This window comes from Diplotaxodon limnothrissa, linkage group LG18, assembly GCF_057381915.1.
Source record: "Diplotaxodon limnothrissa isolate DT_005_m linkage group LG18, D_limnothrissa_male_GT1.1, whole genome shotgun sequence".
NCBI classification, from domain to species: Eukaryota; Metazoa; Chordata; class Actinopteri; order Cichliformes; family Cichlidae; genus Diplotaxodon; species Diplotaxodon limnothrissa.
This window is the reverse complement of record NC_140613.1, coordinates 14,222,061-14,324,845: the sequence shown is the minus strand read 5'-3', so window position 1 is coordinate 14,324,845 and position 102,785 is coordinate 14,222,061. Positions and strand designations below refer to the sequence as shown.

The 102,785-nt window shown below is 38.6% G+C and overlaps 2 protein-coding genes and 1 pseudogene across 3 annotated transcripts; 2 read left to right on the top strand and 1 right to left on the bottom strand.

The window, feature by feature from the left end:
* The first annotated feature begins 1,711 nt into the window (after nt 1-1,711).
* LOC146613271 (uncharacterized) lies at nt 1,712-3,244 on the top strand (annotated as a pseudogene).
* A 5,085-nt stretch (nt 3,245-8,329) lies between these two features.
* Nucleotides 8,330-49,337, top strand: LOC146613270 (pituitary adenylate cyclase-activating polypeptide type I receptor-like). Its single transcript, XM_085378047.1, has 13 exons — nt 8,330-8,437; nt 9,258-9,366; nt 28,506-28,613; nt 31,832-31,932; nt 32,328-32,425; nt 32,993-33,125; nt 34,702-34,855; nt 41,599-41,659; nt 41,787-41,856; nt 42,826-42,920; nt 46,992-47,121; nt 48,927-48,968; nt 49,191-49,337. Exons 1-13 carry the CDS (start codon nt 8,330-8,332, stop codon nt 49,335-49,337), a joined length of 1,356 nt encoding a protein of 451 aa, XP_085234173.1.
* Nucleotides 49,338-61,670: 12,333 nt separating this feature from the next.
* Nucleotides 61,671-88,250, bottom strand: adcyap1r1a (adenylate cyclase activating polypeptide 1a (pituitary) receptor type I). 2 transcript variants are annotated; one of them, XM_085378958.1, is made up of 14 exons: nt 88,206-88,250; nt 81,860-81,953; nt 74,403-74,513; nt 74,207-74,307; nt 74,025-74,122; nt 72,404-72,536; nt 70,972-71,125; nt 68,990-69,050; nt 67,876-67,945; nt 67,483-67,574; nt 66,715-66,798; nt 64,791-64,920; nt 63,256-63,297; nt 61,671-61,895 (listed from the first exon to the last, which is right to left on the bottom strand). In XM_085378958.1, the coding sequence occupies exons 1-14, from the start codon at nt 88,248-88,250 to the stop codon at nt 61,671-61,673; spliced, it is 1,440 nt and encodes a 479-aa protein (XP_085235084.1). The 2 variants fall into 2 exon arrangements, with proteins under 2 accessions (XP_085235084.1, XP_085235085.1); XM_085378959.1 differs by having other exon boundaries at nt 61,679-61,882; nt 88,206-88,247.
* Between the last annotated feature and the right edge of the window lie 14,535 nt (nt 88,251-102,785).

The following is a 102,785-nucleotide window of genomic DNA, read 5'->3' as shown; positions in this document are numbered from 1 at the left end:
AATTAGCCAAATATATTTTCTTGACCTTCTCCATCACCTAGAAAATATATAATATACAACAGTATAGACTTAGATTATTATTATTATTATTATTATTATTATTATTATTATTATTATTATTATTATTATTATTATTGAGATAAATGCTGGGTCACATTGTATTTTTTTTGTTGATCTTTATTTAATATATTCTACTTTTTAAGCTACTGTGTTATAGATTGTGTCTAATTTGGTAAACAAAGGAATTTTCCAACATTTGCTGTAAATAAATTATATCTTATTTTATTTATTGTTTTATTTTTTTGAGCAACGTTAAAATAATTTTACACTCCCTACAGGTGAGCTTTTCCACAGTTTGATTAAAAGAACTGAAGTTTATTATACTGACTTGTAATAATAATAATAATAACCCCCCCTCTGTCTGGAGTAGAACTCAAGCCAATGAACTCAGTTGCTTTTTGGAGTCTTAGTCCTCAGTTATCCTGGTGAACCAAAATATCACTGTTGGAAGAGAATCAGCATTCAAGATGCTGTATATAGCTCAGGCTGATTAAATACAAATGAACTCTTTCATGTGTTTTTGACCTTCATTCCTCTTTGATCTCATATGTTCCTGGATGCTGTCCAACAATATTACTTCGCTGACTGCCTAATCTGTTCTTCTGTCATCAAACCTCCTCCTGTCCTAGTTTCGTGTTACTTCCAGTACTTGTGATGTCAGTTGATGATTTTTGCATTATTTATGTTCCATATTCAAGCTGCACAGCAAGTGTCTGCTGGGGTCTGCTGCTTCATACAGCTGGCCACAACATTAAATCCACTGACAAGTGAAATCAATGGCACTAAGTGTAAGTTAAGATCTGAGTGATTTTGATAAAGGTCTACTTGTGATGGCTATAACTGGGTCACATCTTCAAAACAACAGGTTTAGTGGAAGTGCTCCCAGTGTGCAGCAGTTAGCATTTTCCAGAAGTCAGCAGCTGAAGCAGTGACAGGATCACGGACACCCAAGGCTCAGTGATGTGTGTGGGGAAGGAAGGCTGGCTCGTGTCCCCATGCTGACTACACACACTGCCTACAGTGAGCATGTGAGCATCACTGAGCGATGAAAGAAGCTGGTCTGATGAATCACATTTTGTTTTACACGCCAAGCTGAGTAAGCATTGTTCACGAGGGGGAAGAAACAGCAGCTGGACTAACTATATGGGAAGAGGCAACACTTAAGAGGCAGCACGATGCTCTGCTGGTGCTCATATGAATGTTACTTTGTCACCGACAATATCTTGATCAGCATTCCCCCACAGTAGTGGCCTCACTAATTAGGATAATGTCCTGTTACACTGCAAACATTACTCAGAATGGTTTGAATATGACAGAGAGTTCAAGGACTTAGCCTCCAAATTCCCCAGATCACAGTAATGATTAATCTTCTGTCGGATGTGACACAAGTTTTGTTCTTCGAGGCCCAATTTTGCTACTTACAGGACTTAAAGCTGCAGGAGGGAAAAAAACAATATGTGAATGTTAACCCTCTGATGCATAGTGGTCACTGGAGTGGACAGCTACTAAAACGTACATATCTCTTTAATGCATTGGTTTCTATGGTGGAACTGCATATTAGCCTCTAGAGTGCTCTCTGCTGCCATGCTCCATTGAGGTCAATTCAGTGTTCAGTTAGTGCAACTGCAAGTAAATTTCCTCTGAATCAAAGATGGCAGACAAACTGTCACCCCTGCCGACCACTGCTGGCATATCCTGTCAATCCTTCTATGCTAAAAGAGCCCAACAGGTAAAAAAAATATGATGATATGCAGTAACATCTAGGGAAGGATATTATCTGTTTGGAATAAGAAATTGTTATGTCTAATATGTAGAAAACTACAATTAACCATGTGTCCACTGTAGTGGACATCATGCATTACCCACTATATTTTTTTAACATAAGTCATAAATTGTCTCACTGTTTTTTGGGACTGTTTTGGTTATTATTAAGCATATAATTGTTACATTTATAAGCTACTCATTTAAAATATATATTTCTGTGCAGATCAGCTGTAGTTTGAGTTACTATAATAATTATTTTATCATATTTTGTAGACTTCAAATGCAGCAAAGAATAAGGCAGCGTACAGAATAGTCCAGGAAATTCCATCCAGCTCCAGTGATGATGATTTCATTGATGAGTGCAGTGATGAGGAGTTCAGTGATAAGTCCAGTGATGATGAGAGTGGCTGCCAGAGCAGAACAGAGACATAGGAACTACGGATGATGAAGACACAGACAGTCAGGATGCAGAAAGTGAGAACGATGAGGGGCAGGATGAAGAGGAAGGTCAGTATGATCAGGGAGCTGTGGGAGATGGGTACATGGCACCTGACCATACTCAAGCCCGCAAAAATATTTGGAAAGTCCAAGACAATGACTTGGTTGGAGACTTGCCTCCTTTTCTAGGAGAGTGGAAACTGAATGTGGAGGGGAAGGATCCCATAGATTTCTTCAGACATCTGTTTCCAGCAGATCTAATTGATAATATAACATACAACACCAACTTGTATGGGAAAGAACTGTCAGTAACAAGAGAAGAGATTCACCCTCCAGCAATGCAAAAGAGGAAGACCCAGTGGGACCCCACAACCCGTGAAGTGGAGAGCAGTCACCAAAGTAGCCTGTGAGGTCAGGTTTGCCACAGGATATCACTGGCCCCAACTGACCGAGGTGAAAAATGCAAACAGGTGCCATGATGTTGTGTGCACACGGAAGACCAAATACATCTGCATGCAATGCTGTGTGCCATTGTGCCCTGGATGCGTTGCAAACTTTCGCACAGCCTAGGTGTGATGAACATAGAACTGTTTGGAGATGCAGAGACTAAGATGTCAGTTTGTGTTTTCTTCCAGCATGCTACTAAGGGCTTGGTAATACTGTCCTGCATCGTTATAGAACTGTGTAGACTCAAAAATGTTTCTCTTGTTGGAGATAGTTTGCCATATTCAGGTGTAGGATTCATAGCTAGGACTGTTGATTGGTTTTGTTATTTACGTCTAAACATTGGGGCCTTATGAGTTGAAAGTTCCAAAAAAATTGCTGAGATGTTTTTCAAAGGATACAAGCAAACAAGTGTTTGTATATTTACAATAGAACACGAGGTAATTAATTTTTACAGTAAATTCACAGTATTTCATGCTAAGTGCTCAGGCGCATGTAGTCCACTGGAGTGGACAAGTTTATAACTTTATAAAAAAACATATTTTTGAAAAAAAAAGAGTTAAACATTTTTTTTCATGTCCTGAGAAGAATAAAAGCACTTAAGAAAAAAATCTTGACCAAGGCTTTCATAATTCATGCATCAGAGGGTTAATTGAAAGTCAGTCCTCCTGCAACTCTCCCCTCTGTTCTAAACCACACCAGCAGACAAGCACAGATTTCACTAATGCTGCTTAGCTTCACGCAGGATTCAAACTGTTGTGTTTAACTAATTTATCATCTCACCTCACAGCTCACTAGTTCTGGCCTAAAAAAGGTTAATGTCTCCTTTTAGAAGCTGCATTTTTAAAACCTGAAAGCAGAGCCCAGAGTAAACTCAGTGCTAACATCTTACACCCTGAATCAAGGACAGCTGTATACTTCTTATGGATTTCCTACCATGAAGTATTTTGGCAGCAAAAGAGGGACCTGTGCAATATAAAGCAGGAGTTTTGCACAATAAAGCAGATCTGTGTTCACTTATGAAGTTAATTTGGAGCCAGCTCTTTGCAAAATCAAATAAATAAATCTCATATTTGCCATTTGTTCACATATTTAAACAAATAAAGATAAGATTGATTGTTTTGGTCTGAGGAGGATGTGACCTGGATGGTGGCAGTAGAAAAATAGATTTAAATGCTATTTTAAGGTCCAAACACACTTGAATTTCTTGAATTAGTGAATGTTGGTCTTTAAATTTGCAAAATAAAATGTCCTTTTGTTTGGATCCTAAAGTGGGAGACTGCTGCATATGGGTTTAAGATAAACAAATCCCCCCCACACCTGCATGAAAAAAGGGGACTGACTCCTCTGGTTATCAGACACTCAGCTGCTTTACGGCATCCTTGCAACATAAAGATTGGCCTCCGCAGAATTGAAACCAGTGATCAAACAGGCGATGTCCAGCCTTGTTGAAATGCATTGTTTGAAAAACAAGTAATTACCCACCAGGCAGCACAAAAACCTTTTGTCCCCAGTGTGTGAACAGGTAACGTGTTATAGGATCACCATTATGGGAAACCCGTGCCGAGGTGACGCCCTGATAACGTGTGACGTTTTTGCAGGGAGATTTGTTTTTCAGTTTCACACCTGGAGAAAGATGAAAACCTTCATGACGTCCCTCTGTTGTTTGATAGGAGCTCTGGTTGCAGTAAAATGTTCGATAGATTAATCACTCGGTCGCTCTGAAAAGCACTTCAAGGCTGAAACCTATATTCCTGTTCTTGGAAAGCTACTCTTTAGGGGAGGCTTTGGCTTTTTTAGCACTGCACTGCTCCACATTCACATCTGAAAACTGTATAGGGTGACCCCATTTGAAAACCACCTTGAGCGTTCCAGTATAGACTGCATTGTTTAAAGGCATAAATACGGTAACACTTGAGTCCAGTCAGTGAATTTCTTGAAATCATTCTGGGTACTTTAACAGCTGTTCTTTCATTGCAGCCACATTTTGCAGTTCTTTACAGTAAATTGATACATTCATATTCTGCCAAATCATATATGTCACTCTTTCTAAACAGAACACAATCATGTAATGCATCAGCACTAACCTTGCATTCATTTATATACTCTTATTAAAAGAATCAAATCATAGATGATAATGAGCCTCTCAGTACTCTGCGTATTAACTTGCTTTTGTTCAAAGCCTGTTTTGATGCAGTTTAAATTGATAAAAAATATGTCTCGCTTTAAACAGGAAGAAAGTGTTGAGAATAGATTCCTTAATATACATCAGAGTTAAAGAGAATATAGTTTGGGATTGACTGTAATATTACAATATGGCCGTTAATGGGTGTAAGAAGGCCTGGAATGGGAACAAAGAACTGGGGTGCAGGGCAGGAGGACAATCAACCCCCATCCCCAGGCCAGGAAGCCAGAGTTACTGAGGGTGAGGGGCAGACAAAGGGCAAATGGACACTACCTTAAAAGGAGGTGGGGGTCAGGATGTCAGCACCCTTGGCCACTGTACTAGTGTATTTCCATTGTGGGGGTGTTTACTGCAGGGGAGGAGGAGACCAGAGGTTATAACTGTAACTGTTGTGTAAAGTTCTTTAGATCAGCCTTTAGCATAGGACTGCATAGGATGCAGTGTGCTGATCTCCAGATGCATCTGTAAGAATAATGGGTAATAAAAGGATTGTGTAAATCAGGGAAACATCTCAGCGTAATCTCTACCAGGACCAAAAGAATGGCAGAGACCGGCGTTGTCTCAACAAAAGCAACTACAGAATGAGACTTACGGTGGTTTACCACTTAGGGTGATAGTGTTGACCTGTTGGTGTGAGAGGGAGATGAGCATTATTTTCTGAAGGAACATCTTTATTACACTTTTACTGTGCTTCTTTTTCCCCAACAAAGAACACCATAAATTCCTGCTCAGAGCAGCTCCGAGGCCAGATCTATCTTCCCACTTAGCCCCAGATTTACTATGTGGTCATTTCAAAACACAGCAAGCAACACAAGTGAAAACATTAACACACACTACCTTAGCAAATTGTCAGGTGAAATCTAACACTACTGCTGCCCCAGCCGGTTTCTTCATCCAAAAAGTCTGTATTCAAACCAGTGTGTGTGTCAACTTGGATTTTTTTTGCTTATCTTTAACTCCAATGATTAGTCATGAAAATTTTCAGTCTCCTCTACTTTGGAAAGTGATGACAGAGTTGTAATGAAAAACAAATTTTTTAATAACTTTTATTATAACAGGATTTTTGGGCAAAGATCATGTGAGTCATTTTGGGGGCACGGGGAACTTCTAGAGAGGAGAGCAGGTAAATACGGTTGCAGAAGATTATTTCGCCAAAAATGTTAACAAACGACTTGAATTTTGTTTTCTTTGTGATTGGCAGTTGGCTTCCAGAATGCCGTGCCAGAGGAGAGTGGGCAGGCAGGTGAGTTTGAAGGAGATAAAAGCAGCTTGGATTTGTAGAAAAATCCTTCCTCTGCAGAGGAACAACATGAAAGTCTCGCAAGTGACTTGAGTCCAAGCTTGGTGCGAGAACGAGGTCAGGAAACAGAAGGTACACTCAAGAACTACTCGTGAGTTGAAATCCAAGTTACTGCTGCAAAGGTGACAACAACCAGGTGAAGAGTGAAGGATCTGGCCACCTGTCCAGGGTGTACCCCGCCTCTTGCACTAAGTGGGACAGGCTCCAGCTCGCCTGTGACCCTGAATTGGACAAATAGAGGGAAATGGCTGGATGGACGATAGACAGGTATGGTGGCTGGATTGAGGGCAGGACACCAAGGCCTGACTGTACTCCACATGGTAGCAAACGAGATAGCAGGAGATGAGAGAGACAGGAAGTGAAAGGATGCTGGCCTGCTGGGACCATGATCAACAGCGACTGTGGCGCCAGATCAAAGAAGCAAGTTGAAACAGCTTAACAAGCTGATGGTTGTCTCTCACATCAGGCTAACTGTTAATTACTCATATTTAACAACTGCTGGCACACCTCTAGTAATTTCAGATATACTCAAATCAAACTGCTCATTGTTTAAAAAGATATTCAGCTCTCCAGCCTCAGGTAACTGCACAGTTATCACCATTTTCACAGCTTCCATAAGCTCTGATACCAGAGACTTTCTAAATATAGGAACTATGACTCTCTGGTCTCGTAGCGGGTGCTCACAAGTCCAGAATCAGTTGAACCCTATAGAGCTGTAACCTAAAAATGTAACACTGATGAGATTTAAAAAAATGTTTTATTGTATTTGATAGAATACAGGCAAAGTTCTGGTTTTTATTTTTACTTTTGTTTTTGACATTTTGCTTATTGCAATACCTCTCTGTAAGGATGGGGAATGCCACAGCTCCAAAGGCCACTTTACTGCATTTGCCATTTAGATTTCACACATCAAAGAGCAGCAGCAGAGAATTTCTGCCAGCAGCCACCTGACAGCACTCATCAGGGACCACCCCAACCAGTTCCTTTCAGATTCATGTACAATTTTTTATGCTTTGCTTCCAATGTGCTTCTAAAGTCTGTTGTACTTATCATTTTAAAAGCTATGAGTGAGCATCTCCAGTTTTAAGTCGTTAACCAACCAGTCAGCGGACATAAGCAGAGCATCAGTGTTTTCTCCAAGAAAAACAAAAGGAGACTAATTCATTTTATTTTTAATTCTCATGTAGTCAGTAACATATTTGTCGAATTCCAGCTTTATTGCATGAAGGAGCTTTACGTGAACACCCTCTGCGTAAATCACGGACAGCTTCGGTACAACTGGATTACCAATAAATAAACTGGCTCTGCAGTTTTATATAGCTCCAAATCAGAGTGCCAAAACCCCCATTTGTGTATCACTCAACTGTAAAAACATAAGTGCAGCATCTTTGTGTTCTTTCTTATGAACAATGCTAAACCCAACCCTTACCATGAAAGCAATTTAACAATATTTATTGCTAACCATCTTGAAAAAAATAAATAAGGGGGGGGGGGCAAATGCCCACACAAGCTGAAATGACATGGCACCTGGGCTAATATAAGAATGGGTACGGTTACGTACTGTTTATTTTGATTAAAATGCATCATAATTTTTGTGTGAGCATTACAATTGTTATTAAAATATGTGACTAGTACATTTCTAAATGCTTGACACTTGCACTCCACCCCCTACACGTTGTTTAGTAGGTCATGATGTCTTCTGTTAATAATTAAATGGTTTGCCTATTAGCCTGTGTACAAATACAAGCTTTTTTTTTTTTACACTTTTAGGCTGACTGTTAGCATCTTAGTCATAAACATTTACAAAATATAAAAATATGACTTGAAAATAGGCCATTGGCTGTTTCTTTGTCTTCTTCTTCTTTTTTTAAAATTTATTTATTTTTAATATCTCGTACCCCCACTCCCATGTCTCTGAATGGCGATATTCATTCATCTGCACACAGCAAGAGAGAGAGAGAGAGAGAGAGAGAGAGAGAGGCTTTCCTCTCCCTCAAGTTTCCAGCTGGCAGGGAGAAATAGGTTGACAGAGTACATGCTCGCACCGAGGCTATAAAGAAGAAGTCAGGCTTGAAGAGGCGGAAAAAAAAGAACAAATAAACCTGGATTTGCGGTCTCATCGGCATCCGGTGAGGGATATGAAGAAGACAGATAAGAACATGGAAATGAACTGTAAGGGTTTGAAAGGACGACAGGGGAAATTTGTTGTCCTCATCTTTTATCTCCAGATGTTGTTCAGCCCCGTGGTGAGTGGCATTTTGATTCTTTTATTTATGCGCACTCGCCGCAGAATCTTCCTGTCTGCCAAGGTGCCGTTATCCATGAAGTGATTAAAAGCTGCTCAAAGTGAAACAAAGTCCCTTTGGTGTGAGCTTTTAACACGCAAAAACGCTTTTAATTAGAAAACGATCTTCTCAATTACGCCCTAATGACATCTTTACTTTAATACCCCTTTTCACATTGTCCTCTGCCTTCTTTCTCGCTCTCTCTCCGGGGCGTGCATCAGACCTGAACGGCAAATGTCCTCATTAAGCTGGAGGCGCTAATTAGCGACCGGCATCCATCAACCTGCGTCTTTATCAATCAAAGAGCAAATCAGCAGGGAAAACGTGTGTGTGTGTGTGTGTGTGTGTGTGTGTGTGTGTGTGTGTGTGTGTGTGTGTGTGTGTGTGTGTGTGTGTGTGTGTGTGTGTGTGTGTGTGGCCGGGGGGGATACAGAGATGTTGTCATACAGATCGGGGAATGAATTCGCAAAAACGGGACCTGTTCTTTAGTATGATTCAAATTCTGGCTCAAAATGTCAACTTGAATTAACTTGTAAACATCAGGGAAGTCACGCGTAAATGTCGTTTTTCTTTTCTAGAGTGCAGGCTCGTTATCTTCTCTAAAACTATGTCTGTTGTTGATGTTTGTTTAATAAACTGCATTTCACTTCCAAGTCGCTCCCCCCCCACAAATGCTGCACCGTTTGGCACCATAACTCCATCAGGCTCCGAGCGAAAGAAAGTCAGCTTGTTCACATGTGTCTGCTTTCCTGCAGATAACTTAGTTGGATCTTATTTTCAGGCCGAAGCAATTCATCCGGACTGCGCCATCATCTCCCAGCACCTGAGGGCTCGTGAGATATGTAGCCAGACGAGGAGGAGCGAGGCGCAAAACCAAACCGACCACAGCGGTGGGTTCGCGCGCGCGTGTGTGTGAGTGTGTGAGGCTTTCTGTTTCTGCAAACAAGCAAACATTTCAAGAGATAAGCAAGAAACGTTGGCGCACTGGGAGAGGATTTTAATAGACTGGAATGTGGGCTGAACTAAAAAAAGGAGTTTTGAGATGGGCTGGGGAGTGAAAGGTACAACAAAACGCGTTTTTACGCTCACAGAGGAACACAGTGCAGGTTAAAGCTTCCGCTATTTGCAGTTTGGTTGGATGTCTTCTTCTTTGTGCTGTGATATTTGCGTCCTTGTGAGAGGCAATTTGCTTTCAACACGGAACACACACACACAAAAAAAAAGAAAGAAAGAAAGAAAGAAAGAAAATATGCTTGGTATAAACTGAATATGTACCAATCAAGTATTTTTCATTTGACCAGATTCCATTAAATTGAATATTTTACATCGTACTTACGTAACAAAATTACGTGGAAAGTTAGTGAGCATTTTTGAACATAAGCATATTTTTGAGTGAAATCTATCCAAGCACGGCATGCAGGATGCATATCATAAAGACCAAACATATAAAAAGAACCATACCGGTGAAAACATTTGGAGCTTTCATCAATGAGCAATGAGCAAGTAAACCACTTGAATTAACTGAAAATTATGTTTACATAAGACATTTAAATTTTCTATTTTTTTTAAACCTGCATTTCTTTTATAACAGATTAGAGTCACAGCTTTGACTGGTTTCCTTTCTTTAAATGACCCGTTTTGACAAACCAGTGACAGAAAATGTACCAGCGACCACCACAGCAACTATACAGTTTAACCTCTGAGGAGAGACCATGGTTTTGAAAAGATCAGCTGATTAACCCAATTTTACTTTTAACCTTATCAACCATCCATTTAAGCTTCTGTAGATGCTTTCTTTCTGACAACGATCACAGTAATAGGTGGTAAAAGTTCATATGTCTAATGGAATAGAAATAGCAACAGAAAGGACTGTATGCATTTAAAGTGACAAAACAGACAAAACAATATAGAATACGCCTCTGTGATTAAAATCAAATTATAATATAGGATAAAAAACACAATACATTTAAAATAGTGACAAATTAATTTACTTGTATTGTCTGTACAGCTTTCAGGTACATTTTGTGCTCCTTGCTCATTCTACTGCATTAGAATGCAAGAACATCTTTAGTTTTTACACCACCACTTAATATGATATTCCTACTTTTACTTATGTAAATGTTACTGTTTGTCATGTGATAGTATATTAAGAAGAAGTACATCATAGTAACATACCCATTAAAACTATAGTCTGTTTATTTGTAGTAGTTCAGCTGTGTTAAATTGAACTTTTTTTAAAAGGCTGAAAATGCCAGTAACACTGGAAAATTGTGTTGGTGCACTACTTTATCTCCATAATGACCTTTTTCTCACTCTTGTCACCTTTACTTCCTCCTGGTGAGGCCTCACCTGCTCATTCTTCCAATGTGACTCACTCATTATTATTATTTATTTATTTTTTAAAATGAATGAACTTCCATCTCCCCGTGCACTTTAATGTCTCCATAGCAGACATTTCATCAGATACTACCCTAATACAACAACAACTTAAAAGTTCCCTTCTGTGAGAGTGATGAACTTTAACATTTCCAAACTAATTTGATCTTAATTAATAGTGAAGTGGCACAACACATCGGTGCAAAGTTGTCATCTGCTGCTCATTACTGAGACAAATGTCTTTTGATAAAATGTGTGTTTGTGCTCCATTTGCATAATAGCAACTGTGCAGATGACATGTGTTATCATGCAGAGATAGAACCCAAAGAGAAATGCAGATCACTCCTAGTGGTAAAGGGCCCAAACAGATGTTACATGAGCTGTACCAGTTTGAAATGTGATGCCATTAGCTACAAATTTGAAAGTGATGGTTTGATTCAATCTAATGCCTGTTAACACTTATTTGTATTGACAGTTTAATTTGTTGGTTGCAAAGAAGTGCTCTGTGCATCACAGTGTATCGCCTGAAGTCCTGCAGCAGTCTGAACCTATAATAGGGTCACTTGATCCACCCAAGTATAGGTTTCATCACATAGGAAAGTGTCTGTCTTCTAAATCCAAATTGGGAGCTGGTTGCACAGGAGATGGGCGTGATAGCTGAAGGTTCTGCCTCCCATTTTACTTTCAGAAACTCTATAAATCACAAGTACGCCAACAATCTGAGAGTGAAGTGCTGTAGTGTCATAATGTGGTATGAGGTCTTTAAGATCTGATAGGGCCTGATTAGTTCAGACTCTGCATGTGAGGAAAAGCATTTGAAATTCAATTCTGGCTTTTACAGGGAGCCAATGAAGAAATATTAATATGGGAAAAACATAAGCAAAGTTGGTTGTGGCTCAGGCCTTAGAGCAGGCCATCTACTAATCCCTGGCTGCTCCAGTCTGCATGTCAGATATCACTGGGTAAGATGTCAAATTTCTCTACGATGCCCCGGCTTCATTCAGATATAGCTGAATATCGTCTGCATAGCAAGGAAAATATATGCAGTGTTTTCTAATAATATTGCCCTATGGAAGCATGTATGATGTAAAGGATACTGGTCCCGGCACAGATCGCTATGATATTTTGTCCAGAGTGCCCATTTACATGCTCTCATCTGTTTTAGTCTACATAGAAAGATAAGTCCTTCAAGTTTGCGGACCTTTAAAATCTTTAAAAAATACTGTTGATTACTATGGAATTTACATTTTAACAATACTCTAACTTTCTGTCCCATCATCAGGGGGAAAATGTATATTTGTCCAAACATCTGTAAAAGTAATAATATCTTCACAGTTAATAAATAAGAGCTTTCTAATGTACAGCTTGTCATTGTGAGTATGTTAGCATGCTGATGCAACAAGAGTATACTCAAAGGTTAATGGGGTAGGCAGGTGCACTTTTAATGCTGTTGGAAATGATAGGATCAAGGACCATGCCGTCATCTAAAATACAATACTTATGTAATTTCCGTTGCTGCGTTACTTTTATCTTCTGAAGCATCATCAATGTTTGAGGGTTCATTTTGTCCATGTTTTCGTCATTCTTCTCCCCTGTGGAGGTCCTTTGGAACATTGGGGGAAATCTGCTACACAGCAACCGATTTCTGTAATCATATTAAGTTTTTTGGGTTATGCAGCAATATAATGTATTATTTATTTGCATAAATGACACATTGAAAGAGAAAACAATTAAATACCCTCCTTTCTTTCTGGACACTTGCACAACAATCAGGTGATTTTGGTTCGTGTGAAGGGAGGAGGAAAATGGCAAAACATTTACATTTTTTGTGGAGTGGTGATATGAAGATTACTTTTATTTTTGTTGCACATAAGGACAAGAGGGGAATTTGTGACCAGGGTAAAACAAATACATTATACTGCTAATCCAGCATTGGCTATGTGCAAGCATCTGCACAGACAGCATGCTAAAACCAAGCCAGTTAAAGAAGCCAGAGTGATGTTAAGGCTGAGTGAATGCTTAACATCCAGCAGCATCTTCAACAGGTAACAAAGGCATCAAATGCACTGGAAAGAAGAGGAATGAAAGTCAGTAGAAGCAAGTGTGAGAGTGAGAGGGAGACAGGCGTAACAGTGAAACTGTAAGAAACAGAGGTAATAATGGTAGGTTAGTTTAAATACACAGGGTGGAGATTGTGCAGGCGGGGTGGAGTAAGGCGGAGTGATTTGTTAAAAAAGAAGGATATCAGCAAGAGTGTAAAAGGAAGGTTTACAAGATCGTCGTGAGGCTTGCTATGATTTGGAGATGTTGGCACTGACAAAAAGACAGGAAGCCAAGCTGAAGATGTTAAGGTTTTCATTCTGAATGACTAAAATGGACAGAATTAGAAATGTGTACATCTGAGGGACAGTGGACTGATTAAGATAGACAGGCAAGGCCAAGATGGTTTAAACATGCACAGAGAAGAGATGGTGGATATACTGGACAAAGGATTTTAAGGATGGAGCTGCCAGAAAGGGAGTTAAAGAGGAAAACCACAGAGAAGTTTCATTGATGTAGTGAAGGAAAATGTGGAGGGTTGGTGTGACAGAAAAAGATGCTGGGGATAGGGTGAGATGGAGGCAGATTATCCACTGTGGCGACTCCTAAAGAGAGCAGTTGAAAGAAAAAGAAGATATCTTCAAATGCTGTAGCAAGGGCATCAAATATATGTCAGTCTTTTATGCATCTCTAAGTCAGCAGAACAGAGGATCTCTCAAAAGAATTCATTCAAGTGACACCAAGTTAGCTGCATCATCTGGCTGTCTAGCAGTCCTCATTAATTCCTTATTATTATCCTTATTATTTCTTTTTTCAAAGCTTGCCAGGCATTAAATGAGTTGCTTGTGAGATTGAAATGACAAATATGATTTTACCAAAAAACTATGTAAACAAATACACATGAGATCAATCCCTTTCTGTATTGATCCAGCCGCTGGATTGGAGTGACTGTAGCTCAGGAGGTACAGCAGGTCATCTACTGATTGCAAGGTTGGTGGTTAGATTCCTGGCTCCCCCAGTCTGCATGCCAAATACTAACCCCCACTTGCTCTCCGATGCATGAATGCGTATGAATGTATGTTAGTTAGGAAGCACTGACAAAGCATAGACAACAGTGCTTGTGTGTATGAGTGAATGTTGCGCTTTGAGTACTCCAGGAGAGTAGAAAAACGTTATATAAGAATCAGTCCATTTACCATTCCTTTCTCTCAGAAATGAACTGATTGTTTGCAACTGATGATGCTTTTACTGAATTTCAGTTTCAGAATACTTAACAATGAACCTTCTGCACATTTTGAATCTTTGATAAAAATATTGCTGAAGATGATCTAATATTGAACATATCAGTATAATTACAAAGTAAACACAGAAAACTCTGATGTGGGATTAGTAGGGATGGAAATTTAGTGATTCAAATGTCATTATCGACATCACTTACCGATTTGATTCTTTATTGATTCTGATTGATTCTTATGTACTGCAAGGAGAAATAACTACTCATTACTACTCATTACATTACATTTGCATTTCTCTGTAAAATGACCTGAAATGCATCATCTCCTAATTTAACAATTTGAACCATTTAACAATAAAAACCTAAAGTCTTCAAGTTGTCACACACAAATCCATATCCCATTGAATACACGGTGGCCAGAGTGATTCTACTTTTTGAAACATGAACAGGTAGAAATGCGGGCTACAGCCAAGCTTCAGTTTGCTACCTGCTGAAGTTTAGGGTCTGGCTGTTGGGCTGGGTTAGGCATTCACTTAGCTTTAACATTATTCTGGGTTACTGGCTAGCTTAGCATTAGCATGCTGTCTGTGCAGATGCTTACAAAGAGACAAAGTTGTGTTAGCAACCCAATGCAGCTGTTATTGTCCTGGATGCAGTTTTCCGTTTAACATTTCGCTCTTGTTTTATAGTGCAATGAAATATAAATAAAATGTCCATATCCACGCTGCATCACCAATTCCCTCCCCCACACACTAAGTGAAATCAGCTGATTGTAGCACAAGTGCAGTTGGAACCAATGAACAGGATGAGCAGGCAAGCAGAATAACAATTCCAAGGAAATGAACTACTGGGAACCAGTTCTCTATAAGATTCCCATCCCCAGGAATTAGAACTTTTGCCACTGCCACGGCATCCTACTTACCCAACCACACTCAGACTTACGGCAAGCATTGTTATATGTCACCCAGAAAAAAAAAATGTGTGTTCAATCAATAGATTAATTTTCAAGTCGCTTTAAAAAGCAGTCTCATAACAATGAATACACTCATTGTCATGGTAAACTGTGTGGCTGGCAGGATGAAGGACCCAAATGCAGAACTTGTACACGTAAAAGTAAACTTAAAATGGCAGCTTTATTTGCTGGGAAAAATAATCAAACCCAAACTAAGAACTAAACACTGGGAAGCTAGAAAACTAAGACAAAGAGTAAACACACAGCAAAGAGGGCACAACGCAACAGACAGAGGAAAACACAGGGCTTCAATACACAAGAAGGTAATGAGGGAACGAAACACAGGAGAAGAGCACAGCTGGGAATAATCACACATAATGAGACAAACAGGAAGCAAAACTAAATATACTGCACATGGGATAAGGACTATCAAAATAAAACAGGAAGCATGACAAATATGTGAATGCAGACAAGACACTTTAACAGTATGAATGGGGGAATGAAAACAGAGACAGGACTAGAAACTGAGACATGGAGACATGAGTGACCAGGGGAACAGAGGGAACTAGAAACACTGAGACAAGAGTAACTAAACGTGGAACACAGGTAAGACACAGAAACCAACCGACCCAGGACCATGATACTCATGTTTTCTAAAATACCATATCTGGGGCCAAAGTACTTGTTCTTCATAAATATACTCCAGTATGTCCTGCTCTAGAAGTAGTAAGTCAAAAGTTTCTATTGCAAAATATGATCATGTGATCATAATCAACCATATGTGTACAGTCATCCAAAAAAGACAAAGACACAAACAAATAAACAAACCAAAAAACATCTGTTTGCACAATAAACATTAACATTAATAACACTGAGAAGTCAGTTCAATTCATGCTGTATAATAAATGAAGATGTTATCGAGTTGCTGCCTCAGTGCTGCTCGGGAAACGCTCATTTGTGTCCAAAGTTACTTCATACGTCACTGTTAATCCTAAATGGGGTGACATTCATGGCTAAGTGTATAATACTCTGGAGATGTCTGTTAATCAAAGCCTAAGAATAGATCCCTGCTCAGTGTGGGTTAAACCCTTTGATCTGAAAGGAAATGTTTAAAATAAATCATCAACCTCTCGACATTTCAGTTAATTGTAAACTCTAGCAGTTTATAGAACTCCAGAAGCACTGGGGAATAAAACATTTCAGCTTCTGAGATGATTGTTTGCAATTCCCCCTGCAGTTGAACACAAAGATGTCAGAAACAGTATAAGTTTCCATAATTTGGGGTTTTGGCTGCACTCGCTCTGGCTTTTGTTACATGAATGAATGAGGACAAATGCAAAAATCCTTAACATAGATCACATAATTGTGCCTCTTTCATTGACACCTCTAATCTCAGGCTCAGTGTCTGTATGACTCAAGCTCAGAGATCTAAGTTTAAGCACTTCCAAGCGGGAACTCTCTTATGGGAATTATTATTGCACCACTTGAGAGACAGCAAAAGTTTAATTTGAAGTTGGAAGCAACACAACATGTATGAGGAACACAAAACAGCTTGAGGTAAACAACTTAATATAAAACTTGGTGCATATACACTTCAAAGGACCTGTTAAAAAGGCCTGTGGAAACAAATATGGAACAGAATGAAGAGTCTGCAGTCTTCTGACAGTCCTGTGAGAAACATGGACAGGACAGGATTGTAAGTTGTAAGCTGCAGCTAACGGCAGTGTCATGCTTAAACTAACTTGTATAACACACTGTCAGAGCTTGCTGAAAATCAAAAGGTTTTCATACTGTTCCAAATGGCCACACTTAATGGCAGTGAAAAGTGAGCTGTCATAGAGAGTGACGATCCATTTATCCATCCTGGGTCTGCATTTAGGAAGTGCCCAGGAAGCATCCCAGTCAAATGCCTCCTTTGACCTTGAAGTACTTAAACTCTCCAACCCAGAGTAGGCAATCTACCCTTTTACAGCCGAAAAAAGGGTAGATTTTCTCACCCAGGAGCATGTTAAATATAAAGATTGTTTTTAATACTTAGATGAAAATCTTTGTGACTGTTTCTATTGTAGATCCAGCACAAAGTACTATATTTCCTCTACCAGGCTTTTGGCTGAGTCAGAACAAAGCGCAGAGCCCTGCACACTTCAGATTTCATCCTGCTACTTCTATCAGCATTCACATCATCACTAAACACTATGATCCAGCTCAATGCATACCCATGATATAATATCACATCCACATATTTGACATTAATGTTGGATGCTTCAGCTGTTTATGATCTTCTCCATACTTTTCTCTTCCCATTATTTTGTTAGAAGATTTTTTTTCAGATCCGTGCAGGCTCTTTCAGATAGTTTCTGTCAGAATCTAATCTGGCCCTCCTGGCCCTCTCTGTTTCTTTTTATAAAGGTGTCCCTTGATTGTACACTTGAGAGTGTTCTTGACTTGGTTAGAGGTTTTGAAGTTGTTTTTCTTAACCATGGAAATAAGCCATCATTCACTTTAGTTGTCTTCTTTGGTCTTTCGGGGCTTTTGAAGTTGTTGGGCTGGTCAGTGCATTAAATCCTTTCAAGAATGAACCAGATTGTTGATTTGGCCGCTCCTAAATTTGTTCCTGATTAGTTTATTTTGTTTTTTTTCAGTCTAATGGTCAATTGCACCAACATGTCTTTGGGCCTCCTATTTCAAAGTACACTGAAAATCTGTACAACACAAAGTCAACACTTCAGATATCATGTCTGCTTCATGAAATTCCATGAGGGAACAGGCACCATCTGGCCATGGAACTGCTTGTCAGTTAATTGTTGCACTTATTTTGAGCCTCTGAAAATGGGGGACTGTGTGTAAAAATGATTGAAATTCCTAAACAGTTAATGCAAAAATCTTTAAATCTGTTGAATTAAGTCCTGCAGTCTGCACTTCAACCACATGTTGGTTGTTTGGTTTCAAATCCATTGTGGTGGTTTACAGAGAAATTATGGAGCTAACTGTAAATGGTGAACCACTGACTTTTTAAGTAAAATGGATTAAAAAATTTTTTTACACTACATGGTCAAAAGTAGTGGGCAAACCTACACATTGCACCTACAGGAGCAATTCAGCCTTCAAAACCCATGAAATGAAGCTCCCAGTGCACAGGTTTTGTCCTGATGTTAATACCAGCGGATGTTTGGAGCTCTGCAGTCGAGTCAGCAAAGCATTGGGGAGTTTTACTACTCTGCAGCTCAGCACTTGGCCAACCCAGCATTTACCTCTACTTGGTTTGTCACTTTTGCTTTTCTAAACATTTCCACTTTGCAATAATATCCCTTACAGTTAGTTGATTATAGAAAATCTAAGTCAGAGGTCATTTCACAATCTGGCTTTTCTATTCACTTTTCCTGTTACAGTACCACACTCAAATTGATAAGCTCTTTAGAATGTGGTAATGGGACGAAAAACACCAGAATTAGAAAATTAAGAGGTGTGGTCCAATACTTTTATCTGATATAGTGCGTTTATACCGAAACAATCCACATCTGTCACCTTAAGACAAAAGGTTGATTCTGTTCATCTGGACGTAGCGTTTTCAGTGGGAGAAACGTTTTGTCACTCATCCAAGTGACTTCTTCAGTCTTAGCCTGGGTTTCCCCAATCTTATAAACAGTACATTTGCACAATGACTGAAACTAGCACCAGTGAATGAACAATCGGCTGAGAGGTCAGTTTCTTGATCATTAACATGCAAATTGTTATGACCATTGATCAATGGCCATGAGTACCATTTACAAAGAGTTGTGGAATGCCTGCAATTACACCATTGTAAGATGGCGAAAGACGTACCCTTAGGCTTCCTGCTCAATTCCAAGGTGGTCTTTCTCTTTTAATCTAAGACACTTCATATTGCAAAACTATGCAAATTAGTGGTGTAGAAGTACAGAGTGGTTAAAAATAAAGTAAATTTGTACTTACATACATAAATATTTGAGTAGATTCATGCATTTCATTACTAAATTGCTATAATGTAGTATTGGCAGTGGGTGCACTTCAAAGCATCCACATCTGTTTTTTCCTGTGTATAGTAAGCCCACGTGCTGTCACTGTGTCAGGATATGCCAGTGTCCTAATTCACACTGTCATCGTGCACCAAGTCTTTAGAAAAGCAGCAATTTTAGCACATTTGGTTCCCATTTTGGCATCCTCTCACCTTTACAGCTTCATAGAGCTTCTATATGGAGCTTTCAATACGTGGTACAGGTACAACCAACGGCATACAGTGCACTCTAATATTAGATATGTCTGACTTTTAATGAATTTACCTGCCGCTTTATATTGTAGTAAGTTGATTTAAATTCAACCCTACAAGCTGCCAGATCATTTTTGCTCTGCACCTGAAATTCAATAATTAAATCAGGTCTCCCTTCAGCTATTCTCTTTTTGACTGTCAACAATGCTGCAGCTGAGAAAACAGATAGGACTCCGGTTTGGGTTTGTTCGTTCTCTGCCATGAAACTGAATTATTTTGTAACTGTTCTCTTTGTTCTGTAAGGATTAGACCTCTCTGATGACAATCCTCCCACATACAGTGTGCTTAAGAAGACGTTTCCCTCTCACCAGATTTAAATTTGAGGATCCAGTTTTGTCTATAATCAGTGAGAAATATCTGCAATCTTGGAGAATGCATTTTCCTAATCCTTGATGACAGTTTAGTCCTTGTATAAATCTTTTATTTCGAGCTTAACCCCAGCAGGTAGTTAACTGCAAGCTTGTACCCACTATGTAACCATTGTTTTTACTCAGAACTTTACTTTAATCGCCTTATCCACAGTAGATCTTACCCCCCTCACAACAAGATGCTCTTGACAGGGAGTGGTTTGAAAAGCATTGTTTCTCAGGCTGTGATTAATTCTGGCTTAGTGTGGATGGAAAGCCATGAGAGAGGAGAAGAGGCTCTTTTATAATTAGCTGGTTTAGCGGAGACATAACAAGCTTTTTTTTTTAATCTAATTTTTTTGCTGCACATATTTGTCTTTAATGAGATTAATTATGGTTATTTTGCTTTTAAGTATTACAAAAAGCATGCAACCTTTATCCTGGAACTGTCACAGACAGCCAAAGGGATCCAAAAGAAGATTGTGGTACAGACGAGAACAGTTTATCACCAGGTTTGCGGTTTAATTACATTTAATTAGGGTTGCCCAGAGATTGTGGGTTGCAGAAGGTAAGTATGAGTGAGTGATCAAAGGTATGCTGAATTAGCTGAGCATGAACTGGCTGAAAGAGGGAGTTGCAGGATGAGGTTAACTATGCAGCTCACTGAGCGGTGCAGAGCTGGGCAGGAAAGTTTTCATATGCCCTACTATATAGTTGTAGTGCAAAGGGAAAACAGCTGCCAAGGGCAAGGGGAGATGTACACAGGGCGCCAGTCCACCACAGAGGTGTTTCATATGTTCTAGTTCAAAATTAAGGACTGAGGTTTCCTCTCCTCTCACTGTTGACTAGGGCAGTGTCCACCATACCAACAAGCAGCTAGAAGTGGTGGCAGGGACTAACTTCTGTATAGATTAAATTAACTAAAGCAGAGGTGCAGAATTGCATCTAAGCTTTATTAAGGCATTTGCATTTTTCTAAACAGAGAGGGGACCAAAAATGTGGCTGTACAAGAAAAGTACGGATATCAGAATTATCCAGTGGACATCAAGTGTTCAGTGTCTGCATACAATTTTCAAGACAATCCATGCAGTAGGTTTTGAGTTATTTCATCCCAAAGAAAGACTGACACTTCTAGTCATAATGGAGCCAACAGATGAAGACATGAACTGTAAAACATGCATCGTCTGTGTGTTTGGTTGTGACCTGCTGTGTTAAAACAACCCCACAATTCATAGCGCCAACCCATGAGATACCAACTCATTGAACAAACACTGAGTGAGATGATAGATGATTTGAAGCATCCCTCCACACAATCCCCTTTGTCATTTCTGAATCCTCGACTTCAGGAACATCAGACCGAGTCAGCCTGACAGCCACACAGTCCAACCATCCAGGGGTCTCTGCGAATGCACCCCTGTTTCACTATCGCTTCCCAGGGTTACGACGGGTTGCGGATTATCTGATTAGATGAGTGCAGTTGGTTTTGTGGGACAGAAAAACATTATCATAATGGATTAGACATGGTGGCTTTATACAGATGAAGTGAGGCACAAAGAGAAAATGGGAATTTCACTCTGACAGAGTCACTGCTCTGTCTCACATAAATGTCAGCAGCCACTACACTGCTTAAAAATCACCTGCAGGGCTCATGACTGAGTGCTGAGCTGTTTAATCTACTATATAATGAAGATTATATCAGCCTTTATTTATATATATAGATATATATCTTTATATCTCTCTCTCTATATATATATATATATATCGCTCTCTCTCTCTCTCTCTCTATATATATATATATATATATAGAGAGAGAGAGATCAAGGCTGCACTCCTTGATCTGAGTGCAGCCTTTGACACCATCTCTCATCCCATTCTTCTTAGCAGATTAGCTTCTATTGGTCTCTCTCATACTCCACTAGCCTGGTTTAAATCATACCTGTCTGACCGCACTCAGTTCATTCAATTAAAATCCTTCACTTCTCAGCCTTCTCCTCTATCTACTGGGGTGCCCCAGGGATCTGTCCTCGGGCCCCTTCTTTTCATCATTTACCTTCTTCCACTCGGACATATTTTTCGTAAATATAATATTCAGTTCCACTGCTATGCCGATGACACCCAGCTTTACCTCTCTACCAAACCCGATTCTACTCTTCCTCCATCCTCCCTTATCCTCTGCTTAGCTGAACTCAATTCCTGGTTCTCCTCCAACTTCCTTAAACTCAACAGCAATAAATCAGAACTTCTCCTGGTCGGCACTAAACGACTGCTATCCAGAATTAACAATTTCTCTCTCACCATCAATAACTCACTGGTCCCTATCTCTCCCTCTGTGAAAAGCTTGGGTGTCATTCTTGATAGCACATTATCCTTTAATTCACATATCAATAATGTCACACGTGCAGCATATTTCCAACTCCGTAATATCAATCGCCTCCGCCCTTTCCTCACTCCTCATGCCACTGCCATTCTCGTCCATAACCTTGTTATCTCTCGAATTGACTACTGTAACTCACTATTATTTGGCCTTACACAAAAATCTATTAACAAGCTCCAACGTGTCCAGAACTCTGCTGCCCGTATTATTACTAGAACTTCCTCCACCCACCACATCTCCCCAATCCTGAAGCAGCTTCACTGGCTCCCGGTTAAATTTCGCATCCATTTTAAAATAATCCTCTATACATTTAAGGCTATTCATTCTCTCTCTCCACCATACCTCTCCGATTTAGTACAGATGAACTTCCCATCCTGGTGCCTCAGATCCTCATCTTCTCTTTCTCTCTCTGTTCCTTCCGCTCGTCTGATTACAATGGGGGGGGGGGGGGGGGGGGGGGGCAGGGCTTTTAGTTGCTCTGCCCCTCGACTTTGGAATTCCTTACCCCCCGACCTCAGAAATATTAGTTCATTCCCTCTTTTTAAGTCCACCCTCAAAACTCATCTGTTTAAAATTGGTTATGTTTAAACCTCTGTATGCTCTAACTTTTATCTATTATTCTTATTATTGTGTATATTTCCAGTTTCTGTGTTTTTATCTGTTGTACAGTGTCCTTGGGAGCTTTGAAAGGCGCTATTTTTAAATAAAATGTAATATATATATATATATATATATATATATATATATATATATATATATATATATATAGAGAGAGAGAGAGAGATATCTATATATATAAATAAATAAGGGCTGATGCAATAAAGGCTCTCAGCTACCCTATCTTCTGTTTGCAAACCAGCTCCTTCCTCCAGTGTCTGCTTTTGGGTCCACTCTAACAATCACACCGGCGCACCCCGCCATGACACTCTCAGCCTTCCTTTCTCTGTATCTTCATTCAAATTGGCAGACGTCCTGACAATGAACAGTAAGAGACAAAGGACTTAAATACACACATGAGGTGATCAGGGGAAGTGGAGACACATGAGAAAAACAGCTGACCAGGATAAACATAATGATGGACAGGAAATGTAAAGAGGAAGATTGAGAGGAAGGGAGGAAAATAGGTAAGGAACAAGATAGGGACAGAATAAATGGGGGTAGAAAGGCAGTGAGGAAGATAGGGAAGAAGACTGAGAGGGAAGTAGATGGAAGAAAATTAAGGGAAAGAGGATGGAGAGAGATAGGGTTGAACACGGAGGGAGATAGGTAGGAAGACATCAAGTGAAGAACTGTAGAAAAAGATGACGGGGGGAAGGGAAGGAAAGAGGGGACAGGGAGGGAGGGAGATAAGAAGAAGCGAGAAAGGAAGGTTGAGAAGAATGAGAAAGCTAGGGGGTCAAGGATGAAGGAAATCTTTGTCCTTAAACGGCAATTTGTTGTACAGTCAGCAGAAATCACACAACCATCAAGCAAAATGCAATAAATATACACAATTCTTTTAAAAATGAGCAACATTAACATTAAGAACACAATGAGTAGATAAAGAAGAAGATGGAGGGAGTGAGGGATGAAGGGACATATGGAGGAGGACAGGGAGGAAGAAGGGGGGGAGATAAGGCAGGAGGGAGAAAAAGGATGTTGATAGTCTAGTCAACAGGATAATTTGTAATGCTTCTTTAATGAGCATAATAATTTTCAGTTCTGCTCTTGTAATAGGTAAAAATATGTTTCTATTGATACATAATAACCTTTAGAAACAAGCGATTGTTTCTGTACGTGTAGAAATCTCATTAGCTTCATCGGTTTCTCTACATACATCTTTGCTGCCCTTTGTCACTTTTACATAATTCAGTAGCTTTCTATCATACACTGGTTTCTTTTTTCTCAACTGTTCTCTGATGTAATCCCACAGGCTGCCTTACTGTTTCTGCCTGCTTGTTACCTGAAATCACAAAGGTGGGAAAAATAAGGAAAAGTTTACTTGGAGATAAATTATCTGAATTTCAGGAGTGTGACCACGCCTCTGAACACGCCCCTTCCGGTTCTCATCTATATATGACCACTCAGTTCTACAAGCTGTTCGTTCTTGTTTTCATGCCCCACCCTCCGTTTTTCAGTTCTTTCACTTCTCATTAGTACATGGGGATCTGCCAGGCCCGGGAGCTGCCGCAAGTCCCCTCAGAGGACTTCCCCGAACTGCAGCTCAATTCATGTTTAAGCCATTCGCCTTTATCTACTAAAAAATGCTAAAATGGGGACGCGGGCCCAGCTAGAGAAATATTTTAAATGGATTAAACTGTCAGGAACCAAGGTTTACACTCACAGATGGGACCCAAAGGCAAACTCAATACAAAATTCACGGGAACTATGTACAGATTTATTTCTTTAACATAAATGTCCAGGAACAACCAAGGGAACGAGAATATAACTCAAGCTGAGGAAACCGGGAACTGAAATGCCCTGGGAAGCCGTGATCGGGATCGTGGGAAGATGCAACAGAAAGGGGAAACAATTACTTGGGTGCAGGAGAACGGAGAGTCAAAACTAAAGAAGAATTAGAATGCTGCGGCTTATAATCAGAGTCAGACCGTGGGGCTCGGAGGGGAGAGTGTCCGTGGGAAAATCCTAGCAGGGAAAGACGGAGACCGAGGGAGTTCTCTTGCACGCAGAACAGGCAGGAGGGCGTAATATTAACACAGGTAACAAAATGCCTGAAAAACTCAGAGCTTAGGAGACCCAAGTTATTACCAAGAGTGACTAACGGACTGGGGTGGATCAGCCGTCCGCGCTGGGTGAAATAGCCCTGCTGCCTGGGATGGAATACAGGTGTGATGCTGATGGTCCAACCCGAGGGCGTGGCCACTGAGGCAACACGAACACTCCCCAGATACTGCTCCCACGGACCATGACATAAACTACTAGACTAGAGTCTTATTTTACCTTTTTAAATGACCTGATTTTGGATCATCTTTTTGTTTTTTACCGTGTTTTTAAATGGGTCCCGCCCATGGACACTAACAAAAACAAACAGGCACAAAACAAACCCTGATGGAGTCATCCAGGGAGAACTGAGAGACTCTGGGAACAAACTAAGAATAAACTAATCAGCAGTTTGTAAACTGGTGCTAGGGCAGATTTTAATAATAAACACATCTTTAAAATTGTCAGTTTTCATCAGGTTCTCACATTAATTGCAATTACCACAACAACAACTTCCAATTTTCTGGTTTGGAGCAGAAAGAGGCCCCCAGACTAGTTTGTCCTTGATTGTTGCCGTGCGTCTGAAGCGGATTCCTGGGAGTTCAGTAAAAATCTCTCATAAAGTATTATTACTCTCAGCAGTTTCCCTTTTTTTCTTTCTAATCTTTTTGATGCTGTAGCATGCGGCAAAGTAAGGTCTATGAGCTTGCTCTTGCTTTGGTTTAGAGCTGATCAATTTGCTTCTCTCGAGTTATAAAACTTTGTTATGAGCCAGTGTGAACACCTGAGATTTATATCTGTGCGAAATGCTGCTCATAGACTGGATTCTGGAGTCCTGATCAGAATGTCTCAGTCTCACATCCTAAAAGAGATTTTCTCAATGAGAAGGTAATGAAAACTGTCTGCATGTTACATGGGGTTTCGGATAGTCCTATTTCTGATGATTTAGGTTTGCAGGCATCCTTCGTTGTCCTCTGAAATCCATCCAAAAAGTTAATGGCCTGTAGGTAATAATCCAAGCTGAACTTCAGATTTTCATTCAGGGTTTTTCTGTGCTTGACAAATACAAACATATCATCGTTGTGTCTTCTGCACCGCACAGTTTTTTGTTTGGAAAATGTTAAGTTTCTGCCATTTTCCTAATAACAGATATGTATAGTAGATGGAAAACATGCATCCATAGCTGTCATCTTTTCCTGACTTAGTTTGTCCTGAAAAGGTATTATTTTGAAGAACCCACTCACAAGTGGACATAAGGTCAATCCGTCTGCGCCTCAAATGGTATCTTAAGGCCATCGGACCTACATCATGTGCTATATTACTTTTTATATATCTAGGTTATCATAAAGTGCAATTCTAGGAAAGAACATGAAACCCCAAACTGAACAAGCTCACTGAAATGAGTCACCAGATTTGAGAAAGTAGAGCAACTTGGAGATTTGGCAATAAAAAATTATATCTTAAGTGACTTACTGCTTATTTTCTCACATACAGCCTCTGGTATACTTTTCCCTTTTTCAGTCACCAGTTAAGAAAGTATTTATTACATAAAGGGTCACAAATACAATCAAATGAATGGCAGCACTAGGACAAAATTTGCCTCACCAACATCCTGCCGAGTGCAGAGCAGTAATCTCCATTTCAGATGCAGGGGGGCTGTGTTTATGTTTTACTCAGAAATCACTCTAGCCTCCGAAACTGTTTTATGTTCCTCGAAGTTTATGGTGCCTGAGGATTTGATACTTTTTTCCTTTTTTTCAGAGAAGAGATTTCCTGCTTAAAATGTATTTGACATTTATTTTGATCTCACCTCAGCCTTTGGGGTAAATGAAGAAAAATATCTGCTTACATTGCCTTTTTAATTCATCACTGCTGTTGACATTTATCTGAGATTACTGCAGATATTTGGTGCAGTACACGCTCCGTTTATCAGCACAATTAAAATTGATCAGACAAGCTACTCCATCCAATCATCCACTTTCTCCTGTCAAATCTGTCAACTCAGTGAAAAATGAATTAGTCCGTTATACACCGGCGAGTAATCCGCGGTTTATATAGAATGTAGTTGATGAAAAAAAAAGTGAAAGCTTTTAATGTGGGCCAATCACAGCTACAAGACTGTGGACGGGACTTGTCAGCTGGTGTTATGCATCACTTTGGATTTATTAGGTCAGGATTAATATAAATACCCAATTTTAATTATACGAGAGTGAATCAGGTCACCTGAATGTACTGTGTTTGCACATGAAGGCCTGAGGTTTAAATGCGTCTGCTCCGTTCTTCATAAATAAAACAGCAGGATGTATGTCACGCTGCAGGGAACTCTTCATAACATTGCTGGAGTTCAGGGCTTTTTGAGATGTACTCAGTCTTTCATAAACATGCGAGATGCTGAGGCTGTTGACGGACGACTGAAAAGCATTAGATCTCATTTTTCCTTCGTGGTGCACATAAAGACACCAGATAATGTTGGTACTTTAACAGAGATAATACAAACACTGATGTAGCATATAGCGTAATATCTACATAGCTTATTGGAGCTCAGATTCTTTTTCCAAATGTAAATATATTATTTACATATCTAGTATTTCTACTGTATTTCTCAAAAAAATGTTTTTAAATGATTATTTCTTTTACTTATCTATTTTATATGTGGATTGTTCTGTTTGACATCTGTTGTTGACAGTAAAGCATACATTTCATTGTACAGGGAAACATGTTTCTCTGCTGTGCGTATGACAATAACTTTGAAACATAATGATTGTGATTGATGGCGAGGGGATCATCACAGTAATTGCGAATCATCCTGAATGGCACAAAAATGTCTGAAACAAACTGTAATGTCAGTTTAATAGTTGTGGAGGTATTTGTGATCAAATGCGGCAATGGGGACTAAACACACAAACATACACACACTCACACACACTATCAGAAAACACGAGAAGGTTTTCAGACTCAAAACAAAGTTTGCTTCCTGTTTCACAGTCTGAGCCCTGAAGACGAGAGAGAATGGAATAGTGATTCGTTGCTATTTTTCCAGATTGGTGTGACAGATTGGCAGAGCTAATCAGCTGAAGCTAATTAATTAAAAGTCCAGCATTGAAAATATACTCAAGTAACATTCAGAATAGTCGTGTTTTAATAGTTAAGTTAAACAAATCTCAAGCCACATATCATTTAAGATTAGACTTAAAACTTTTCTTTTTTCATAAAACTTTATAAACTTGATAAAACTGCCCCTCCCTGAGGCTGGTTCTGCTGGTTTCTTCCTGTTAAAAGGGAGTTTTTCCTTCCCATTGACGCTTGTGCTTGTTCATAAGGGGCTGACTGATTGTTGGGATCTTCACCTTGCAAAATAAGCAAGGCTGCACCTATTTCCCATTTGTAAACATATGAGGGGTAGCTTAAGACTTTTGAACAGTACTGTACATTTTGTAAAAATTGCAATTGGGAAAGCCACTAAGTAAAGCTGTAAATGTTTGCATAAATTTAGTGAATTTAACCTGTTCTAATTACCTATGAAGTTTAAAATATAAGTACAAACTTTTAGGATGCGGTTTGTGGAAGTAGAGTTATTCTAACTAAAGCTTGACAAAAGAGATGTTCAGCTTTGCAGCTGGATTTTGCACTAAATCTTGAGCACCTGAATGTCTATACTGTCAGCATTGTGACAGTGTTATTAATAACTTTCTGCTGCTTCTCCCTCTGTCTCTGTTTGCAGGATGTAAAACAGAATGGGATGAGATCGGGTGCTGGCTGCGAGCTGAGGTTGGGCAGGTGGTCAATTTGTCCTGCTCTGAAGTCTTCCAGCATTTCTCCAGCAATCAAGGTTGGTTCCTGCACCAGCCTCAGTGAACACAGAAAAGCACAGATCCTCATAGCCAAATCATCTGATCACCAGCATTGTTAAAATAATATAATGTAAAAATCCGATTCTTGGATGCTGTGCTGTCGCACCAGTATTAGCTTTAGCTCTGCTGGATAATCAGCAGAGCTAAAGCAGGCTGGAGTCAATGCTGGAGAATCATAGCATGTATTCATGTATGTTTGTTGGCAAGAATACACACACACACACACACACACACACACACACACACACACACACACACACACGCACACACACACACACACACGCACACACACACACACACACACACACACACACACATCCTTTGACATCCTTTTCGGCTGCTGTCTCCTCAAAGAAAGTCCTTGTGACACCATGAGAAATAAATTCTTTCTTAATAATGAGCTTTTGCATTTAGCAATTTTTATATTTACACATACGTGTGTAAATAATGCACATATATCCACATTAAGATTTTTATTAGCTTTTTCTTTGGTTAAAACAATTACATGTTTTGCGACTATTAAACTGGTCCTTATAGGACAACAAGTAAACGTTTAAAATGACGCACACAGACAGCAATATTGGTCTGTTGTATTGTTACAGGACCATTAGAGGAGGGAAAGCCACATTAATTAACGAGTAATGCTCTTTCCTCCTTTACCTTGATGGAAATAACGGCTCATTATGATCTGAATTGCTGATCACCCAAACAAACAAGAGGCTTTGCTTTCAGCTGCACAGTTTGCAGCATTTGGACTCCAGTCGGTTTCTGTTTGCTCAGAGAAAATAACGAACAAAGAAAAAAATCCTCCTGTCATTTATTTTTATGCATCTTTGTTCTGCTAAACAGCAATTCTGCTATTACCTATGCGCTATCTCTGGCAAAGATATTTAAATACACAGTCCCACAAATACCAGATGAATTTCTCCTGTCACCCGCTGTATCCAAATGAACTTTAACCAAAAGCAGACGTCAGTGGACATAAAAGAATAAAAAGTTTTTTGACTCAAAGCACGATGGACCGAAATAGTCTCAGAGAAGAAATACTGGTGCAAGTGTACCGGACTGATGACTTAAAGCTTGTAGGTTAAAACAAGGCGTGTAAAGCAATTGTTGATGAAAATCTGGATCTTGCTGGTAGTGGTGTTGGTCACCCGCCACATCTCGGACCCATACAGGAGGACTGCTTTCACATTAGTGTTGAAGATGTGCTGAGATAAGGCTTTGGAGTTCCAGATGGGTCGCAGGGTGTTGAATGCAAGCCTTGCTTTGTTGATTTGTCTTCATCTGCGCCACCATCACTGTTGACTATGCTTCCTAGGTAGATGAAGCAGTCAGTTTCCACCAAGTGTTTTCCCTGTAGCTGCTGTGGATGTTCTTGTCGGTTGTTCAGCCGCAACACCTCTGTTTTTCTGACGTTGATCTTCAGGCCAGTCTTTTCTGCCTCCTCAGCGAGCCGGGTAAGCTTTTCATCAACAAGTGCTTTCGACACATCCTCAACATCAGATGGCCTGAGAAGATCTCGAACACAGACCTGTGTAAGAGAACCAGCCAGAACCCGGTCGGTCAAGACATCAAGAAGAGAAAATGGGGCTGGATAGGCCACACACTTCGAAAACCAATCGACAACGTCACAAAGCAAGCACTGGACTGGAACCCACAAGGAAAAAGGAAAGTGGGGAGACCCAAACAGACGTGGAGAAGATCTGTCGAGAGCGAAGTGAAGGCCGCCGGAATGACGTGGACCCAGCTGAAGAGAACGGCCCAGAACAGAGTCCGTTGGCGTGGTGTTGTTGTGGCCCTATGCTCCACCAGGAGTCTACAGGAAAATTGCTTTGATTGATTTGTAAAGCAATTATGATTCAATATTTAATTACAAAGGAATTAATCAGCTCATGGTTTCACAAGCATTTTGCAAATTTCTAAATATTCGTATTTTTTCCCCCTTTACACAGCTGCCGGGAAGCATATCATTTACTTAAAGTACGTCTCTTCGATATGTTTTTGTGAAAAAACTGCTGCAGTGTGAAAATAGGCTGCCCTGAGATTATGGATGAGGTTCTGCATATTGTTTAACTGTCCAGCCAGCAACTTCTGTTCCATCTCACAGTGTTGCTTTTGGTATCATTAGTCAAAAATCACTGTAAACTGCTGCTTTGTGCTGAACAACAGATATATTGTCAGAAGAAAGCACAGTGGAGACTTTAGACAATAAAGGACCAGATATTTCCAAAAGAGGTTGGAAGAGACCAAAGTGAGCTTCAATAGACTGAATAGAGGATTTGCTTCAAATATAATGGAGAAAAAGAAATTAAAAGATGATAATGGTGTAGCAGTTATTAGCCCTGAAGTTAAAAAGGAAAATATACCTGCAGAGTTTCAGTAGGTTTCAGTAGGTTTCATACAACACCTTTTTCTTCACTTTTCAAAAATCCTAAAAGTTAAACTCGACCAAAGGAGCCAGAGTGTAATTTCAACAGCATTTCACAACAAAAAGGGATGCGAATAACACATTTTAATTCAGGTAGATTTAAAATAGCTCGTATTGTCAGTCAGTTGTGTTGTAAAATGTATGAAAAGACTAAAAACCAAGACAGAAAAGGACACTTGGTGTAACAAAAAGGTTCACTGAGCTTCTAAACCCAGGCTGTCAAACAAACAGCCTGTAAGTCAGAACTAGCCCATCAGACTGTCCCACTGGAGGGATTTGAAAAGTGCCAAAATTATAGAGAAAGAGGGCATTTAGCAGTTTCACCCAAGCATCGTGTTGAAAGCTCATGGTCAGGAGACTGACTGAACATTGTTGAGATCTCAGGGTGTTCATCACCATGTTTTGCAAATGCATGGTGCATTACATGTGAACATTTTCAGCAGGTAGTTATATGTCTTTATAAGAAAGAAACAATTTGAAGGTGTTATTTACAGGTTCCCATGCAGTGGTTATGCGACCCATAAACTGAACTGAAATTGCCGCTTTCATTCTTGAGACAGAAAAAGTGGCTCCAAGTGGTTTGCACATTCCCCTTGCAAACAAAAAGACCTCCGGTTTATTCCTGGAAGGAAACACCAATCCTTTTGGGGTTGTGTCAGGAAGGGCACAAAAAATAATAACAGAACAACATTCATATATTTGTGCGATTGAAACACTTGAAATTAACTGTCTCCTTGCGTTCTCTCTTTGGATTCCCCACATTAGGGTATGTTTACAGGAACTGTACTGCTGACGGTTGGTCGGAAATGTATCCACCCTATGAGGAGGCCTGCGCGTTCAGCGATGACAGCGAGCCTGAGTCCGAGGTATACGGACATGTGGTTGTAATCATGCCAGTCAATGAAGGATGAACATATTGTTTCTGCTTCCTCTATCGCTGTTTCCTTTTTATGTCAGACCTATTTGTAGTTAGCTGTGAGGACCTTTGTTCCAGGAATAAATGTAAACAACTCAAGGGAAATTACAGGTCCTGAAATTGTTTATATATTTAAATAACCACACAGTTAAAAATACATCTTTTTCAGTGTTTCAGCATAATTACTGCTTTTTCTATCTAAAGCTTAAACAAATTATTATTCATTCATGAATCTTATAAAGAAAGAACCCTTGAAGTTGCAGCAATCTGAGTCAGACTCACAGCTTCAGACTTTTATTTTGATATTTTTCTAAACTAACGGTTTCTCTGTTTTCCTGTCTCCAGACGAGTTACCTTTATACCTTCAGACAGGTTTACACCGTAGGCTACGCCACGTCACTCATCTCCCTCATTACAGCCATCGTGGTGTTCGCAGCCTTCAGGTTAGACCAGAGCGGCACACACCACCATCTGCACCCACAAAAGGCCAATAAAAGGGGAAATTTCTATGATGCAGACACATTCAGGATTTGTGTGGTTAGGACAGCATCTTATAATTTTAGGAAAATAAGATAAGAGATAAGATAAGATAGAACTTTATTAATCCCTCGGGTGGGTTCCTCTGGGAAATTCGACTTCCAAAAAAAGCACAGCAACGACCAAAGTTACAGTTACAGAACTGTTATATATATATATATACACACACACACACACACACACACACACATATATAAATACAGAGACAAATATAAATAAAATATACAAAGGGGATAAATAGAATAAATAGGAATAAAAAATAAAAATACAAGTGAATTGCACATTTCAAGTATTGAGTCTATGCATATATAAATATGCATATATTCAGATGATAAAGCCTCAAAGAGCCTTTGTAGTACAGAGGATTATGAATCATCTTACACATGCAAATTCATGAAGTTGTTTACCTTCTTCTTCCGCCTTATGAAATATTAATTTACATGCAGTGTATGCTTTACGCTATTGTTACGCAGGAAGTTCCGCTGCACCAGAAACTACATCCACATCAACCTGTTCGCCTCCTTCATCCTGAGAGCCAGTGCCGTCTTCATTAAAGACACCGTGCTGTTTGCTGATGAGACCCTGGACCACTGCTCCATGTCCACGGTGAGGGCTCTAATTGATGTTTGCATCAAAATAGATTCCCACATGCTGTGTGATTGAGTTAACAGTGGAAACAGAGAACGAGGAGGGGAAGACACGTGGCAAAACGATGAGAGGGAAATACTCTCATTAGACTGATGAAATCTTTTAGCAACAATTTAAGATTTTTTTTTTATATTGGAAAAATGAGAAAATATAGGTTTAAATCTACAGTAGATAGATAGATAGATAGATAGATAGATAGATAGATAGATAGATAGATAGATAGATAGATAGATAGATAGATAGATAGATAGATAGATGAAGGTATAACCGTAGGAATGATTTCCTGAAGTGGTCTTTATGTTAGTGGGGTCTGAGGGAGAACGAACTCTGTTGGCTCTGTAGTGTGAAATGGAGTGGGTGTGTCCATGATGGACAATAGTTTGTCAATGCCCTCCTGTCCTTCTGTGACTCAAACGCCTCCAGATTCTGGCCACTGATGAATTTGTTGTTCCTGCTGGCATCTCTGGCACAGATGCCACCCCTCCAAGCAGACAGCAGCACTTGCTGCTAAAAATTGGTCTTGCCGTTTTGCCTCAAACACTGGAGGAACTGAGGTTCCTCAAAAAATAGAATCCAATCTGTCATTCATGTGAACACCCTATTACCTGTAGCCGTCCACTGCTTCAGTCACCCATCATGCTAATTGGCTTAGTCACCGGAAATCAACCACTATCTCTTTTGAGTGGCTGAATTTCAGAAGGAGGTGGTTTTCCGCCAAAGTACTACACATAGCTCTTCATCACCTCCCACTCCAGCCCTGTCCCTAATACACCCAACCACTGCAGTGTCATTAGACGACTTCTGCAGGTGGCATGATTCATTCATGTGCTGGAAGTCAGAAGGTTATAGAGTGAACAGGAATACAGACACTTCCGTCCTGTATATATTTTGTATCAGGATCTCCTTATATAGAATGTACTGAATATGCTTTTTTTTGCACATGTGTGTGTTGGATTTGGAGAAAAGGTTTGTTTCTTTTTTCATGAATTGATTTTAAAAAACAGCCTTTGTGTTTGTTCCTTATTACATGTTTTGGTCTCGGTGTCCATGCTTTTTATTGCTTTTTTGTCATCTTTGGTTTTTATTCTCTTGTGTATCTTTGTGGGTTTTTTTTTGTTTATCTTTGTTCACTTATTGTTTGGTGCTGGTTTTACACTTTTGTGTGTTTTTGTGGTTATGTACTGCACATCTTCCTGTTGGTTTATATCTCTAGATTTTGCTAATTTTGTGTTCCTTTTTTTTTTTATTGTTTTATAAATTTTAATTTCTTTTGCAAGTCTTCTCAAATTGTGATTTTGTGACTATTTAGGTAGTTTATTTTTGTCTTTTTTAAAATTGGTTTGAGTTCCTTGGTGCATATTTTGTATTTCTTTGTACTTGATTGACTTCAGTTGAAGTTATAGCAAAAGTAGAAGAAGAATCAAATATTTTTTTGTCACTACCTTCCCTTTTATTACACAAAAAGATGTATTATTATGTTAAATGATGACACATCCAGTTTTTCTAACTTTGTTTTGTTGTTTCCTCTCTATAGAAAGCGTGCAAGTCAGCCGTGGCTTTCTTCCAGTTCAGCATCCTGGCCAATTACTTCTGGCTGCTGGTGGAGGGCATGTATCTGCAGACACTGCTGGCTCTGACCTTCGTCTCACAGAGGAAATACTTCTGGTGGTATATCCTGATTGGATGGGGTGAGTAAGAGTGACTGAATTGTCTTTACAAAAACAATCACACACTGTAGCTCCAACACAAACACTAAAAAACACAGAATAAAATGTGACCCACAAACAGATTAATATTCAAAAGGGTTATCTAAAATCATTTGTTAATCATGATCAGCTCTAGCAATAAAGCAAATATTGGTGAAATAGAGACAGGGCCATAGAACACAGAGGCTCAGTTGAAAGGGGAGGTGCTATAAATATGGTAGAAAAACTTCTTTTTTGTTACAAATAAGCTCAGTTGTGGATGCAAAGACAAACAATTTGCTTTTCTGAAAATATGCTTAGAAAGTCAAAATTTTTTTGCCTTGTTTTGCGGTTTTGACTACTGAACAGGGTGTTTATTATCCTAAACAGTCAATTAACACCTTTTGTCCTTTGTCTGTATATGTTTATAAGTCCCATGACTTGATGTTTTTGCTCACATTGGAATATTGTCAATTTGCACCGACATGTCAAATGGGCAAATTAAAATACAGGCTTCCTTTGTTTCTGTGTACAAAAGCACAGCCTCTATAATTGTGTTACACAAATTAATACAGATTATTTTTTAATTACACAAAAGTGTAATTCTCCTAGAATTAAATGGGATTTCATTGTGTTTTAAGGGGTACAAACTAAAGTTTTTACAGGAAAGAAATTTTTTTTAGTAGTGTGTGACTTTGGGTAATTTAAAAGAAATCCAAATAAAATTTTCCACAGCTTGCACTGTGCAAATGAATGAAGAAAAAGTAAAAAATAAAAATTGACTGTTATTTAAGCAAAAATGTGTTAAGCTCCACTGAAAGTTTAATAAATACATGATTTTTTTTTTTATTCTAAAACATCAGAGTAATGTAGGTAAAGGAATAATTTTCAAGAACAAACAAATGTTTCCATTGTGGCTTTTGCTGATTTAAAGTCAAGGCGTCTTGTTGCTTTTCTGTCTCTCGTAAATGATGCTGCTGGAGAATAAGTGCCATCAGTTGCACATTGTGATGTGCTCAATTTAATATATTCAGCTGCAGAATAGGAGATAACAGGGGAACAGTATGAAAACCCCTTTCAGTGCCTTAAATGGATTAACCCTTTAAAGCCAAAACTATTCCCAGAAAATTATAAATTTTGAAGTGAGAGAGTTTATTGGACCTTTTGACAAAAACATAATATTAATTTGACATTTATTTTACAATTTATTTAGAATTGTCAGGGGAAAATTTTAAACTAATGATAGAAGCCTCAAACGCTTACAAAAACTCATGTATCTAATATAAAGCACTAGGTGTTAAGGGGTTAAAGTCAGTATTATCACACATTATCTTCATATCTGGGTTGGAAATCTATTTTTACACAAGAACTGAGCCTCCAAAATCCTGGTAGCAGTTTATTTAGGCAGCAGCACAGCCCTAAAGATGAGTGTAGCGCTTGTTTTCCTCGGCCCCCCTTTTATTTTCTCTCCCATCTTTTTTTTTTCTTCTTAGCTTTCTATGGATGTTTTGAGAGGTTTCCATGTTTTCTCATCCCTTGTTCCTAAGCCAAGTGTTTTCCATTGTCTTACCATTCCCATCCCACTGTCTTTTTGTTTTGTTTGTTTCATGCTGCTGTATATTTTCCTATTCAAGCCTGTAATCTCATACTCCACCGCTCCTGTCAGTCTCATATGGTTCCTGTTACCAAAATATAGCAGCTTAGTCCAGCCACACAGAGCTAAGCAGAAACTTTTGTTAAGTGCAGCAGTGAAGGTGAGAAACAGCAACACACTTACCTGAAACTTTTAGGCAATGTCCAGCTGGCAAAACAAAACCTTTCATGCCACGTGGGCTTTTTAAATCCTCCGCTGAATGCCAGTGCAATGCTGCATTCACACACGGTGGCAGGGATATTTCTGATAAGGCGATGAATGGAATTTATGGTAAGATATAAATGGATCTGACCCTGAGGGCTACAAGCACGCCGCTACAGTTTAATAAAAGAAGAGGTAGGTCATCAGCATTCAGGCAGACATTATTATGATTTCACATCAGGTCTTGTGAGCTGTCTCAGTTGTAGGTTGTTGTTAAAGGTGCTCCACATGCAAACAGTGAGTCACGCTGAGCAGGATGCTGTAACTGGCAACTGCTGCTCAGCTGCTTTGACAGGAAGTTAAGAGAGGAAAGTGAAATCCTCCACCGCTGTCAATCCCTGCCGGAGATCAGTTGATTCAGTTGAAAAACTGTTTAAAAACAGACTGGAAAAATTTATAGATAAACATAAACTACTCACTGAGAGTCAGTACGGATTCAGATCAAGCAGATCAACATCATCGGCACTATTAGATTCAATAGAATACATCACAAATTCCATAGACAAAAAGCAATATGTGGCTGGGTTATTCATAGACTTGACAAAGGCATTTGACACTATAGATCATGATATATTAATAAGAAAACTGGAACGTTATGGTGTCAGAGGGGTAGTTTTAGATTGGGTCCGGAGTTATTTAAGTGACAGAAAGCAGTTTGTGAAAATAAATGGTGGTTGCTCCTTATGTATGGACATTGCTTGTGGTGTACCCCAAGGGTCAGTTTTGGGTCCAAAATTCTTCAACTTGTACATTAACGACATCTGTAAAGTGTCCAAAGTATTAAAAATGGTTCTCTTTGCTGACGATACAAACATTTTTTGCTCTGGTGATGATCTGCAGAATTTATTGGAGGATATGACTAATGAAATAAGTAAAGTGAAGTTCTGGCTTGATAAAAACAAATTATCATTAAATTTGAATAAATCTAAACTTATGTTATTTGGAAATAGTAGTTTAAATACTAATGCAAAGATTCAAATAAATGGTGTTGATATTGAAAGAGTCAGTGAAAATAAATTTCTGGGGGTAATAATAGATGAAAAACTTAACTGGAGAGCTCACGTAAGATATATTCATTCCAAAGTATCACGAAGCATTGCAGTACTAAACAAGGCAAAACAGGTATTCGACAGAACATCACTTCATATTCTCTACTGTTCACTGGTTTCACCATACTTAAGCTATTGTGCAGAGGTCTGGGGCAATAACTATAAAACCACATTACATTCACTTTTTACTCTTCAAAAGAAAGCAATTCGAATCATCCACAATGCAGGTTATAGGGAACATACAAACTCACTATTTTTGCAGTCTGAAATATTGAAAATTGACGATATAGTGAAATTCCAAACAGCACAAATTCTATTCAAAGCAAAAAATAAAGAACTGCCAGGTAATATTCAGAGTATGTTTTTTTTGAAAGAAGGAAGTTATAATTTAAGGGGTTTTTGTAACTTCAAAACAATGAAGGTACGTACTACAAGAAAAGGCTTTTGTGTTTCTGTTCAAGGAGTGAAACTATGGAACAAACTGAATATGGAATTAAAGCAATGTCCAAACATAAAACTGTTCAAAAAGAGTTATAAAAATATGATCTTCTCGATCTATAAAGAAAAGGAAAATATTTAAATTAAGTGAATGTCTCTATTTAAAAACAAACAAACAAAAAATTCATGATGTGATATTATAGTATATAGTATATCAGAAATCTGTTCACTATTTTTATTACAAATTATATCAGTAAGGAAGCTGACTAAATATTCACTGATAATTTATGGCAAAGGGGTGGGATTAAATAAGTGTATACTTCTTCCCACTCCCTTTCAACATGTAAATTAATCAGAATGTTTTTTTGTATGTAATTTGTATAGTATATTTTTTTTCTCTCATTTCTTTTCTAAATGTACTTGTATATTGTTCACATGTTGAAATAAATTACCAATCAATCAATTCTACACCTTGTCTGGGAACTTGCACTTGAACCGTGATAATTTTTCCAGCTCCAATTCACAGCAGCACTGCTTTATAAGCCTGAACTGCTAATTTTAAAAATGGAATAGCACTGAATTCATGGGCATGAGACAATATTAAAAGTTATTATTAATAAAATAGCATAAGTTACACCAGGTAGTTTATCTCTGATTAACAACCTCCTTAACCTTTTGGAGAAGATCTCTTAATTGTGAGATTAGTCATAATTACAATTGTGAATGCTTCTTGGGGCTGTGCTTCAAAGCAGGTACAACATACTCAGGATATCTTTCCCCTCTCTCTTCTCTGACATCAGCAATCAGCCTAATCAGTCACACAAAGGTGGTTATAATTTCAATAAGTTAGTCCACAGCTTCCCAATCTAGCTGCAAGGGTGGTTCCCTGGAAGAGGCGGAAATGGAGGCATCTGACCAGTCAGTAATGTGAAAGGTTTACAGAGAGCAGAGTGACTGATTCTTAACAAGGAAAATCAAACTATGATATTAGAAAAAACTGTTTAGGCACATAATACAGTCTGAAAGCAATGGAGTGCAACCAGTTCAGCTCCTGAGCCGTGTGAGTGGAGGAGCACTGTACAGTAGTGCAGTATCAAACATGCTGTGTGCACTTTAAGCTCTCTTGAGCCAGCTGGCAAAAATGCAGACTGTGTAAGCCTTATTAATATCACCCGTTTATCATTAAGGAATACATTTATTAAATGTATGTGGATGTGTGTACCGCAGTGATGAATTTGTTGAGAAGTTTTGTTTACAAGGATTTATTTCCAACGGTAACCAGCGACGCAAGACTGAAGTGCAAACATGCACACATACAGCACCACGTCACATCACAGTGTTTTTGTTTTGTCCTTCTGAACTGTATGACTCAACTTGAATCACCTCATCGCTCACTCTACACTCAAAAAAGGTTACATGAAAGCGTTGCTGTCCCCTCCTCTGTCAGAGAGAAATGGGGTGAGACATCAGGCCCAAGGTCTCCTGCTTTTTTTACTGCCTTTTCTGAAGCTTAGTTTTTGTTTTTTTTCCTCCACGTTGAGAAAAAACATGGACAAATAGCTAATCGTGCATCTTTCACCACTGATTCAGGTTTAAGATGAGGCAGTATCAGAGTCCAGTGCTGATACTGGACTCTGTTGTGAATCCTGCCTGTGTTCAGAGGGTTACATAGGGAAAAGTACCCATAACAATGAGAATACATGGCTTTAAGGCCAGCTCAAGACAGAGCTTGTTTCAGTCAGAAGTATTACACAAGTTCGTCTGTGTTTGGAAAAATGACTCTGTCCTCTTTATAGATCAGATTGACTTGAAGAAAAATGTGGTGAGAACTGTGCAGACTTCTTCTGAAACATTCATGGTGTGATTTGAAGCAGTGTGTGAAGGAGGAAGCAAAATTTGTTCCGTGTTGTGGCATAGAAGCAGAGCCTGTGTCATGCTTAGTTTATGCTACCCCGATTGTTTCGATTTATGGAGGGATTTGTCCACGGAGAGGGGTTTTCAAACTATGTAAATATGCTCCCAACAGTCGTCCAAAATCCATGCTGCATGGTGCTTGACATGGATGAGTGTGTTCGTTGCTGATCGGTTTATGAGTAGGCGGGGACAGGGAAGGTAGCAAAAAGGTAGAAGTTCAAAAAAATTCCACAAATTTCCCCAAATCATCTTCGTGTGCTAGAAGTTTACTATTCTCTGCACCTGATGGACCCACAGCAACCTAATCTGATCACAGGCTGCCCACACTGCCATTGGTGAACCATAATTTCCCCATAAAGATGAGCGGAGCTCATCAGAGAACCCAGTGGCTAGCCTATTAGCTCAATCATTTAGCTTGTGTGCACCAAACATTAGTTACGAATGTAAATGATTCCAAAGATCTCAAGAGCTAAATCGTTGCCAGATGATCATCAGTGGTTCCAAGATTGCATTTTGTCAAATGAAATCCCAGTTTTGTTGTAAGAAACCCTGACGACTTGTCACAGCAAGTGTTAAACTCCCCCCAGAAAAAAGAAAGTAATGAGCACTATTGCTCATATTTTGACTCGTAAGGTAGTTCAAATAATTCTGACACTGATCTGTATCCATACCTGAACGTGCCAGTTGATTTAGCAAACACAAAGACTTTAGATCATTTTACTATCATGTTCTGGGAATGTTTACACAGTCTTCTGCATAGTCGATTAATCTATAGGCAGTGATTTCACCTGTCTAATGTTGAACATGACCCACAAGTTACCATGGCGATATAACCTGGTAAGAAAAAGAAAAAACAGAACCGCTATTACTGAAAACCCAGGATTTCCTTATTCGCCTTATTTTCACCCAAGAATTAATGCACAGCAGTTTCAGCTGTTGATAAAAGGATGATTACTTAATAAATTCGGCTGTTCCCCCAAATTATCATATTTTATACCTGGACAACAGATGTTGGGTTGGTGATAGATTGCTTGTGATATTCCCTATACAAAGTTACAACAATAACAGCCATAATAATGCTTAAAAAAATATGAAACTACACAGATGAATATGTTAAGATATGTAAATATTTTTGTCCTGAATGTTTTTACACAAAGCACCTGAGGTGTGTTTACGTGTGTGCACACGAGTGGTGCTCAGACTGTAACCACGGTGGCTCTGATGCGTCTTATCAGCTTCTTTCTGGCTTTACTATCCTGCTCTCTCGTGTCTCCTGCTTTTATTCTCTGTGTACTCCTTTTTTTTTGGGCATGAAACAGATGCAAGTAGCATGGAATTTTTTTTACACAGAGTCAACTTAATATTTTCTATGCTTGTCAACAAAGAAATATGCAGCAAACAGATGCGTTTGGTCTGGAGCAATGTTCGGATTGATTTTACTTGACAGGTAAACAGAGCATGCATAATTAATTCCTGCCCTTACGTTTTAGGGCTCCCATCTACAGTTCTCATACTGTGGGTTTTGACCAGATTCTTCTATGATGACAGAGGGTATGTTTTTACTGTTGTTACTTTCATATTTCTGCATTTTATTTAAAGCAGCTTGCCAGTCCATGTGAACTATTATATCTATTTTTGTAGGTTTAGTATTGCACTGACATTACATTTGGCTTTACAGTTGCTGGGATGATACAGACAATGTTGGCATCTGGTGGATTATTAAGGGACCAATAACAGCCTCACTGCTGGTGAGTATAGGAGTTAAACACCAAGTACCTGATAAACTTGCCTGTCTGGTTTTTTGTTTTGTGGTGGCAGATTTACAATTAAAGTTTTACAATGAAATTTTACACTAAAGTGGGATTCTTCAGGCAGAGGAAGTGCAAGTTTGTGGCCCTTGGGGCAGTGATCATGAAATATTAAATAATATACCAGCGATGTTTTAAAATTTTAGGAGCTTGTTAAGAAACATGTATTGGTGGTTTTGTCTTTTAAATCCTTTGATGTCAGATTTTCTTTTGTCAAAGCTAAAGGTTAATAAATATTTGCCAACATACTGAGAGACAGAAGTTTTCTTGCAAATCACATTTGTTCCTGGCACAAGTTTAACTAGTTAATTAAGATAACTTTACTTCAGTGAGTTGGTAGAAATGAACATCTCTGGCAGCCATGGTAATATTTCAGTTAACCGAGGTTGTTTACTCACCTGTACTTTTTCTGGACTCGGTCCACTTCCAGACAAACTCCAGAGTGGTTAGTTTATAGTGAGGATCTGATCCAACTTCGAGCCGACCCAATTTCCTGGTGTACGCTGCAAGATTGAGCTAAAAGCCTCCCTGAATTCTTTACGTTTTGCATTATGAGATGCAACAGAGTTCTGTATACATTCAGAGTACATTTTTTTCCTGAAATATTACTGTGATAAATATGATAAACACATTGATTTTCCACGTAATCAACTAGTCCAGAACATAGTATCTTTTTCCTGTATTTACTTTTCTTGCCTCAGACACATTTGGCCCATCAGCGGAGTGAATGTTCTCGTTTGCAGTGACACATTGTGGTTCACTTTGTCTCGAGTTCAATAGTAATCACCTTTATCCTGTGATGATACAGGATTTTTAAATTTTTCATTCCCCTGTGATAACACTGAATGTCTTTTAACTAGTGTGTATCTGATTTTGCCATTTAGGCCACTGTGCATGTTTCTCTTCCAGATCAACATAGTCATCTTCGTCAACGTCATCCGGATTCTGGTTGAAAAGCTTAAATCTTCTGCCATGACAGGGAACAATGACACTGGACACTTTATGTGAGTCACGAGGAGAGGTTATTACCGTGGGACAATGTGGGGCACAGTGTACAATGTTGTGCTAGTGCAAAATTTTGTTATAGCTGGTTTTTAAAAATATCATGCAACAGATCCAGATTTAGCTGAACTGTTTACATGTGGCTGTCTGCACTTGTGTATTCCCTCTTTTGGTCAAAATTAATAGAAGAACAGTCCGTCGTTCTTGTGATACAAAAAACAGAGAAAAAACTGCATCAACAAGTTTCTCGACTACTGCCTGTTAACTGAAGGACAGCAATATTCTGAAAAGTCAGTATGCATTTGCGTCCTGCAGGCCACCCTCCTAATCTCAATAAGGTGCATAAAATTCACAAGACAAAACATTAAACAAAATAGTTCAAATCACATTAATACAAATGAAAACTTTTCCAGAGAAAAAGAAACACTCAAAAACACCTGTTCTGTTTGTTCATCATGGCAACAACAGCTTACAAGCCCACACAGGACATGCACCCTAGCACCCTGAAAGCACCTGGTTGAAAAGCAGGAAATTTTCATCTGACTCTGAAAAAATGACTGGTGCTAGTTTACTGCAACAGTCTAATGAACTTTGTGATTGGGTTTGCTGCACAGTGTAGTAAATGCTAGTTATTTCAGCCATTTTTATCTTTCCATTCATTTTCTTTGGTTCAGAGTTTAAATGCTATACCTCCTGACTGTAGCTAGGTAACTAGATAGAGTTTGTCACCTACTAATCAGAAGGTTGGTGGTTTGATCCCTGGCTGCTCCAGTCTGCATGCTAAATATCCTTGGGCAAGATATTAACCCCAAGTTCCTCTGCAGTGGGCCCATCGGAGTGTGGATGTGTGCGAATGTTAGATAAAAAACACTTAAACACAGAAAAAAGTAAATGGGTGAATGAAGCAAGTTGTATAAAGAACTTCGAGTGCTCAGGCAGAGTAGAAAAGTGCTATATAAGAACCAATTATATGATTACGATTGATTGCCCCCAATGAGACGGCCTCTTCTTCTTTCTCTTATTGGATAAGAGCCAGGCTTTGAAAAGTGTAACTCAGTGTTGATTTATGAGATGTAAGGAACCAATCAAAATGCTGAACATATGCCCCTCGCAAAGTGGGACATATGATCACTCTAGTCACAAGTTATTGATGTGACATATAATAGCTTTGATTTGATAAAAAGCGTGCTGCTCTTTAATAGAAGCTGTAAAGTAGTAAATTAATATGAAAACCAAAAACCTTTAGGGCAGCAGTAAGGTAAGAGGAGTCTGTGAGGATGGACTGCTCAGGAAGGCTGTTTTATCTAGTGAAAATGAGATTTGATAATACGTCTCAGCAGGAAACCTTACAGCTGATGAACAGATTTCTGATTGTGAGGAAGAAAAGAAGTAGCTTGCACCAATCAGCTAATACAGCACTCTAAAGAGCTCTGAACTTACCCCAGTGTGTGCATGTGTGATGTCAGGAAATGATGAAGAACAAATAACCTATCAGATAAATTAGTTTCGATATCCATACATCTTACATAGGGTGCTGAACTTAATCTTAGTGCTATTTTGATAAACCATCATTTTAATAATCTGTAAGTTTAAAATTTAAACACTGTACAAGAATAAAATTTGATTTCTTACAGATTACATTTGTACTTATAAGAAATGTCTTGTATGACTGAAAAATAAGATCAAAGCCACACTTCCCCTCTCTGATGCAATCTCTTTCAAGTTTTTTTTTTTTTTGGATTGGATATGCTCTGTGAGTTTGCAACTTTCACCGTCTTTCTTTGAAGCCTGGATGTGAGCCAGCACATCACAAGTATAGGTTTGAATAAATCAAACCAAATTCACACAAATATTTAGAAACAACTGTAAATTTTGTGTATTACATTTTTACAGACATATATTGTGCCCAGAAGACTAATCCTTTTTCACTTTTCACCAACGTTTAATCTTGTTCTCTCATGTGGATGAAAGTCGTATAACTTACTGAAATGTCTCAACTATTGGAAGGGTTGAAATCTGGTTTTATCCAATTTATCCAATCGCTCAGAAACTCAATACATGTAGGGATCTAGATTTGGCCAAGACGACCTGCTGAATTTCAAATCAAGCAGAATGAGGAAGAAAGGGGATTTAGGTGACTTTGAATGTGGCATGGTTGTTGGTATCAGACAGGTTGATCTGACTGTTACCTAAACTGCTGATTTGCTGGGATTTTCCCACACAACTAACTCTAGGGTTTACAGAGTGTGGTCAGATAAAAAGAAAAGTTCCAGTGAGCATCAGTTCTCTGGCTGAAAATAACTTGAAGAAGAAGCAGACTTGCCCGGTCTGATTCTGAATTTTTGTTGCGACAGATGGTACGGTCAGAATTTTGCAGAAAAATAAATGATAAAAACAAGACTGGCTTATGACATAATAACTTTTATAAGTCAGGTGAGGTAGCAGCCTCACCTCACCATAGTGGCCATGCAAGATGATCTACGCCCTTGGTAAGTTTTAAGGAAAAAAAAATATGGTTTTGGTAAAAATAGATCCATCGGCAATGTGAAATCCCAGAAATAAAAATTTCTCACAATATCATATTTTTTTCCGCCCCGATTTGCAATGATACATCCCAAGAACTCCATGACTTGCTCACTTGCTATTAGCAGAACTGTACCATCATGGTACCATAATGAAGATCAACGTTACAAGTGTCTAACACCAACAAGTGGATACATGAGATAATTTTGGGCTTTACTTATGGGAACCTATAGCTCAGGTGTGAGTTAAAAACATCATATGCAGAGAAAAGTGGTTCAGCATTAATAAAGCTGAGCTTTAAATCATTTTCTTGCACTAAACTCTTTATAATTCAGTTGGATAAATAGTAATTTATTTTAACATGTAAACCTTTTGCTGGGTGTTAAGTGGAAACTGCTAACTGAGGCAGTAGTATGTAAGAAGAAAAGGTGAGGGGGAGCTGTTTAAATCCCTTGACAAAAGTTTGAACGGCTTCTTACACTTTAATATAATATATGCATACATGAATCTACTGCAGCAGCAGTGAAACCCTGCTTCACCTGAAAGAATCCTTCTTTCTCTTGACATCTGGCTGGTGCACATTTGTGCTCAGCTGAATTAATTTAGAATGAGAGCATATAAAAATAGCTCCAGATTCCAGAAATAGATGTTACCTACTTTGACGTGCGACAGGATTGTTCCACCAGTTCAATGATTGTTTCACAGGATTAAAAGCCCCGCCTGTCGTAGGAACTTAAATTTGATTCAGGAGGAACCTTGGCATTCACACAAAGGCACAAATTATTCACCTGAAATAAGCTGATAGCTCCCCTCCATCTTTAATCTTTAAGCAGTTGAAGCTGTGATAATATTTCTGATTAGAGCTATTTTATGGTTTAATCTGACTATCTAGATGACTAAAACATATACTGCAACATCCTCATACACGTGAGAGTGTCACTGAGGAAACTAAAGTGAGAATAAAAAACACACACATGTCAGTTGTTAGGATAACAGCTGTCTGTTGATCTCTGATGAACTGGATACTCTTGTGAGTGGATCTGTACCCAGCTAGGTTTTCCAATCTCAATAGGATATACAGAAAAGTAAATGATGAAGAGCATAAACATGATACTTATCTCAGTGTCTTTTGATGATGAAGCAGATGTTGAGTTGCTCTTTTCAAACCACATTACTTGCGGGAAACCGTTTCAACAAAATGTCATAAGAAATTAAATGGCAACATTTACATGATATTTAGACATCAGTGATATGAGCTGAACTAAGCACAATGTGTTCAGGTTTTGTGTTTTGACATTTTAATCTTTTCCACTGATTGGCCTGATGACGATGTTGTTTTAAAGGTCAGTGTAATGAAAATCTGACACCACCATTGTAGCTTTGATGAAACCTGAATGACGCATTTAGTCTGTCTGGCATTTGAAACTTGTACCTCTGACATGACTGAAAGTAGCTGACCATACTGGTAACACACTGTAATCTTTCAAAGTGTTGCATCATTATCTGGACTTATTTTTTATTTTTCAGTCCTTTCTTTTTGCTTCACTCAGGAGGCTGGCAAAATCCACCCTGTTCCTGATTCCTCTGTTTGGGATGCACTACACTGTATTTGCCTTCTTGCCTGAGAACACTGGAGTAGCAGCCAGACTCTACATCGAGCTGGGACTGGGCTCCTTTCAGGTATAAAACTTCAGAATCACAGTTCACAAAGAATTGCTAAAAATAAATAACTCACATTTCTCAAGTTGAAATTCTTCCCAGCAGATTTATTTTCCTTGTCACATTAGAAGCACAGGTGTTACAAATCTGAATCATCATGGAATTGATATTTATACCTGTGCATGCACAATAATAACTAAAGCTCGTCGGCTGAAGGCCAGATGAACTTATGTGATGGTGAGGTGTCTGCCATCCATCCCTCAGTCTGTTCCAGCACCTGTCCCTCTAAAATTCACTGACTTCTCAACTCGATTATTATATTTTAGAGAAACCTGCGCACACTGATATCCTATTGTATCTTCCAATTTATCAAGATTATGCGCAAAGTTAAAACAGGAGGTAACAGAGGGATAAAGCTGATGAGTGATCCCATGTAGACATTCAGTTGTAGTTCATGGAGCTAGGTTAAGGAGAGAGGTGATATCAGTTAGCAGCAGTATGGGTTCATGCCAAGAAGTAACACTACAGAACTTGGAAAGAAAAGCATCTGGACTGAAGACGTTTCACCTCTCATCTAAGAAGCTTCTTCAGTTCAAAGAGCAACTGGTGGAGAGTCCCAGATTTTAAGCCCTACGGGAATGTCCCCAAGAGGGTCTGGCACTCTCGGAAGTTTCTCGGATGACAGCTGTATAGTCCAGACACTTTTCTCACCAAGCTCCTTAGACTGCAATGATCTGGATGACTGAGAACCTTCACAGACAACACTACAGATAAGATATTTGAGAGAGTTGATAGAGAAATATAGAGAAATATAGAGAAGGCCAGAAGGAGCTTCACTGTGTGTTCATGGATCTAGAGAAGTCATTGATTGTGTGCTTGGAGGAACTGTGGTATTGTATGAGTATATCACTGAGGTGCAGTAGGAGACAGAGACACAGATGAGTTCAAGGTGGGAGTAGGACTACATCAGGGATCAGCTCTGAGGACCTTCTTGTATGCAGTGGTGATGGACAAGTTAAAAAAGGAATGAAAGTCAGTAGATACAAGACACAATACAGGGTGCACAGCAGAAGTGAAGAGGAGAGTGCAGTCAGGGTGGAGTTGGTGGAGATGAGTGTTGGGATGATTGTGACAGAAGGATAGCAGCCAAAGTAAAAGGGAGGGTTTACAAAATGTTAATGAGACCTGCTGTGATGTTTGGTTGGGATATGGTGGCACTGACAAAAACACAGGAGCTGATCCTGAAAGTGGCAATGTTGAGGATGTTAAGATTTTCATTGGGAGTGACCAGGATGGACACGATTAGAAATGAGAATATCAGAAGGAGGGCTTGAGCGATAGAGACACAAGGTTGAGATGGTTTGGGCATATGTAGGAAGAGTACATTCATATGAATATGTGGCAGAAGAGGATACTAGGAATACTAGATACTAGGAGAAATGGAAGCAGATGATCTGTTATGGCGACCCCTAAGAGCGGCAGCCCTTGCTGGCTGAAATAATCACGGTCATAAATAACCACTCCATAATATTTGTGCATGTGTAAGACTATAACTATGTGGAATGTTGACATTTATGCAGCACAAAATGTATCCCATAAACATGACAAAATGAATTAACAAACAACAATAAATCAGCAACCGAATGACTTCTTCAAAGCCTGCAGCTTCATCCTGTTTTGCTTGTTTGTTCTCTGAAGTTATTGTGATGCTTTGTGCAATTAAGTGTTAGCAACACAAGTCACTGTTTTCCCTTAAGCGGACTGTACATGCAATCAGTTCTTACTCTTATGATTTTATCTTGAAACAGATGTCTTTTATGTTGCAGGGGTTTGTGGTGGCGCTTCTTTACTGTTTCATGAATGGAGAGGTAGGCAAATGGAGGGGAAGCTTGTGTAATAAAAAAAAGTCATACAAACATTTATCATAAATAGCTGCCCTGAGGTAAGAGCTATTCTTTGGAGTGAAAACCTCAAACACATTTTTTAGTATGGGTAAATGGCAGCATTGCAGAGACATTAACCATTTTGCTCAACAGGTGAACAAAAAGCCTAGGCATCTGTAACTTTCTGCAATTTCTATTTGTTTGCAGGTCCAAACAGAGCTGCGGAGGTGGCTGTGGAAGTGCCACAATCAAAGTCATCTCACACCAGCTAAGAGAAGCATCACTCAGATCACAATTCGGACTCATGGGGGGCTCGGGCTGCCTGCTTCTAGTGGCAACATCTCTTCTGTATGATTTCAGAGATCATTAATGAAGAAAATGTTTCACAAAGGAAAAGGAAGGGGAAAAATGAATCAGTCCTTGGAGCTGAACATGCTGATGACATTAATTCAACAACCCCTCTCTAAGAACAGGTTACCAGAATGAGCACAGGTGAGTGAGGAGGAAATGTATCAGGATGCATTATACTGATTTCAGAAGCAGTTGTGGCTGCAGTTTAAGGATGGTACAGCACACATTTCTCATTTGAAACACAGCGTGCTCTTTCTTGGACCGTCTCCGATGGTGGTTGATTTGTAGGGATGTCACGGTGCCACAGAGGAAAGAGGAAAACCTGGGGACAGAGCTGGCCCTGAGTTAATGACTGAGCAAAAATGTTGTGGAATCATATTTAGCATTTGCAGACACATGACGACAAACCTCAGATGTTAATTTGTCTGCCATTTTGAGTGTGTGAGCATGGTGACATTGCAGTAATAATGCTAATAATAATGCTAATAGTAATGCTAATAATGATACTAACAGCAATGTTAATAATAATAACAACAATGATTATTTTATTTAAAAAATGCAGTTACAAAATTCCTAGTTTGGATGAAACAGGATGTAATGTACAAGTCCAAACACAGGCAAATATCTTACAGTACATTCACTCCTGCATACACACATTAGAAGAACAAGAACCAAAAATAATGGGAAAAGACTAAGGAAATGTTATACTATAAAAAATTAGGTTTTAACTGTCATATAAGACAAACCACAGATTCAACTGACCTGACAGTATATGACAGGGTTACCTCCAGTCAGTGGCGTGTCTAGAAAATTTTTGTTGGGGGGGCCAGGTAGGGGCACAGATTTGGAGAAGGGTGGCAGATGTAATTGGCAGATAATGTTTAAAAAAAAATTCTACCAACCCTTAACCATAATTCAATAACCCTATAAACCTAATAACCAAATGCACTTTTAACTCTTATTAGAATGAGATTTTAACCACTACGGTGCAAAGTTTTTAGATACTGCGTTGATAAAGTACAAGAGATACAATCAGTGCTTTGTCAGTGTTTACTCAGCATTCAAGGACAGCAATATTTGCATAGTATTTTTACTGACATATAGTGCACATATGTTTTGGGCAAAAACATTTTTGAAAATTAAAATACGAACATTTGTAACAAACAATTGACAAATTAGCCAGTTCCAATGTAAAACTTTCTCTGCCTGTTAAAAAAAGAAGATAATCTTCTCACAAACTGGTGTTTGATTATGAAACAGGAAAAAAGTGGGGAAACAAATGAAAAGACTAACATTTGAATAAAACCTGAAAGCAAGTAAATACTTTCTATGCTGCCTTATGGTAAACTTTGGTAATATTGATAAAGAACAACACTGGCTGATGATAAAATACAGTCAGCTGGCATGGTGACACTGCCAGTATTAACCTGCAGGACTGGACTGGGACAAAAAAATTGGGCATTTTTACTACAGACCGACCCACCAGGTAGTAAAGCCATAAAGACTTTGAATGAAAACAAATGCTGTTGTGACAGTGATGTACAGTCTTGTTGGTATATGTATGATTTCTATACATTTTACGTCAGATAAAAACTTTGGTTGTAAGATTTAGATAATTATTTAATAAAAACTAGGTATTTTAAATGAGAATAAGAAAGAAAAGTATTTCTTTGTGCCCACCTTTCCCTGTTAATGCCCTACCTGGCCCCCTGGCAAAACTTTGCTAGACCCGCCCCTGCACAGTTACCAGCTGTCAGCTACATAAAAAAGGATCCTGGTGTTATTTATCTCTCAGAAACAGTTGATAACTTCAACTCATTCATGTCACCTAAAAGGTAAACCTGTTTCTCCATCACCTGTTCAGCTCTGATGGTTCAGTAAGGACATCTCCTGGTTTCATCTTCATGTTTCCCTCTCACCACATATCTAAACAGACATCATGACCAGCAGCTTTACAGCTGTGGCTCCAGCAAACATCAGCTGATACTAGAAATTAATATTAAATACATTCTAACAACAGCTGATCAAGCTTAAACGTGCTGCTGTTGTTTAGCGCAATATCTGCTGGTTTCCTCTTTCTGGCGCAAAGTGGGCGATAAACAAACAAGAGAGAAAAGCCGATCAGCTGATCATTGATCAGTTTCATGATTGAAGTAGCAACAGGAGAGGGAGGGGGAGAGAATGAGAGAAGAGGCAGCTGTGCAGCATAAAGACAGAATAAATCCAGCTTTGTGTCTTTTTTCCATTCTAGCTAAAGTCCGGGACAAACTGCGTCTCTTCTCAGCTCAATACGAAACGTGTAATATTTTCTCTGATTGAGGGACCATTCCATTTTTTTAAGGAGCCGTTGGCAACTCTACTAACTAACCTTATGAATAAAATAAAGTTCACTATCAGTAACATCATAGCACCCACCCAGCTGTATAAAAACTCCGTCAAACTGGCTAGAACGCAGTATGAGTTATTGCAACTGACAGTAAAAAGTCAGCAACATGAAAATAAACTCCACCTAAACTTGGTTTATATCTGACCCAGATAGACTGCAGGTCATAACTTCTTACCTGAAGTTCAGTTCACCTGACACTCGGACTGGCGGCTGCTTCGGGTCTCTCCTCCTGCCTCCCCTTCCCTCATCCACCTGTTGCCTCTGTGGAAGCCCCGTCATAGCCACCACCAAACAACGGAGTTATTTCTACACATCGACCTGCATCTGGCCAATCCACCACCTCTCATTGTTCATGCCATTACAAAAAAAATAAAAAATAAGTCACTGGGGATATGCCCGATGGCCAGTTCAGCTATGTTAACCTGCAACCAAATCTGCAGCTCCATACAGCAATGTTACGACTTAGATTACATCTTATAACTCATAACTCTTATGTTAGCTCCCCTCAGTAGCATACTGTCTGAAATATTCCACGGCTGCAATAATTCTTTAAGTGTTATTCTTTCCTTGGTATTCTAATTTCACCGAAGTTTACTAAACTCAACAAACTTGATATTACTGTCCTCATTTTCTTTCACCGAAAAATTGTTTCCTGCAGTGCCATCTTTCGCGCTTGGCTCTCCTACCTTTGCTAACGTGATGCGCATAGCGCAGAAGCGATGCTGCATTCACTTACACTCGGATATCTGAGCGTCACCGTGAAAACATAATCGGACATTTGATATTTGATTGAATTTTATTGTTTTGCCTTTGGGGTGGCACCTGGGGTGGCCAGTCTGGTTTGGGGGGTGGCCTGTGCCCCCCCAGGCCACCCCGCTGGACACGCCATTGCCTCCAGTAGAAACAGAACTGGACAGAAGGGGAGTATGGTGTCACAGTGAGGAAATGCGTGGAAAAGCAGTTGGTTCTGCAGCAGGAGGAGTGTAGAGAAGCTAAGTGCTTAGCTTGTGTAGTGATGACAGATGAGAACTCCATGGTTAGCTCATCCTTTTCTCCAGTTCCTGCTTTACCTGGCGGAGGTCATCTTTTAACTGTGTGTATGCTGGCAGGCAGTGTCAAGACACTGTCATAATAGTGCTTAACAGCTGTTGAAGGTAGCAAGCACTTAGCAAGCAGGCTGAAAACAAAACAAGGAGCTAGGCTAACACTGACCCCACCTAATAAAGCCACCAAACCAGGTTTCAGGAAAGGTGTCAAGTTGCAGCGGTGACAGTAACACAGTAGCAAATTGATCAAAAGGAAATTACTAAATCCACCAAAACACAAAATTCAAGAAAAACTGGCCTAGAGGCCAGTCAATAACTACCTGGCAATTACCAGTTAGAAGGAAAAAAGTTTATTTCCCAACGAGTTAAAAGTGTTTGCTGGAGGTTAAACAGGCCTATAGATAGGTCAGTAACCACCTAGCAACCCCCAGTTTCTAGGGAAAAATGTGTATTCCCCAACCTTGTGATTGCTTTCGCTGCTAGCATGCTGCTATGGTCATCATTTGAATGAAAGTGATTTGTCTACAGACGTTGTCTAGTTAACCCCTTTTTCCATTAATACCTACTCGGATTGACTCACCACGACTCGCCCACGTCTTGACTCGGATCGACTGGTTTTCCATTACAACTGAGTACCACCTAATGTGCATGGTCATTGTTATAGAAACGGGGCGGAGCATTGATAAATACACGGTTAATGTATGAAATGAATGCTACAACAAAGGTGGACATCGAGGCAAGAATATACCTGCTGTTCAGTCTGTGGCTTTTCATCAGACTTGGGGACCATGGCATTGTTTTTTGTAGCCATTTCCCCTCGTTACCAGGTTTCAAAATAAGTGTTTTTGATTTTCGTGAATGGGATGCTATCATGACTCATTGAGCGATGCCCCTGACTAGCCAATTGGCGGCATGCAGTCTGACCACGTCACATTTTAGCAAAAGCTCGGTTCACTATGAACCCTGGCCAAGCAGGTACTATGTTAGTACCTGGTCCAGATACTATGAACTAAGAGAAGACCCTGAAAACCGTGGTGAACCATGGCAAGTCGATCCGAGTAGGGCTTTTATCTCAAGTAAAAACTGTGAAAAAAAGTGGCGACTGTGTGTCTGCAAAGTATAAGTTGTGCCTTTTAAAAAATGTGGGCTGCAGTGCTGAAGCTCCTTGTTTAGACATAGAAATAGACTGTATTTATCCCACACTGGGGAAATTCATATTGTACAGCTGTACAATGGTCAGCAAGAGAAGTGAATTAGAGACGTATTAGAGAAAAAAAAATCTTTGCTTTCAATTACACCCAACAGCCTCCAGGAACCACTAATGACCAGTTGTCAAGTGATGGGTGTTTTTCATCATTATGGAAGACAACTTTTGAGCAATGGGCTCATGACATGAGAAACCTCAATAGAGACAGCTGTGGAAACACTGGATTTGGGAAATCGCTAACATATGTGAAATAGTTCTGTGCAGCAAGCAGCAGGAGCAGTCTATGCTGGAAACTTTTGAAGGACCACTCTGGAGTTGTGCGTGCTTGCTCACTTAGCATTTCACTGACTGAAATATATATGTTATGTATATCTATATATAATTTTTTAAAGTACTGCGATCCAGAGAGTCCAGGACAAGCATTTTGCATTGCCATTAATTGGTACATCATGTTTTAACTTATTGGTTTGATGATGAGCCATTGGATTTGTGAATATTTATTTGCTGCTTTCCACATATTTATGGTGTTGTCAGATGTGATAAATCATGAGCATTTGATGTACTAGTTGCACTTAAAGAAATACCAAATTATTAAAAGAGTGCCTGGCATTTACATAATACAATGTCATAAAATGGTTGTGTTTAACAACACTGGGCTGGTTACCCACACTGACAATGGTCCAAAGTTACAGCACAATAAAACATAGCACCTCTTATTTGTGCATTCAAGTGCTCCTCAGGTGGTCCAATTTTTGGAGTTTGGAAGTCATTTTTCAGAGTTCTGTGTGTTCATGTGCTTTTACAACACTTCCTCACCCCAGGGTGTCAAATTATGCCTTTCTGTGAGATGTGCCTGGGGTTGCAGAGATGCACAAGATGTCTTTTCAGACTTTCTGTGTTGTTGTTCCGACCTCAGGGGACGTTCACGTGATTTTTCTAGTCAGTATATAAATTTTATAGTAGGTGTGCACACAAATACGTATTGAGAATTGTACAACCATTAAGCCTTTGCATTTGTAATTATGTAATTATTTTAAGCAGCAGTTTGTTAGATTTGCTCACCATAAAGACTGGGAACAGCTTGCTTAATTATATTTCCTAAAGTAATAGTTCATCCAGCATCTCTGAAGTTAAGTTTGGTTTAACTTCATATGCTGCATCTCAGCCCTGCACTTTTTAAGTCTTTATATTCAGCAAAGCTGCAGACACATTAGTGTACAAAAATATTTCACTATACAAGATCTTTAACACAAAGATAGTACCAGATTAACTACACACAATTGACATCAAACACTGTAACAGTGTACCCGTGCATGTAATGCACAGTAATAGATGAACATTTGTGGTTTTAAAAGTATTCAGTGTTTACTTTTTCCATCTAAGAATAGGATTTCCTTTCTATCAGAATTTTAACCAGGACCTAAGAAAAGCACATTTTCTCCTTTCCCCAAATACAATGTTGGACCTGAAGCCAAACCTCACCTTCCTCAGACCCTCTTTATTCCTCAGACCTAAAAATTATGCCTATAGGCCCTACTTGCTCGATTCATAATGAATGTAAAACACTTCCGGTTGTCGCAGCTGATATCTCAGTGATCCTACTGAGCCCATCTATCCCCCCTTCTATTGGCCTAATAAGTAGATACAACTTGTATAATAATATTTTATTTTATGTGTATATGAATTAGTATAATATATGTTATACAATATACACAAGAAGCTATACTCAATAAAATGGGATGAAACTTTTATCGAATAGAATAATTTATAAATCGTAGGAAATGTAAAATATAGAAAACTGTGAAATATAACATTAAGCTTTGGTGGTTCTCCTCATGACATGGTACTCCAATGAGGGTAACAGTTTAATGCTGCTGAGAGCAAACGTTTTATTTTTTGGCTTGAATAAACACAATTGCCCACAATAACTGGTAAGAAATATTTTCTGTGTCTTGGATTTGACTTTTGCTTGAACAAATTCTGCAGTCATAAACTGAAAGCCAACTTGTTTTAAATAAAATGTTTTTTTAGATAAATTATTTTATTTTAAACTCTTTTTTAAATTACTTTTAAATCCCGTATGGAGCAGAGGACCAAAACTGGTCTTGAACGCGTATGTCCAAAAACCCCTTAGAATAATAATAATAATTAACATTTATTAACAAGCACCCAGGATTATCTGTTAAATCTATCAAAGTCGTACAGTTAATGTTTTAGGATAGTTTTTCCAAAGTGGACCCCTCAGGTTACTTTAGCGCAGACACCAACAAAGATTGTTACTCACACTGGGTGCAATCCCCCGCAATAAAGTTATACGTGTAGTGCAAAAATCCTGTTCTTCTCCGCAGTTGTGACTTTCACACCATGGGTGTGACTGTCATGGTGATTTTGGACTCTTAATGATTTCTTTGATCGGTTCTTTTTCCAGGATGGAGTGATTGTACAGCATGCATCTTTAATGACTTTAAAAAAACAAGAACAAGAAGCAAGAATTAGGCGCACAAGTTTTAAGCTATTTTGGATTTTCTCTAATATACACAGAGTCAAAAGTACATATTCAGGATCTAAAATGTCCTTTGACTTGATAAAGCAAAGACATATTAACTTCTCATCGGTAATCATAATTGACTACAACTGGTAGTTTCTCTTTTTCTTTGTTTGATTGACCGATACTCAGAACAATGGTAAAGTCCAAGGAACAATGAAGCTCTAAAAAGAAGAACGTTTGAGCCATTTTTAAACATCTGCAAATTCTGAGATCATCAGTTCAAACAACTGTACATAAGTACAAGTTATTTGTATGTGTCACCGCTTTGCCAAGATCTGATAAGGCATTCAGGAACAACCCAGGAACCACAAAAGCTCAAGCCTGGAAACTGCTGAAACACCAGCGTCACTGTTCACAGTGGGTCCAGTATTACATTGCCTTAGCCTGATTAGGCACTGATCAAGAAAGAAGCCCCTATTCCAAAATCGCTGCCTTCAAGCTTGGCTGAAATTTGCAGTTGCACATATAGACAAGCAACTTGTCTTCTGGGGAAAAAGTTTTACGGTCAGATGGGATAAAGATTGAGCTATTTGGCTCCTACAGCACGAGGTATGTTTGGAGGAGCATGGTGGTGGTGCTCTTGGACTGTTATGCTGTCAGTGATACTAGTACATTCAACAAAGTGTTTAGAATAATGGAGTGCTACCTCCATATTCTTCAACATCACCTGAGATCAACAGCCCGAAGCTTGGACGTAATTGGGTGTTCTAACAGGACAATCATCCTAAACTTGGATCTGGTTTTGGAATGAATATAGCAGGCTAACATTAAGCTTGGCTTCGACCCTGTTGAAAATTTGTGGACTATACTTAAAGCCAAGTGATGCCAGGAAACCAACGAATTTAAATGAACTCTACCAATTCTGTATTTAATCAAATATTAGTGGCGATGTAGCTTATACGTGTACTTTTGACCTTGTGTGGATAATTCTTATTTTTTTAAAGTCATTAAAGATGGATACTGTACAATCATTTCATCCTGGAAAAAGAACAATTCAAAGAAATTATTAAAAGCCCCAAATTGCCATGACATTCACACCCATGTGTATGTAAACTTCTTACACCGATAGTAAATGTAAGTAAATCTTCCATCTTTGAATAATGAATCACACTCTTTGCAAGTACAACAACTTACCACCGATAAGTTTATTTTGCAGTCAATTTTACACAACTGGAGACATGAATGTTGGACACCAGAACGCTTGTTACACATGGCACACTGTCACAGGTAGAACCTTTGATGAAAGTTCATAGATATTTTTTCTTCATTAAACTGAGAATTTACATATATTTAAATGCTTGTCATTACATACACATGCATACAGATTACAGTCTCCAACTTTCAAACACAGATGCACACACACACACACGCACACACACACACACACACTGAAAACTGGTACATAAAGAAATGTACAAAATCACAGCCACAAACACTGCAGGTCTTAGTCAAGAGGTCCACCTGTGTGCCAAAAGTATGCATACATGATAAAGAAAAGACATCATTTGTACACTATGGCAAATTTATAGCAGGCAACATTTAAGAGCAGCTGAGCGACAACGGTACATTCAATTCATTGGCAATCAAGACTTAACACACAATCAAAACATCATAAAACCGGCTCAACAAGCACAACCGCCAAAGTAACAGCATCTTAGCACAGAGATATGCCACATAGAATAACTACAGTCAAAATATTTTTTTAATCAGTTTTAGAAACACTCATTTACTTTTTTTTTTTTTTTTTTGCAGAAAGTTAAATGAGATTGATGCTAAAAATGCTGGCAAAAAGACAAGATATTAGCTTGCTGTCCAGGTAGCTTATTTAGCTAAGGGGAGGGGGGGTTTCTCTTCTAGTAAAAAAAGTCACTTCCAGGTAGTAGAAATCTACTAGGTATGGGAAACAGCCTTTTAGGTTTATTCATAAATTATATATATTGTATTTTTGGTATGGGTATAAAATAGGGAGTTAAATGAGGATCAGAGGCTAGCTGTTTCCCTAATCACTGGATATAGCTTCTTTTTCTAGCATACAGATATAAGCGTGTTATCACGCTATTATATATCTCTATATATAATATTTAAAAAAATTATCAGGGTTTCTCTTTGATACATTCGTTTGTTATAATAATTCTAAAATAAATGCAAGAAGAGGTTTATGAAAAGCAGTGTGGTCTCTTTTAGCCAAAATTTAGCTAAAAGCTACAATGCTCAGTTTTCCTCTAGCTAGTGCTAAGAATCAAAACAAATTCTCCAGATTTCCTCTAATCTCACAGTATGGTTAAAAACTGACACAGTTCACAGTTCACTAAAGTGAAGGGGAGGAATTTGAGATATGGCATGACAGAAAAACACATATCTCTACATTGAAAAAACAAAACAATGTTAATTTAAGTTTTATTATGGACATCAAAATGTTGGGCTTGTCACAAAAACAGATGTAGAAAAAGAATAAAAATATGGCATATAAGCATCTCTACCCCCTATCCTACATTTCTAAACATGAGCAAAACAGTGCCTGTCAAAACTGTCCACTCTCCTTAACATTTTACTGCCACCCTGTGGTAGACAAATACACAGCACGGAAATGAGCAAGGAGTCATTTTTACTCTTCTTTTTTTCACATACAGTAACAGCTTTGAGACATGGTCGTTTACATCTGAGCTGTTTAACACTCAGAGTGACGGCTGGTGATAGAAACACTTAAGCAGCAGCAGAGTGTTTGTGTTTAAAGTCACACTCTCTTACACACTTTGTGTTTTGTCTGTTGCATTTGTTCCACCTCTAAAAATCTATTTGAATAAAATCATGTCCCCTGTCTGTTGTCCTCACTCTACTGTCCACAAGCTGCAAAGATGATGCATTTGATATAATGTTACTTTTCAGAGGTTGCATCTGCTTCTTGTGTTTTTTGTCTTTCTCTAGAGTGAGAGACTTTGCTATGCATCTCCCACTCTCACTTCTTATGACACTACATTTATGGCACTTAGACCAAGAACACCACATCACTCAAAATAATGAAATCATACATTAGAACCACAACTATGTTTTATGCACAAAAAAGCATGTATACTGTACATATAGTCACTTTACATGGCACCATTTCATGGAAAATAAATATACATCCTTATCTGTAAAGTATCATCAATTCATTGTTCAAAGATACTACATTCTTAGAATCCAACTATGATGGTACATAAAATAAATATGGTGAAAAAACTATTTTTGTTTACATCATTTCACATTTTATTCTATTAAATAATTTTCCCACTTGTACAATTATTGTTTCTCAGTCTGTTTTTTGCACAAACAAAACAGAAAAATGAGCAAAAATCAGCGATTGTCAAGAGCTGTCACATTAAAGCCTTTAATGTTGACTGTTACACCACTTGTTTTTTTGTTTTGTTTTGAAGCCATTTATCTTTCACATTGCTGCTAAAATGAGTGTTGTAGATACATCATGGCTGTAAACCAAGAGATAAATAAAATAAATAAAAATTATGGAAAACTACACAGCAGGACTCTTTTTACACTGTGTGTAAGTTAATAAACTGACAATGATGAGAAATTCACTAATAAAGTTTTGAGACACACAATGGAAAAAGCATATTTTCTTCAATCTACACTGAAATCCACCACTCTGTACATTCTTTGAAATGACTCGCTGCACCTTTAGATTACCTGTAAAAATGTAAAAATGATAGCTATTTGTGACCGACTAGGCACTTTGGAATATGAGCGTAGGATGGTTAAAATTAGAGTAGGAACAATTTATTATGGCACAATGGTCTCAAGCTTGGAGGAAAGAGATCAAGAGACAATGAAATCTGTTATGTTCAAGAGCATGTTGACAGTGGGAATCTTTCCCCTACAATAAAACGATGTACATTTAAACTCATGGCACTATGAAGAGCTTTGGGTGAAAGCATCCACTATATGGCACGTGTACTGTTTATGTTCACAGTTTGCAAAAAAAATCTGTCTGAAAAGGGAAAAGGGGACTCGAGCTCCACTAGTAGAGCAGCTAAAGGCTCTAGTTGGTTCAGATAGTAGACCAGTGGTTCCCAACCTTTCTGATCTGTAACCGCTTAAAACAAAACTAAGTCAACTCACAACCCATCATCACACTCTGTGAGGACAGGCTGCTTATTTTAAGCATCAAGATGAGGAACTAGAAGGAAAAACAAACCAATATTAATGTCCACATTATGGCTAACATCTCACAGTCCCTCTAATTCAATCTAATCTTGGGATTCCCAAGGTTGGGAAACACTGTTCGTTCACATCTCTTTTATATATACTGTATGTGTTTTTATTTTTCATTTCATACAAAAAATAGTCCAGACTAGAGTGGGCAGGATCTTCTGGGTCCTCTGGATATGGGATGTAGTCTACAGATCTGGGCTCCAGTTCCTTTTATTTGAAAAGGTCATAACAATACTGCGTTATCCTAAATAAAGAAATTCTGATCTAGACACTAAAAGTCACTATTTACACAATCCATGAGTTGTTTTTTTTTCTTTATATATAAGTTATATTTTGACATACTCTGTACTTACGGCTGAAAGTAGAAAATGTTTAAATTCAAGACAAAACATTTAAACAATGAGCATTTTTTACAAGCAAGGCGAACGTTTGGTTGATAATTAACTTTGGGCTGTAATGAAATCCAGTCAGGCAACCAGTTTGGCACTTTGAAGCACATTTACTTTACACCAACAGCCAAATATGACCCCATACTTTATGTCAAGCTATTTATTTCTTAAAATGTATTATTATTATTATTTTAATAGTGTCTCTTGTGGCACCATCTCCTATCTGAATGTAAATAAAACAATAAAAGGGGGAAATATTATATAAAGAGAGTTTAAATCAATAAAATGTAATTTAAGTTGTGCAAAAATATTCATTTTAAGTCATTAATCATATAAATTGCAACCTAAAGTAGTCTAAGGTAGTGAGATAAATTAAATATATTACTTCAATATTAAATGATAAAGACATAAAATCTCCAGTAAATGTTTTCAGAAAGATTAATTTTCTAAAGGTGAATTAACTACATGCAAGAGGTTTGAGGGGCCACTTTGGTCTGCTCTGGTTGGTCTGATGTAGGTAAGTGGAACGGCACCTTGAAGTTGATTCTAGCAAATCAGATGCTCAGGTCGGGAGGCTGATGTTGGCATTCTCCGCCAGCGGGCTCGACATGCGTATCTGCGAGCTGCTCTTGCTGAGGATCGACAGTTGAGTCCCGCCGTTCACTCCACTGCTGGCCAACGAAGGATGCCTCTGCTGCTTCAGGTCCACAGCAAAGTACCGGTTCACCGTCCAGCTGCGCCATTTCCTCTTGATCTCCGATTGCACCTTCAGGGAGAAACTTCACAAGGTCATTTTTAATGTACTTTAAGCTGTACCAGCTCCACGAAAAGGTACAGTAAAGGTGAGGTTTTTAGAAAGAAGAGTTTCCTAATGTGATCTAGAGCGTTCGAAAGACATGCACGCATGCCAACTTTTTGGGATTTGGGACTGTATTATAACATGGCTTTTATAATAGATAATAATTCCAACGTTTTATGTATCAGGACATAGTATTAAAAAAAATCTGGTTCTTAGCAGGTATTAAAATTAAGTAAATATGAATAATGGAGAAGTTGTGTATGAAAAACTATCTATACCTTTTCCCCTTCCTGAGGAATTAACAGGGTAAGTAGAAGTGAGGTACTGATAATTGAATGACCTTAATTATCTGATAACCAGCAAGTGTGAGCACCTCTATAAAAAGACTTATTTTGACTTTTCAGGTTCTTGTGTTTTCCAGAGACAGACATTGGCAACCAACTTAAATAAGCAATTGTTGCTGCTGCTCAATCTGGAAAGAGTTATAAGGTCAACAAACTCAAGTCCATCATTCTACAGTGAGAAAAAATATTCAAAAGTGGAAAACAACCAAGACAATATCCCAATGTCTGACCATGCAGTGCTCAGAGAAACTGCAAAAACCCCAAGACCCAGCATATCTCTCTTTATGGATCTCAGCATGTTAAATGTTAAAGATCATGACAGTACTATCAGAAAATTATAATAAATATGGCCTGTTTCAAAGAGTTGTGAAGAGGAAGCCTCAGTTTAGTTTTTGCAAAACTGCATCTGAACAAACCAAAAGACATCTGGAACAAAGTGGAGTGTGTGTTCTTGATCATCTGTATTCAAATAATTTTCAAACCTGGTAAGGACAATATTTTTTTTATTATGTCCTGATATATAAAACGTTAGAACTGAAACACTTTTTAAGATTCTTATTTAAAATTACTTTATTTTTTAAATTATAGCTGATCTGGGGAAAATATGGAAAAAGGTCATCAGTTCTCAGAAGGCACACTTTTTTCAACACTGGCCAGCAACTAATGCTTTACATAAATATAAAATAACTCATTAGATTTTTAATATTTCTTACACTATATGATTAAACAGACAGATTGCTTCTGCATCACTTGCAGATGCTTCATGGGAGAAGTTATACTATCTGTCCTCATATTTGCTTACAACTAATGTATATTACAACTAATTGTATATTATACAAAATTTATTAAATGGTGATAAAATTTATATTAAGTTATATTAATTTGGGTAGGATTATAAGCACAGAGATTCATCCTGAAATTGCAAGCACAAGAACTATTATAAAAAATACTATGAAGAAGTGAGCGTGTATATGAATAAATAAGGGGGAAGCTTACCTCTCCATTGAGGAAACAGTAGAGGACAGCCACCACAAAACCCTGAGGAGGAGGATGGAGAGAAAATTGAAAGAGAAATGAGAGAAAATTTGCTCGAGATTCAGTTTAATCTAACTGTGGTAATATATACATTTAATATAATCAAGCAACACTTATGACAGCTGTGCTATATATGTATAGCACTGATGTTATAAGCACTGTAAGAGAAAAGAAAGAGGAAAACTGACTTCTGCTTTTGCTGTGCACAACGTACAGGTCTCTTCAGTATTTGGGATGTTAAATGTATATCAAAGTACATTATTTGGAAAAATTGGCCACCAGCAGTTAGTTTTACCTACAACTAATGGTTATATTTACATCTACCATTTTGTAAGTGACCAGGCTGATAAGACATATCTGCCACAGATACCTGTCTCTGTCAGTTTACTGCCAGCTAAGGTGACCAAGGCCTAACAAAATGCATGACAAAAAGCCATAATTTTTAAAAAAGAAAATGAACAAAACCATTATAAGGTTTGGCATTTTATCTTTCTCATCAAATAAATACTATACGCATAAAATAAATGTTCAACTGTTCCTGAGAAGGAGCACTTCCTGGATTCAAACTGCTTCTGTTTAAGGTGTTCTTTGAAAAGGATAAACATACGCTAAATCCTCAAAGAACTCCAAGGCACTTTCTTTTCCAATAAAATTTAAAATGCCTTCTCAAGTCACCCTTTGATGACTTTGCACAAAATAAATCAAATGCAAATGAAGGTAAAGGGTTAACCTGCACTAGGAAGATGATGACAGCCGTGCCTGCTTTTCGTTAGAAAAAGGACAGACTTAGAAAAGCCTATCATGAACTCTCAACTTTAGAAAAATAGAGCCAGTGAAATTGTGGACCATTGTATCTACATGTAGCTTTACTTTAACAAAAACAATTGTCTATAAATGTGTTCCTCAGTGTGCTGTCAAAAATGTAAAAACACAAAAGAAATTGACTACCTAGCATGTTAGCTGATCACCCCCTAATGGCATCTTATTGGATGAAACAAACAAAATAATTTAAGTGAGTCACTGAAGATATTTTAGTCTTTTTTTCATCATTACTGATGCTGATCTTTCACTGATAAACACATTTCCTCCTGGCATCGGAGACAATATAGAATAATTGTTTCCATCTATTTTATCCTTTTATAAATCCAGTTTAATTGCTGCAGGGCTCATTTTAACGGCATTGTGTTTAACTGCATGTAGCTTTATAGCATTTGTTATTCTTACTGCTTAATGTGCTGCCCAATATTACTTTCACAGTTTCACAACTGCTTCCAGTAAAAAGGCTTTATGGGGTATGTACTTAGCTCCTCTTCACTTTTCATAGCTGTTGATAATGACTGCAGAAGATAACTTTTGGATATTACTAAAACTCTCCTTAAGATTCTGCTGTATCTTCTATATTCAAATGATTTATTGTCCCATTACGTTCACTCATTCATCATCTGGGATCTCTTCTTTAAGTAAAACTGGATGATGAAGGAGCTGCAGGAGCGTACCTGGAAGGATCCAAGGCCCAGCTCGAACACAAGCCTCTCCCTCTTACTGACATCTTCAGGTGAGAAGGCGAACACGGTGTAGTGAATACCAAAGAGAGGGATGAGCAGGAGGGTGGAGCGTGCCAGACGCCTGAACAAACAACAACAAATAGTTTAATGAGATTGAGTGAGACACAAATCAAAGTTGTTTTAATGTAGATTTACTGGAGCTGGTCAGGTGACGCTAGAGATGCATTGCTGATGTAATGCTGTGCCACATTTCACTACTATACTGTTTCTTAAATGTTTCATTAAGCTGCAAATTTATATATTGATATATTAAAAATATATTAAAATTTATATATTAATATAATAATATATTAATCCTCAGCTTTGTATAAAAAAAGAGGATTTAATAAATACTTAAAGTGTTCGAGGTAAAGGCTGGTGGTATTCTGTATTTTTCTTAATGTCAACAAACCCACTGAAAAGACCAAAACCAACAACAAACTGCTTTGTTGTAGTCTAAAGCCCCTCATTTCTAGCCAGTATATATAAAAAAAGATCAATGATGTTCTCCTGTTTTTAGATGAACTTTTTTTTTAACAAGCACTACAGTTTATTTTCAGTTTCACATACACGGTCATGCATAAATAAATATTCTAAATCACCTAAAAATTGTACTGCTTAGCCCAGTTTTAGCGACTAAAAATCAGCATAGCCCAGCTGTTTAAGCTCTATAATATTAGGTCAGAAGTAGTTGACTGGATTTGTTGACAGTCAGAAAAATAAAATAGCACCACACATCCATTCTTAACTTTACGATTGAGGTTTATTTTAATGTATCAGTTCTTTTTAGGTCAAGACACCGGCAAGAACGCACTCAACTGCCGCTGTGTTTGATACTTTATGGCAGTCACATAAAGCTGTGTCATTACACTGTGGCGTGTATGATGGAACACTGGCTGACGCACAATATCAACGGCACAATACAGACAAACACTTGGTGGACACAACTGTGCAAAACAGTGGTTTCTACAGTGCGGTCCAGTGTCGCCAGGGGTCCTTATGAAATAGTTTCACAACTAGAGTTTGACTCGTTTTCTTGCTGAGAGTTACAGGAGAAGGTCACCTGTTTATCTGTCCACTTAGTGTGACGCTAGCTTAGCACCTAAAGTGGGAATAGAGAAAGTGCACACTGTAAAAAGAAATCTCTAAAAATATATGTGATGTTTTGAAATGCAGAAATTTTCTACATACTGTTTTTTCTTAATATAAACTTACACTATTAAAAAAATATTATTATTTTTAACAGTGCAAGTTCAGGTAACAAACACTTATTTAGATATTTCTGAATCCTCACAGCTTAATATTTAACACATTGTCTATATTTACCTGAATCTAAACTTTTTTTTTTGGCAGTTTATGGATTAAAAGTGTATAGTGAGGTTATACTGTTTACTCTTGTTTAGCTAATAAAAAGGTGTTGGTCATCCAACTCTGAGCAAGAAAACAAGTAAACAATATCCCAAAATGTCAAATTCTTTTAAATGTTTTATCATAATGGAAGGAGATATGCAACTAATAGTAACTATAATAATAAAAAACAGCACCAGAAATATAAATCTAAACAAACAGAAATTAACCGTAAATGAGTCCTTTCATAACTTATTGATTAGAACATTTTCAAAAGCATGAGCACTGATTAGATTTGTTCTGTTTTGTGAGTGAGGTAATGCATTGACAATTAAAAACCCCTAAAACTTTAAGAGCCCCTGGTGTAAGATACAAACACACACACACACACACACACACACACACACACACACACACACACACATAGACACACACATGCAGTGAACACAAGACAGAAACTCACACACACGCACGCACGCACGCACGCACGCACGCCCGCACACACACACACACACACACACACACTTACAGTGTGATGGTGGATAACTCTGACATCCTGCACGAATGCTGAACAGCCTGTGTGGGCTCACTGAAGCATTTCTGAGCACAGCTGCTACACAGCACAAAGACAACACACAATACAACAAAGACAATGTCTTTAGGGACACAGACGCACAGTGTCACGCGCACACACATCTCCACACTCGGTCATGCACACTCAGGTCTAAGCTGCAGAAGACAAAAGTATTATCTGCTGGGCCTCCAAAGATACTATCCGATGGGAGGGGAGCAGGAGTGATGTCTGGATACAGTACAACTCCATAATGAGGTTCAAACTTGCTGACACTGGGTTCTACAAATGAATCTGAAATTTAAAAAAAAATAATCTAGGCAGACATGTCAGAGGTTATCACAGAGTATTACAAAAAATGGCTGGATTGACATGTTTGTGACACTCACAAGAGAGACAATAACCCTTGTGCAACATATGCATTTAATATGTTAGCATCTATAAAAATATCACCCAGCTTTTAATATACAGATGGTACCTTCTGTAGGGTCAGTTGGTTGTAGGTTTTGGTCTTTTTGGTCTTTTGATGCTGGTTTTGGGATTTTTTGACAAGATGAAAAAAAGTAATAGTGCCAGCCTTAAATTAAAATTCTGAATCCTAGCTCTGTGAGTAGCAGGGTTGCAAGATCTAGAAAACTGCAGCAATCAAATTTATTAAAGCATAAATTCTTCATCCAAATTTTGACATTTTTGAACTCACGTTTAACCCCACCGATTGTAACTTACAGGTAAATGCTCGATTCATTTCCTCCGATATCAGGCGACTGCAGCTTCTGGACCAGGATCACGATTATTCCAATGAAGAGGACGAAATTGATCTGACATGAAACAGAAAATATTTTCACTGCGGTCAGTTGAACATTAGGTCTTTCCCTTCTCTGCTTGGTTTTCTTCCTGAGGAAGTAGCAAGCAGAGGTTGCTGGTTGCCTTTAAAACTGGTCTACTCAATCACACGCTTGTCTATAAAAAATTATTTTCCCTTTTGTTTCACACCACATTAGGATAGATAGGATTTAAACTGGGGCCACTGTAAGAAAGCCTTTGACATTTAGCTTTTGCATTTGCAGGTGAGCAAGTTAATAAAAGGAAAACTGAATGAGCAACCAGTAAGTGTCATACCATTATAGATGCCACCACAGGTCCTTTGATCACCCACCAGAGGGCAGTGTTCTCATTCGTATCCCAGCATCTGGAGGCCAACAGTACATTTCAGTAATCATACACCATGCTTCAGACATTAGGTAATGCACAACCTCATAGTTTGCCAAACAATGAGCCAGGTTTCAATTATAATACACCAAATACTCAAATTAGTGAGGAGGATTTAAAATGAAAGGAAAAACTCTCAATAACTGAGAATGAAAAACTGAGTTACAAACTTAGCTTAATACTATCAGATGGTTTTTTGTTTTCTTACACTTGTATTGCATCACAAATTGTGCTCAAAAATGATGAAAAAGGATGCAATAACCGAGCACTCAACAGAGGCTTAACGTACCCAACAAAGGGAGAAATTTCATAATGGCAAATATTATCAGTATTGTCATCAGTATTTTGCTAATAAGAATGGCTAAAACTTCTCATGTAAACATCACCAAACCTCTGTCAATATCAGTTACACTGATTACATTAATTATATTGTAAATTTCTTAATGAAAATATATTATTAAAAAATGATTTTAATAAAACTAAAAGAGGTTTTCTGGCCTGTGTGGCTAATAATATGACACCTGTGTTTATATAACAGTCCTGACGGTTCTTTGTGATCGTTAATAAGCAACTAGTTTCACATGGAAAAAGACTTACAGGTGCCAGTGTTCACACATAAAAGAGGCTCCTGCTTAAAGGGCACCAAAAGCAAAAAAAGATTAAAAATCATTGTAAAAGTGACCAATATTATAATCTATTGTAACATTATCTGATATTATCAAACAATGTATCTAATAATGTGTAATTATCTAATATAATATAAGAAGACCAGTATTAATGGATACTGAGTTTTACTCCATGGCTCTCGAGCCCTGTTTGAAATGTATTCATAATAAATCAAATATTGGCTGATTCTGAAATCTAGAGCATAACTAATAGTTACTACAAAATCCAATAAATATTGTGTAATATAATGTATAATCTCTGCTTCTAAATTACAGTGGAAAAGGACTGTAAAGCAGCAGAAAGATTATATGCACTTAGTTTCAGTGACTAAAGGTGGGGAAGAGGAGTCCAGACATACCCAGTGTCATGAAAATGGAGCCTCAGAACAGCCCAAACAGTCACACAAATTGTGGGAGTTCCTGTAATCATGAAAAAACAGAAATAAAAAAAACAGAAAAAGTAAAACAGAAATAAAATGCACAATGTTAATGTGACTGCCATAGTTGCTACTAGTCAAATCTCGTCTTTAGACATAAACACAGGAATCAAAAGGAATCATCCGATTTCAAAAGGCTATATTTTTAAAGTAATGAACAAATTTAAAATACATGTATATAAAGTTAAGGCACTCAACGTTTTTCCCTCCAGATGCACGGCTTATCTCAAAGCCAAGTCCAAGTCAAATATGTTTTTGCAAACATGTCTGAACAGCCACCGCTGTTGTTACATTACTTACCTGCAACCGCGTGAAACTCACGACTCTTCTCTGTCTAACAATATATGTTTTGATAGTTTTGATAGAACAGCCGTGGAATTAAAGCACTTTGAAATTGGATGATTCTTTCTGATATACCCTGTATCAAAGGCTACAATCACAATCAGATTTGCGTATTTCCCTACTTCAGCTTTGTTTCGCCAATATTTAAAACATTTAATGGCAAATTTCACTAATCTCTCAAAGGCAAACAAACAGCTATAAAAAAGTTTAAACAAGACCTCAAGCAACTGAGAAAGAAAACACCACTTGCTTTAAAAAAATCTTTTATCAAAACTATACAGTGCAGAAGATATAATAGATAATAAACAAAATTTTAAATGGTAAACAGCACAAATTTTAAAATTCACAATCTGATTAGTAACTCAGCAATGGTCCCCTTTTGCCTAATTAACGTCTTTAATTCTTCACGGGATAAAATTAACAAGGTACTGGAAACGTTCCTCACAGAGACTTTGGTCCATATTGACATGACAGCATAACATTCTCATTCCACCGCATCCCAAAGGTGATCTGTTGGACTGAGAATTGCTGACTTTGAGTACAGTGAACTCTTTGTCATGTTCGAAAAACCAGTTTGAATTGATGGAAGAGGCCATCAAAAGATGGCACAGTGGTCATAAAGTGACTGACGTGGTTAGCAGTTTAAACAATGCTCAATTGGTACTAAGGAGCCCCAAAATGTCCTCCCCAGCATAACACCACCAGTAGTGTCAACCGTTGATACAAGGCAGAAAGATCCAAGCTTTCATTTTGTTTACACCAAATTCTGATTCATCCAAATGTAGCAGCAGAAATTGAGACTCATCAAAATGTGAGTTGTTGCTTCCTGTATTTAGCTGACAGGAGAGGTACCCAGTTTGGTCTCTGCTGCTGTAGCCCATCTGCTTCAGGGTTTGATTCAGAGATTCTCTTCTGCATATTAGATTTATAACAACTGCTATTTGTTGTCTTCCCATCAGCTCAAAGCAGATTGGCAAATTTTCTCTGACCTCTGGCATCAACACGGCTTTTCTTTAGCTCAGTGGATATTTTCTTGTCTTTTTTCAAAAACATTCTCTGTGAACCATCTAGAGCAGCGGTCCCCAACCCCCGGGCCTCGGACCGGTACCGGTCCGTGAGTCGTTTGGTACCGGGCCGCAAGAGTTCAGGCTCAGGTGTGAAATGTATGGTTTTCAGGGTTTTTGTCGGTTTTCAGCGTTATTTTGTTATCTTTTTGATCGTTAACTCGGTTTTCACGTGTGTTATGAATAAATCTTTTTTTCTGTACCGGTACTAGTTTTATTTTGTTGTATTTATCCGCGACACATTAAAGGCCGGTCCGTGAAAATATTGTTGGGTATAAACCGGTCTGTGGCGCAAAAAAGGTTGGAGACCGCTGATCTAGAGGTGGAGTATAGGAAAATCCCAACAAATGAGCTAGATAGATATTAAATATTTGCACTAACAAGCTGTTAAACAGGAATATATAGTAAAAGGAATATAATAGTAATAAAATGGCCAGTCATGTAAATTAGTCACCACTTTATGGCAATAATGATAATCAAGCAAAAATGTCTACTTACCCCACCCAACAATGGTATACCAGTAGAAGTAGCGTCTCTCGGGAAAGAAAGTCTCCACCAGCAGAGTGAAGAGATACAGACCTTCAATGAACAGCCAGAAATAGTTGGACATGACACAGTAATGGAAGAAAACCATCACTGCTTTACATGCCACCTGCATATGAAGACACGTTAGGAGATAAGTTGTGATTACCTATCTGTATGAAACAATTATTATCTTAGAAGATTCTGTACCAATATTAATCTAAACAAGAAAAATAATCTTCAAAATTTCAGTGAAGTTAATTATGATAATCTTGTTTCTTCTTCTCTAAACAGAAAAGTTGTGTTTAAATGGTCAATGGTTATTTATTCAAAAGCAATAGACCCCAGATGTCAGAGTGACATTATCCATGTAAACAACAAGGCGACAGCGCACCGCACAGGACGGTAATAACCCTAAATATTTAGCACGACCCGATGAGCTAATATGCAAATGATCTCCCCCAGCACCTACATGCCAGGCGAAGTGTCATGTGATGACACTGTGTTAATGACTAAAGTCCATATACACTGTGGGGTCAACCAATTACAGGACTGATCTGATTCTCTGTACTGCCATGACAATGACCTGTGATCACCATGGCAACAGTGGTAAAGTGTTTGATTTCAGAAAAAAAAAGAAACGGGAAAAAAAGGGCAAAGTAGCCATTGATATGTTAATAAGACTCTAGCAGAAGATTTCCACTGGTCTTGCTAAAGCCATTAGCGCATCTAATTAGGTTTATTTATCATGGCTGCTTAACAATAGTGAACAATGTATTCTTATCAGACAAAGGCTAAGAGCTTGTTCTGCATTTGTAATCAGGGAGTATTAGTCATCTAATAGCATGTTTGCTTTTTGTAAAATTTGCATCTGATTGAAGTTCTTTCAAAGGTGAACGGCAAACAGGAAACGCTGGAGGAGACGTATTTCTCAGGCGTTCTCGAGCTCTCGCTGTATCTCAAACAAAACAAGCCTGGCCATATTTTTTTATGCCCATTTTCTTTATAACCTGATTGGCTGGATTTTGGTGGTACACCCGATAAACCAGGACATGTATTTTACTGACTCTAGTGTCCACTTATTTTGTCAGAGCAGGGACTGTTTAGAATATTAAAGGCTTCAGCTTAAAACAATTGGCTTTAAATTAAAATTAATGATCTAATTAACCTTGGAAACTGAAAACTACCAATTTTCCATTAATCACTAAAACAGCAGTCACAATTGCTTCCTCTGGAAGTGATTAACACCATCAGCAGCAGGTGAAGTTTGTATTATGATGCCGACATAGTATATATATATATATATATATATATATATATATATATATATATATATATATATATATATATATATATATATATATATATATATATATATATATATATATATATGGTTGTTGTTACTGACTGTGTCCACGAAGCAATGGTCGCTGTCTTCCTGAGCGTACAACACGCCGTCCTTGATGAAGACTGAGATGGCTCTCAAAATGAAGGACACAAACAGATTCATGTGAATAAAGTTCCTGGTGCAGTGGAGCTTCCTGGAGAGATGAGAAAGGACATATACACATCTTTATCTTGTCTTTACATCTGTGCTCTGTTTAACCCTTCCAGCTCCGCGATGATTTAGAAATTACCCCATGAAACCTTGTGGAATTCAATCTGAAAGCCTGTTCTTGCAACTTTAACTAAAAATCCCTGAATGTGCCGTGTTTGCAAACTTAAAAATGCTGACGAGCTTTGCTCTAATAACAGATAAGGGCTGGTCCCTGAACAGGGACCTCTAAGATAGAAACATGTTAAAGCTGCAACTGGATATTATTGGTGTCTTTGAACCTTAAGATTTATGGTGGGGTGGCCTTAAAACAACCACTGCCACACCCATCTGGTGGTGCATTAGGGAGGTTTAGGTCTGACAGTTTCCCACACACACACTGGGCATTTGTGTAGCAATAAGAAAGTAAAGAGAATTTTGCATTTTCCTCTTAAGCTTAAGGTTTTACTTTATGAATAACTAAACACAATCCAATAAATGCCTTTCAGAATAAACTGTCTATAAAATGCGCATCATTACCCTTCCATGATTCCAAGCTTTTAGTCAGTGAGTAAAAACAGGGTGAATTTTAAAGACTCTGTCATTAAGCCCGTCATTGAAACTAAAGGTATAGAGCCAGAACCTAAAGAATCTAAAGATATTTATTTTCAATGAATATACATAAATATAATGATTTATATAATGATCAAAGCTTCTAGTAATAATTGATCAAAGTACAATATTCTTCTCCTGTTGGACTAATGATATAGATTTTTGCTTGAATGTTTGAAACAACAAACACACAAAAAAGCTACTTTTGAATAAACTTTGTCACAAACTCAAGTTTGTTATTTAAATACTTAAAAAAATTGTGAACATATTTTTCCTATCAATGATTGATTTTCTAGTCCATCAAAGTTCCAACCTTTACCTAAAGTCATGGGATCTGAGCAATGACAGAAATAGTGAGGTCACAAATACAATGAAGTGAAATGAGGTTCCTGTGTAGGGTAGCTAGGCCTGAACCTGTCGCATACATGGACAGCTGTGGAGACATCATAGTGACATAATCAGCTCTGTTATACTTCTTTGAAGTCTGCTTGAAATTCACTGCCTAGGGTGCATAGTTGGTGCATTGTAATGTAAAGTCTCCACGGATGAGTCCTAAGAAACCTGGCAGAGACAAGAACATCTGCAATCATCTGCAACATCTGTCACCAGGACCCAAGTGGACTCCAAAATGCTTTTAGCAAAGTCTTAGAGATAAGTGAGGAGCTCGGACATCTGAAGGGAGCTCAGAGCAGAACTGCTGCTTTTCTGTGTTTGAAAGGAGCCAGCTGAAGCGGTCGGGGCATCTGGGTCCATATTGGACACCTTCCTTTGGAGATTTTCAGGGCATGCCAATCTGCTTGAAAGTGTTGCTGGGGTGAAGGACGTCTGGAGATGGATTAGAAATGGATGGATGGATGGATGGATGGATGCTCAGAAAGCTCACCTGAACCTGCAGAGAATAACCATGGCTGTAGTCAGAGACACAAGCGACGTGCTGTAGCCGACTGTGTAGAGGGCTTTGACTGATGCGTAGTATGGATCCTAATGGAGAAAGACAGAGAATGAGTCTGTGTACTTGATATACAGTACATGCCATATGGAATAAAAAGATCCACAAAGCCTTACAAGTTTGGTAGTGTTGTCATAGAAGAAACAGACTTCCGCATAGTGAGGAAAAGGCTCTGACCATCCATATTCAGTACAGTTACGACTGACCTTCCCCATTTCTGCAAATAAAAAAATATGCCTGAATAAAACTGCGCTGAATGAAAAGAAACTTGATGTTCAAATAAGACTATCCGAATATGGTGTTGCCACTCACCATCTTCAGGGACTGAGTAGTCATGAAGGAGCTCCGGACAGTTAACCTCCACAACCTCCCCAACATTGGCCGCTTGCCAGCAGGTAAGATTGTCCCACATCCAATCACATGCTGACAGGCAACGGAAAGGAAACAGAGCAACTAAAATTAAAAAAAAACTAAGAATTCAGGAAAATTTAAATGGTGGTAAAACAGTTCAGTTTCTAAAGATATCTAGCATTTTCTTGGCAAAATGATAAAAACCAAGGAAGCAACTTTCAAATGTTATGACCTCTCTTAACCAATCTCAGATCATTTTATTACCGACCAGTGTTACTACTTGACTAAAACGAGGCATTACCCCTTTGAAGAGTTCTTTCTCCACATGCTCCAGACGGCTCTATTATATTTTCTCAGACACACACATTTTAAAATGAAAACGACGGAATTTGAATGAAAACAACAGAATTTGGGAACAAACAATGGAATTTGAATGATAACAATGGAATTAGAATGAAAACAATGGAATTTGAATGAAAAAAACAGAATTTGAATGAAAACAATGGAAGTTTAAAACAAACAACAGAATTAGAATGAACAGAAAAGAATTTGAATCAAAACAATGGAAATAGAATGAAAACAACAGAATTTGTATGAAAACAACAGAATTAGAAAGAAAACAATGGAATTAAAATGAAAACGACGGAATTAAAATGAAAACAACAGAATTTGAATGAAAACAATGGAAGTTTAAAAGAAAACAACAGAATTAGAATGAAAACAGTGGAACAGAATTTGAATGAAAACAACGGAATTAAAATGAAAACGACGGAATTTGAAAGAAAACAACAGAATTTTAGAACAAACCATGGAATTTGAATGAAAACAATGGAATTTGAATGAAAACAACGGAATTAGAATGAAAACAACGGAATTAGAATGAAAACAACGGAATTAAAATGAAAACGACGGAATTTGAATGAAAACAACAGAATTTGAGAACAAACAATGGAATTTGAATGAAAAGAACAGAATTTGATCAAAAACAAAAGAATTTGCATGAAAAAAACAGAATTACAATGAAAACAACGGAATTTGAATGAAAACAACGGAATTAGAATGAAAACAACGGAATTAGAATGAAAACGACGGAATTTGAATGAAAACAATAGAATTTGAGAACAAACAATGGAATTTGAATGAAAAGAACAGAATTTGATCAAAAACAAAATAATTTGCATAAAAACAACAAAATTAGAACGAAAACAATGGAACAGAATTAGGATGAAAACAACGGAATTTGAATGAAAACAACGGAATTTGAATGAAAACAACGGAATTTGAATGAAAACAATGGACGTTTAAAAGAAAACAACAGAATTAGAATGAAAACAACAGAATTAAAATGAAAACGACAGAATTTGAATGAAAACAACAGAATTAGAATGTATAGAACAGAGTTTGAATGAAAGCAACAGAATTCTAAAACAAACAATAGAATTTGAATAAAAAGAGTAGAATTTGAATGAAAACAACAGCATTTGAATGAAAACAATGGAATTACAGTTTTTCTCAGTCGCTTTGGTGCGTTTCTCAGATCAGAATTGAAATTCTCATAACTATTAGTTCAACCTCCACAACACTCAGTCATTTGTGCACATCATAGTAGCAATTTCTCCTCTCTCTGAACAAACTGCAAATGATTTTGGACATGAATCAGTTGCTTCCATACATTTCCCTGCTGCTTTCTGACATTTCCATTTGCTTATGTCATGTCAGTCAAAAGTAATCATACCTATGGATGCTGAATAGTCATTCCCAATAAAACTAATAGTCATACATCCATTGCTTAAGTCATCACACACAAAATTGTTGAACTAGTTATCACATGCCAAATATTGGCCATCTGTCAAGCAAATCCTATACCTTTCTGTATCATTGTTCCTGGAAATGTCTCCGAAATTGAACAATTGATCTCAGGTGAATTACAGCTGTCACTCATGAGGAGGCTCTACCAAATGGGTGATTTTATGTTTACATGTATTCTACAGTGAACAAGTGACTGTAGCATATTTTTCTTTTGCACAATTCTGTAGGATTACAAACACTTCTACACAATGGAAATGTGAAACGTACGTATTCAGTGTCTTAGTTACTCCCAAGACTCCCATAACATCTACAGTGACTTTACTGCACATTTCAGATGGCTGTACAGGTAGGCCATAGTGCTGTTGTCAGCATTTTCAGGTGTCACCAATTGTTTTTGCAATGGGAAACACTGAAATTATAAACTGTCATAGTGGAAACATGACAATGCCATTTGACTATCTTGTTCATAAAGATGGTGTCAAGACTTTTCATTTTGATGGCACTGACTGTTTCGTTGACATGGATACTTGCTTTTGAGGTATGGATAATCAATTCTGTGCATGTGACGTGCTTTTGCAGGCTATCCACTAGGTTTTGCAGTTTGCACTAATTGTTTTGGGAAATGCACTAACTGCTGTGCAAATGTTAATGGTGTTCTGAGGAACGCACCAAAGCGACTGAGAAAAACTGTAAAATGAAAACGACGAAATCTGAATGAAAACAACAGAATTTGAGAACAAACAACAGAATTTGAGAACAAACAATGGAATTTGAATGAAAACGATGGAATTTGAATGAAAACAACGGAATTTGAATGAAAACAACGGAATTAGAATGAAAAGAAAAGAATTTGAATGAAAACAATGGAATTTGAATGAAAATGACAGAATTTGAATGAAAAGAACAGAATTTGATCAAAAACAAAAGAATTTGAATGAAAACAACAGAATTAGAACGAAAACAACGGAATTTGAATGAAAACAACAGAATTTGAATGAAAACAATGGAAGTTTAAAACAAACAACAGAATTAGAATGAAAACTTCGGAATTAAAATGAAAACGACGGAATTTGAATGAAAACAACAGAATTTGAGAACAAACAATGGAATTTGAATGAAAACAACAGCATTTGAATGAAAACAACGGAATTTCAATGAAATGAACGGAATTAGAATGAAATGAATAGAATTTGAATGAAAACAACGGAATTAGAATGAACAGACCAGAATTTGAATCAAAACAATGGAATTAGAATGAAAAGAAAAGAATTTGAATCAAAACAATGGAAATAGAATGAAAAGAACAGAATTTGTATGAAAACAACAGAATTAGAAAGAAAACAATGGAATTAAAATGAAAACGACGGAATTAAAATGAAAACAACAGAATTTGAATGAAAACAATGGAAGTTTAAAAGAAAACGACAGAATTAGAATGTATAGAACAGAGATTGAATGAAAGCAACAGAACTCTAAAACAAACAGTAGAATTTGAATAAAAAGAGTAGAATTTGAATGAAAACAACAGCATTTGAATGAAAACAATGGAAGTTTAAAACAAACAACAGAATTAGAATGAACAGAAAAGAATTTGAATCAAAACAATGGAAATAGAATGAAAACAACAGAATTTGTATGAAAACAACAGAATTAGAAAGAAAACAATGGAATTAAAATGAAAACGACGGAATTAAAATGAAAACAACAGAATTTGAATGAAAACAATGGAAGTTTAAAAGAAAACAACAGAATTAAAATGAAAACAACAGAATTAGAATGTATAGAACAGAGTTTGAATGAAAGCAACAGAATTCTAAAACAAACAGTAGAATTTGAATAAAAAGAGTAGAATTTGAATGAAAACAACAGCATTTGAATGAAAACAATGGAATTAAAATGAAAACGACGGAATTTGAATGAAAACAACAGAATTTGAGAACAAACAATGGAATTTGAATGAAAACAATGGAATTTGAATGAAAACAACAGCATTTGAATGAAAACAACGGAATTTCAATGAAATGAACGGAATTAGAATGAAATGAATAGAATTTGAATGAAAACAACGGAATTAGAATTAACAGACCAGAATTTGAATCAAAACAATGGAATTGGAATGAAAAGAAAAGAATTTGAATGAAAACAACAGAAGTAGAATGAAAACAATGGAATTAAAGGCAAAGGAGCTAAAACAGCTTGTTTCAGAAAATGGACAAACTGAATAACTGTACAAAGGCCCAGTCTAGGTGTGAATGATATATAGGTGAGAAAAATATAAGGACTTGAAATGATTGCAATGGGTTCCCTGTAGTCTTTTAGCTCCATTTTTGGTCTCCTCCAACTCGTTTAGGAAAATTCATGTGGCTTTTTAGATGCTTAATGATCCACTGTGTTCACCAGCTGTTTTGTGTGTGTGCTGTTGGACTCAGATCTTGTACGATGTGTTTCCAGAGCACTTTTACTGCCTGCTATGGCAGAAAAAGACCAGCTCTTTGAGCAGTGAGCGTTTGGAGGAACAGTGAATTTGTGAGGTAAAAGTCAATAAGGCTCTGCTGCACATTTATCTTTTATTATCAATGGATATATGTTTTAGTATATAAACATTAATTATAGCTATTCTAACTCTGTGTATTTTGCACTATTCGCCGCCTTTTATGCTCTAAATTCACTGGAAAGACCATTAAAGAGGATGTTGAGGAAGGAGGTAGGCACAAGTACCTGCATTTATTCACAAACATGCACTGTCAGAGCCAAAATGACAGATTTTAGTTGGTCTAACATTTATCTGTGCACAGACACACCCTTGAGAGTATCAGCCCTTGCTGTCAAAAGAGCTGACAAATGATTCTGTCTGACCAGCAGCAGAAAAAAGCCCATCATTTCACACTGTAGGGCTGATGCTGTTTTAACAGTTTGTATTCCTGTGGAACCAAAAAACACACTCAGTGATCAGGAATAATGTCAAAAACACACGAAATCTGGAAACCGTCAGGAAACAGAACTATTCTATTGTTCTCCATTCTTGCCTGAAAGGATTTTTTCCTGGAAATCATTTCCATATGTTACCCTGAAAACTGTGAATAGAGCAATGGTAAAGGGTGACAGTGTGATGCCCTCCCTGGTTTGTTTGCCTGTTTCGCAACTATATTTTCCTTTTGCAGGAAAATGGTGAATGGTTAAGTATAAGTTTTTGCAAGCTGTACCTTATAAAGGAGCAACTCTTGAGGTTTTTGCAGGTTTAATGTGATACAGTTAATTCCCCTGGTGTCCCAGTTGAATCAAGCTGGAAGCAGACAATTTCTTAGCTCATTTCCATTTACCGGTTTCTGCTTTGTTTTGATCTTCTGCTATTCATCTGTCTCAATGCTTGAGTGATGCTCAACATTTTTGTTTTTATTCTATGTGTTGGTTTCACAGTTTTAATTTCTGTCTGTCTTTCTCTCCGCTCCCATCTCTTCTCAATCCTTCCCCCCTTTTTCTAGTTTATGCTCGGGCGGTTTATAGTGCTGCAGAGGCAGGCAGAAGTCTGATTTGTGTGCACTTTGAGTGTCTTTGTGACTGGGGGTTATCTGTTCATGTGCATATGTGAGTTTGTGCATGTGTCCGGTGTGTTTGCAGTGCTTTCTCTACTCTGCTTGGCTCTCTAATCTGTTTTGGTTCTGTCTGGTGAGCCGGACACAAAGCCAATTACCTTTTAAAGGGCAAATCTGAGCCAAATGAGCTGAACTGAGCTACAGAGGTAACTGGCTTAATAAAGCTCCCTGTCCCTATCTCACGCAAAATCTCATAGTATTTGCCGGGCTTCAAAAATTCAGCATATGAAAATCACACATCACACATTCTGTACTGTCCACGTAAATGTAAAATACATTTGTACAAAAAACACATGGCTGGATTCACAAGACTGGTATAATTTCATTTTCTGAAGCAGATTCGATCAACTGGTTTGACTTCCCAAAGGCCACGGCAGTATTGTCAAACATTTACAGTGCAACATCCACAGATAATTAATTTGTAATGAAAGAAATGTCAGATTTCTGCATACCAGGCAGTTTTATTTTCTCACAAATGATTTGCTGTCAGCAGAAAACAGCAGGGCGGCTTCTTTTACAGCGAGGGGAGGATCAGTTAAAGTGTCAAGGCTGGCTATTATGTGCTACTGCGGTCTAAAAACTGAAAGTTAAAAACAAAAATAAACAAACTGTTTGTGTTGCAGAGCAATGAGGGAATAAAATAATAACAGAATGCCCAATCCATACAATACAACAAATAAAAGAGTGATAAATTAAAGATGCCCAATTTGACCTTCTAAAGGTCATAGAAGCGCTATCAAAATCTGCACAGTCCAACATCCACAGATAACCTATTTGGAATCAACTGAAATCAGCAAATCATCTTAATTGAGAAACTGGAGACTGTTTTTGTTGATATCCGTTAATAAATCAGTTTGTTTAGAAATCAATTTTTATCAATCAGAAAAAAAGCCTCCTCATAACAGCTTCTCTATGCTTTGTCTGACTTGTTGTTTCCTTGTTTTCATTTTTCTCTTCGCTTTTTCTCAAACCTCCATGTCGGATTTCTGCAAACCTGGCAGTTTTATTTCCTCACAAATGATTTGCTGTCAGCAGAAAGCAGCAGGACGGCTTCTTTTAAAGGCGTGGGAGGAGACAGGGATCGGTTAAAGGTTCAAGGCTGGCCAATATGTGCTACTGTTTGTGCTACAAAAAAATTGAAAGAAAAAATAAACAAACTGATAATCTTTAAGAGGACTGAAGGAATAAATAACACAATGCCTCATTTTAATCATTTAAGTGTGAGAAATTGTGCTCACATTTGCTTATAAATGACAGCTCTACTTTACCACCTCATACTGTGCAAAGATAAAGCGAAAACACTCAGATAAAAACAGACGAACCTAATGCAGTTTGCTGTGCAGCACGCAGGGAGACTACAGGGCCGACCTTTAAATCTACAGATGAAAAACGAGCTGACCTTACAGCTCCTCTCCTCCTTAAATTTGTTATCTTACACTCTAAATCTTTTACATTTTTCTTGTGTTTATTTTTTTTTCATGGCTCTGTTACTGTCACCAAAGCTGTAAGTCACAGTGCAGTCTGGGATTTGTAGTCTGCTGCGCATATTTCAAGCAGCAGGAGACCTGTAGCAGTCGCTAATGAAAACCACAATCCATAGCCAAGAAAATAATTGTTTCCAGGGCCCACATTACAAGTTTCCTCTGGGTTTTTTTTCTGAAAAGTGACGTGGATAAAATACAAAAGCAACTCGAGGAAAACATTTTTCTCTTTGCTCTACATGACTGGCCTTTTGAGGTAATGCATTTGCAATGTGAATCAGAAATACAGCTCCATTCATCTTTCATCCTTACATGTCCCTGTATGACCTATTCAAACATGAAAATGCCAGATCATTGAGTATAAAAACAAGCCTGCATTCCATTAATTCCCATTAAGCTATTCATGACTTTCATCCGCAGATCTGTGTTTTTGGAGCTGACCGAGGCGTAGACCATGTAATCACAGGAGCACAGAAATGAAAAGCAACATATGAAAACGTTGCATACCCACACTTGGGGACGCATCCTCACTTACCATATTCTTCTCCATCTGATTTGTGCATTGCGATCCTCTCCATGCATTTATCATGTTCACGCTTTATTACGCAGTGCTCAGACTCGGAGGCCACCTAAAGAAAACACACAAGCGCACACACTGATGTGGGGAGACTCGGGAAATATAGTCCACATCAGATGCATTTGACTAGAAACACTCTTTTTGCTTGTTTGCTTTTGGTGTGGGTGCTCTGCAGAAGACCATGTCGTCCACTTGCTCACTGTGAATTATCAGGATAATGACCTGTGCTATTCTCATACGGGTGCAATTGGGTTTCTGCTAGCGAGGTGGCAGGATAAAAAACATGTACTGGATGGCTGTGCTGGACATTTGCATTCTCAAGCGCAACTCTAACCCGATCAAAGAGATGTTGCTTGACTGTTATAATAAGATCTATTGTAATAAAACATCCTCTTGTCTCTTATCCATTTTGAGTATCCATTGAGTTACTAACTAAATTTGGGAATAATCTTCTAACACAACCAGGGATTGGGACAGTGGTTCCAAAATTATGGTCCTTCAGACATCCTCTGCTAACCACTAAAACCAAAGCCCATTAAAAGGGCACACAAAAGCCACCACAGTGGAGTAAACAAGATATCATCTTCCTCCATGATGCAGTGAGGAAAGCTATTTACTCTCAGGCAGTAGACTTACAGTATGTCTGTCATCTTCTCTGTTGATGTACCCCCGCACTCTCCCTTAAGGCCAATCTCTATTTTGCACCTTTAGCTTTCTTGCAACCCTTCCTTTGCTCTCATGGTGAAATGATAGGTGTAATATATCCCAGCCCTCTGAGCCATGGCTGACTCATCACTCTATCTCCCTCCTCTTCGATATGAATTCACTTCAGGCATCGGTATTGAGATAAGATGGGTCATCAGCTGACTGTAAAGATGTCCTAGGACTCACTTCCTTCCTTTATCTTTCAGCACAAGAGCAGAATTTTGAAACACTCCAGGAATAATGTGAAAAATTATTAGAGCTATCCATTCTCTGGCACATTACCATTTAAAGGGCAACAGTTGTTAAATGCAAATAATTTCGCCACTTCTCTGTGATGGCAAAAAATAAGCAAGCAAGCTCCCCCCCCCCACACACACACACACACTTCTTCATGTTGTAATAACCGTTTGGTATTCTTCAATAAAACTAGTGGAGTGTTTTAAAGGAAGACCTCTCTGTACCCATCGCAAGCATCCATGTTGCTAAGCAGCAGGTTACCAGCCAGGAGTCAGCACACAGTGTAGGCAAAGATTCAGAAATGAGAAATAATTGGATGCAGATGACTAATATCTGTTTAGCATGAATGCAGGCAGGCCTGTAAGATGACAGTATGAAATGTGCTGTTCATTCCATTTCAAGTTACTCACCTGTTTTGTGCATGTGTGCATGTATGTATATGAACCGTTTCCTGTTCCCAAATAAGCTTTAAAATTGTATTTCTGCATGAAATAATCCAAAGATGTAGCTATGAGTGTAGTAAACATAATGTTTGCAGGCAGTGATGATTACTCAGAATGATGTTTACTGATTCTATCTGCAGAGTAACTTCAGTAAGGCTAATACTTTATGAAAGCATTGCAAGTTCATGCTACAGGAGTTTATTTTGTTATCATTCATGCTTGAGGACATTTTTATGTGAGTGCATGATACCAGAAGTAATTTTTACATTTGGTGTCTAGTGCTGTGTGCTGTTGATGTCAGTAACTTTCAGCTGCAATTGACAACAAGCTAACTTAAGTGCCTGAAAATGTAAGCTTGCTAAGCTTTGACATAGTCTTATCACAGTTATACATCTAGTAAAAGAGATCATATGAAATACGGTCAACTTATGTGACCTGATGTTTAATCAAAATGCTTTTAAGCTCATTATAAAGCAGTGCCTACACTGTAACAAACAAACAAACAAAATACAGTATAATGTGCTGTTTTAAAATGAAAATGTGTTCCATATTACTTTTTTTTTACACATTTACTGATTACTATTTACAGACTCTTTTTGTTAAAAAATGGAAATAAAAATGTGAAATGTAAAACTTAGCTCGGAGATAGTGTACTGGCAAAAAATGTACATTTTGGAGACTGTTTGCTTTCAAAGTAAAAGTTGTTCCATATGTAAGTTACTGAGTATTTGTAGAGAAACATGAAAAAGAAATGACAGTCAACTGTGGCATTTTTTTGAGCGGCACATTTTTAACCTCTGATTGTACCCAGTAAGAGTCAACAACCTCCAGGAACCACTGCTAACCAGCCGGGGAAAACACATTTTTCCCTAGCAACCAGTGGCTCTATCACGTCCAGACTGGCAGACAACTCTTAAGTTATGTCTGCAAAATACAGTATATAATGACCAATGTTGGGCAATTAATTATCTAGTTACTTCTTCAAAAAAGTAACTGAGTTTTGTTTTTGTTTTTGTTTACCTAAAAATGCAGCCAAGGCGTTTTTTTAAATAAACATTTCAAACTGTTTACAGAACAATCAGCTGTTCTGCATCAAATCTGATGCCACCCAAATTATTTGTGGTGGTCCAAAAAATAATTCCTGTCCACTATGAGATAAAGGAGAACAACAGCCTGATACCTGCAGGCCTGACAACAGGAGATGTATCACTCCTGTAACACCTGTAACATTCAGTAGTCGCCTCATTGTTCTGACACACAAAACAACTATTGACTACACTACACACTAACTACACAAGATTTGCGCTAAACGTCGAAAATCTCTCACATCTCAAAACACCGCCGCCACTGCTAAAACTTCCCCCTTCCTAAACAACTAAATGTCATGTTGCCATATCATTTTTTGATTGGTCGACATGGTACATTTTTCCACCAGTAGGAAAGGCTGGGAGGGGTGGAGGGTGTTTTTGCTCGCAGGCTTTCGAGCGTTTTCCTTATAAAACACTGTTTTTACCGTTTCTTCCCGCAGTAAATATAAACAACGATTGCATTCAGGAAAAAAATAAACACTGCATATATTTTTATCATAACTCTGGTTTTACGTGGCCTATCAACACAAAATCAAAACTGGTATAAAGTCCACACTTTACCCGTCAATTGTTCCGTCTGTCCTGCTCACATCTCCAATGGTTGTGCACGTTGTCATTAACGTGGCTTCACTCCACATCAGCCACGCCGCTTTGCTAGCTAAAACACCGGTGTCGGCATAAGGACACTGTCATAGCCTGTCAACGATGTTGATTAGCTGCTTACCGGTATATACAAATGTGAATCGCATTATTGGCTGGACTATGGGATAAGGTGGCATCGTTCTAATCCTATACGGGAGCAGCCAGTCACTTACTGACTAACACTGCAAAACAGAATTGTTAAAGTATTAATTTTAATTTCAATTCAGGTTAGATTTTTTTTCTGTGCCCAATCATGCCAGCAGTGCGCAATAGCTTAGAGGGAACATTGATGAGGACCTCAACAACTACTTCTTCCCCACTGCTATCAGTCTCTTGAACAGCTGACCTATTTTAACAGTAATAATAATTTTTGCACATATGCAGGTCATCTTGCATAATATCTATTTCACACTTAAATTTTGTCTTTATTTATTTATTTATTTATTTATACTGTTTGTATTTTATCTGTTCTATTTCAATTTGCATATATTAACCGGGCATCTGCCTGTGGACAGCAAAGAAAGAATTTCATTGTACAAACAAATGCTTTTCTTTGTACATATGACAATAAACACTTTGAATCTTGAATCTTTGAATCTTGGATCTTAGTTAACTGTTTAATTTATAGCTTGACCAAAATTTACAATTATGATTTAAAATGAGAGATTGCTAAGAAAAAGGCAAAACCTACAAATATACATAATATTCATGGAAACATACATAAATACAGTATCATAGTTGTTTAGAATTGAAGCATTAAAATAACTGTAACGTTGTTTATGCAGTTTTGTGCGAGAGAAAATAAATGTACATGGGAAATAAAATATTCAGAGATGTGTTTTTATCCTATAGCTTTAGTAGTATCTTTCTGTGTTACAAAACTGAATAGAAGTAAAACTTTTTGGTTTACTCTGCTACTTGGTATCGGTACTTCTTTAATTAGAGCTTCCAAAGGTACTGTACTGTAGGTCTGCCATTTACATCAGTTTGAATTGACTACAACCCTGCAGTGTGGCAAAACAAAACAAGCCTGCATGTGGTATTTTGACTAAACATGGGACAGACAGCATTGTGAGTTTTCCTTTTAGCTCTGTTTTGGAGTCCTAAAGCTTCTGGGGGCAGTAATGCTGTTACCTGCTAAATGCTTTAATTTGACTTCCCTTGCTAGTTGCTAGCTTTAGCACAGCCTACACTGGATTTTCAGAGCCTTTTTTTATACAATAATGTTGCTTGCTGTGATCTAAACCCACAATATTAGCAAGAATTTCTACCCACTTTAATACATCGTAGCTCTAATATACAAAAGAATGTGCATTAAGCAGTTATTGAGTCAATGGTTCTTAATGATAATCTTTATGCTAACATTAGCTTCAGATATTGTTAAACCTTGGTACCTTAAAGACTTTTGTGATGGGTCTTGAGGCCACAATAAGACAGCTAATATTGTGATTAGCACCTTTTTCAAGTTCTTTTTTTAAATGCGGAAATATCAGTATATAATGTGAAATCAGTATTTTTTAAACTTGATGGTAGAACTATGAGCATCAACATTTTTGTCACGACCTGCGGGATCGGCAAGGCGCTGATCAGCATCTCTTCACTCCTAGCCCCCCTTCTCTTCTCTTTTTCCTCTCTCTCTCCCTCTCCCCTGTTTTGCCGGAGCGGAACTCATGGCGGGTTCACGCCCTCGGTCCACGCCTTCCCGGGTCGTGCACACCTGGGCCTCATCAGACCAGCTGGTATATTAGAAGGAGGAGATCAGCTGTTCAACGCTGGATTGTTGTGAAGGCTCTTGTCAGTACACACCTAGCTCAAGTTTGCCGTGCCTCTGTCTCAGAGACTTAACGTGTTCCTTTGTTCCTAGATTCCCCGGACCCATCCCCGTGTTTCCCCGTGTGGAGTGTGGAAGGAGTGACAGGTCGCTAGCGGAGTGGAGAGAGGCTGTTTTGAGCGCGTGTGTGATTTCCCCGTGTTCCCTGGAGGCCTGGACCCCTGCCCCTCACGTCTTGTATATAGCACTAACCTCGCACTGTCTGTACATACACTTGGTGAAGATCTGTAATAAACTATCTCCGTTTGAACGCTACCCAGGAGTCCTGCGAGTGGAACCTCTAAGCGACTCGTGACAATTTTTGTATATGATTTTAAAAGACACATAAAACAGGCATGACTAAGCTGCGTAAAAGTACAGGGCTCATCAATATATTTCTAAGCGTGCTTTTTAATCTCTGCTCCCTGTAACTCTTCTTCTCTCAAACAGATGTCTATCCAGATATGGCCTCCATTCTGAGGCTGCAGAATTCAGTTTCCCCCCTCGAGGCTATTTTTACGAGAGCCAGATAACTCAGTAGCACCCACAGAACCACACAACACAGATAATAACTCTCAGATGACGTCGCAGACCACTGGCCCACTGTACAGACCCATCGGACACATAATAAGTACATCACCACAGACATATCTGCCACAACAGTCGCTAAAGGTCAGCCTTAGATGGGCACTGTTCAAAGATGTCAGCTGAAGAAGCACTTCACATATGTCAGGGGGCGGTGACTTCAAGGTTGGACACAATGTTTCTGGCTGCCAGGTCACTTTATGAATTCATTTGAGTCACCATCATCAGCTGGCACTGCTGTGAAATTTTTACTAGCAGCTACAAAGGCAAAAAGAAACCATCATCACGAAAAGGACGATATTAACTATATTAAAGCAATTTCTACATCTGTGTGGTTTGGCCAAGGAAAGAGCTGCTATGCTGCATCAGTTCTCTGAATATAATTCCTCCCACACACCTTGCACAACTCTTCCATTCTGCTTTTCATTTCAATGAGACCACAGAAAAGTGAGTCACGGCAGATAGATGGGTAGTTCTCTGGTCAGTCAGGCCATCTGTTTTTGTGCTTGCCTTAATGATGAGCTGATCCTGAATCTGTAACGTATGCTGATGTGGTGTGCATGGGGGTGATTTCCATCCTTCTACTGCTTGTCACAAACACATCAGCAAAAGTGTGGATATAAAAATAAACCAGGCTCAAGCTGAGGAACAGGAGGATAATAACAGAGACCTAAACATACCCGTATGGATGGATATATGCATTCCAATGCTCCTGAACACCCGCACAAACAAACGCACAAACAAACACACACAAATCTGGACAACATACAGATAAGTGCCCAGAAGCTACTCACCAAGGGCAACAGAAAGATTGCAGTCAGCAGGAAGCCTCTCATCATCCCCTGGGAAGTGTTTGCATCCAAAAGGCTCCTTGCTATCTTCGTGTGTGTGTGTGTGCCTGTGTGTTTTCAAAGGGATGCACTAAAAATGCTCCCCACAGCGTCACCGTGCTTCATCAAGGGCTCTGAAACACAGCACACAGAGAAAAAACACTAGAAGAAGAAACAACAACCATCACTCAACAACATCATTAAGTTTTTCTGAGTCATAACAAGAATCGCAATTTGCAGATACACGTGTGTAAACTAATAATGTTACTGCTGCTAATTGTGGCGACTAAAATGGTTCGTTCTTGAGAATTTCTGCTTTATTTCAAGTGCTGACGTCACTGCTCATGTCAGATGAAGTGAATGAATCTGTGTAAACGAGACACAAAGCCAGAATGACCTGTAACGTCATCTTTTTTAAAAAAAATATTATTTTTAATTTTTTCAAGACTTTATTCAACAGACTTTAAATCACAGTGCACTTCTAAAGACTGAAAGAACTGTGTACTATAAATATAATTAGTGGCTAATTTAATGCTAAAGTCTAAGCCAAATTACACTGAAATGCTTCCTGATGCCTTTATTCATACTGAGTTGATTTTATAAGAGTTACACAACAGTTTTTGGACACTGTGGCATCTTTCATTTTAACCTTTATTCAAGGCAATCTTTGGACATTTTATGGAGCAACTCTATTAAATAATTTGGATGTTTCCTACCCTTCTGCTTTTAAAGTATGTGTTTTATTGTTCCTACCATACCTTCATACCTTCTGACACACTTACACGGGCCTCACACAGTCCTACTTAACAATGCGCATGCGCATGAGAATCAATTCTGTCATCAGGTATTGTTTCAGGTAATTAGTAACCCTGAAGAAAAAAGATAATATTGTCACTTAAAAATAGAAAAAGAACAATTAGATGGGGTTTTTTTGGTGTGTGTATCAAAACAATGAATTTAAGTAGTTAATTAACCAGCAGGTTATTTTAGCTCAGTTGTCAACTCATATCAAATAATAACAGGTGCAGCCCTTCAGTGCATTTCTATACATTTCCATCAAATGTTGGATTTTGTTGTTTGCCTAAGCTGTGTAACATGAATATAAACAAGCAAAAACACCCTGATTTATACTGCAGAGCACAACTTAACTCTCATACTAGGACACATCAAACATATAAACAAACACAGGCCTTCAGTGGGTGTGCATGATTTGATATTTTGTCTCTAAAGCACCCCACACTTTGATTAAATCACACAGGCAACATTTTACTGAGTAAATAAACAACAGAAAAAGAGATGTCATCATCTATTCACTAAATTAAAACATGAACATGGGTTTTTGGAAGACAAATTGATTTCCAAAAGGCAAGAAATTTGGAAGATTCTTCTAAATTTCCTTTAAGATAATAAAATTCATGTGCCTCGGGTCAGAATTTAAAACATCCCCCTCCCGAACCTCCCTGACTTCATGTCTTACTCATCCGCTCAGCCTCCTGAAAACACAATGATTCACTGCTAACACAAAACACAGCAACACCAGAAACGCATAACAAGCACACAACCAGTAAACCAGCAGACACGCACACCTTCTCCTAAAGATAATTCATGCACACATAGAAACAAATTCCACTCTGCATCCCCTCCTTCTTGTACTGAACCCAATTACCTCTAAAGCATCTCTCGGATGCTTTATCAAGTAACAGGACAGAGTGTGCTCAGAGGAAAAATCCAGAGATACAGAGGAGGAAGACATATGTCCAACAGGGCTGAAAGCAAACTTTCAGGGTGAGCAATCAAACCGAAATGCACAAATAAAACAGAGAGGGGCAGATAGGTACGGGGACTGGCATGATTGGTCCGCTCTTTTTCCCCACACTCCATCTATTTAACCCAAAAGCAGTCACGCTGCTCTGGGCTTCAAATGAAGTTAAAAACGGCCTTATGTAGAGCAAATCAATGTCTCTTTGGTCCTGAGAAAGCTCTGGTGCAGAAAACAACAGACGGGCAGAACTACCCTGAGGGCAAGAAAGCCAAGAGAGTCTGCTTCGCTCAGTACTGAGTCACCAGGAAATGTTGGAAGGTTTGCAGCCATGGGACTATTCAGGATTATTCACTGCATGGAGCAGAAGACGAAGCTATAACAGTTTTTACTCACATCTGTTTGGCACGGATGTCAACAAAAGCTGAAAAGAAAACACTGGGAAACACATCCACTCACCAAGATGCCAATCAACCAAAAGACTCTCTGTGTGTGTTTGTGTCTATAAGCAGATGCATGACAAAAACAAGAGAGAAAATCTGAGACCCAGCTCAGATTCCTTAAAGATTTATTTTCACTGCAAAAGGGATTTTACAGAACTCTTCCCCTGTATGTGCGTTGAATTCCCCGGAACATTGTGTTGCATCAATACATCATTTCCAATTCAAAGCGATCCGAGAAAACCGCGTCCAATCAACCCACTTCCAATGCCGTGAACGTGTACCGCAATCCAAAACCTCCACATACATTCAATGAATGTTCCTTTGCTGAAGCACAGAGGTCACATGGCCCACATACCGCGGATCGCAAAACGTCGGTTGATTTCTATCATATCACAGGGAGAAGAAATCCGTCTACACAAGACACAGTAAGTGACAGCTGCTTTCTCCTTCGCTAAACCGCACAGAAGGGGCGATTTTTTTTGCCCTGTCTTTTTCCTTTATTCCCACATTCGCACATCTTTAACACATCAGGCATGTGTGTGACCTTCGCTTGCACATGTAGCAGGAAAAAAACCGTCAGCCTTCCCCTTTTCACGGCACATTCACTCGAAACGGATTCACTGCTTCCCATTTTTCAATAAAACACACACACACACACACACACACACACACACACACACACACACACACACACACACACACACACACACACACACCGGAAAACAAGTCAAAGCAACTTACCGATGCCTAATTTTCACCTGCGCAAATGTCTGCACATGGAGCCATCGGCATTTACGGTTCTGCGGCGGTGTTTCTACCTTGTTTTCACTCCTAAGACAATTAAAAAAACAAGAAAAGCCCGTCCTGGGAAAAATAGACAGGTGCCGTTACTGCTGCTGTTGTTGCTGCTGCTGCTGCAGGACGCACTCACCGCTTTGGCTGCTGCGGCACCACGATGAGGTGGAAGAGGAGGAGGATGATGATGATGATGATGATGAAGGTGTCAGTACCTTCGGGGTTCTCGCCTCGTCAGACACGCAGAAAGCCAAGTGAGACAGCTGTTTAGTCTACAAGTGCATCGACGCAGCGCGGGGAGGAGACAGATTTTCAAAGTCTGGGATGTGATGGAAGAAAAAACATCCTCCTCACGTCTTTGCGTCGCGTGCGTGCGGGGGACTTTGTTTCCAAAAAGAAAGTACTCATAAAACTCTGACATTTGCGCCTGCGCCTTTCAGACGCTCCAGAAGGTACAGGGTCCGGTCCCCTGCTGTGCGCAATTTGTGAGGCACTGAGTGGGCAGCGTGATGTGCGTGACTCACATTTAGTCAGAACTTTAACATCTGAATTCCTGCATGTGCTACTTAAAAAGCCCAAATTGCATGCTGGTCGAGTTAAGACTGTCAACTGGACTCCAAAAGGCGTGGCCCGCAGAGGCCACTGTGGCCCGCTGGCGATGCTGTTTACTTTCAGGACCACGGACAGCACACACAAGAAATCGCCGCAGGGAACCAATGAACTGAAAGCAACGCCTCCAGTCAGCCACGCGACCTTTTATCAGCAGCTAAACAAAGCTTAGGTATCAATATTGAGCTGCTTTAATTAAATCTCCAGTTGAGTTTCTTTGTTGGTATCCACACAGGAGAGAGAAGCCAGACGAATGAATTACCCAAAAGACCAAGAAGAAGCAGTTTCTGATTTGGGAAACAAGTCAAAAGGCCACAAAGACATGCAACAAGATGACCAATACTTTAACCCCCCGCAAAAAATTACATTTGAATTGTGCAAAGTGTCAGTCTATTGTGCTTACACGATCATGAAATAAAATGAGTAGAAGGAAGTGCAAAAGTACAATTGAGACAAAACTACAGAATGAAAAACAACCACAAACCTGTACCAACAACGGCAAAGAGAAATAAAACCTGCAGATGCAAAACAAGTGAAACTGGATACAAAGCAACATCATAAAACATCAATATTGAAAAGCAAAGTGAACAGATAAAAAGATACAGAATGAGCAAAACCAGACACTCAGCAATAAAGACAAAAAAAGACATAATCAAGAATTACTAAGAGATAAAAAGGAAACACAATCATATTACATAAGTGTGACAGGAATAAGGACCCACGCACACTGCGTTGCATGCTGATGGTGTTTTATTTGCAGTGTATCCCACAATATATTTATCACTGCGCAGCTTTCCAGCTGTGTCCCTCCGCTCTGCACACTCAAAAGGGAAAACATTATTAGACGATGGTTGTCAGCATTTCTGGTCATCCTCTGCTAACACCACGACCTGAACCCACTGCTCCACCCCTCCCCTACACCCTGCCACATACCCCCATCACCCTACTTAGGCCATGGAGCTGTCCCTCCTAGTCTAACCACTGCAGCAGTCGGTAGATCTGGGACACCTTTTTGGGTGAGATCAGTCAAGAGGCTGGTCAGTTATGCAAAGCCGGGAACGAACTGGCGGTAGTAACTGGCCAGCCTCAAGAACCGCCTCACCTCTTTTTTGGTTTTGGGACATGGGCAGGATGCAATGGTTGCAGTTTTATCCATCTGTGGACACACCTGCCCACCTACCAAGTGGTACCTCAGATACTGTACCTTCATCCGCACATTTCTTTGGTTTGGCCGTGGGCCACGCGTACCTCAGGGACTCCAGGACTGCGTCCACCTGCTGCACCAAACAAGCGGAATGGACGTGTGACAAATTGCTACAAACCATACGGAGAGGAGAAGGCCCTCTGCTAGTAGCCATTGGTTAAATCCAGTGTTGTGAAAAAGTAAGCCATGCCTAACCAGTCCAGGAGCTCGATGATCTAGGGTATGGTGTAGGGATCAAACTGTGACACTTCATTCACCATGCGATAGTCAACACAGAACTATATAGACCAATCTTTCTTCACCACAAGAACTATGGGGCTACACCAAGCACTGTGTGACTCGTCTATTACTGCCAGCTTTAGCATTGCAGCCAATTCCCTCTGAACAATTTGTCTCTTATGTTCATGTAACTTGTAGGGCTGTGAACACACCAGCATGCCAGGGCATGTATCGAAATGGTGCTCAATGAGACTGGTGCGGCCAGGTAGGGAGGAGAACACATCTGTAAAATGCTGTTGCAATGCAGCAACGTCTGCTCCTGTGTGAGATGGTCATCACAATGGAGAGAGGGGAAATAGTGGAATTTGGCACCTCCGGCTCCAACTCTTCTCTCCTTCACCTGGATCACCAGAGACGCAATTCCAGCCTCTCTCCATGCTTTTAGGAGGTTGAATGTGATATATCTGTGTGGGTCATCCCCTATCCAACCGTACCACCTCATAGTCTAGGTCCTCACTAGTCGTGTGACCACAAAGGATCCTTGTCAATTGGTGTCTTGGCATCATACTCAAATAGGACAGACATGATTAGACGATGGTTGTTAGCTGTTCTGGTCAGCCTGCCCTGACACCACACCCTGAACCCAGTGTTTTGACAACTTTGGGATGCTGTGCGGAAGAAAAATGTGTCACCTGTGTGAGATATTTGGAGTCACATACATCAGCTATTTATGCATATTATTTATGCATATAACATGAATTAATTCTGCATTGATTCATTGAAACAAACAAAGAAGCTTATTTTTATCCTCAGTTTAAACCTTTTTTTTTTTAAAGCTGTTTCTTTAACCTGCCCCAGAATCCAAGGATATAGGCAGTTTCCAGTGTTTTGAGTGTGGCTCGACTCAGACGTGAATGATCACCCAGCATGAGGCTTTTGATGGGTTGGCTATAAATCAATGAAGCATAAAAAGTATTAAATCCAGAGAACCAAACAGGAAATTGAAAAGGCCACATTAACTGCCTTGAAGACACTCGTCTCTATCAAAATGTATGAAATAGGGGTGGGGGTGGGGCCCATGAAGAGCAATGACGCATGCCTCCCTCTGTTCCTGGAACATTTTAACACTGTTACTGGACTTGCCTCAAGGACAGACACAGAAATGCTCCCAGTGAGACAAGTTCAGAAAATCTTCTGTTATTAAAGTCAGAGATTTGTAGAGTGTTGTACATCATAGCATGTGAGACACTGATTTTAGCCTTGTTTCCATGGCAAACACGGATTCTACCAGTTACTTTCAGTAATTTGGCTTTCCAGTTCTCTATTAACTCAAGACCAAGCAGCAAAGCAATTGCAGAATCCTACTGCTGTGATAACTGCCTCTGTGTGTGCGCAGAATTACAAGGCAAGAAGAAGATAAAGCTGCTTGTGTTTATATATTTTTTCTAAAATATCCACATTCATAGAGTTCTTCAGTGCAATTACTGCACAAACAGTCAGTTTAGGGTTTCAGGCATTCAGTCATGGATGGTAATGGGTACTATAATAGAAATGTGTGTCTGTGTCAAGGGTCAAACCACCAACTCTGGATATAAAATAGCCTCTAAACCACAATGGTAACCTGTGTGTTATATGACACTGGTGTTCATTTTATCCAAATAAAAACCCTAAAACACAAAAAAGAGAGAAAGAGATAATTGTGAACAATTTTGTCCTTTATTAAAAAATACTATGGTATTAAGATATTTTCTAAAAGGTTGTGGAACTAATATTAATCAAGCTTTAAAAGATTTTCAAGAGTGAGTCACTTGGGGTTTTTATGTCTAAAAACCACATTTTTCCCTCCTCACTGAAAGATGATTTAAGATGTTATCATTTGTAACCTGAACGCCTTGACAGCTCCATTCATAAATTCAAATAGCTGATGCTTAGCAGATTTATGGCTTACCATGCTAATTGTCTTAGATTAGCCTGTTGACATACTGAAACAGACTTTTTTCTTTTAGCCAGTGCCTGGGGGTCGCCACAGAGGCTCATCTACCTCCATCTCACCCTATCTCTATATCATCCTCCTCTGCATCAACCCTCTGCATAAATGGGGAGAAAAATGCTAACATTTTGTAATTGACACAAAACCCAAAGTACAGTTGAAAGTTATTGGAAGGCCATTATATTTGTAGGTATTTGGTCATAACCAGTGTTACTACTGATCATCCCAAAGGGCACATGAATGTCCATACATAAAAACAACAAAAAAAACCAAACCCAAACAAACATCATCTTACTAGAAGTAGGAAGTACCAAGTTTAAGGAAAACGAAAGGGTTCAGGATTTGATTTGACCACAGGGTACATTAAAATTCTAAAAAGGCAATCCAAATAATGGTTGTTTACTTATATGAATAAATAAAGTTGGTAGCACAGCAATAAAACCTGCAAACAAGTACACACGTGGAAGGTGCTGTCAAATATAATATTAAGCATTACATTTTACACTCTGTCCATTTACACAGATTCAAGAACATCCCCAGGAAGAATTTGCTTCTTTAGTCGTGTTATTGATATAACAAGTGCGTACGCTCCATTGGGCCACCACTCAATGAGGCTCACCACAGGACTACTCTCCTACTCTGTCTGCCATCATGCACTAATCAGATTGGATTGCCATGGAGACTCATCTTTGACAGCATGTGGGAGGATAGCATCAAGTGGTTGAGTGCAAAGACCACCTATCCATCTCATCGCTGAGAGGACGCTGCAGGGAACCAGGCAAGACCTCCTCCTAACTTCCATGCCATCTTCATTCTTCTCCCACATGTCAACCTCCCACGGAGTGGCTCACATGGAGGGGATTAATCAATCAGCTATGCACATGAGGCAAGGCAGGGAAGGAGGAGGAAAACTATCCCTTAGTTATGCTTCTTGGCGATACAGTGCCAAAAACACAAGCATTATAGAGCTTAAAAACTTGACAATAATTAAAGCCTGTTTGTAGCCATAATGCAAGCTAGATGGCTGCCTTGGACAGCATCAGAGGAGCTTCAGAGAAAAAGACTAGAACTTCAACTATTCTTCTTTTACTCCTTTGTTGTCTGAACATTTTTCCACTCTTGATTCATTCAATAATTAGTAATTTCCTAATCCTAACCAAAAAGAGAGGCAAAAGTAAATTAAACAGTAACGTTATTTAAACTTCATAATAGCTGTCCAGCTAACACAATACATGGATAAAAGCACTGGGCCACCTAGAGATTACACCTTTAGGAGCTGCTCAGCCATGGAAATCCATGCAATGAAGCTCCCGCTGTATGGTTTTTATGCTGATGTTAATGTCAGAAAAAGTAGGGCCACTTACAGTTGACCCCTGGAAAATATAGAAGGGAAGAAATTTCACAAACTGACTTGATGCAACATTAGCATCCTGATGGGGAGGTGGAGTGTGAATCAGACCAGTAAGTTGGTGCAGCGTCAGCAGTAATGTGGGCATTGTACTGGACTATTGTGGTGAAGAGAGAGCTGTGCCAAAAGGCAATGCTTTTTACCAGTCCACCTACACCCCAGCCCTCACCTGTGGTCATGAAATCTGGATAATAAGTTTCCTCTGCAGGGTTGCTGAGCTCAGCCTTAGAGATCGAGCAAGGAGCTCAAACATCCAGTTGGAGTGCAACTGCTGCTCTTTTATGTTGTTTTGTGTATTCCCAATTGCATCCTCAGTTACATGGCATGGCTTCTTATACTTCTGTGTGAAACCTATGTTTTAAGTGCATTACCCTCGGAAACCCTATGCCCTAACCTGTGCTGTAACCTGACGTGCACTTTCCTGGAAATGTAACTGCATGCATTGCTGACGCAGCCCGCAGCTGTTGTGTTTGATCTCTTCAAATAGTGCCAATCCCTTATACACATTTCCAGCTACTATTCTCAACAGTTTTTGAATTTAGCAGTAAGGAAATAACAATCATCACCTCAATATAAGGAACAATAATCATTGCCTAAATATAAGTTAGCAAATTCCTCAGATCAGAATGGGCACGAGGAAATGAACATGGGGAAAACATGTTACCTCCAAAAAGAAGTGACCGCAACAAAGAGTCATGATCCAGGAGGGGAAAAAGTCCCAGCATTTCATTTGTTTCTATCATGCCTGGCACTGCTTATACAACCACAAAGTAATTAACACATAATAAACCATACACAAGCACGAATGCTGGCAACTAAATCGGCCGCTTATGTGTATGTCAGATTGTAGGCTCTATGAAGATTGACTGCAGGAGTTTAAATCAACTATTACACTGAAGGTTACATTGTAATAGTTTCAGGAAGGTTTTGTGGTTACGATGTATTACCATACAGTGCAGACTTAATACAAAACTATATTTCCACAGTGTTCCTGTGGATAGTGAGTACAGGGATATGGCAAAAGAGATTTCTTTAATGTTAATGCTGTAATCCAGTGGTTCTTAACCTTGTTGGAGGTACCGAACCCCACCAGCTTCATATGCGCATTCACTGAACCCCTCTTTAGTGAAAAATAAAATGTGATTTTTTTACTGGTGCACAAAATGAGCCATGCATGTCATGGCGAAGGCTCTGCCGAACCCCTGAGACCGACTCACCGAACCCCTAGGGTTCGAGCGAACCCAGGTTAAGAACCACTGCTGTAATCTTTATTTTCTATAATAATATGCAGAATTTTTAGAAATCTCGTTTTATGAGTTTATGTATGTAAAGTCAGCCAATCTATAGTGTAGTAAGTACTAAGTGCTACTACTAGGTCGGTAGGTTTCACAAAATTTATAAGATTTATAGAAAAGGAATGCTTGCAAAAAATTAAGAGAAAATATATCCTCTTAATGCAAAGTTAAAACAGAAATGTCTAGAAAGTGCATGGTTAACAGTACAATGAACAGAAAGACTGGATCATAAAGTGTAATCCAGACATTTATAAATTAAAGTCTTACCACTAGTTTAAGGACACTGATGTGGGCAAATCAGTTCCTGCACAAATAATCAGAAACAGATCATGTTTGAATCACAAACAGACACTAATAATACATTGTTTCATATCAGTCTCATGACAAAAGGTAGAATAAGTTAGAACAAAGTCGAGTATTCATGTAAAGTCTCTTTACAGTTGATGACATTTAATTGTCACAACATCATCTAGTCTAAGTCTCTCCAGGGTAGCAATGGATGTCTTGCACAGGGCACTAAACTCTTTGGAAAAGTCTTAGTAGTTATCATAAACAAAGACAGTTCTGCCAAGGTGACTGGCAATTTCAACTGGTGTTTCCTCTACATTTACATTATATCTTCACAGGACGTCTGTTGGGTTGGTTTATAGCACAGAAACGAGGAGAATGAAGAGGAGGAAGACTGTTGATCTTCCAGCACAGACGGAGCTAAAGTTTTCTCAAATGGCAGATGGTGAGATGAGCAAAAGGCTGAATAAAAAACTCAGAGTTCTCAGTTATGAGCTCTCACCCACTTATTTGCTTTTAACGAGAAATGCGTGCAGAGAAATGCCAGTAAGTTGGAGGGAGCACCACAAGAGACATGGCTTATAAAGACATGAGCGAAATATCCGTCTAAATATTGGCTAAGTTGATCAGTAACTTTTAAAATGCTCTTAAAAATAGCTACAAAACAGATATCATCTTGTAAAAACAATATAACTGAAGACGTCATAAATAGTAATTTGGGAATGATATACAGAAGCTAACATACTGTAGGAACTGTCATGATATCTGATCGTCTTTCCGAGGCTTCTTTCTAAGCAGTCAGAGTTAGTATGACAGCACAGGGCCTGGACCTCCAATTCGTTCCTGACAAGACTTTTCAAAAGCTCTGAATTGCCTTTAATGCGAGGCTGGCAGTGTGGATTGATTTCTCAGAGGATGTGGATATAATTGCAGGTTGTCAGAGAAAGAGAAAAGCAGCTCAACAAAATGTTCTGTAATGGATGACATGTCGTCACGAGGCCCTTTCACTGGTATGGGAGAAGAGAATGACAAATCACCCGGCAGACGTCTCGGTAGGGGAGACTTTGGAGTGTTTGTGTGTCTTTGAGAGTGCATGCCTGACTGCCTGTTTCCAGTGCATTTGTTAATTGTTAGTCTCTGTGTTCATTTCCACCAGTGACCACTCGCTGATCAGTAGGAATCAAGAACATTATGCAGAAGTCTAGACAAAGAAAGACAATTTGCAGCTACTTTATCTTTTCTTTTTAAACAAAACAAATTTCCCACGTGTGGGACTAATAAAGGTTATCTTATCTTATCTTAAAACTACAGGATACAAAGACATGACAATACCACAGATCAATCTGTGCAACTAATATTATTCCTACAGAGTGCTTTCTCAACCTTTTGGTTTGAGACCAACTTTAAAGCAAAACCATGTTTTATGACACACATTGCGTAACTGAACACTGACTTTTAGCTTGTCTTGATTTGAATACATTTAAACTCGAGTGTGAAACAACTGAAATTAGCCTGTAATTTAGCAGACATTTTGGCATTTTGTTAATATTTTAATGAGACCTTCCAAGCCATTGCTCTTAAACTCATGCTGCTTCATTTTAACTAAATAACCCCCTGATATTCATACTGCAGGGATTTTCACAGATAAACTCAGATAAAATTTCTGGACATTCAGGTAAGGATTGATACTACTGTTGTTCTTATGCACATGTAGCAGTCACACTGCTCACTTGCCCACCGCTATATCAAAGCTGCTTTAAAGTTACAGTGTGTAACTGCTGTTAGCTGTTGTTAGTTGCTCTTCGGTAGCATTAGTGACACTTTCTCTGAAGTGGATCTAACATTGTTGGGAGAATAAACTCTGATGTAATCAGAGGGGAAATTTTCCCAAGCCTAACATAGTGTTAGCTTATAACGGGCTGTTGTTGTTTAGCTAGCTCATTGTGTGCTGTCTAGACACAGGAGGATCATATATCTAACCTGCTGAAAATAATTATGACAATATCAGGAATAAATAAGTATTTTGCTGCATATTTCTATTTGTTAGAGCCCTGATCTCTCTTCAATCGGTGACGTTTTAGGTGATGCAGAAGAGAATTTTCACTTCTTTGTTAAAAGGGAACCCTCTCAGATATGAAAAGACTGGTATGAGCTTTCATATCTTATGAATTTAAATTTACTTCCATTGTATGCAAACACATATAAGTTTGCTTCTCCTCCACCTTTGGTGTACTACGTGGCCAGACTCTAGCCATGTGATTTGGTGGTGGTGGAAAACGGACCTCATGTCAATAGAGGAATGCTAAATAATATTATTGCATTGTGAGCTTGCCACAATGGACTAGATTTAACCTACTAGCAAGACAGAAAAATACTTAACAACTATGAATAGCCTTTTCTTCTTTTAGCTGCTCCCTTTAGGGGTCACCACAGTCTATCATCTGCCTCCATCTCACCCTCTAGCATTTCTAGCATCCTCCTCTGTCACATGAATCCTCTGCATGTCCTCCTTTACTGCATCCATTAACCTCTTTTGTGGACTTTCTCTTGTCTTCCTGCCTGGCAGCTCCATTTTCAACATCTTTTATCCAATATATCCACGATCCCTCTTCTGCACACTTCCAAACCATTTCTGTCTTGCAGCTCTAACTTTGTCTCCAAACTGCTCAACCTGAGTTGTCCCTCTGATGTAATCGTTTGTAATCCTGTCCATTCATGTCACTCCCAGTAAAAATCTTCAACACCTTAAACTCTGGCACCTCCCCTTTGGCCTGTCTTTTTGTCAGTGCCACCGTCTTCAGACCATGCATCATCGCAGGTCTCACTAGCATCCTGTAAACCTTCTCTTTCACTCTTGCTGCTAGCCTTCTGTCACAAATCACCCCTGACACTTATCTCCACTCGCTCCACCCACTCCACCCTGCCTGCACTGTCTTCTTCATCTCTCTTTAGCCAATTTTGAGATTTCAGCATGCAACAACAGCTACCCAGTCTACAAAATATGGCACATGGGAAATGACTAACAGCAGAGACCAGAGAAAGTAAATGACGTCAGTCAGGCAGGTCTCAGGCAATAAGATGAAAATGGTTCTCTGCTGGCAGTGTGTAGGGAGCTACAGGCAGCTCATCTACCTGCAGAGAGCATCTGTTGCCAGGTGGAGGCAGTACTCAGAGTATGTGGCACGACCGGCCTGAACCATAATTGCCTCAGTTGTGCTGTTTTTGGTCCTTCAGCAAGCCACAGAGAACAAGAAGTTATCACAAACAAAGAGCAGAAGTGAAACCAAGTAAAAAAAAAAAAAAGTGTCCATTGCAGCAATTGTCTGTACCTCTCATGCAGTATTTTGTGATGTTTCTTTTTTTTTTATCCTCTCCTGTTTCTAGTGAACTTTCTGGACTCTGCTATTGCTCCGTTCTGCCTCAGTTATATCAAGTAATCAGTATTCGACTTATGCACCTCTCCATAAAGTTTTTATTGTTAGTGGCAGGCATAGGGAGAGCTACGTGCTGTAGTATTTATGGAGAACTGCACTGGAGCACATTTATGTAGGTTGAAACCCCTCCTAGTAAGCGCTCATTGGGCAAATATCTATGCCAAAGAATACAACCATGGTACTATAAAACAGGAATTAAAGTTTTCTCAGCTTCAAGGCAAGCAATTCCAGCAACTATAGCAATGAGTGGAGGATACTGTTGATTGACTGAAGACAGAGTAGGAAATACATTAGAGGGTTACCTAGGCAACTGGAGTTCGGAATGTTAGCTAGCAGCCAGCGACAAAACAATGCACGATGAGCTAATCACTTCCTGTGCAGACGCCCTTGAAGAGTTTTGAAGTCATTAATGCTGCAAAACGAATGCAGTAGACGATCTCTTGTTTTGATCTGTGTGTGACATGAAGAGCGTATCGCTTCCCCCTTCTAAAATGGCGCACTTTCTTTTTTCTGTTCCTGCAGCATTTTCCTTGTAAGAACACGTTTTGTCTACTTAGTTTCAGCATTTGTTGAATTTCTGGAAGCTCGACTTGTTTTCATTAATGTTTGTGCTTTCTGTCCTGCATTTCCTTTGTCCCTAGGAGCCACTGTACTTACACACAGCTTTGTAGAGTCAGGTTTTCATTACCACCACATTCGCTTTCGTAAAACAAAAACAGCAAGCAAATCATATCAATCAGGCCTTCTTTTGTCTTTTGATACATCGACAGTATGAAAACTTGCATGTGTTTTTGTTGTATGAGGATCATAAATAACCTGAGGCCGTGCCTTTTCAAAGCCAAAATACATAACCTAGGGATGAGGGATGAATTGGCTCAAAAATCTGTTGTTCTACTGTTGTTATGTGGACCATTAAAGAAATTAGTGTGGTTATGATCAATTGTGTCTGTAATATGCCAGAAAATACAACAGACACAATCTGCTGCTCATAATAACCAAAATTGTTGTTTCATTTGTTGGAGTCTGTGTATCTAGGTACAGTTTGTCATGTGAAATGTAGGTAGCAAACAAAGAGTTGATGTTACAGAGAAACAAGACAA

What these genes read in the sequence shown, in the direction of transcription:
- LOC146613270 (XM_085378047.1), top strand. Translation starts at nt 8,330, where the DNA reads ATGAAGAAGACAGATAAGAACATGGAAATGAACTGTAAGGGTTTGAAA. An exon ending in AAACCAAACCGACCACAGCG is followed by an intron (nt 9,367 to 28,505) that starts GTGGGTTCGCGC and finishes CTCTGTTTGCAG; the next exon opens with GATGTAAAACAGAATGGGAT. An exon ending in TTCTTCTATGATGACAGAGG is followed by an intron (nt 41,660 to 41,786) that starts GTATGTTTTTAC and finishes TTGGCTTTACAG; the next exon opens with TTGCTGGGATGATACAGACA.
- adcyap1r1a (XM_085378958.1), bottom strand. Translation starts at nt 88,250, where the DNA reads ATGATGAGAGGCTTCCTGCTGACTGCAATCTTTCTGTTGCCCTTG. An exon ending in GTTATTCTCTGCAGGTTCAG is followed by an intron (nt 72,537 to 74,024) that starts GTGAGCTTTCTG and finishes TCATCTCTCCAG; the next exon opens with GAAGCTCCACTGCACCAGGA. An exon ending in CTCCATTTTCATGACACTGG is followed by an intron (nt 67,946 to 68,989) that starts GTATGTCTGGAC and finishes GTTGGCCTCCAG; the next exon opens with ATGCTGGGATACGAATGAGA.